At 41.5% G+C, this 121,896-nt stretch overlaps 3 protein-coding genes across 4 annotated transcripts; 2 read left to right on the forward strand and 1 right to left on the reverse strand.

Annotated features, from left to right (window-relative positions):
- Positions 1-48,402: 48,402 nt before the first annotated feature.
- On the reverse strand, positions 48,403-57,831 carry NHLRC3 (NHL repeat containing 3). Its single transcript, XM_043891797.1, has 7 exons — positions 57,528-57,831; positions 56,970-57,128; positions 56,530-56,677; positions 53,885-54,085; positions 53,110-53,201; positions 51,894-52,006; positions 48,403-50,928 (listed from the first exon to the last, which is right to left on the reverse strand). Exons 1-7 carry the CDS (start codon positions 57,609-57,611, stop codon positions 50,688-50,690), a joined length of 1,038 nt encoding a protein of 345 aa, XP_043747732.1. The 5' UTR covers positions 57,612-57,831; the 3' UTR covers positions 48,403-50,687.
- Positions 57,832-58,116: 285 nt separating this feature from the next.
- PROSER1 (proline and serine rich 1) lies at positions 58,117-85,111 on the forward strand. 2 transcript variants are annotated; one of them, XR_006338862.1, is made up of 14 exons: positions 58,117-59,013; positions 62,060-62,125; positions 64,381-64,449; positions 66,644-66,738; positions 67,731-67,824; positions 68,903-69,013; positions 70,510-70,593; positions 72,094-72,172; positions 72,785-72,880; positions 77,265-77,309; positions 80,634-82,308; positions 82,998-83,148; positions 83,728-84,441; positions 84,553-85,111. XR_006338862.1 is itself a non-coding variant. In XM_043891798.1 (13 exons), the coding sequence occupies exons 1-13, from the start codon at positions 58,969-58,971 to the stop codon at positions 83,848-83,850; spliced, it is 2,733 nt and encodes a 910-aa protein (XP_043747733.1). In that variant the 5' UTR covers positions 58,117-58,968; the 3' UTR covers positions 83,851-85,111. The 2 variants fall into 2 exon arrangements, 1 of the variants encoding a protein (XP_043747733.1); XM_043891798.1 differs by having other exon boundaries at positions 83,728-85,111.
- Positions 85,112-93,444: 8,333 nt separating this feature from the next.
- STOML3 (stomatin like 3) lies at positions 93,445-118,636 on the forward strand. Its single transcript, XM_043892154.1, has 7 exons — positions 93,445-93,602; positions 107,824-107,927; positions 108,009-108,081; positions 111,367-111,449; positions 112,957-113,160; positions 114,886-115,020; positions 117,400-118,636. The coding sequence occupies exons 1-7, from the start codon at positions 93,551-93,553 to the stop codon at positions 117,622-117,624; spliced, it is 876 nt and encodes a 291-aa protein (XP_043748089.1). The 5' UTR covers positions 93,445-93,550; the 3' UTR covers positions 117,625-118,636.
- The last annotated feature ends 3,260 nt before the right edge of the window (positions 118,637-121,896 follow it).

The following is a 121,896-nucleotide window of genomic DNA, read 5'->3' on the forward strand; positions in this document are numbered from 1 at the left end:
CCATGCTACTTTCACAATTCATCCCACCAGACAACTCTTAAAAAATAAAAGACAACTAATACTTTGGATGCTGTGTTTGTGGCCACCATGAATTCCTTCCCTCCCCTTCCCCATTCAAGCACTTTTCTGAATTGTAAATAATCACTGTGTTACTTTTTTTTGTAGTTTAATCACTTGGATTATCCCTAACAATATATTGTTGAGTTTTTAATCTTTGTATAAACAGAATGTATTAGAAGTTTTCTTCTAGAATTGCTTCTTTTATGCAGTAATATCTTTGAGGGCCATGCATGATGATCTGAGTAGCTGCAGGTCATTGATTTTTTCACTAAAAAAGAAAAAATCTTGATTCAGTTGTTTTTGTTCCACTCTACTTGGGTATTTCCAATTTATATCACAAACATGTTGCTATATACTTACCCATAAGCAACACTTTCATTGTGTCATAGCCCTAGCAGTAAATGTTTAACCCAAAACCTACATACTTGTTGAACTTTACCAACTAAAACTAAACTGTTTTCCAAAAGGCTCATTTCCAGTGAGGCTAATACCAGCAGTATATGAGAAATAGTCCTTATAAATATTCTTTCCTGTCAGACTTTCATTTTCACTAATTGGATGAATACAAAATTGTATCTTAATTGTTTTTTTGTAAACTTGCATTTTGCTGGCTATATATAACATTAAAGATGTCACGTTTATAGGCCTTTTAGGTTTCTGTGAAATTCTTGCTATGGTTGCTCATTTGTTTTTTCTTATGGATTCAAAGGAATTTATTATATACTCCAAATAACAAGTCTCTGTTGGGTACACTTGAAGCAAATATCTTCTTTTGGTTTTAGAAATCTCTTGACGAAGTTTTTTGATGAACGAATCCCTACTTTTAATGTAGTTGAACGTATGCAATATAGTCTATCGATTTGTGTGTTTGGTTATGGAAGATGTTTGGCATTTTTTTTTTCCACTGTACAGCATCTAACATACCTGCCCTTGAGTTTAACTGGGAAGCAGAGATTCCGAAAGGCAAAGGGTTTTCTCACACAGTGATGTGAACTGAAGTAAATGAAATTTGCAGGGTAGCACAGGTACGCATGATGGTGTCCTCTGGACACTGGCCAAGCTCCAGGGCCCACAACAACAGTAGTACTGGCTGTGTAAGTTAGTAACAAGCTTAGATGTGTGCTTTGGGGACTTTTTGTGCATTGCTTACACTTTTTTGGGTATTGTGTACTGTGGCTTGGTGTAAAGCCACAGTCTCTGGTCTTGTTGCTATTCTGTGAACTGCCCAGCGTCTTTTTAATAAACTTCATTTGTGCTTGAATCAATCAGAGCAGCTCTCTTTTGCTTGTAAAAAAGAACTGGGGCTAACATGGTCAATACAAGACTGTTTTGCATTATAAGCCATCTTTCTGTTTGGTATTTCCTTGCTCTATTCTCTGCAAAGGCTTAAGTATAATAAATTCAGTGAAGGAGATAAAATAACTGGGAAAGTGATCAATAAAAAAATGTCATTCTCATTCTTACTGTCTAGTCCAGCCATTTTATGCAGAAGCTTGGTTTCCTTCTTTGATTCTAATGTTCTCCTTATCTTGCTTGTCTCATTCTTCTGCCACATCCCCTGTCTGTCTTGTGTTCTCAACAGGTCCCAGTTTGGAGGGTCATGATGAGACCCACTCATTTTCATGGTGATGTTTTCAGTTTACTTTCTCCTCAATGGATCGTCTGACAAGCATTATCATCATATGCTTATCAACATTCATTCACTCAACAAAATCACTGTGTGAGTTCCATGGCAATAACATTGGCAAATGTGGGAACGGCTAGTGAAAATATTTTAAGGTGACAGATTGATGGCAGCTCTGCAAATAGATTCAGAAATTCTCTCTCAGACAGATTACTCGTGAAATGATATTTTTAAAGCCCTTCAGCACAGCTTTATTTCAGTTCAAGCCTTATAGAGAACTGGCACACGGAATATGTCATGGAATGAAAAGATTTTCATGGAGAGCCTTTTATGATCAGTTTAATGGATACAACAAATACATTAAAAAACGAGGCAATCTTGAGATAAATTGAATCACTTTAGGTCATGATTTAAAGCAACTGTCAGCAAGCTTGAGTTAATCAATTTTACTATTCAGAATATTGCTTAATACAATCAACTCTCCATTGAACAGACACTGTGATAAGTACTGAGAGGGGCTAGGTATAGGATGCAAGACAGCGCATGGAAGGGCTTGAATTCTTCCCAGGAGTATAAGTAAAGACAGGAAAGAAGGTAAGGAAGGTTGAGGGCATGGGGAGAGTTTTCTCATGTAGAGGAAAAAGCGCTGAAAGGAGACCAGCCTTTGGGCTGGTCAGTATAGCTGGAGAGTAAAGTGGATTTAAGGGGAAACATGCAGATGACAAGATACTTAAATATAGTATATTAATGCACATATATGGGATCCAGAAAAATGGTACTGATGCATCTATTTGCAGGGCAGGAATAGAGATGCAGACATAGAGAAAGAACTTGTGGACACAGTGGGGGAAGGAGAGCCTGGGACGAACGGAGAGAGTAGCCTTGACATATATACATGACCATGTGTAAAACAGATAGCCAGTGGGAAGGTGCTATGTAGCACAGGGAGCTCAACTAGGTGTCTGTGATGACCTAGAGGGGTGGGATGGGGGCTGGGTGTGGAAGGGAAGATCAAGAGGGAGGGGATATGTGTATACATATAGCTGATTCATGTTGTTGTTCAGCAGAAACTAACAACAACGGAAGGCAATTATATTCCAATTTAAAAAAGAAAAATAACCTAAATGGCGTTTTGTGTGTCATTTACCTCCTGGGTTAGGGTTAGTGTTCAGACACCATTAGGGTCAGATCTACAGGAGACGTCCCTCTGAGTCAAAACCCAGAGTCTCTGATCAAGTCTACTTGCTGATTCTACTGAAGTCCCGGTGTATCTTGAGGTCCAGTCCACGGTCATTCTGCAGCAATGTGGTGCCTTAAAATTTAATTTCTAGGAATTTAGAGCAAGTATGTCCATGGGGTCGCTGAGTCAGGCACAACTGAGCGACTTCACTTTCACTTTTCACTTTCCTGCATTGGAGAAGGAAATGGCAACCAACTCCAGTACTCTTGCCTGGAGAATCCCAGGGACAGAGGAGCCTGGTGGGCTGCCGTCTATGGGGTCGCACAGAGTCGGACACGACTGAAGCGACTTAGCAGCAGCAGCAGCAGCAATTATATTATTACTGTGTGAAATTAGAGTGATCACAATCACACATTTCCTGACTAGGTAACTTGGATTCAGTAGCTAGATCTCCAGGGGTCCTAGGGAATCTGTACTTCTTTAAGTGCTGTAGGGACTTCCCTGGTGGTTCAGTGATTAAGAATCTGCCTGCCGATGCAGGGGACACAGGGTGGATCCCTGGTCTGGGAAGATCACACATGCCAGAGAGTCACTAAGCCTGTGGGCCATGACTACTGCGCCCATACACCCTAGAGCCCGTGCTCCACAACAAGGAAAGACGCTCGCCCACAGCAACTAGAGAAGAGCCCCCACTTGCTGCAATTAGAGAAAGCCCACACACAGCAACCAAGACCCAGAACAGCCAAAAATAGAAATAGGTAAATAAAAATTTAAAAATAAAATACTGTAGATCAGCTTTCTGATGCATACCCCAGCTTACACCTCATTGTTTGGGGTGTGAGTTCTATGGGTTAGCAATTACAGAAGTAAAGGTGACTTAGGGAAAGACGTTGGGGACCCAGGTTTCAGACCAGCTAGCCATTTGAAGAAAACAATGGCTTTTTACAAGAATATCTTATTTATTTTTAAATTGAAGTATAATTGCTCTACACGGTTGTGTTAACTTCTGCTATACAATGAAGTGAATCAGCTGTGAGGATACATATACCCCCTCTCTCTTGAGCCTCCCTCCCACCCCCCACCCCACCTCTCTAGGTCATCACAGAGCACTGAGTTGAGTTCTCTGTGATGTACAGAAGCTTCCCACTAGTGCAAGAGTTTTTCATAAAATAAAAGCAATGAACTTGGGATCATCAAAGTCCTCTCCTACTTAGAAATTCTCAGGTACAAGATAGAAAGGAGAGTTTTTCAATAACATCGGGATTCATCGTGAGGCCGGAAAAATGCAGAACCGAAACTTTGGGGCCAGATAGATACCAGTTTGAATTCTGCCTTAGTCATTTATTACCTGTGGGACCATGGCCAATAGAAACTCCTCTGAAACACAGGGTCTTGTGTGCAATACAAGGATAAAGTTGACTCTCCCTTACGTTTGTTATAAGATTGAGTGCAATAAAATAGGGATAAAACTGGTGCGTACTTACTCTTTGGGGTTGATGGGACTTGTAAAGCGGTTTGCATTGTGTATACACAAGTGTTTCTTATTATTATTTTATGAGTATCTTAAAGATGCTGCACAATGTCGGGCACATATTAGATGCCCATAAACGTTAGCTCCTTTCTCTTTGCCAAGCCCTTGGATATTTAATCTACTGAAGGACTTTAGGCAGAAAGGTCCTAAACTCAATGAAGGTATTAAATTGGTTTTAACGGGCTGAGTGATTTCAAACTCTTTTTATCTCTTCCAGTTGATTTAAATGACTGATTTCTTTTCTCTGTTGCAAGTCCTCTTGACTGTGATAGGAGCATGATGAACCTCACGCCCCATTTAGTACATAAAACTCATCCACTGAGCGTTGTTCATCTGCTACCTTACAAGCTGGGTGCTTGCTGCTGTTTTTGTGGGTGGCATAATCAGCTTACTTGTGAGAGATGACAGTTGTAAAACACCAATGAGTTATAATGTATGAATTAATATCAGTTACGGGCAAATTAGGGCTTCCCTTGTGGCTCAGTGGTAAAGAATCTGCCTGCAGGAAACAGGTTTGATCCCTGGGTTGGGAAGATCCCCCAGAGAAGGAAATGGTAACCCACTGCAGTGTTCTTGCCTAGAAATCCCATGGACAGAGGAGCCTGGTGGGCTGCAGTCCATTGGATCGCAAAAGAGTTGGACATGACTGAGTGACTGAACAACAATGACCAAATTGAGAGCAAAACCACAAAAAACATTTCTCAAAGCACAAACAAAACAGGTAAGAACCTTGACAATGGTGTTGGTAATCAACCCATGGAGAGTTACAGATGGCAATTGACTCATTCATTTGAACTGACTCGATTACCTCTAGGAATGTGCTACCCTGGACCTTAGAGAGTATGAATGGATTTTCACCATTGTTTCCTAGAAGATTGATTTTTGTTTGCTATGTCAGCAAAATGGAGGCTTACCCTGGATGCAACTGACAGATATAAAATAGAAAGTCGTGACATTGGAAGAGCATCTGTTCCAACACTCATTTTAAAGATGAGGAGACTGAGGTCCACAGAAGTTGGATGTTCTCATGGCAATGAGTTATGGGTGCAAAACATTTTATTTGCAGAGAGGTAGATAATGGAAACTGGTGGTCGTTCAGTTGCTAAGTTGTGTCTGACTCTTGTGACCCCATGAACTGTAGCCCACCAGGATCCTCTGTCCATGGGATTTTCCAGGCAAGAATATCGGAGTGGGTTGCCATTTCCTTCTCCAGGGGATCTTCCTGACCCAGGGATCGAACCTGCATCTACTGCGTTTCCTGCATTTTCAGGTGGATTCTTTACCACTGAGCCCCCTGCGGATCTTTAAGTATAGTCAATTTGCAATGTTGTGTTAGTTTCAAGTGTATAGCAAAGTGATCCAGTTATATACACACAGACATATATATTATTTTCAGATTTTTTTCCATTATAGATTGTTACAAGATATTGACTGTAATTCCCTGTGCTATACAGTAGGTCCTTGTTATTTACCTATTTTATATATAGTAGTATGTATTTGTTAATCCCAAACTCCTAATTTATCCCTCCCGGATCCCTTCTCCTTTGGTAAACATAAGTTCGTTTTCTAAGTCTGTGAGTCTATTTCTGTGTGGTCAATATGTTCATTTGTATTATTTTTCTTTTAGATTCCACATATGTGATAGCATATGATATTTGTCTTTGCCTGATTTATTTCACTAAACACGGTAATCTTTAGCTGCATCCATGTTGCTGAGAGTGATATTCTTTTTCTCTCAGGCAGATTTCTTGATCTCTGTCTTCTCTATTCCCCCAAACACCTTATGCAGTGATCATGCTGCTGCAAGTGGTAAATTACATTCCTTCTTTGTAAGACCCTGAGCAGAAAGGATTTCACTCATCCTTCAGGGCTAAGCAGAGAGTAAATAGGTGGCCATATCTAGGGTAGGAAATAAAGGCCCACAAAGTCAAGTAGTAATGTGATAACTTACTTGAAAAAGGTAACTGTACTCTACTGGCAGGCAAGTGATTAAGACTTTGCCTTCAAATGCAGGGGGTGCAGGTTCGATCTCTGGTCTGGGAGCCAAGATCCCATGTGACTCATGACCAAAAAACCAAAACATTAAAAAAATAAAAAAGAAGCAATATTTTAACAAATTTAGCAAAAACTTTTTAAATGGTCCACATCAAAAAAAAAAAAAAAGAAAAAGGACGACTCATTCTTTATTACAAAAGACCTGCCCGTAGTAAATCCAAGAAATAGATTTGATCATTTTCATTTTTTAAAAAGCTTTATTAGAAAGCATTTTCCCCAAACTCTTACAAATAATATTTCTCCTTATTTTTTAAAAGTTAATTTTGCTATTTCATGTAAATGTAAGTCAATCTATGCATCTACTGGACTAAATTGTTACTATTGTTCTGTGCAGCCAATTCAATTAAAACCACTGAATGTGGCAAAAAAAAGGTTGTTCTTGTTTCTAACATCCTTATATGAGATTTTAGAAAATGCTTATATTCATTTGCTAGGGCTTTCATAACAAAATACCATGGACTAGGAGGCTTAAACAACATAAATTTATTTCTTCATATTTCTGGATACTGGAAGTCCAAGATCAAGTTCTAGATTCCAAGCTCTAGGTGAGAACAGGGTTGGTTTTTTCCAAGACCTCTCCCTTGGCTTATAGCTGGCTGTTTTCTCCTACCCTCATATGGTTTTCCCTATGTGTCTTAATTAAGCCTGTGTCCTAATTTCCTCTTCTGAAAGGACACCAATCATATTGGACTAGGGCTCACCCTGCTGACCTCATTTGAAATTAATCACCTCTTTAAAAAACCCTATCTCCAAACACATTACCTTCTGAGTAAGAGGCTGTGAACTAAAAATACTGCCTGCCATGTTAGCAAACAAAGGTTGTTACTACCAAGCCACCAGCTGCTACCACTACCCACTCCTTATAGAGGGTGGAGACAAACTGGTTGCCCATCTCAAAGCCCTCAACCACTTCAGCCACCTCCAGCGGTGCACCCTGAGGGGACTCAGGATGGAAGAGCACCGGATACTGGCCCCAGATAGCTGAGATGTGGATCAAAGGAATGATTTCAGTGAACCCAGACTCTTGCACCTTCCCCTTCAAGGAGAGGCCCTAAATTCAGTAATTTGAGATGTGTGGTTTCCTTTCTGTGTGTGTGTGCTCAGTTGTGTCCAATTCTTTGTGACCCCATGGACTGTAGCCTGCCAGGCTTCTCTGTCCAAGGGATTTCCCTGGCAAAATACTGGAGTGGGTTGCCATTTCCTCCTCCAGGGGATCTTTCTGACCCAGGGATCAAACACGCATCTCCTGCGTTGGCAGGCAGATTCTTTACCATTGCACCACCTGGGAAGCCCTGGGTTTTCATTAATTAACAGTAATCTTTTGATGTTCAGACTACCTGGTTTTTGTTGCCAAACTGCTATATATCCTGGTTGCTCCCTTACCTCTTCAGAGCAGTCCATTAGAATTATCTGAGAGGCTGTATCCCAGGCTTGGAACCCTCGTCAAGTTCTACCAAATAAAATACAATTCTCAGATTTTAGGTTGTGCATTTTTTTTTTTTTCATTTGAGGGGATTAAGAGCTTCAACATATGGATCTAGGGAAGGGTGAGGTGAAGGGGTATTGGGCCCATAGCAGTGCATAATGCCATGTCCGCTGCTGACATTTCTTTTGAGAGATGACTCCTAAAAGAAGATGCTATTAACTGGGCTGATTGTCTCTACTCAGCAGGGCAGACCCCACATCACCCACAATGCACCCCATATTAGGTTGGCTGGAGCCTGACTACCCCAAATCTAGCTCCGTATTCTTAGGATGAACTCAGGGGGTTGGTGCTATAAGGGATCCTGTTCTCTTGTGGGTTGTTCTCCAAACTTATCCCAGTCTCTAGTGCACTGATGAATGTAATTAGCAAAAGGGTACCTAAAAAGCTACTTTATCTTCTCAGAACTATGACAAAAAATAGATATCTGCTGAGTCAGGAGCCCTATCCAGGAACTACTGGGCAGTAGTAATTGCCCGGGGGGTTTGGCCTCTGCTCACAGATGCCAAGCGTCCCTGTGTACAGAGGAGCATGGTTCCCGGATGACAACTGATTTACCGCCTCGGTGGAGGAGCGTCTCTCATTAGTGACCAGAGGCAGCCTGCAGTACTCTGAACGCCCCAGAAGAGGCCTGCTGTGTACAACTGTCCCCTGAAATGATGGCATTGTCCTCTGTCTACTGGTGGTGTCATTAACTAGTCAGAATAAAGCTCTTTTGACAGGTGTTTTTGTTTCATGACTGAGCTGATAGCTCTGTGAATCGCACTGAGTTTTTATGAGCACACATAACTCGGAGGAGGATGCGCTGCTTCTCCAACGAGGCACAGACTGCGGAGGTCAGGCTGAGATGGACACACACTCGCTTGTGTTTGCCTAAAGCCCTGTGTCACTAAGACACTCCCAGTGAAGACAGAAAAGACAGACTTAATCTTCCTGGCTGCCCACTGCTGTTAGCGGAGGAAGAGCAGGATGAGAAAGCACACACCGGGGGTTACACAGTCTATGACAGCCTCTTGTTCCAGCTTTTGAAAGGGTGAAATTGCTAATAAAATGATCAAATGTGCTTTGATTCACGCCATTCCGGCTTCCACGGCTGACTCCTTTTACAGTTGCCAAGATGGTTGGAAGCCTGATGACTCTTAGATTCTATGGAGAGAGGCTCTCCAGAGGGAAATCGAATCTGAGAACTCTCTTAAATGTATTCCAAGTTTTGAAAACAAACAAAGTTTAGAAAAAAACGTTGACTGAGAAAAAACACTGACTGGGGGGAAAAAAAATCAATTACCCTGAACACTGATTTTCTCCCCAAATTCATTTGCACATGACTTAAATTTGTCATGGGATGATGACAGAATTAGACTAATTTTCAAAAAATGCATACACTGAAGCCTGTTTCTCACTCCTGCTTATGCTGCTTAAAAAGGGTATCAGGCTCCCAGGACGGCTCAGTGGTAAAGCTAAAAGTCCGCCTGCCGATGCAAGAGACGCGGATTCAATCCCTGATCCGGGAAGATCCCACATGCCTCAAAGCAACTAAGCCTGTGCGCCCCAAATATTGGGCCTGTGCTCTGGAGCCTGGGAGATGCAACTGCTGAGCCCAAGTGCCACAACTGCTGAAGCCTGCGCGCCTCGGAGCCTGTGCTCCGAACAAGAGAAACCACTGCAACGAGAAGCCCGAGCGCCGGAACTAGAGAGTAGCCCCCGCTGCCGCAACTGGAGGAAGCCCAGGAGCAGCGACGAAGACCTAGCACCGCCAAAAATAAATAAATACACATTTAAAAAAATAAATTAAAAATACAACTAAATAAAAAGTGTGTCACAGATGAACTAACTTCACTTCCGGGGGAATAGTTTTATCTCTTATATGCAAAAAAAGAAAGAACATTTTTATTTCTAAATCAATAATAAATAAGATGCGTTTAGAATACAAAGCAAGCTTACATGCGGATTGGCTTATCAACAATTCTAAGTGCTGCTTTAAAATTAAGAATTAAATTGAATTGACCTTCCATACATTCAGTGCTACAGGCTTTCCTGGTGGCTCAGCGGTAAAATCCGCTTACAAGACAGGAGAGGCAGGCGGGTCCGTGGGTTCAATCCTTGGGGTGGAGAAGGAAAAGGCAACCCACTCCAGTATTCCTGCCTGGGAAATCCCATGGACAGAGGAGTCTGGTAGGCTACAGTCCACGGGGTTGCAAAGAGTCAGATACGACTAAACCACCACCACCATCACATTCAGTACTGCAGTTGCAAATTGTAAAAATCAGGAAACCACCATAGTCTGGAGTAGGGAGTGGCAAGTGCTTTACTCACAATAGTTCCTGAATGATGCTCAAGAGGGCAGTGCCTCGAGCTGGCCAGAACGCCTGGTGTGAACGATTCACAGAGAATGAGGGGAAGTCAGCCACGCCAGGTTTCTCTCTGCCCTTGCGACCTTAGGGAAGGGAGCTGAGCTATTCTGCCTCTCTCCCTCATTGATAATACTTTTCCCCACTTTTTATGATTCCCTCTATATCCAGAACAATGAGGTAACCTGAGGGTTAGACAATATCTCTAACATTTATACCTGGTGTAAACATTCCCCTGCCTTACAGACCTTTTTTTTCTAGAGCCTATGAGGCAAGTCTATAAAAGAACCACAGGCATTCCCAAACCTGCATCTTCAGAACCAAACTCATTCTCTTCTCTCCCCTATAATTCACTCTTCTGTCTTAACCTACTGGCTCAGTTGGGCTTCCAGGTGGCTCAGTGGTAAAGAATCAACTTGCCAATGCAGGAGACGCAGGTTCGATCCCTGGGTCGGGAAGATCCATTGGTGGAAGAAATGGTAACCCACTCCAGTATTCTTGCCTGGGAAATCCCATGGACGGAGGAACCTAGCCGGCTATAGTCCATGGGGTCACAAAAGAGTTGAAGGCTACTTAGCACTAAACAACAACAATAGGTCAGTTAGACACTCCCAAAGCATCCTGCTTCTTTCTTCCCTCTCTTTCCTGTATGCAGTCACTGCATTTTCCTCAAACCCTTTACTCTTTCTCATACCTACTGCTGCTGACTTGGTTAAAGTCCTTAGTCCTTTATTTGGCTTGTCTGTTTATTTGTTGAAATTTTGTGAGGGTCAGGCATTAATATTAATAGATTTGCTCCTTCATTAAAACCCTTAGTTGTCAGGTATTGCCACAAGTATGGCAGGAGCTATGCTAAGCAACGAAGATTCAGAGATTATAGATGCCAGACTTGCCTTACAGATGTAGAGAAATAGTTAAACCAAAGGAAGGTAGGGCAAAACAATGCACGGTATTGAGTCTAATTCATAGAAGGCAACTGGAGGGGATGCAGAACTAGGGAGGAGACTTTGGTGATTTTGGTGTCTAAGTAGGGTTTCAAGGGATAAACAGCTACCAGTGATGTAAAGAAGAAGGGATGTACAAGCACAGGGAGTGGATTGGACAAAGGTCCAGCCATAGCTCAATTACAGTGAGTCTGTATGGCTATGAGTAGTTCAGACTTGAAGGATAAGGATATGAAGAAAATGGTATGGATATTGTAAAGGGCATGGAAGGATTTTAAAAGGTATGATGGTTTTATGATATGTCTGAGTTTCTTCATAGCCTTCCCCCAAGGGAGTAAGTGAATGAGTGCTGTGTGCACAGTTGTGTCCAAGTCTTTGCAACCCCATGCACTATAGCCCACTGGGCTTCTCTGTCTATGGGATTTTCCAGGCAAGAACACTGGAGTGTTGCCATTTCCTTCTCCAGGGGATCTTCCTGACTCATAGATTGAACCAGCATCTCCTGCATTGGCAGGCAATTTTTTTTTTTTTTTTTTTTTACCACTGAGCCACCTAGGAAGGCCAGTCCTGTCTGCAAACAATGGCACAAGTATCCTCCTTTCCCTTCTAACAATCAGAATGTGGCACAAAGTGATGTTAATAACTCCTGAGTCTAGGTCACAAAATGGGTCCCTTCTGTGTGGCTCTTTCTCTCCTAGATCACTGGTTGTAGGGGGAGGCAAGAGCCATGCTGTGAGGAGCCCAAGCAACCTGTGGAGAGGACCATGTGTGGAGGAACTGGAGCCTCCTGCAACAGCCAGCATCACCTAGCCAGCCACAGGAGACAGCCACCATGGAGATGGATCTGCCAGCCTCAGTCAAGCCTACACTCTGATAGTCATCTCTTGAAAGATCTTGAAACAGAAATACCCAGCTAAGCCATGTGTGATTTCCTAACCCACAGACACAGTGAGATTAATAAAGTCTCATTGTTGTTTTAAGCCACTATATTTTAAGATGATTTGTTAGGCAGCAAGAGATAACTAATAAAAAAGGAGGAGTGATGCAATCAGACTAACGAAAAATGTAATGGCATTATGAATTACAGAGAAATGATTGGTGAGGAGACAGAAGGAGACAGTCAAATAAATTAGGTGGCTGTTGCAGTAATTAAGTAGAGATGTGATAACGACCTGTATTAAGGTTTGGGCTTTAAGGTTTAAGAGGAGGAAAAAATGTTGAGAGATTTAGGGAGGAAACAGCAACAAAATTTAGTGGCTGATTAACAGTGGGGCATGAAGGAAAGAAAAGCATTAAGGGTTTAATTCAGGTCCTTTGCTCAGCAGCCAAGGAGATGATGGCATCATTCATGAAAATGGGGGATGAAGGAGGGGACACTGATTAGTTGAGGAAGCAGAGCTTTCATTTTGAACATGCTGAGTTTGAAGTGCCCATGGAAAATCCAAATGAAGGTATCATGTTAGTTATATGGACACAAGAGTCTGGACTTCAAGAAAGGGAAAGAGACTGACATTAAATTTGAAATCAAAGGATAGTGAAGAATGTAACAGAAGAGGGCCGATGATAGAAGATTGGATCATGTCAACATTTAATGACAGACACAAAGGAGATGGGGCAGGGATGTGAAAGATAAAACAACAGCAGCCAGAAGAACCTGGAGAAAAAGCAGAGCTAACACAAGAGGAGAGACTTTTTAAAATTCAATTAATTTATTTTTGGCTGTTCTGGGTCTTTGTTGCTGCGTTTTTTCTCTAGTTGCAGCAAGCAGGGGCTACTCAGGAGTGGCCGTGTGTGGGCTTCTCATTGCAGTGGCTTCTCTTGTCACACAACATGGGCTCTGGGCACACGGGCTTCAGTACTTGAGGCTCCCAGGCTCTGGATCACAGGCTCCATAGTTGAAGCACATGGGCTTAGCTGCTCTGCACTATGTGGGATATTTCTGGACCAAGGATTGAATCCATGTCTCTTGCATTGGCAGGCAGATTCTTTACCACTGAGCCACCAGGGAAGCCCAAAGAGAAAATTAAAAAAAAATTTTTTTTTATTCTAAAAAGAAGTATAGTTAATTTCCAATACTGAGTTAGCTTCAGGTGTATATGTTTATATACATACATATTCTTTTTCAGATGCTTTTCCCTTATAAGTTGTTACAAGGCATTGAATATAGTTCCCTGTGCTATACAGTGGATTTTTGTTTATTTTGTACACAGTAGTGTGCGTATGTTAATCCCAAATTCCTAATTTATCACCCTCTGCTGCCCCTTCACCCCCTCTGGTGACCATAAGTTTGTTTTCTATGTTTGTGAGTCTATTCTTGTTTTGTAAATAAATTCATTTACATCATTTTTTTAGATCCCACATGCAAGTGATGTCACGTGACATCTACCCTTCTCTGTCTAACTGCCTCCACTTGGTGGGACTGTCTCTAAGTCTCTCCACGTTGCTGGGCCGTGCTAAGGTGCTCAGTCATGTCCGACCCTTTGCGATCCTGTGGGCTGTAGCCCGCCAGGCTCCCCTGTTCATGGGATTCTCCAGGCAAAAATACTGGAGTGGGTGGCCATGCCCTCCTTCAGGGGATCGTCCTGACCCACAGATCAAATCCCACAGCTCCTGCAGCTCCTGCATTGCAGGTAGATTCTTTATGGCTGAGCCATCGAGGAAGCCCCCATGTTGCTGTAAACAGCACAATTTCATTCCTTTTTTGTGGCTCAGTAATATTCCATCGTATATATGTACTATGTTTTCTTTATTCATTCCTCTGTCAAGGGATGTTTACGTTGCTTCCATGTCTTGACTATTGTAAACAGTGATGCTATGAACATTGGTGCACGTAACTTTTCAATTGACAGTTTTCTCCAGATATATGCCCAGGGTGGCATTGCTAGATCATATGGTAACTCCTTTTAATTTTTTAAGGACCTCCATACTGTTTTCCATAGCAGTTGCACCAATTTACATTCCTACCAACAGTGCAGGAGGGTTCCCTTCTCTCCACACTGTGTCCAGCACTTATTTATAGACTTTTTATTGATGACCATTCTGACTGGTGTGAGGTGATACTTCATTGTAGTTTTGATTTGCATTTCTCTAGTAATTAGCAATATTGAGCATCTTGGCATGTGCCTCAGCCATCTCTATGTCAGAAGAGGAAAGACTTTAAAGAAAAGCTTGCAATGAAGCAACTGAGAGATAGACGACTGGGTGTCTACTAAATTTGGTAACCAATTCTTGGTAAACTTGGCAAAAGCAGATTCACTTGGAGCGATGGTGACAGAAGCCAGACCGAGAGGATTAAAGAACGTCCACAGGGGAAATGCAGAGGCAGTAAGGGCAACTGCTCTCTAGCAGCTCACTGGGAGTGAGAGAAGGGACAGCCTCCCAGCCACTCCTCCTGCCTTGGCTCTGCCTGTCTATTTCCACTTTCCTGGATACAAGGGTGATCCTGTCAACATCTAAATCTGCACAGGCTATTGATTCAACATGGTGGACGCACCTCACGTCATGTTCTGGAAGCCTTCATAGGAATTCATTTAAATAAGGGTGAAGGAAAGAATGTAAAGTAATTAGAGATGTCAGTGGATGAAAAATGCCAGTGCATCTTTGGAAGAAAGAAAGGCAAGAAAGAGGTGACCGTGACTTGGAGACAGGAAAGCTCAAGGTCTAGAAGAATCTGGCTGAGTTACCCTCACGGGACCTCCGAAATTCTCAGGACTTGCATGCATAAGGTGAGACAGAAGAGGCAGTGAAGTCCTTGGCTGAAAAATCAGGAATTAATGAAAAGGTTGCTTATGCACTGCCTGGGCATCCAGGTATGTTGAAGTTTATTTCCTATATAGGCAGATCACTGAGGTTCCAAAAGAGAATCCTTTCTATCCCAGAAGATGAAGAAAACTCTTGAAAAAATGGGTAAGCCCTCAAGTGGTTTTGCAAGCAGACCCACCAACTGTCTGAGTGGAGAAGGTCAAACACAAAGTGAAGATCAGGTAGAGTCATCATATAATTCAGAGGAGAATTGTTCCGCCCCTCTCTCCATGAGCCCTTGTATTATCACTGTTCATTATGTGGATTAGTATACAGAAGCAATTCTTACTAAATTTTGGTTCTTGGAAATACAAATATATTTTCATTTTTTTTGTGTGGATCATTTTTCAGGATAAAGTCTTAGTTAAAGCTTTTTTCTATGATTTAACCTGAAATGTTAGTAGCCTTTTAAGTCCTCTTCATGCAATCTTTTCTTGATACCCATGATTATGCAGAAAATGACCCTCTGGCTGTCTATTAACTTATATCTCTCAATAATACAGTTACTTCTTTACATGTTCATGTTTTCTGACAGACAAAATATGTGTTTTCTGGAATTGTGTCTTTATCAGTCTTCCATTTCCAGAATCTAGTACAACACTTGGCATTTTAAATGTTTATTCAAAAAAAAAAAAAAAAAAAACAAGAAAGAAAGGCGAGAAGGATGGATGAATGTGTCTTCTTTGGCTGTAAAAATACACATCATGAGAGCCTGGCTTGTGAACAATGAGCTTGCCCTCTGGCTGGCCTGCAGTGGTGACCGCAGGGCTAGAACAGCGGCCAGAACTGAGTTTTTATCATGAAGGGGCCCCCAACTTTCTGCTGTAAAGACCTCATCTCTAGGAGACCTTGTGCTCAGAAGTGCGACCCCACCCAGTTTAAATCTGGGCCTTGGGATCTCTTTTCTCCTTTGTCCCAGGTCTTCACTTGGAACAGTCCCTGGAGACCAGTGTCCCACCTTTTCCTTGTATCAGGATGACTCCCATGTGTGTGGGTGAGACAGACAGAGATGGAGGCAAAAATGGGGCTTGTACAGGAAGGGTAAGAAACCGATGGACCGGGATCACAGGAAAATTTTGTTTCTTATCTCCGAAGTCAGAATTCTTTTACCTTTTAATTGAGGCTTAGTTTATAGTTTGTTTCCAGGGTGTTATTAGTACAAAGTTCAGCCCTCACATTTTGGCAATTACAATCAGAAGGTAAGCTTGTTTTCCAGGAATTATTAAGCAATTATCACCCTATTCTATTGATAGCCCATTCTGGGTCTAAGTTCAGACAACATCACATTGAAATAGAACTTCACTTTTAACTGTTTGGAAAACACTTATTGATTCCCACCATCTTGACTCCTGGCCCTATTTTAAATATCTTCAAATTCCTGATAACACACACTGGCATTTGCTCAAGGCTAATTTTAGCACGTTCTTTGTAAAGAGGCTACTAAACACAGATCTCAGACACACCAAATCATTTGAGGATTTTATTTTTCCACATACTAAGGAAAGTCCACATGCTTATGTTTGCATGATCCCCAAGTGGTCTTTAAGAAGAGGGTAGGCAGGTCAGTTCTCTAAATCTATCACTGCTAGAGCCCCAGGGGCAGACTGTGGTACTTGAGAACTCTGCGGTCAGGGCAATCTTCTCTGGGCGGACGAAACTTACGCTGCAAGATTGCTAACTCAGCAGGTGCGGGAGAAGCATAGACGCTGGCAGGTGCTAATAAAAAAAAAAAAAAAAAAAAACCTGGAGGAGAACAAAGGGAGCCTTCTCTGCACTCCTCCGAAAATGTCACCCACAGGAAGTCAGGCTTTGTCTGGGAGGCACGTGGGCCTCATCACGGCCCACTGGGCAGAACGGATCAATGCTAGCCAATGTCCACAATGGGCTCAAAGCAGGCTACTGTGGCGGCTGGAACGACTTGAGGGATGACAGAAGGATAAACTCCACCTGTTCCTACATCCTGAAAGGCCTGTGTCATCAAGTGGGCTGCCGGCCGCCTTTCTCCTTCCTGGGTCTAAGTCAGCTTCAACCTAAAAATCTCCCAGGGTTACGCTGTCCTGTCTTAAGGAACGCCCAGCTTCTCCATTTCTTACATGTTCTCTGATATTCTGAAGTTGGATCTGCACATAAACATGTGTGAGGGGCTGGGAGTGCAGAACAGAGCAGGCTGATTTCCAAGAGACTTAACTGATTTAATTCCGTTCCCTCCTACACCCCTGCCTGCCCTGATCATGGTTGTGCTTATAAATTAGACCAGGTCTGTTTCAGGGCTTCCCCATCTCCTCAGGCACACAGGTTTTTTAGAAAATATTTTTTTTTCATTTATTTTTATTAGTTGGAGGCTAATTACTTTACAATATTGTAGTGGTTTTTGCCATACATTGACATGAATCAGCCATGGATTTACATGTGTTCCCCATCCTGTTTCCCCCTCCCGCCTCCCTCCCCATCCCATCCCTCTGGGTCTTCCCAGTGCACCAGCCCTGAGCACTTGTCTCATGCATCCAGCCTGGGCTGGTGATCTGTTTCACCCTAGATAATATACATGTTTCGCCGCTGTTCTTTCGAAACATCCCACCCTCGCCTTCTCCCACAGAGTCCAAAAGTCTGTTCTGTACATCTGTGTCTCTTTTTCTGTTTTGCACATAGGGTTATCGTTACCATCTTCCTAAATTCCATATATATGTGTTAGTATACTGTAATGGTCTTTATCTTTCTGGCTTACTTCATTCTGTATAATGGGCTCCAGTTTCATCCATCTCATTAGAACTGATTCAAATGAATTCTTTTTGATGGCTGGGTGTATATTCCTTATCCATTCATCTGCTGATGGGCATCTAGGTTGCTTCCATGTCCTGGCTATTATAAACAGTGCTGCGATGAACATTGGGGTACACGTGTCTCTTTCAGTTCTGGTTTCCTCAGTGTGTATGCCCAGCAGTGGGATTGCTGGGTCATATGGCAGTTCTATTTCCAGTTTTTTAAGGAATCTCCACACTGTTCTCCATAGCGGCTGTACTAGTTTGCATTCCCACCAACAGTGTAAGAGGGTTCCCTTTTCTCCACACCCTCTCCAGCATTTATTGCTTGTAGACTTTTGGATAGCAGCCATCCTGACTGGCATGTAATGGTACCTCATTGTGGTTTTGATTTGCATTTCTCTGATAATGAGTGATGTTGAGCATCTTTTCATGTGTTTGTTAGCCATCTGTATGTCTTCTTTGGAGAAATGTCTGTTTAGTTCTTTGGCCCATTTTTTGATTGGGTACGCATATAGGTTTTGCATGGCATGTAGTTTTCTTAGGTTAAAAAGAATGTAAGTCAGATAAACAAAGGCACATTAAGGGGAGAGGAAAAAATCAGATTTTTTTCCCCTACATATAATACATGATGAAAGAAAAGCCTAGTGGTTGGAGCAGAACAATTTGTCCTTATATAAGATAGCCTCACCTCTGCAGGAAATATAGTCACCCTGCCTGCATCATTTCTGCCTTTCCTAGCCCCATCTTCTGGCACTGTGATAACCAAAAAGTGCTCCTATACATCTTCAAATACTCTCAGTTAAGATTCATCATGTAAGAGGAACATGCTCATGATAGAACAATGGTGGTGGATGCAGTGAACGCCTATCAGATGTTGTTGTTTGGTTGCTAAGGCATGTCCGACTCTTTCGTGACCCCATGGACTGTGGTCTTCCAGGCTCCTCTGTCCATGGGATTCTCCAGGCAAGAATACTGGAGCGGGTTGCCATTTCCTTCTCCAGGGAATCTTCCCCACCCAGGGGTCAAATCTGCATCTCCTGCATTGGCAAGTGGATTCTTTATCACTGAGCCACCCAGGAAATCCACCTGCCAGGTGCTAAATCACACATTATTGCCTCACACCTAACCCTGGATACACTAATCTCTAGTGAAAGAATTTCAGGCACTTGCTTGGGTGAATATTTGCAAGCAGATGAAACTTCCTGTGCTACTCAAATCACAGGAAGACAAACTGTTCACGGTTAGGTCAACCCTGACTGAGCCTCACTGTGGAAATCTCCATGAACTTCAACACCACGCAGTTCTGCTCCATCCTGCCAATTTCTTCAGCAGGGATGGCTTATCCACAGACTACGTAGTATTTCTTAGGGTTTGCTTGAGGACACAGCTCTACAGAGCACAGTATAACTATCTTATACACCACTGCCAAAATTTATTTATTACTACACTATCTCATGTAGTTATAAATTTATGTAGAGGAAATGTTTAAGCAACTGTATTATAAATGGGGGAGAGCAACAAACTGTGGTGCTGGAGAAGACTCTTGAGAGTCCCTTGGACAGCAAGGAGATCAAATCAGTCAATCCTAAAGGAAATCAACCCTGAATATTCACTGGAAGGACTGATGCTGAAGCTGAAGCTCCAATACTTTGGCCACCTAATACAAAGAATCAATTCTGGGAAAGACTGAGGGCAGGAGGAGAAGGGGGAAACAGAGTATGAGATGGTTGGATGGCATCACTGACTCAGTGGACAAGAGTCTGAGCAAACTCCAGGAGATATTGAAGGACGGGAAAACCTGGTGTGCTGCCGTTCGTGGGGTTGCTAAGAATAGGACATGACTTAGCAACTAAACAACAACAAAGGGATATGGAGCTTCCCAGGTGATGCAGTGGTAAAGAACCCACCTGCCAATTAAGAAGACGGGTTCGATCACTGGGTCAGGAAGATCCCTTAGAGAAGGAAACGGCATTCTTGCCTGGGAAATGCCATGGACAGGGAGGGGAGCCTGGTGTGCTACAGTGCATGGGGTCACAAAGAGTCAGACACGATTGAGAGACTGAGTATATGCACGCACACACACAAAGGCACATAAAGAGAAATAAATGAGGTCCTACGCCACATTCAAATAGTTAAATGAGAACACCAGTGATCACTTAACCAGTGATAAGACACACACACGCACACACACACACACACACACACACACACATGCACACTCAAAGTATACTCAAAGACACTATGATGAACCAAAATAAAATACTTAAATGAAATTAAAAGACTCTTAGCTTTTTCATGCTCTCATGAGGAAAAAATAAAGGGAGAAGGCATTTTTTATTGATTAAAACTTGAAATGATGGCATTTGCTTATAACTAACTAGATTGTTTTCTCTACATAGAGAATGTGGGCTTGAAATGAATATATATTAATGTTTATTTGATACTTTTGAGTTAGATCCTGAAAACCCATACCAGTTACATGTTTAGTAGCAAAACAGTGAGACGACTGAGGTTTATTTTCTCCTGGGAATTTACAACATTCCTGTAAGTGGCATCAGGCAGATAGTATTTAGAATCATCTTATAGGAGAAAAAATTATGTCTTCAAGAAGTTCAGTGATTCAGAAAATTGTAGATCTAAGATTAAAACCCAACTCATCTTTTTTCAAGTATGGTAATCATGAAAAGGCATTAGTTGCATGAAAGAATGGATGGTGTTAATTTAACTTTCCACTTACATTTCAATAGCTTTCAGTTTGATTATCTTCCTTGTCACTGAGTCAGTGTAACTCAATTGTTTCACTTTTCCTCACCATTACTAGATGTATTCGTTCATTGGAAGGACTGATGCTGAAGCTGAAACTCCAATACTCTGGCCACCTGATGTGAAGAACTGACTCATTGGAAAAGACCCTGATGCTGGGAGGGATTGGGGGCAGGAGGAGAAGGGGACGACAGAGGATGAGATGGTTGGATGGCATCACCGACTCAATGGACATGAGTTTGAGTAAGCATAGTACATCATGCAAAATGCCAGGCTGGATGAAGCACAAGCTGGAATCAAGATTGCTGGGAGAAATATCAATAACCTCAGATATGCAGATGACTACACCCTCATGGCAGAAAGCAAAGAAGAACTAAAGAGCCTCTTGATGACAGTGAAAGAGGAGAGTGAAAAAGTAGGCTTAAAACTCAACATTCAGAAAACTAAGATCATGGCATCTGGTCCCATTACTTCATGGCAAATAGACGCGGAAACGAAACAGAAACTATTTTGGGGGGCTCCAAAATCACTGTAGATGGTGACTGCAGCCATGAAATTAAAAGACACTTGCTCCTTGGAAGAAAAGCTATGACCAACCTAGACAGCCTATTAAAAAGCAGAGACATTACTCTGCTGACAAGGGTCTGTCTAGTCAAAGTCATGGTTTTTCCTGTAGTCACATATGGATGGAGAGTTGGACTATAAAGAAAGCTGAGTGCTGAAGAATTGATACTTTTGAACTGGGGTGTTGGAGAAGACTCTTGAGAGTCCCTTGGACTGCAAGGAGATCAAACCAGTCCATCGTAAAGGAAATCAGTCCTGAATATTCATTGGAAGGACTGATGCTGAAGCTGAAATTGCAATACTTTGGCCACCTGAAGAACTCATTGGAAAAGACCCTGATGCTGGGAAAGATTGAAGGCAGGAGGAGAAGGGGACTACAGAAGATGAGATGGTTGGATGGCATCACTGACGGGACCTGAGTTTGAGTAGGCTTTGGGAGTTGGTGATGGACAGGGAAGCCTGGCGTGCTGCACGGGGTCACAAAGAATTGGACACGACTGAGCGACTGAACTGAACTGAACTAGAAGTATTACTTCTTTCTCCTCTATTGTCTAGAGTTGAGTTGCTTCATTTTGACTCTAACACCATGAACATTTGTCCTAAAATGTTTTTAGACATTTCTTCAGAGGTATTGCAAGAAAGAAACTATTTTATTACATGATACTGAATGATGTTTTTATCTAGAGCAGAATTCATCTACTAAATAATTTTCAAAATGATACAAATATTTTGTTTTTGACTAACATGAATTTTTTCTTTATTTCCTTGGTGACTTGGTCATACAGGTGGATGTGGCAAAACCCCACTCAGAGCCCAAAAGAACAGCACACAATGAACCAAATGTGAGGAAAAGAGCCGACACTCCAGGTGGAGGGAAACACAGGGCAATTTGGTGCGATGCTGCTAGATACTGTTGGCTTAAAGTTAACCTTTTCATTCCCATGCTGACATAAACTCTCCATCTTTTGCTACACGTCTGCCTGTTCCATGCTGAAGGAGACCTCGGGGCTCTTGTAGCTGAGTAGTGTGCCTGTGATACACGTGGATGTTTTGAATCAAGAAGTTCATCAGTACCATGGACCTCACCTGCCCAACATAGGTCAACTCTGAGACTGACTGACAGAGTTCCTTCTTCCTATGTAGTATATTAAAAGTAGCAATAAACTTGGAGTCAGAAAGCCTGAGCTTGATATAGCAGACATCTATTGGGTGCTCTAATGTTGTCCATGTGGGAATTTAAAATATTTCAGTACAAAAACCAAGCGATGACAGGGTACAAATTAACTCTAATCTTTAGCACAATTAATTAGCATTTGAGACTCTCTAATCAAGCCTCTAGATGCCACTTTCAGAAGTGGTAACTTGCTTCACCTATCCTTATGTGAAAAGTACACTAGAGGATCTACTGAGTAGCATAAAATACATCAAAATAATTTGTTGCTGGTGAAATGTGTGATGCTCAAATTGGGTGAGGCTGATTAGGAATGCTGTATAGTCATTTTCAGAAGTGAAGTGATAAAAATCTAGCAAGTCAGGTAGTTTTGCCATGTGCCAACTGGAAGACAAGAACATAAAAAACAATCAAATGCTTAGGAATGCATTTAATGAAGGAGGTGAAAGATCTGTACAATAAGAATGGAAGAACACTGATGAAAGTAATTGAGAAGGATACAAATAAATGAAAAGACATTTCACATTCATATGCTGGAAGAATCAATATTGTTAAAATGCCCACACTACCCAAAGTGAGCTACAAGCTTAGTGCAATCTCTATAAAAATTCCAATGGAATTTTTCACAGAAATATTTTAAAAATCCCAAAATTCATATGAAGTCACAAAGGATCTTGAATAGTAAAAACCATTTTGAGCAGGAAGAACAATTAGAGGCATCACACTTCCTGATTTCAAAATATATTACAAAGCTACAGTAATTGAAACAGTATAATACCAGCATTAAAAAAAAATGCATGAAAATGTGTTCAACATACTAATCAAAACCTCAATGAGTCATCATCTTATACCTGTGAGATGGCTATCATCAAAAAGACAAAAGACAAGTGTTGGTGAAGATGTGGAGAAAAGGGAATGTAAATTATACAGACATGGAAAATGGTATAGCAGTTCCTCAAAAAAAAAAAAAAAAAAAGGAACTACCACATGGCCCAGTAATCCCTTTTCTGGGTATATCCAAAAGAAATACAACCAGAACCTTGAAGAAATATCTGCACTCCTATGTTCAGTTCAGCATTATTCACAATAGCCCAGATATGGGAACAACCCAAGTGTCTATTAATGGATGAATGGATAAAGAAAATGTGGTATAAATATATACAGTGGAATATTTTTTTTTAAAAAAGAAGGAAATCCTGCCATTTGTGACAACATGGATGAAGCTGGGGGACATTAAGTGAAATAAATCACTCAGAGAACAACAAATACTGCATAATATGGCATACATGGAATCTCCAAAAATTGTGTTCATAGATTCAGAGAGTAGAAAGGTAGTTGCCAGGGACTGGGGATGGGGTAAATGGGGAGATGATGGTCAAAGGGTACAGACTTAATTATGGAGGATGAGTAAGTTCTATCAATCTAATGTACAACATGGTGACTCCAGTTAATAACACTGTATTGTGGGACTCACCTGGAGGTCCACTGGTTAAGAATTTGCCTTGCAATACAAGGGATGCAGGTTCAATTCCTGGTCAGGGAACGAAGATTTCACATGCTGTGGGGCAACTAAACCTACGAGTCGCAACCAGAGAGCCTGTGCACCACAACAAAAGATCCTGCATAACAAAACAAAGATTCCACGAGCTGCAACTAAGACCTGATGCGGCCAAATAAATGAATAATAATAATAATACTGGATTGTGTACTTGTTATTTGCTAAGAGAATAGATCTTAAAGTATTTCTACCATTTACCCACAGGCCCTTATCACACACACAAATGCTAACTCAGTGAGGTTATTGAAATGTTAATTAACTTGCTTGTGGTAATCATTTCACAAATTATACTTGTATCAAAACATCACATTTACACCATAAATATACACAATTTTTATTTGTCAGTTATACCTCAATCAAGCTGGGATGAAAAAAAAAAAGAGAGAGACCAAATTTAAAGTCAATTTGCACATGATACGTGGAAAAATCTCCTGTTTCTGCCTCTAGGCTCACAAAGTAGTTGCCTGTGTCTTAACTGTATTTCTCACCACTTTACTATGCCTATGACTCTACCTCTCTCTACCCCTTTGAGAGAAGATTTCAGCAAGGGCAAGGGCAAGGGACTACTGATCCCCAGCACCTTTGGGCACATGGCTGGTTGTGATACATGTGTCTCCAGGCATGAGCAATGAATGGTCTCTAAGCAGTATAACAGGCATTCCTGGTAGCTCAGTGGTAAGGAAGCCGCCTGCCAGTGAAGGAGATGCAGGTTTAATCCCTGGGCTGGGAAAATCCCCTGGAGAAGGAAATGGCAACCCACTCCAGTATTCTTGCCTGGGAAATCCCATGGACAGAGGAGCCTGACGGGCTACAATCCATGGGGGTTGCAAAGAGCCAGACACAGCTTAGCAACTGAGCATGCATGCAAGTGATATAGCACGTGGAAGAGAACATTACTGCTGTCTGATGGTCCTACATCCAAAATGAGCCCAGCCACTAATATAACCTCTTTAGTCCACTTATTCATTTGTAACAATGGGTTACAGGCTTACGGGCTTATTGTAACTTAAGTATCAACACTTTAACATTACAGCTCACAGTTATTAGCATGCACATTGCATATGACTGATTAGGACTAGTTTGTCTGCAATTCATACCTGAAAACCTGAGAATAAATGGGAAAATGGAGAAATAATATTCTTAATCCAGACAGATATATTCTCCATTTTTGACCCAGTCAATCTTAACCACATAATGTGAACTAAACTCATTGTTTAAAATTTCCTAGGGGCAGCAACACAGCTGCCTCATAAGTGTGCACGTAGTAACCAGAGACCCACATGATGAGCATTTATATATGAAAAAAGTTTCTAAAAGTTGACCCATAGGAACTAAAGCACACCAACCCTTATGAACATTCTTATTTTTCTTATTCCTTAGGATCTTCTTATCTTTTTCTTTCATTTCAAAAATAACATCTATGGGGACTTCCCTGGTGATTCAGTGGGTAAGAGTCCACGCTTCCAATGCAGGTTCAATCCCTGGTTGGGTAACTAAAATCACTTATGCGTTATGACATGGCAGGAAAAAGAAAGGAAGGAAGGAAGGAAGAGCAAGAAAAAAAGAAAGAAAAGTAAAGAAAAAAAGAAAAACACAAAAGCAAAGATACACTCTTCCCTTCTTTTCTCAAGCCAATTGCCATCTAGGAGTGAGATGCAGTTCATGCTTCCTAAGCTTTAAAACTCTGGTAATGATTATTTCAGAGATTGTATTGGGTCCAACAGACTTTTTTATCTACCTTGGAGAAACTGAAAATTTATATGAAACTCAACAACTGAAAGGCTAGTTGTGTTATAAAATATGAGAAACGAAGACAGAGAGACAAAGGAGAACCATCTCTGGAAACTTGAAAGTCAGATGTTTTTAACTGAAGAAGATTTGGAAGTGGTTGCTTTCAGAAGATATTAAACCTGACCCCTGATTTCATCAGGACTGTGCTCCAAAGGGATCCTTCCCACTAGAAAGCTACAGACCAAGTAAACATGACAGAGATTGTCATTCCCCTTGTCACTCAGAAGAGCCATCTGCTCCTGAGTTAAAGTCATTTTCTATTAAATTCACCAGCATGCTAATTAAAGAATGGCTGGAGGATGCTGAAGCTGCCAGATGCTATGAAGATATATCACTGTCTTTTTATATGGTTAGGCAAACGTTTAATTAAACCTGCAGCTGCTGTGTGTCTGCTCAACCCACCAACACAGCTAAACCTCATTTACCTGAGAAAATCATTTCGTATTAGTGTCTTCCAAGAGGTAAAACAACTTAAAACAGACTTTGCTGAAATATTTAATGCCTTTGTACATGATTTAATTAAATGCATCAGTAATTACATCAGGGCAACTTGAACCTGACTTTCCCTGGGGTTCCTGTTGTGTCTTCTGATAGCTAATCAGATGTCTCCTCAATGGTACCCTTCTTTGGAGGAATAGAATTACAGGAAGTCTAAGTATAGGTGTGGAGGCTCAGCCTGTCTCTATTACATTTTACTTGGGCATATGAGTTTTAATGCATTTAAAAGGCCTCTTTTGGAAGAAAATTAAGAGAAATCCAAGAGGAGATGGCAACAAAACACAGTGCCAGGATTTTCCTGCTCTGGAATTCTTGCTTATGACTAATAGTCATTAGCCAGCACTGTGGGCCTGTCCTGACTACTCTAAGAAAATTTGCAGTCATTTTCTTTGACCAACAAAATAAAGTTTTGTTTGCATTTTCAACTTATGCACATTCTTCTCCTTTTTCATTGAGTACCATATTGTGATCATCAGTGGATTTTAGCTGGAAATCATGCTGCATATGACAAAATTCAAAACCAAATAATTCATAATGGATGCTGATTTCATGTTAAGAAAAAGACCACTTCTGAACGGAGAGTCTTGTAGACTGGATATAGTCTCTGTCTTCCTTTCAGATTAATTTATTTAGTTGGCTGTGTCAAGTCTTAGTTCAGTCACTCAGTCATGTCGGACTCTTTGTGACCCCATGGACTGCAGCACACCAGGCCTCCCTGTCCATCACCAACTCCCAAAGGCTACTCAAACTCATGTCCATCCCATCAGTGATGCCATCCAACCATCTCATCCTCTGTCATCCCCTTCTCCTCCTGCCTTCAATCTTTCCTAGCATCAGGGTCTTTTCCAATGAGTCAGTTCTTCGCATCAGGAGGCCAAAGTATTGGAGTTTCAGCTTCAGCATCAGTCCTTCCAATGAATATTCAGGACTGATTTCCTTTAGGATTGACTGGTTGGATTGAGATCCAACTCTCCAAGGGACTCTCAAGAGTCTTCTCCAACACCGCAGTTCAAAAGCATCAATTCTTCGGCACTCAGCTTTCTTTATAGTCTTTATAGTCTTAGTTGCAGCATACCAGGTCTTCCATTGTGGAGCGCAGACTCTAGTTGTGGCACAAGGGCTTAGTTGCTCTGAAGCATATGGGTCTTAGTTCCCCAAGCAGGGATTGAACCCACGTACCCTGCATTGCAAGGCAGGTTCTTGACCACTGGTCCACTAGGAAGTCCTAGGATGTAGTCTCTTTTATCGACAGGTTTTTAAGGGTCACACACAGTGCAAAGCGGGGAAGAAAGGGGCTAGAAACCTCGAGGTCTGCGGAGAGTCGAGCTTCAGCTGCAGCCAGCTTTGCCTCCTTGCTTGGCCGGTCCTACAGTGCTGGAACAGCAAAGCTGGTGAGCTGGCTTGCCTGAAAGAAGCAGTGGCAGGCTATAACAGCCAGAGAGGACCGTCATCCGCCTGGATTGGCACTGCAAATCTAAGCCAACGAGTTTTGGATTCTATTGGCTCTCTCTTGCCAGTATGCTTGGTCTCCTAGGAAGGACTAGCCAAAGACACCTGAACCATCAGTTTCCTTCAGACTTTCCAACAGAGGCCGTTTAACTCCTGGAGGAGAAGGGGAGAAACACCCAGGTACCATTTCAATGGGTCAGATTCTGGATGTGCCATTGCTGGGGTGGCACACTGAACTTTGTGGTTTTCTTTCTTGCTAAGGAGCCCGAGGGAGTTTGTTCAGAGAAAATGTGTGACATTGGTAGGTGGATGCGGTAAATATTTTATCACTCAAGTAATGAGACAGCCGGTGCCTCACCAGCTACCCAGGACTAATGCTTGTTGTTTAATCACTCAGTGGTGTCCAACTCTCCGCGACCCTATGGACCATATGCCCGCCAGGCTCCTCTGTCCATGGGATTTGCCAGGCAGGAATACTGGAGTGGGTTGCCATGCCTTCCTCCAGGGGATCTTCCCAACCCAAGGATCCCCCAAATAAAAAGGAGCTCCTGAGGGTAAGAGCTGAGAAGGCAGTAGAGGAGGCACACAGGGGAGGCATGAGACGGTAAGAACCTAGAGGTACAGCCCTGACTTGTGAGCCCGCAGCACCCGGGCATGAGTTTTGTTTCCTTGTAATAGTGTTGAACTGCATCACTCTGAAATGAGTGGAACTAGCCTTTTCTATTTTGAGTCTGTTGTTGCTGTTGCTTGCGTTTGTTTTTAAGAGGAACATTCACCATCCTATAACCAGGCTGGCCATGTACTGACAGCATGGACCACGACCATTAACCTACTGTTCTCTTCCTTATTCTTTATTTAGGAATAAACGAGTGCAATCGTGTATTAACACATATATGTGGGATGTAGAAAAATGGTACAGACGAACCTATTAGCAAAGCAGAAATAGAGACATAGATGTAGAGAACAAACATATGAACACCAAATGGGGAAAGAATCGTGGGATGAATTTGGGAGATTGGGATTGATGTAGATACTTTATTGATACTATGGATAAAATAGGTAACTAATGAGAAACCTACTGGATGACACAGGGAGCTCTACTCAACGCTCTGTGGTGACCTAACTGGGAAGGGAATCCAGAAAGGGGGATATATGTGCACATATGGCCGACTCACTTTGCTGCATAGCGGAAACTAACGCAGCACTGTAAACCAACTATGCCCCAATAAAAATTTTAGAATAAATAAATAAATGTAACTCTGTACTGCAAAAAAAAGGAATAAAGTAGTGCAGAAACTAAGAAGGCAAGACATACAGAACTAATGTGGGGTTTCCTTTAAGCAAGTTGATGGGGAAGGGTTACAGAATCATTGCCTACTTGTTCTGTTTTAGATCAGTCTTCAAAGTGTCCTCCCTTCTGAACATTCAATTGATTCTCCAAATTAGAAGATTCAGACAGCCAGTTAGGAGGTTACAACTTGACCTGGGCCTTTCTGGTTTCAAATTTACAGTTTGCTGCAACCTTCCCGTTGGCAACAGTCCAAGAAAACGGTGCTGTGAACGCAGCTCCCTGGTGTGTCTGCCATGGACATATGCGGGACTTAACGATATTAAACCCAAGGCTCTAAATGCAGATAGGTTTGCCACCTGTTCTTCTTCCATGGGGATCAACGGAGCCAGGTAAATCCTCTCTGGAGAGAAAGTGAAAAGTGGAGAAAGGAAATATACCTTCTAAAAACACACTAAGTAAACCAGTTTTTTAGATTCGTGAAAACCTAATTCATTACAAAAATTAATTATCTGTGGTGACATAAATAAAGAGCTATTTACTATCCTGTGAGTCAACCAAAGAGGAAAAAAATTAGTTACCAATGTTAATGGTCAATTACAGGAAAGTAATTGCAAGTATATCGTAACAATATTTTGCTCTTAATTTATAAACATGGCACTTACAGGTGTCTACTTAAGAGGAAATGGGCTTTGATTGATTTCACAGCAGTGGGGTTATTTGGTTTCACTTTTGTCAGATGACTGGTTGTGGCTAAGAATGAAATTTGTGACTTTGTACTATGACAGACTGATTGATCTTGGCCTTATTTGTGCCATACACTAAGAAGTTGAAATGTAGAGTCAAGAAAAGTCAATTTGTAGACAAAGTGTTACGTGTGTTTTCAGGGAGGTTCTCAGTCTCTGTTCTCAACTATGTCCAGAAGTATTAATTAATTAGCTACTAGCTAGCAGGGGTTGTAAAAGACACCGGTTCGATCCCTGGGTTGGGAAGAGCCCCCGGAGAAGGGCATGGCAACCCACTCCAGTATTCTTGCCAGGAGAGTCCCAGGGACAGAGGAGCCTGGTGGGCCACAGTCCACAGGGTCCCAAAGAGTTAGACACGCCTCAAGTGACTTAGCATGCACATTAATTAATTAGCTACTAATTAGCTAGAAATAGCTAGTTTAGATGGGATAAGTATTAATTTGCTGACACTGCCATAACAAAATACCTGCTTGATTTCAACAACAGAAATTTGTTTTCTTACAGCTCTGGAGGCTGGGAAGTCCAAGATCAGGATTCCAGGATGATAGAGGTCTCGTGAGAGCTCTTTTGCTAGTATTCAGACAGCTGATTCTGTGTTCTCACACAGGAGAGAGAGAGAATCTTGTGTCTCTTTTATAAGGACATTGATCCCCATCATAAGCACCTCCCCTTATGACCGCATCTAAACCTGACTAACTCCCAAAGACCTCATCTCCTAATAGCATCACATTGAAGGTTAGAGCTTCAACATGTGGATATTAGGGCAACACAATTCAGCCCATAGCAGTGAGCACAAGAGACTTATCAATGCGCTTTCAACTCATTTGTGCTCTTACCTTTAAGCAATCATTCTTGAACACTATTATGAGCATACAGAGAATGTGTAAATGATTAAAGCACACATTACCTAACCTTGAATAGTGCATAACCTGATGAGGAAGTTAGACATGAAAATGAAAAATCGCAATAGGATGTGACAACTATTATAAGAAATGTAAGAGGGAATATGCAGGGCTTTATTCCAGTGCAGTAGACTGGCTCATCATTAGCCTCTCTGAATTGAACTGAGAACCAGCTACATGGCAGGCAATGTCCTCAGCCCTCAGAATATATTAATAAAGATAAATAGACTATTAGCTCAGCCTGAAAGGTCCAGGGAAGATTTCTTGGAGAGACCGTGGTGTCTGTGCACCTTACATGATGAGAAAGAATTATTCAACTTGCAAAGTGAATGATGGGCATTCCCGGCATGAGAAGAGTGTGTGCACATACAGTGGAGTAATACTGGGGCACAGCTCGCTGGACAAGGTGGGTGGATCACAAGATACAGGTGTGAGAACAGTGAATGTTGATCAGATGGTAAGGAGGGAAGTGAGGTGATAAAAAATAGTCACATTCTGGATATATTTTGAGATAGACTTATCCACTTGGATATGTAAGAGATGCATCAAAGACAACCCAAAGATTTTTGTTCTGAGAAACTAGTAGAGTGGACTTATTATCTACATAAATAAAGGCTTGTAGAAGGAAAAGGTGTGTAGGAAGGGGCTGGCTGAAAATCTGGAGGAGGGTCATTTAAGCTTCCTTGAGTGGACTTGGGACTGAAAAAGAATAAAGATTGAGGCGCTCTTGAGGGAGTAGAAGTGACAAAAGCTGTGGACTAATCAGATGAGGAAGAAGGAAGAGAGTGGAGTCTAGGATGACAGTCTGACTGAACTGGACAGTGTGGTCTTTCACCAGGACAGTGAGTACAGGGCAGGGAGCTTGCTGTGAGAAATACCAAATGCCACTTGGTACATGTGACATTTAAAGGGCTTGTGAGACATCCAGGTGAAGATACCGTTAAGGCCTCTGGACCAAAAGAGAAAGAGCGCCAGAAATTTGGGTCTTTCTTATCAGCGGTGGAAACTGAAGCAATAAGGTGGATGATTGATCATGTAGAGATGGAAGAGAAAGCAAAAAGAGGCAGTATAAGGACAGAACTATATACAATATTTAAAGAGAAGAAGAACCTAAAGAGCGTCAGTTCTTAGTCCAACTTACCTGTTGAAGAAAACCACATAACATCTGTTCAGAAGAGTCATTAGAGACTTAGAAATTGAGTCAGATTTTTATAATAATAAGACAAAGAATTAGATTTCAAAGATCAAGAGGAAGGTCTACTAAGGTCTACTATGCTTTATATTTGAGAAATCTAGGTTATCTTGATTTAAGAAAATATTTTAAGACTTTTAATTAAATATATTATAGAAAAGTATATGACATATCATAAAAATAAAGTTTGATATTTTTCATAAACTGAACACACTCACTTAACCAGAACCCAGAAAAAGAAATTGCAAATTTACTGACACTTCAGAAGCCCCTCCTTGTGCTTCCATCCACTTACTATTCCTCAAGGTGACAATTACTCTGACTTCTAACAGCTCAGATTACTTTAGACAGTTTGTAGGGCAACACAATTCAGTCCATAGCAGTTAGCATGAAAGACTTATAAAAGGAATCATACATTATTTATTCTCTTGTATGCTCAGCTTTATGCCTGAGAGATTCATCTGTGCGTATACACACACACACACACACAAATATATATATATATCATCCATTCCTCTCTGTATGACATTCCATTGAGTGAATATTCCATGATACAGTCTTCACTTTTTAAAGTCAATGGGCATTTGGGTAGCTTCCAGTTTGGGGCTACATAATGCTGTTAATATTCTAGATTATGCCTTTTGATGACTATATGATAGGAATGGACTTATTCGATCATAAGACATGCCTACATTCAGCTTTACTTTTTCCAAGTGGTAGTACCAGTTTACATTCAAGCAGCAATGTATGAGTTCCAGTTAAACTGAAAGTTTTCAAACAGAGAACATGTTGCAGTTGACTGCCTTCACTGAGAATAAAATGTCCAAATCTCCAAACTAGATAATATAATTTTTTTTAATTTTCCATTGGCTAAACAACTAGTGATGGCAATAGATCTGGTACTATGTGTGTAATTTGTATTAATTTATTAGTAAACTACAACCCTCTTGTCTTATACCTAAACTCTGACTTTCTCAAAGCCCAACTCAAAGTTACTGTTTCCATAAGGTTTATCCTCCAATTAACAACAATGTCATTCATGTAAACTCTTTACCACTTTATACTGTTTATGTTTCAACTCATATTTTGGTTATATTGTGTATCTTATCATCCCTGATTGATTACTGGTTTGAGGGCAGGAATTGTACTTTTAAAAAAAACTGTCTACTCCATATGGGCTTTTGTTCATAAAGGGAGATTTTCACTTACTTGTTCGGTGAATAAATAATTTTCACATTTATTATGATGAGTCCCACTCATTTATTTCTAGCATTGCCTTGTGTCAGTATTGCTTTACCTTAGAGAACAAATGACTAAAGACTCGATTTCATAACATTTTAGTTTGAAGCTCATCTCCCACTAGCCCCAGGGAGCAGGGTGTGGGAAGGAATGTAGAGGGAAGGCAGAAAGTCAAGTAATTTTTATTGTTCAGAGGAACGCAGTGCAATATGCTCTCTCAGAGCTCTGGGAATTTAAGTATCAGAGGGATTCCTGGCAGCTTGGGTTTGCATATGCAGCACTGTTGGGGAATGCTCAGATGGCGTGCGATTGTGCGGTGCCTGGAACTGAGAGCACCATCTGTTCCTTGCTTTATTGCGCGCTGAGACTTAGCCTCACTCTGCAAATGAGCACACTTGCATGTACACACACACACATACACACACAGAACCCCAACCTCTACCTACTCCAGCCCAAACAGAAAACACTTGACTGTCTTTCCATCGCAGGTTTCCATCTCAGCAGGAAATTCAGATGAGTCAGGTATCTGAATACAGCCAGAGTGGGGTCCTCCGGTTTTTCATGGGGAACTGCGAGGTCCAAGTGGCCAGGGAACCAGCAATCACCTCATGCAAAGCCACTCAGCATGGAGGATGAGTTATAATGACAGATGGCATCAGTCAAAAAAAAAAAATTAGCTCTAGAGAAAGAAACACGCTGGAAGGGTATCGGTAGTATGTGTATAGAAGTCAGACACGGGAGAAGGAATAAAATCGCAGTAGGAGAATGTCAAAACAATTTTTAAGAATTGTTAAGGACAATTTTGTTGAGTATACTGTGTATCTATCCATTGTTTAGAAATAGTAGTTATTTGCTCATATCATCATCATCAACTACAGAAAACAGTGGAGCTCAGTATTCCACAGATGCAGCTGTATTGTAGGAGATCACATACTCAAAACAGAAACGCAGAAGGTGAGCAACGTGATTAATGAGCCGGAGGTGCAGAGAACATATGTCCAGTATTTTCTGTGATTGTCTCAATTTTAGGTAATCTTACTTTTAAAAAATGACTGAAAGTGACAACATTTAATCACATGATTTAATGCATATAAACGGTAATTTTTTGTTTTTATTAATTTAATCAGACTACCGTTGCTTTATAATGTTGTGTTAGTCTCTGTTGCACATCAGAGTGAATCAGCTACACGTATACATATATCCCTCCTCTTTTTGGATTTCCTTTCCAGTTAGGTCACCACAGAACTTCCTTGATTTATGGAATGTTTTATGTGAAAGTGTTACACAATTGAAAGTCTTTCCCCATAAAAAAATTTCACAAATAAAAAGGAGTCCTTTTTTTTTTTCAGAAGAGGAATCTTGGTTTTGGATTCAGAAAGTACAGCCATCGTCATGATGGCCTTGAGAATATGGAGATGGAGATTAGTGTCAGTGTATGCGTGTGGGCAGAGCAAGGATCCCTTTCAACAGGATGTTTGAAACATCCAAAAAAATCTTCCATTACAAAACCCAGAGAAATAATGGACAAGACACAAGTACTTTTTCCAGTGTGTTCACCGAGCTTGTAAGACAGTAAGAAGCAATTCCTCTGTGACCAAAATGAAAAGGAAACTGAAAACCTTTGAGGGAAGCTTGTCAGCAGAACTGATGGAAGATTCCTTTTTTGGAGGAAGGAGGAACTTTCAGAATCTCTGGGCTTCTATTTTATGTCCCCAGAAGACTAGACCCTGGGTAGCCTGAAGAAATGTTTAAGTCCAAATAGGGTATCTGCATAGTTGCAAAGTGTCTCCCCACAAATATGTAGTAATTTACAAAGGGAAAAGTACTAAGTTTACAGCGGAGCTTCCTGGCAGGTGTCACCTTAGCCAAGTGATCATGGTTAATATGATGATAGCTCCATACTGACGTCAGGTACCCCCTCATAACAGTGCATTGGGGAAGGCACATCGCTTCTGTCCAATCCTTCCCAACATAATCATGAGAAAACATCGAACAAATCCAAAGTGAGGCACATTCCACAAAACAACTGTGCACGAAAAGTATCAATGTCATTAAAGACAAGGGAAGAAAGAGGCACCGTCAGATTGGAGGTGACGGAGAAGATGCAACCACTAAATGTGATGTGAGATCCTGGGTCAGAGCCTAGAGCAGAAAAAATGACATTAATGGAAACCCTGGTGAGTCTGGTTGTATCTTATTTACTTTATTAACTTCAGTTAATAATATTATAGCAGGGTTAATTTATTTCTTTGGATAAATGTACTGTGCTCATGAAGATGTTCAGGTAAGGCAAAGGTGTACATGGTCAGGAAAGAGGTTCATCTGCAGACAAAGAGCATGTAAGGACACTGGAGCTTTTGTAATTCTTGAGAGTTAGAATTATCTCCAAAAAATTAACTGGTAAAAAAGAAACACACACACACACACAGATATCAATGACCCAATGTATCTCCTTGGGGTTATAAAGGGGATCAAGAGGAAAAACTGAAACAAGGAGGATGAGATGGGGAATAAAAGGCCATTAAATCATGACTAGAAGAATTTATTAAATTCAACTCATCTGATGGGCTGGCAGCACCTTTTTTTGCTACTTCTTTGATTATGTCAGATTGTGTAAGAGGGTGTGTGAACACAGAGCCCATTCACCCCTTCCCACTTGCTGGAGTCCCCCGTTAAGTGACAAATCCTGCTAATGGAAAGGTAAACTTCCACTGAAAGCTGTCAGAAAGCAGGTACCATCCAGTTCCGGTTGGCTTGAAATCTGGAAGCAGCTCCTGCCTCCTTTAACAAAACTCTACCCTGGGCATGGTGACTTTAATGGAACCATAAAAGTAACAAGGCATTAAATGAGCCTCAGGCTAAAAAGCCTGGAAAAGTGAAAGTGGGAGAAAATATTCAAATTAATCTAATCCAACTAATGATACATTCAATCAATGGAAATCAATTACTCCAGGGTTTATGTTCTTTAGTACTCCTGAGGCTCCTTTTTTTATAGTTTAGAGAGAATACAAGAAAATATAAGCAAAATCTGATTGAAATCCACAGAAAATAAACAAATTCATATTTTCCCCACTAATTAATAGCTCAAGGAGATGAAAAAAAAATTAAAGAAAATTCAAATAATGCAATTAGCAAGCTTTATCTAATGACAACAGAGAATTCTCACTCTTCAGAAGCATAAATGGAGCTTAACAACATTGACCATATACACGGTTAAAAACCCTCTCTAAATATACCAGATAGTCTGTATCAAACATATTACTTGCTCTGTCCATTACACAATTAAGTTAGAAATCAGAAATGCAAAGATAAAGTCCCTCATAATTATAAATTTAAGAATAGACTTCAAAGAAGAATCATTATGGAAATAAAGTATTTGGAACCCAATTATAATTAAGATATTACCTATGAAAATTTGGATGGAGATTCATACCATTATGCAATACAAGCAGAATATTAAAAGAATGAGCTAGGCATACACTTAAGAAGTTATAAAAAGAAGAAAATAAACCCAAAGAGAATGGGAAGAAAGAATAAGAGCCAAAATAGAAAAACCAAGGTATTACAAAAACAATGAACTAAGGCAAACATTGGTTCTTTGGAAAGAGAAATATAGCTCTGGACGTATTGATTTTTTTTGAGAAGGAAATTGCAAATAAGCAAGATAAGAAATGAAAAGAGAACATTACAGAAAGAATAAAAGAACACATGTTGGGGGTTGCAGAGTATTGTTTCTGTTGTTTAATCACTGAGTTGGTCCAACTCTTTGTGACCCCATGAACTGTAGCTGCCAGGCTCCTCTGTCCAAGGGATTTCCCAGGCAAGAATACTGGTGTGGGTTGCCATTTCCTTCTCCAGGGGATCTTCCAGACCTCGGGATTGAACCTGTATCCCCTGCATTGCAGGTGGATTCTTTACCACTAAGCCACCTGGGAAGTCCTTGCAAGGGTATTAGGGAGCTCCTATTTTAGCCTCTTTAGGCTTTGGTTTTTCCTCGCCAGCTGCTTCTTTCTGTTTTACTTCATGTGATATTTTGCTCTTCAATGCTGAATATGAATATTCCATTCTTCGGGTACAAGCTCACCTTGCAATCTACAGAGGCTCATGTTTGTGGAATCTGTACACCTCATCAGACAACAGGAGTGCAGAAAAAGAAAGACTGAAGTATTCAATCACAGAAGCTCAGACAGAAGATAGACAGAAGAAAACGCACCCATGCATAACCTGATAAGTTGTCTGCTCCCAAGCCTCCTCAGACTCTTAAAGCCAGAAAGAGGTCACTTTTTCCCAAGTCTATCTCTGTACTCATCTCTAGGGTACAAACAACAGATTTAATTTGGGCAGTTTAGGAGAATCTGTGAGTGCCCAGGAGCTATACCTATAAAACTCTAAAAATGATTTGAAACAGGGTCTGCAGAAATTCCTGTCCCACTGAAGAGGCATCCCACCTTTTCCGGGGGGGGGGGGGTTAGAAGATAAGGGACACAGATTGTAGATACCACAGATGCATTCTCAACCTAGATGCGTTGGGTTCAAACAGTGCCTCTTCTGTTACGTCCTTTGAGGTTAAAATCTTGATTTCCTGGGGTACATCATGTTTATGTGCTGTTTCTATTTCCCATGCTTTGTTTGACAACTTCCAAAATGATACCCACAGAGGTGTGTCTGAATAATTTTACACTTAGGGTGTTATTCTTAATATATAAAGTCCATAATGCACAGTGCCCTCATTAGGCTCTGCAGACACCTAAAACTTGCACAATGAGAGCACATTTTCTGCATAGTGAGCTGTCTCTTCACTTTGAAAAATGAGAAAAAGATGGTGAAGTGGATGAAATATTAACTCAGCTCACTTGACTGTAGGACGGCATAGTACACAGATAGACTTTAATTCCCTTCAGAAGTACCTCAATTAATACTCTCAAGGAGGACTTCCCTGGTGGCACGATGGATAAGAATCTGCCTGCCAATGCAGGGGACACATGTTCAATCCCTGCTCCGGGAAGATTCCACAGGCCACGGGGCAACTAAAGCCTGCTCAGCACGACTACTGAGCCCATGCTCTAGAGCCCAGGAGCTGCAACTACTGAGCCCCACACTGAAGCCACTGAAGCCCCGCTGCCCCAGAGCCCATGCTTTGCCACAAGAGAAGCCACTGGAATGAGAAGCCCTGGCACCACAACGAAGACCCACTGCAGCCAATAAATACATAAATAACTCTTAAAAAATACTCTCAAGGGTAACAGGAAAAAGTATGTTTTGGAACAATGACTTCCAACTTCTGTGATGCAGCAAAAAATAAAAAGTGTACTTTAAGGTCACTGAATGAACAGTAACTTCAATTCTACCTTGTTTTTGAGGTTGTCAATGCAGTTTTGTGTGCTTTGAATGAGAAATTTATACTAATCACCACCATATTTTTATTGACAATACTTTTATCAAGCTACCACATAAAATGCCACAGAATCTGTGCCTATGAAATGTGTTTGTCTTCAAAGTCTACTTAAGGTAGTGCAAGTGGGATGGAATCACTTTAGAGGATAAAGTGGGAAGATACAGGTGGGGAGATAAGAAAAAAGAAAATTTCCCTTCTTCTATGGTAGTCTCTTGTTTTCCCCAAATGACAGGAAGGAGCTGAAAGCATAAGGGAAACTAGGGTAAACCCCACTCCCCATTCCATAGTCTCCCATCTCTTCCTGTATCAATTATCCTTTCACTGAAAATTTCGAACTCTGTCTTCCCCTCAGCAAGTCTTTACTGTTCTCTTGTGTTAAAACCAGACACATATGTGCATTCAATTCTGTATCTTTTCTAGCTAGCTACCACTCTGTCTCTTCTCCTTTTAGGCAAACTTCTTAAAAAAGTAAATGCTCCTTCCTTATCTCTTCTTCACTTCCAGTTGATTTCTCAACCCAAAGCAAATTGGCTCCAGTTTTACCTAATCATTAAACTGAAATTACGGTCACCAAAGTTGCTAAAAACCTTCTCTTTGCTCAACCAAATGATCATTTCATTTGAAGTGTCTTAAGCACATTTAAGTGCTGACCACATCCTCTTCTTGAAGTTATCATTTTGGCTCCTGTAACTTTGGTCATGTTGCTCTCTCTTGGATTTCCTTCCATCATTCTGGCTGATCCTTTTCCATGTCCTTTGCTAACTCTTCTCTCTTAATCTCCTCTTAAAATTTGACTCTGAGACTTTGGTTCTCAGTCTTGTTACTCTTTCCACTCTGAGTGACGTCACCTACTGGTTTTGTTTCCACTTGTATGTAAGCAAAGATGTCCCCCAAATTCCTATCCTCATCCCAGACCTCTCTCTGGAACTCTAGGCTGGGATGTCCAGCTGCCTGTAAAAATATGATGCTAAATATACCACAAACATCTCAAGTTGAAACAATATCCCAAATTAAGGTCATTGCCTTTTTCTCCAAAGCTGTTAAGAAACTTCCATTTCCTTTTCCATAAAACTCAAGTTGGAAATCTGGAGTCACTCTTAACTCCTTACTCTCTCTCACTCTCTTCATACAGTTCTATGGAATCCAAGCACCACAGATTCTAAAGTTGCTAAGATAACTCATTTCTACTTCCTCCCTTATATCCGATTGCCTTAGTTCAGACCCTGTTTATAGCTGGCCTAAACTATGACAGTGACTTCCCTGCCACTGGTCATTTGTGCCTTTTATCTTCCTTCTCAAATATCCTACCTGCAGTGACAATGTTGCTGCTTAGTCACTAAGTCATGTCTGATTCTTCTGCGACCCCATGGACTATAGCCACCAGGCTCCTGTGTCCACGGGATTCTCCAGGCAAGAATACTGGAGTGGGTAGCCATTTCCTCCTCCAGGGGATCTTCCCAATCCAGGGACAGAACCCAGGTCTCCTGCATTGAACATGGATTCTTTACTGCTGAGCCATTGGAGAAGCCCACAGTGACAATGTGATCTTCCCCAAACAGTAAGTTTTACCTTGATGTTAAACCTGTTTCACATTTGTCAATGTCTCTCCACTTAAGAAGCCCCCAAACATGAGTTCAGGGATCCCTGGTTGGGCTGTGTTCAGTACATTGATTTGACAGAAGACATGGAAGAGAAAGAGAAATGTGTATTTTTAAAAGTTACTACTAGAGGATTCTAATACACAGCCAGGTTTGAAACTCTTAGAGGAAGAAGCCAAACCACATTCCATGGGTGAAAGGAAATGAAGCGCTCTGCAGGAGCCACTCAAACTGATGGGAATGTGATCCCCACGGTATCTTGTATCTTTCAGGACTGTGGAGAGCTTCCAGTTAAGAGAATCAAGTCAACACTCAGCAAGCAGAGAGTTCCCTATTACCTTGTCCCTGACTTAATTCTCTGTGCAATCCCCCACCATCTCCAAAAATCCTTTGTTCCAGCCATAGTAAGCTACTTATAACTCCCTAAATTTGTTAACGGCTTCCCAGGCATCACAGTAGTAAACAATTTGCCTGCCAATGCAGGAGACATAAGAGACCCAGGTTCCATCCCTGGGTAGGGAAGATTTCCTTGAGAAGAAAATTGCAACCCACCCCAGTATTCTTGCCTGGAAAATCCCATAGACAGAGGATCTGGTGGGCTATAATCCATGGGTTCACAAAAAGTCAGACACGACTGAGCACCCAGGCAGGTTTGTTATGTGATTTTGTCCCTATATACTTCTGCAGATTTTTCCCCTGGTTCTGGAATGTCTTTCTTTTCTTTTTCTACCTGGAGAACTCCAACTCATCCTTTAGGCCAATTTCAAGCTTCTATACTAAATTCTCTTAGAATTTAGTAAAGGAAATCAAAGCTAAACATTGCCAATGAATGCCCATATTCTGCTTGAATATATTCCTATAATTGCATTTAACTGCATTTAACGCTTTCCTTACATGTTTCTATTATCCATTAGCCTGTGATATCCTTAAGGAGAGAGTGCCTTCAACATTTTTGAGCCCCTATGTATCTGAAACAATATATTTGTTGAAGGAATGAATTCCTCCAAAGAAAATCCTCCTAAAAGATTAAATACTTAAATGTTAGAAAATGGAGCTAAATGGCAAGGATTAGCCTTTGATCTAAATAAGCTCCAATAAGGCAAAACTTGATTAACATCAACCACCAGTTTTTCTGGGTCCAACTCTTTCCTCTTCAAGGTGAACACTCTGTTTCATGGGTCATTTGCCAAAGGGCATAGATATTTATCTGGGTGAGATGCTTGTGAGCCTAATGTTTGCAGTGTTTATTTTCCTAAAGATAGAATAAACAAACAAAACCAACTATGTTTTGTCTTCGGAGGAACCTACTATCAGCCAGGCATTGTTCCTGGCTTTGGGTATACAAAGGTGAAAGAAATACAATCAAATTGTGCCTCAACTCTTAAGGTGCAAAGAGATATTTGATTAATTCTGCTTGAAAGATTATGTCCAGTCTGATTCTTAAAATGTTAGTTTTTGGAAGTCAAAAGATGATTTCTTAGGTAATAGTTATTGTTCACAAAAGAACTTGTACAAACAAGACGAACAACAATGCATTTATTCATAGCAATCCTCTATTGACAAGTCCTTATAGACGTCCCAGTGATAACCACAAAAAGTGATGAAGTCATTAGTGGAGCTAGCCCTGTACATAGCCATTTATTGATAGGTTTGATCAAGATAGGATGTATGCCTTATTTACATTTAGGAATTGGTAGAAGTATTGATGGAGCCCAGGCTCCCCATGTGAATGTTGAAATCACAATGTACTTTCTTCATCAGTGGATCATATGGGCTTAAAAGAAGGCAGGATTTCACACAATCATATTTTCAAGGAAAAAATTTCATACAAAAGGAATCTGAAACCTTAGAGAAATAAATAAATGATTCAAAATCACGTATTGGCAGTCAACTTCATTTCAGACTCCAAACGCAGTTCTCTTCTCACCACACCCAGTGTTGAATTACCGTAACTGACTAGATTTATAACACAAGTGTACACTGTCACTGGATTCACTTAACTGACTGACCTTTTCTGTCTCAGCGATGCTGTGGCCCAGCAAATGGCAGACCAATACAAAAAAGGGTGCATTCCACCACCACTCTTAGTGTCAGAAGCTTCTTACTTGAACATACAAGTAACTCAGGAAGAAGAGTTATTTTTTAGAAAGTGTCAGGAAGAGAAAAGCTGGGGTTTAAAATTTCAGGCAGCTTCAAGTGAGATTTCTCATTGTGATTTTTGTCTTCACACGGTAGACCTTGGGACCTGAAAGGTGGAGCAAACGTCAAGAATTCTGCTGAGCAGTGATGAGGCACCTATGTCAACAGTGGGAACAGCAAGGCTCTTGAGGCACATAGATCTTGGGTGAAACCAGGTTTGGTTGCTTTCGACTCTTCTACATTGACACTCAGTTCCTTAAATAAACCATTCTGCTAATAGCTGCCTTGGGGAGTAACTGTAGATGAAATAATGCGTGAAAAGGAGTCTGGTCTGGGACGTTCTTAGTGAGGCTTCCTCTGTCTTTCTTTTGTTAGCCCCCAGGACTATTCCTCAGGCTCGGATCGGTTTTCCAGTCTCTTCTTCCCAAAATTCAGATGAGGGTGAGGTGAGTGAGGCCTTCTGCTTGGACACAAAATTTAAGGGGGTGCCCAAAATATGGTAATCAAGGTAAGTAGTATTTTAATTCAACATTCTAAAATTCAAAGCTAATGCAAAAAATGAAGACAATATCAACATTTTAAACTAAAGTAGGATCTAGGGACTTCCTTGGAGGTCTGGGCTTTCACTGCTGGGGTATCATGTTCAACACAAAGTAAATAAACTAGGTGCAACAAAAAAATAAACTAGGGACTTCTCTGCTGGTCCAGTGGGTAGGACTCTATGCTTTCACTGCTGAGTGAACAGATTCCATCCTTGGTGGGGGAACTGGGATCCCACAGGCTTCGTGGCATGGCCAAAAACTTAAAAAACAAAAAAGTAGGACCTAACCCTTCACTTGTATAAGGTGGCCTCCATTGCCTCAACCTCATGTGTATCTTGTCGAATCCTGTCTTTATTTAAAAGTCTGATACTTTCTTCATCAGAGATTTTTTGCATTCATTTTGATTTTTTAAAAATACTGCCTTAAAATATCATTTATCTTGATGAGTATTTTGGTGAGCCTTAAATTTCACACTCAAGCCCAGCACCTCACTCATCCCCTAGCTAGTCTTCCATGTTCTGGAAGTTCTACTGATGGTGGAGGAGGGAACACAGGTGACCTGGGTAACGCATGCCTTTATCACACCTCTGTGTCCCTTTTTAGTCTTCTCATGATGAGAAAAGTTTGGGAAAAAGTTTTTTTTTTTTTTTTTAACTTTTTTTTTTCCCCATTTATTTTTTTATTGGTTTGGGGAAAAGTTTTTGTTTCTTAAAAACAGAGCTATTTCCTTGTATCAGATGAAAATTACACATTCATGTTTCCTTCTCTGCTATGGCTACAAGAAAGCTTAGAATTAACTTACTGCTAATTGCTGTACCTATTATTAATCCAGGTTTGAATAAATGTACTTTCCTCACCTCACACAATTTTTGACATTATATTAACATATTTAAAACATTTTATTGTGAAGAAACTCAAATTCCTTTTGGAAATGGGTGGAAGTGTATATAATGAAGTGTATATAAATGGAACTCTACTGCCCTCTTTTTTTCAAGAATAAAATCCCAAGCAAGAAATGTTGAGCAAGTAAGGTTTTTTCCTAACAATAAATGTGGAAAATACTATAATTAATATATTGTAAACATCAATCCCCCAAACCATTTTATAAAACCAAGTAAGTATTTTTAATAAAATTCCAAGACGGGACTCCCAGGTGGTCCAGTGGTTAAGACTCAGCGCTTTCAAAACTGCAGTGGCCTAGGTTCAACCCCTGGTGGGGAAACTAAGATCCTGTGCCCTCTCCTTCAAGAGAAAAAGCCAAGACAATGAAAAACCTAATTATTAAAATTATCAAAACTTAACAGCAGATACTGTATAAATTGGTGAAGTACCATTTCCATTAAAATCAGAAATAAGGATATTCCATATCATGACTATCATTCAACATTGTTTTGAAGTGTATCTAATGCAATAAAAGTCTAAAAATCAAACAAGCAATAAAAATACTGAAAGATGTATACTTACCCTTATTTTCAGAGTGGTATACCTGGAATATCTGAGTATCTCCAATAACTAATTAATATGAGTAAGACTTATAAAGGTGAGTAGATATATGTAAAAAGAATTGATACTTTTTCTCTATATCACCAAAAACTAACTGGAAATGGGGGGGGGGGCGGGAATCCTACTATAGTAACTACTATTAATAAATGCATAGGATAAATCTGACACAAGAATCAAAATGTGTCTCAAAAGAAAGGTCCGGGATGTGTATTTTTTTTTTAAAAAAACACCAATACAATCTTATGAAAAAATATCCATCCTTCCCAAATTAATACAGGTTAATTCAACACTGAATTTCTTAGGAATAATCTAATCTGCAAGAAAATATTCAACTAACAGAGGCTTAAGTAACTAAAATATTTAATTATTTCACATCATAAATCTGGAGAAAGGAACAAGAAGACCAGTTCGGTAGTTTCCCAATCATAAAAATCCAGACTCCTTCCAGCTTTCTGCCTTCCTTAAAAATGTTGGTCTGTTGCTTTATAGTTCCAAAAGGGCCGCTGTCATTCCAGGCATCACATTTAAGTTCAAGAGAGAAGATGGTGCTAAAGATACATTTTTTCTAAGTCAAAGAAACCACATGATCTTCCAGAAGTCCCAGGACCACATTGGCCAGACCGTACCACATCACATGTTTACCTCTAGATGCTACAAAGCAAGCACCTAGCTCTTCCAGTATCTAAGGTGGTAGAAGGTAAAGGAGAAAATTGGGAATGGGTGTTTATTTCGGCAACCAGGTGTTAATATGCACCACAAATTCTAATCAGTGTCTCACTGTTCCATTCAAATTGTTCTGTCCCCCCGCAAGTGGAATGCAAATTCCAGAAAATTTACCCTGCCTATCACTGGATTCCTGGTAACTGGCACATATGTATCTGATGGTCTGATAAATAGCTTTAATGCAGACTGAAAAATCTGTTTAAAAAAATAGCATTTCTATGTGATAGGTACCTTAGTTGTGATATAGTCTATCACAACTATACATTCAGTTTTCAATACTGTGACAAAACACAAGAGTCATAAATAGGGAGGGTCCTCTTCCCAGTGTAAGGGTCCAAGGTGGCATGGCTGCCCATCTCTGGCTTAAATATTGCAGGAAACTCTCTCCAGGCTTGGTAAGTACTTCCTGTGTGTTGGGGACTGAGTATAATGCTCTCCAAAAATGATCTTATTTGTATTCACGAGAATCCTATGAGGAAAATACTATTATTTCCATTTCACAAATCAGGAAAATGAAGCAGAGAGCCTCAAAACACAGTAAGTGGCAGGGCCTGGATCAGAACTCAGGTCAAACTAACTCCAGGTTTCAAGTTCTGTACCAATGAGCTTTACCACTTGCAGTATTAACACAGTCCACTGCACTGCTAAGGGCATCCCTCATAGCTCAGTTGGTAAAGAATCTGCCTGCAATGCAGGAAACCCCTGTTCGATTCCTGGATCAGGAAGATCCACTGGAAAGGGGATAGGCTACCCACTTCAGTATTCTTGGGCTTCCCTTGTGGCTCAGCTGGTAGAGAATCTGCCTACAATGTGGGAGACCTGGGTTTGATCCCTGGGTTGGGAAGATCCCCTGGAGAAGGGAAAGACTACCCACTCCAGTATTCTGGCCTGGAGAATTTCATGGACTGTCTATAGTCCATGGGGTCACAAAGAGTCGGACACAACAGAGTGACTTTCACTTTCACTTCATTTTCATTGCAGCTGTTTGCTAGAAGGTTCTGGGCTGGGCCAATGGGCTACTCTGCTATTTCTGTTTATTGTCTTAGTTCTAGAGGAAAGCTCGCTGAGTCGTTTACGGATCATTTACGGATCATTTAAGACCTTACAAGGTCTCAGAATTATTTCCTAACATTGTTATCTTGGTCACCTGCTTTGGAACTGGAGTCTATTTGTGGGGTTTTCCCTTAAAATGTGGCATTCCAAAGAAACGTCAAGACCTCAGATCTGTTTATCAGTATCACAGATTATCCTCTTATAAACTTGCCATTATATTTACACCTACTGTTATCTGAGATTGCAACAAATTGTTTCCTAACAAGGCTTGTAGTACTTTTGGCCAACAAACCTTTCAAACCTTTTTTAGACAATCTGTTGCCAAATAAGGCTTTCCTCCATGAGTCTTTAAATGTATGTAACTTGCACTTAGCCATGGTAATTTGCAGTTCATTTTTTTGATACAGTTGTTTTGACCTATTTGGGCATAATGTTCTTTACACATTTATTTAAACACACACACACACAGAAAACACAAAGAAAAAAACTACATAAAATTTTAAAATTAGTGATCAAAACAATGTATACATAGTTCCTATATCCTTTTAATTAAAAATTAGCATTTAAATACAGTAAACATCAAATCATTAAAATATTCTTGTACATTTAAAGAAAAATGTTACATATACTTTGCTGATTGTGGCCATTTGTATGTAAAAGTCCTATGGGGAAAAAAATAATATAGTATTTTAACACATCGATTTTAACATTGATTCTGGTAAAGAATAAATATGAGATTTGGACCATGCTACTAACATTTTCTTTCTTGAGAATGAAGTGGCTGAAAACCTTTAGGATTGACACTTGTAACACATTACAAAGGTAATTTAATCTACCTTTTAAAAGGTTTTATTCAAAGGGTTCCACTTAACAAGATGCTCATTTCAAAACCTGTTTGTTTCAAGTGTTACATCATGTCTTTTCTTTACAAATATCACAGAAGCAGAACTAAATCATAACAGTATCACTTCACTGCTTACAATGGAAGAAACAAAAGTTCCAAAGAGTGCTATTTTTCATTGTTCAAATTCCACTCAGTTCTTACATACAAAGAGAGTATCTATATTAAATGTCATTAAATGTTCATAGGATTGATTTACTTAATAAACTCAGGAATTCTATGGGTAAGTGCATAGTGGATAAATGACTGGGCCTCTCAGTAAAATAATCCATCTTTCTTATCAGTAAGAGTCAGCAACCACATGGCAAAATTGTTAAACACGACAAAGCTAGGAAGAAACACAAACACAAAGTAGGAAGAAAAAGAATACCTCCCTGGTAACAGATACATTTTCCATTGTACTAAGTATGCCTTCAGGTTAAAATTTTAAATGTTTAAAATGAGTTATTCACTTCTAGTTATTAGTTTGTATTACTGAAAAGATTTAACCCTTTTTTTTCTTAAGCATGGAAATGTCCAATAAAGCAGTAAATATTTCCAACAACCCTTGCAAGATATGTCACCTATAAACCAATTTCCTCAAGATGTAAACAAGTTGAAGAAAAATTAAAAGTATGGTTAACACTATAGCCTCAGATTTTAAAAAATCAGAAATATAAAAAAGGTCATGTATAGGTCAAGTATAAAGATACTCACTTTGATTCAAGAAATGCTTATCATAAGCAGGACTCTGCTGCCCTCTTGTGTATCAAGAATGTCACACAAGTGTCAAATGGCCCCTTCCAGAAAAGCTGAAGAGCAAGCATGCTTTGTTTTCCAAACTAGGTAGCTCAAAGAGCTAGGGCAGATGATACTCACCTAACGGTCTTCATTTGTGTGTTGTTTTGAACATTTCTGTTGAATGAATAAACTTGATTTATTCTGACTCTCTATATAAGACTTTGATTTGGATTTACTCTCCTGAGTCTGAGGAGCAAAAACCTGAGCTTCCAGTTTTAATGTTGGCTATCCAATCGATCCTGTTTTAAAATCCAGTAATGTTTAAAATCAACAAAGGCAAAATGGAAGTTGAGCCTTGCTTGCTTTCGACCTAGCAGCCTCATTGCTTGAAGTTGTTCTTTAATATGGCCTGAGATATACAAAGTATATAGGTCTCCTTAGCTTCTCATCAGACTGCATGTATGCTTTGATGGACAAACATTCCAATCTAAAGGCTCAATGCTTTAGTGTAGGTTAAGAAAGATTACCTGTAGCCTTGGTTTTCTTTTTTTTTAGCCTTGGTTTTCTAACTTAGAACACCCTACCCCTCTCTCCCAGAACAGATCTAGATGGTAGAGGCAGAAAGATTTCATTTCTAATGCAAAAATAGAGTTAGCTAGTTACCACTATCACTTGTACTCATCCATCATCTTAAAGCCACCACCTCTCCCAATATTCACCCACTTCACAGCCCTCACTTCACAGGTGAATGAAGAGGAGGATATACTCTCGGTATCAACCAGTGATTTCATGATCGCTGAAATTCTTCAATGGCATAATTATAGACTGCTTTTATAACAACAAAATCAAACATTAATTGGAAGAGCAGACAATACTGCATTTTCTTTGCAAAATTTTTATTTAACAGAAGATACAACGCATTTCTCAATTAATTTAACCAATTAATCCAGAGAAAAAAGGTGAAATACCAGGATTACAAGTATGCTAATAAACACTTTTAGCAAGGTCCATGGAAATAATACTTTCGGCAAGTTGTATAAGAATCTGGCATAAAACAAAGTTAAACACAACATTTTTGAAATGACAAAAATCTAACCTATATTCCTTCAAAGAGACATTTGCACTTCTTGAGCTGACTTGAAAGCAAAACAAACAAAACCTCAAACCATTTCTCTTCATTCAAGTAGATTTATTATTTGGCTAACTGCATAAATTTATGACGTTTTGATAAATGCAAACGTAAGGCAAAACTGACAGCTGGTATCGGGGAAACAGCACATTAGAAGGACCTTTTCTAATGAGACGCCTTCAATGCACTTGGAACTACAGAATCCAAAGGGCACATCTGTACCTATTGCACACCTGAACCTCACTACTGCACATCGGAACCTCACAGCCTTCCTGAAGGAGGAAACACAATGACAGTCCACTTTTACTGAAGAGAAAATGAAGGTGACTCGTCCAGGTCACACAGCTTAATCAGCGGCACAAGCACATTTATGAATGGCCTTGGAGCACAGGACAGAGTTTCGCTGGGAGATTACTGGGATGAAGAGGCTTCCCTGGCAGCTCAGACAGTGAAGAATCTGCCTGCAATGCAGGAGACCTGGGTTCAATCCCTGGGTCGGGAAGATCCACTGGAGAAGGGAATGGCAACTTGCCTGGAGAATCCCATGGACAGAGGAACCTGGTGGGCTACAGTCCATGGGGTCAGAGTTGGACATGACTGGGTGACTAACACACATGACACATGATTAGGATAAAGAGGGAGAATGATATGAGAAAAGGCAAAGAATGATGTGAAAGAGACTGTAATATGGCAAGTTTCCTTCCAACCCGAGAATAAACTAGAACAAACTGAAAAAACGGTCTTAACTGGGAGGCTAATATTCAGAACAAATGGGTTAAAAAAAAGATGCAGAAAGAAAAAAAGCAGAAAATTATTCATCTAAATAGCTCCAAGTGTTTGGCACACACCCTCACATAGATAAGTCTAAAACTTCTTTGAGGTAGACAAAAGTTAGGAATGGACGGAGTTCATGTAAAAAAAAAAGAAAAAGGAAAAAAAGAAAAGAGGCACTGAGAAGACGACCTATTTTTCTTGCTACCTTTAAAAACATTCTAGTAATTTTTAAGATCCCTTTTGGTAAAGGGCTTAGACACCAGCCACTTGATTCCAGTGTTTAAGGATTGAGATTAAGCATCTCAGAGCTAAAGCAGCGGTCCCCAACCTTTTTGGCCCCAGGGACCAGTTTCGTGGAAGACAATTGTTCCACAGACCGGGTGGAAGAGAGGATGGTTTCGGGGTGATTCAAGTGCATTACACTCATTTGTGCCCTTTATTTCTAATCTAATGCTGCTGCTGATCTGACAGGCGGTACCAACCTGCCCACGGCCCAAAGGTTGGGGACCCCTGAGCTAAACAACCAAAGCCAAGTTGGGCCTTTAAAAAAAAGCCTGCTGAGGTTCACAGCAAGGGTGCGATTTTTCATAACTTCTCTGCCGGAACCACGTGGTTTTCTCCTCCTCCGTTTTTCAAGTTGGAGCTGAAACTGATTCCCCTGCAGAGACTCCTGAGCGCAGACCTGTGGCTCCTCCTTCCCGAAGTCCAATCCACATGTGCCACTGTCTCCAGGCCGTGCGGGCTGTAAGCTACTCAGAGGCACGCAGGCCACCCTGCCTCCTCACGTCTGCGTCTTCAGGGCCCGGCGCCCTGCGGGTTCTCATTAATCAAGATACCATCTCTCAAGCAGTTCATTGTTTTATGATGCAAGTAAAGAGAAAGTTTGCACTGCTTATATGAAATTCAATAAATTATGCTGCAAACCCATGTTAATTTCTCTGCTTCCCCTCCAGGGCAAATGAGTCCAGAGGGCAAATTACTGGGTTATCACCTTAGTCCCTCTTTCCCATCCTATTCTTCACATTTCTTTAAAACATCCTTGTACACTCGCAAGTGGAACTAAGTCACAAGAATGCCCCACAACCTGGTTCAGATCAATATAAAAACGTGTATCTCTCTGACACGGGGTCAGGCAAAAATAAAGAAACAAATCCTTGTGCCTCAACATCAGTTGAGAGTATTTAACAGCAGATTTGAGAATCTGAGGATCTGAACTTCCAACTGAAAAACCTCAAGAATAAGAAACCAGTTATGAACTGAATCAAGAGAAATACCTATTCACGGGGATGTATTTTTGCACTTGCTTTGCACCGATTTCAGCTACGTAGATGGCTCCGGTCTCCCTGCTGACTTCTAAGAGATGCGGGGAGACCTGATCGGCCAGCTGGATCGTGCTGACCACAGAGCAGTCGCCGATGTTTCCTACCGGGGGCGCCGCCAGGATTAAGAGCCGGCTCAGATTCAGCTGGGCCACGACCACATATTTCCCATCAGGAGTAAACCTGAGGAGGAGATATCACACCATCAAACCGTGCAAAACTAACATAAAAGTTCATTTTTCCAGTACAGGTATGTATTCCTACAATATTATATCTTGTACAATATGCTGTACAAGGACCCGCATGTTGAAGGGTTCTTTTAAAGGACATTTAAAATTGATCTGACTCTGCCCCTGAGGGAACAAGAGATTTGTGATGATAGACTTAGCCAAAGATTAGGTTATTACTTTTTTAAAAACTTTTTATTTTACACTGCAGTATAGCCGATTAACAATGTTGTGGTAGTTTCAGGTGGGCAGAGAAAGGATTCAGCCATTTACATTCATGTATCCATTCTCCCCCAAATTCCCCTTCCATCCAGGCTGCCACATAACATTGAACAGAGTGTTAAAAATAACACACCAAAAAACTAATGCAGAAAATAATGGAGAATTGGTGTCAGGCTGGGTATAGACTTGAGGTTTTATTTTTTATTCTATGTTTAAAAATACACTGCACCTCAAAGGCAGAGGCTGCAAGAAGGGCCAGCCTTTACTCTCTCAAACATGTGGATCCCATAGCATGGAAGCTCCCCCACGCTCGGCCTAGGCAAGGGGCTTCCTAGTTGGCACTAGCGGTAAAGAACCTGCCTGCCAATACAGGAGCTACGAGAGACAAGGGTTCTATCCCTGGGTCAGAAGATCCCTTGCAGGAGAGCACGGCAACCTGTTTCTCTATTCTTGCCTGCAGGACAGAGGAGCCTGGTGGGCTACAGTCCATAGGGTCGGAAAGAGTCAGACACGACTGAAGTGACTGAGCCCTCTGCCTGGGATCTGAAATGTGATTACATGTTCTCTGAGTACTTCTTTCCTTCCCCCTTTTCCCTGTTTAAAATTCACAACAAATATTTTAAACTTTCAGCTAGCTCTTCAGAAAAGCTAACAGAAACCAAATCAGACAAGCATTTAAAGACAAAAAGAAACAATTACCTGACTGCAGAAGGCCCCTCTTCTGAGAAACAGTTATTCCACTCTCCTAACCAGTCCCCGGTGTCTTTATCAAACACTTGAAGTCTTTTATTGCCTCGGTCAGCCACCCACACCTGAGAATGCAGAAAGATGGTGCTGGAGAATGTCCACATCATAATGAAAAGGAAAAAGAAGAGGGGGAGAGAATGACTGTTTTCATGAGTTTCATAAGCACTCCCATTGAGGACTTAGAGGACCCCAAAGAAGAGCATGTTAAAGCCCCATTTTCAGATAAGAAATTCAACTGCAGAAAGGTTAAATACTTTGGACTGAACTTACAGTAGGCAAGAAAGCCACATGTGGCCTTGACCCAAAGCCCAGCATGTTTTGGCTACTACACTAAGGATCTGGCTAGCTCAACAGCTGGAGTAGTCCACTGTGATGCAGATCAGGAGGGAGCAGTCATTCACCCACTCCTCTAACAAGCGTTCACTGAGTCCCTGCAACCTCATGGTTCTTGGGTCAGCCAACAAGACCAAGATGCGGGAAAGCAGGCCGCGTCTTTAGGGGCTGAGACCAGTGGGAAGCCAGATGTTTACTCGTACCGCATCCTTAAACTTCCACCCGATTTACGAGGGTTTGTCCAAAGTGCCAAAGCACTTAAAGAGGAAGCTTGAGAGATTTCAGTGACATATAAAGCATGATAACAGTAGGTTTCATTTAGGTTTGCGACAGGCTATCCTGAGCTCTTCAGGAAACTGTTACTGTAATACAGGAAGGTAGACTGGCTCTAAGTGACATTCAGTGTACTGGGTTTGATGTATACAATCCACGGCATACATACAGTGAAATGGATTTTGTTTTTTGGTTTTGTTTTCTTCTTCATCTTCTGGCTGCCCCACACAGCATGCAGGATCCCAGTTCCCCAACCAGGGATCGAACCTGCAACCCCTGTATTGGAGGCGTGGAGGGGTAACCACTGGATGGCCAGGGAAGTCTCAGTGAAATGGTTTTTAATGACACGTGACCAGGGCTGCAGAGGTATGTAAGAGAGTAAGTGGGTATACCCAGTCCCGGAGGAACTGCCCAGACACCCTGAGATACACACATTCACTAACATACACACACATCCAGGTGTGCAGACAGGCATATGTACACCAAGATCCGTATATATTGATACATGCCCCGCTCCGTATAATCAGACAGTCTAGACACAGAGATCAGACCATATATTTACCCGGCCAGTGGAATCCACTGTAACACTGTGGGGTATGTTGAACTTAGCAGGCCCTGTTCCATTTTCTCCATGCAGCCAAAGGATCATGAAATCTATAAATAGTAAACACATCTGGTCAGTACAACACGTAGAATACCTTATGTACTAGCATGTTATGTTGCATGTCATGAGTTACAAACTATTCAATTACACCCTGAGCTGATTATGCCTTCCTGGCTTTCTGTTTATGTAACTTTGTCTAATCTATATGCTTTAAAAAAAAAAATTCCTTCTCAGTTTCAAGCAATTAATCTGCTTCTTCAGTGGCTGTCTCCACTTAAATTTTTCATAACCCAAATATCATTGTTTACAGTTCATGCCAACCTCTCCTTCAAACTGGTTCCCCCTCATAATCAATATGTTATTTGGTATTACCTTGTCTCTGAGCTTACAAATTATGATTTCATAGGTGGCCATTTTTAATGCTGAAGATGTCCCTCTCGCCCCCACCCCTCCAAAAAAGAGACATGCCCAAGTCTCAAATCTCCAAAAGCTGTGAATGTGACCTTATTGGAAACCGGGCCTTTGTAGATACAGTTAAGGATCTTGAGTGGAGACAACTGGATTTAGAGTGGACCCAGTGACTAGTGCCCTTATAAGAGAAAGGGGAGGTGGTGTGAAGACACAGGGACACACAGAGAAGGAAATGTGAAGACAGAGACACTGACTGAAGCTCTGCTGAGCAGCAGACAAACTAGACCCAACTGACTGAGTGACACAAAACTAAGCCACGCACCTGGGGACAATTTGATCAACCTGTTATTCAACCCTCCATCTCCATCCACAATGTAAATATCTCCTGTGTCTTCTACGTGTAATTCCGCAGGGTTATCAAACTGCAGGGGGTTCAAACCAGTGCCTTTTTTGCCTGGGGTCCCCAAAACTTGAACAAGATCACCAAAGGAATTGTATTTTTTAATAGTATGACCATAGAATCCTATAAAGACAAACATGCATATTTCACAAATATAACTACTGCATAAACATTTACATTTTTCAAGTAAGCTGAGAGCAAAAAATTTGACAAAATTAAGCAGCAATAAAAAGCTTAAACGCTAATAATTATATTATATTTGACAAGCAACAAAGCTTCACTAGTAGCCAAATCTACTCACAAATTAGAATTTCATGTACTCCAAAATAAGTAGATTCTAAATAAAATAAATACAACTAAAGAGAGCTGACTCCTAAAACAGAAGGCTCATGATGTAAAAGTATTGGTACACTGCTTTCTTTTTTTATCTTATGACTTTCAATAAACATTATTTGGACAACAAAATCAAGACACATCTATACATATAACTGAATCACTTTGCTATACACCTGAAACTAACAGAACATTGTTAATCAACTAGACTCAGGTGTAAAATTTAAAAAGAAAAAGGAATCATAAGAATATCAAGAAGAACTTGAACAACTTATATTTGAAAACTGTTATTTCAGTTACTCATGGTCACATCTCCAGTTTCAGTAGCTCAATGAAAAAGTTCTTTATGATACAGACACATGTATCTATTTTCGTGTTAATTTTTTAAAGTTTTTTTTTAATTGAAGTAACATTGGCTTATAACAATACTGCCTTTTTTTAAGCCACATTTTCTCCAAGTGGAAACAAATACAAAATTTAACCCATTAGCTTTTCTTTCCTAAATAAGGAATAAATCTTTCCATAGAGTTAAAATTATCTTACAAGCAAAGCATAAACTGGAATATTAATAAACAAGGAAAAACCATAAAGCAGTTAACAGAAACCAACTTGAAGGCATATCAAGACCAGCTAACTGGTAAGGCATTCAAATGACAAACTGGAAACAATGTGAATCAGCTTGCATTACATCCTATCTTGACAATTTATTATTATACTTGTTTTGGAGACTTGAGCTCAACTTTGTAGCAATAATTGAGAGAGCAAAACAGTAAAGAAGACAAACTTCAAAGTCTCTAAGGAATTGGAAAAAAGATACCAGTAGATAGTGTTTTTTTTAAATGGCTAACATGTAGCCATGTTTTAACTAAAGAGCATTTACTCTTTGAAATATAGGAAGAAATAGAAAAACTGTCTTCAGATCTGTGCATGGAAAAACAAGCTATAATGGAAAGAATGAAAGCAAAACATGTGTTCTTTTTATTTCTGGAAAGCAGTGAAGTATAAAAAAGGATCCTTATAAAAAAGGATCACATGAATGGAAGGAAGTAAAAAGTAAAGGCCTCCTTTTAACTGTGAATCCTGAGAAGGAAAAAAAAAAAAAGCAAAAATAGTCAAACTTTAGTAAGGTCTAACAATGAGCTCAGAAGTAACCTAGATTTTCTGATTTAACCATAATCTTATCATCCAAAATATAGCTTGAAATAAAGGACTCACGGACTGAGGCTCAGAAATCTTCTGGGTACTGAGAACAGATATGGTTAGTGCACCTTTCACAAAACCTAAGACTTTTTTTTTTTTTTTTTAATTCCAAAATGGTATCTGAATTAGCCCCAAGTGGGGAAACAGAATGACCTTCAAGCCATGAACTTATCTGGTAGAAGACTAGAAATATTTTAAGATCTTTCTTTCTTGTGTCCCTGAAATAATAATATCAGGTTATCTCTTGAATCATCTTATCTTAAATCACAAGCACAGGCAAACAGCTATCTCTGAACACTTATCTCACAGTTGTAACTTCAACTGTGCTTACTCTGGCAGCATGCGTCTGTCCTAGGTCACTTCAGTCGTGTCTGACTCTCTGCAACTCTATGGACTGTAGCTCGCCAGGCTCCCTGGTCCATGGGATTCTCCAGACAAGAATACTGGAGTGGGTTGCCATGTCCTCCCCCAGGGGATCTTCCCACCTTAGGGATCAAACCCGAGTCTCTTATGTCTCCTGCAATGACAGGTGGGTTCTTTACCACTAGCACCACCTGCACACTCTACTAAAATTATTTAATGGAAAGGTTTCAAACATGCTAAAGTCAGTAGGACTTCAGAAGCATTCACACCACCAGCAGTTTCTGCAAATTTTGCACTCTGGGCAAGAAAGCAGTTCTGGTTTCTCAGCAAATCTCTCAGACAAGTGGTAAAGGAAAACAACAGGCAAAGACCCCATTTATAAGCTTTTAGAGACTACCAATTTATTTGCCTTCACAGAAGTAGTCTAAGAAATATTTTAACATGCAAAAGTCCCGTGACAAGTTAAAGGAACGATCACAATAATGATAGCCTCCTGGTTAAATGTCTCAATTACACATAACTACAATATAAAAATTTAGAAAGGCAATTTCACAAATCACTGAAGAAATTACAAATAGATTCAGCCACTCTGATTTCAAAATGGACAAGCAAGAACATGGGCAAAGAGGAGATTTCTAGCAAGATATTTTAAGAGATATTACTACACATACCACTTCCTACATCCGTGATCCAGACGGATTTTTCCTGTGGTGTACTGGCTGCAAATATACCATGAGGTGTGTCAACTGTATAATTCCAGGCTCGTAGGAAATATCCATCCTCTGTGAACACTAATACCTTTGGGATGTTATCCCCTCTCTGAAGGTATACAAAAATAACTGCTTAGATATGATCAGTTTTAAGGAAGCAATCATTATTTTCACAAGGAGAAACAGAAGTCAAAGGTTAACCAAGAAATGATGTAATGTTTACAAAACCAAACAATATTAACCTCTATCAAGCTTAAAACCAAAACACTAACTTTAACTAAAAAAAACAAATTCCACAATTGGCGTAACATAAACGTACACAGATACTTAGTACAGTAACATAGGAAAGCTGTTTTCTTTGCGTTCATAACTTTAAAAACAAAAATCCCAGTTTTACTTACCTGGGCTACATAAACCAATCCGTTGAGGGAGTCAACTCCAACACAAAATGTTGCTCCAGTGAAGTATTCTGAATACTTCGGCCAATCCACATCCAGCCGGTAAAGAATCTCCTCAGCTCTCCAGGAAACTTTAAAAGCCAAGTGCAGATGTGGTGGGAGCTGGGGAGGAAGAGAAAATAAGGAAACTGACAGTATACTTCCCTGGAGGCTCAGACGGTAAAGAATATTGTCTGCAATGCCGGAGACCAAGGTTCTCTCCCTGTGTGGGGAAGATCCCCTGAAGGAGAACATGGCAACCCACTCCAGTATTCTTGCCTGGAGAATCCCAAGGACGGAGGAGCCCAGCTGGCTACAGTCCATGAGGTCGCAAAGAGTGAGACCCAACCGAACACACACCACATTACAAACTTTTCAACGCTAAGGGGCAACTCGTCGGCGGTTCGGCCTCAGGTGCAGTTTTGAGACGAGCCAGTGAGAGAACCAGCTCCATCTCCATCCCAAGACTACCTCCCAAGAGTGCTGCTACCCGAGAAGCCATTTCCTAACCATCCAGCTCACCCGAGAGGCACAGAACCGCGAATGCAAAACCAGAAGCGCTAGGAAGAAGCCAGCGCCGGCTATGCAGACCCAGAATCTCGTCATGACCGGACGGGAAGACTGGCGAGGCAGAAGGACTGGCGGGCGGCTGGGGGCCGGAGGACAGCCTCAGGTCCTCGCAGTTTGTCGCGGCAGTGAGCTCTTAGCTCCAAAGCGCCTACACCGGGTGCCCGAGGTTTCAGAACCAGAAACCACCGAACACCACAGCGAAACACAGTCCCCACTGGGATTCCGCATTCCCAGCGCGTTCCCTCCCCACCTCCACGTCACAAGCCCCGGGCTTACCACGTGACCGCCCTTCCGCCCATCGAAGCTGTGGACCTCTCCAGTCCAGCAAAATCGGCGTGCCCGTGGATATGCCTTAACCACTCGACGTACATTCTTTTAAATTCGTACTTACCAATCAAAAACGAGCACAATCAAACTCTAGAATTAAGGGCGTGACCCTCCAAAAATAACTTCCAGGCTTTGGGTAAGGACTTCTACCGTATCCAATTCCGAGACGTACAGGCATCTGACAGGGACACCTACATTCCCACAGCAGGACCCCTTCTTGGGCTCTCTGGAGAGAGGGGCCTAATCTGGCGGCGCAGAGTTGAGTTGACTCGGGCGCGACGGGCTCCATCGAAGGTCCCCCACGAGCCGGGGGAAGCCGTGGGGGTAACCAGGAAGCGCTCCCGGCGCTGTTGGCGCTGCGGTGTTCGGGAGCCCCCCTACCCGAGACCGTGACCCCCTTCGCCCGGCTCCCGGTGCTCGCCGGCCGCCGGCCCGCTCCCGGAAGCGGTGGCAGATGGTAACAAAGAGCCGGCCAGGCCGCCGCTGCCCGGGCTGCGGGACCCAGGAGTCCGGCGGTAGCTGCGGGAAGTGAGCGAGAGCCGGGCCATGAGGCCAGCTTCGCGGCGGTGAGGGGCAGCCGAGGCGCTGGTGCGGGCCGAGAAGCCGGTGCCTCCTTCCTCGCCGGCCGCAGGATTCGGGGCGCGGGTGCCTCTGCTTCTCGGGCCGCTACACCCGGGAAGGCGGCTTCCCCGATCTTCCTCCGGCGGCTCCTGGCCTTGCTCTGCGGGGACAGACGCTCTGCCTCCGGCCACCGAACGCCGGGTTTTCTCTGCGGGACTCAGAGGACCCGGCTCTTCCCCGAGCGGTCCTGAAGCTTTGTGTAAAGAAGCCGGGGAAGCCTGACGGGTTTTGTTTTGTTTTGTTTTTTAATAAAAAGTTTTTATAAGTCCCCATTTTTAGAAGTTTTTGCAGACTTTGAAGTCCTCTACCTCTTGGTGCATCCTTCCTCCTGCTCCTTGAGTCTTTCTCCTTAGCTGGAAACATTTTTTACTCTCGGAGCGGACCGGGGATGAACGTTTTGTAATTGAAACTAACTGGTTAAAACCTCTTCGAGATAGTAGTCAAGATGGACAAAAAGTCCTTTGAAATGGTGCTGGATGAAATTAGAAAGGTAACTGCCTTAATTCCTTCAATCTTTGAGTTACGAATTCTCATGATTTGTTCTCTTCGGGGGACTGCGAGCAGATTGTGTAAAATACGGATTTGAGGATTGCAAAACTGGTTGGAATTTTAACGTCTAGTGTAGGAGTTTATATCTTGATACATTTCACGATACAAAACGGAGATTTTTTGCTAACTCTAAACTGCTTGAGAATCAGATCGGTATTGCGGAGCTTATGTTCAGAGCCCTCGGTTCCCAAGCCCGCCTTACAAATCTTGAATCACTGTAATTTTGGATAAGTGATTTCGTATTTCTAAGCGATTTCCTCATCTTTCAGTAAGATTAAGAATGACTGAAAACTAGAAATACGTAAAAAGTTCCTTTAACGGTGGTTATGATGTTATGATGATAGGATTTTTAAGTTTGTAAGCAGACTGTATTTGTTGCCTCGGCGGGACAAAGTTAGTATCCTAATAAAAAGTGTGACATTAAGCTTAAAGGCAGATTCTTAGGAATGGGCTTCAGTAACTCGCATTTCAAAGCTTTTTTTCTTCTGCTTGCCAGGTTTTTGCATCGTTTTGAAACTATTGTAGGTAGCCTACATCCCAGTAGACAGCAAAAAATAAAAAAAAAAATTGGAATGTAGCCTTGAGGCTTAACAGTATTTTAAGCGCAAAAAGTTAAGCCTTTACAAAATTAAACCTGAAAAGACTAACTATTAGTATGTTAACACAGGGTCCTTTGCTTAGAATTTCAGGGCTGTTTCCTCGCCATTTTCATATTTTCAAGACCGTTGATTGAGGTGGAAAGACTTGTTACCTTGTGCACTGGTGATTATTATTTGTTTCAGCTTATGAAATTATTAATAAAATTGCCTGTTTTTCTTCATTCTGTATAAAGCAAAATGCTGTTTTCCTTCATCCTTTGTAAATTTTTTTTTTTTTCAAATTTGCTTGTTAGGTTACATTTGTAATGCTATTGAGTATTCTTTTTTTGAATCAAAATAAAATTTCTGCTTTTGCAAATCCAATTTGCCCAATGAAAATCTGCAATAAAATGTCAGCCTGCTGAGTACATTCTTAGAATTTGCCAGTTTGTTAATGAGCTGATGTTAAACTACTGTTTATGAGACAACAATTTGCTCAGGGAGAGGAGTTGATTTCTTTTGGAAGCTCTAGGGTGTCGATTTGTATATTCTCTCCCTGCTAAATTGTGGAAAGATGACATGGTAAATACTAATGAAAGGGATAGAAACTTTTCTAGAGATTAAAGTCAAATTCATAACATAAGTCCCTTATTTCTGGTCTGAAATCAAGATGAAATCTTTTTCTGCCTGTGCCAAATAATTAGATACATCAACATAGTACTAGGCTATTAAAATAGGATGAAAATAGAGTGTATCTAAGTATGAGAGTTACTGTTGGCTTTTCAAAATTGCTCTCAGACTTTGTAAGTCAGTTTAAACCAGGCAGTCTCTTCCTGAGTGTCACCATCTGTCTGTAGGTAATACTAGCTGTCACTATTGTCATTTAAAAACAAAGGCATGTAAGAAGACACTAGAAAAAGAAATAGGAAGAAGAAAGGAGGGGGAAAAGCAATATGTAACCTGCTTTCTAAGAAGAGGCTAATAATAATATTCATTATTGAGCACTTACAGAGTGTGCCTGTTTTAAGCACTTTCTCCATGCATTATTTGACTTAATCCGCCTAATAGCTCTCCAGGTGTAGGTTCTATACCCTTCATTTTACAGATTGCAAGTCTAGTCTCTGGAGGTTAACTAGCCAGCTCAAAGTTACCCAGCTGATAAGGGAGAGGGTTCAGTGTTCAAGGTCAGGGATTCTGACTCCAAGCTGTGGTGTTGTGCCTGGGGATACAGCTGGGCCTCTCAGGTGCTGATGAAAGAATTAAGACAGGACTTGGCATCAACACAGTCCAGGATTTGGGCCAGAAACTTGCTTTTGATTGTGTCCAATGATGTCAATAATAAACTCCCAAGAGTACATTATCCAGAATCCCATTCCCTTCCCTTTTTCATGAAAATTCAGCTACTGAAGCTCCCTGCATGTTTCTCTGTTGACTGGTCATGGTGTTCTAGCAGCATGATGCATGTAGAAAGTACAATTATGATTGTTCTGGAATGAATGCAAAGGGATTAGTTGATTTGGGGGGGGCGGAATATGATTGGCCATATTTCTATATACTAGTACTGTCCATATTTCTATGTACTAGAAAGTGACCCCTACTGTAAATCTAGTTATGATCTGGCACCGTACAAAGGGGATTAGTGGATTTTTAATGAGTGGTTGTTAGCAGATTGTGATAGTCTGGTATTTCCATCTCTAAGCTTAGCATGTAGTTGCCAGGAGAATCATATATGATTTCCTGTGGCTCCAGATGGTGCTGGGTCAAAGCCATGAACTTCTCTCTGAACTTGTGTCACATTTACTCTTGACTATTTTAATCCTGAGGTGGGTAGTGATTGGTGTTCCCTTTTGTGGGTGAAGAGCCTCTCGGGACAATTAAAATACCTCCCAGAGACCACACTGCCAGTTAGTGGCAGGCACACAGGTTGGCTTCTGGGTTCACATCTCAGTAGAAATGCTGAGAGCCTGGACTAGACCTTGTTTTACCCCATGTTTCTCTATCAGTCAGGTGCGCTATAGGTGCGCAGTAAATAGCTATCTGCTGAATGAGTAGTTGCTAGTACATTTAACCTTAAAAATGATGGTTTGGTTGAATTTGGGGTGACTTAAAACTGCAATCACTTTTACAGGAATACTTAATTTCTATTAATGTAAAATCTTATCTGTTACAATTCTGTTCCCTTCCTTTGTAGGAGTGAGGAGGGAGGCCAGGGGTTTTCCTGGTGTCTAATTGTATCCCTAACAGCATGGAACCCCAAAGGTAGAATGTCACATCACCATGGTGACTTATCAGCCTCTTTATCCCCGGGCTACAGAAGGTCTGCCGCGGTTTGAGTTGCACAGGCAGTTTTCATGTATGCATATTGCTGTTCTGCTTACATATATTTATTCTGTTTTTCTGTGTTTTTAGGCTGTTTTGACAGAGTACAAATTAAAAGCGATTGAATATGTACATGGATATTTCTCTAGTGAACAGGTATTCTTTTATTTATTTAAGCAAAAGCTTTTTTTTTTTTAAACAGTGATGTTCTGATTAGTGCCTTTGCTTATTTACCTACTGGTCAGGTTCAGAATTGCTTTTACTTTGTTGCTCTGTTTATTCAGGAACTTTAGAAGCTTTCAGTTTTAACAGAAAACTTTACATAATTTATAGTTGGCATATTTTATAAGCATACCCACTTTTCATCATGGTATCATATGCTAACATGATTTTAAAATGCAGTGTCTGAAAAACAGAGTTCAAAGTGTTTATATTCTGGGCACAGTATCATATGTCTGTAAACTTCTAATAGTTAACATACCCAAAATTGCACAATGTTTATGAGTCAGTAATTGCAGAATTCACTACAGTTTATACAACTTGGAACAAATGGTGATATATGTTCTTATGTGAAGCCACGAGTAAGAAAAAAAAATAGCATCTAATAAGTAGTTTCTGTATCTTCCAGAAGACTAATATTATCAGTGGGATCGTTTAGTGGAAACTTTCACCCAACTTTACGGGGAGTTTGCTGATTTTGAAAAATAGGTTTGCATTTATATATACACATGCAGAGAAAGCTGGATTTCCAAGGAATACTGGAAAATACTTGATAGAGATATGAAGCAGAAATAGAAATGTACATCTGGAGAACAGTTTTGGGAAACGGTGGGAACGTGAGTAAGGTAGACAGTGAATGAAACTGTAGATTGAGTTAGTAAGTAAATGCCCCAACTTTTCATCTCTTTCTCAAGACTTTCAAAACTGGAATAACCTTAAGCCTGTAGTTCTGTCTCCTAAATTCCTGAGAGCTACTCTGTGATTTGCACATGTTGCTACCTGTTTAATGAGTGGTTTCCAGATGTCTCATAACTTTTCACATGCTTTTCTTTTTAAACTTAAATACTTGAGGAATATTTGTAATTTCACATAGCTGATAGCTTTTCTTTCCTTCTCTTGTATGTGTTTCTGTGTATACATGTGAAAATTTGCAGAAAACTTCCCATAGTAGAAATTTAATGACTTTGCTACAGTCATTAAAAATTTTATCAAGCTACTTCCTAAGTGTGATCTTATAAGCCTACTTATTATAATGAATATCTCCCATCCTATATCATACATGATAGTTTATAAAGTTTTATAGTTGGTGTAGTCCCATAGTAAAAACATTATTCCCATAAAAGTAAGGGCATACTCTCTTACCAAGTTGGACAGAAAGTACACACAGTAACTGTTTGCTACTTATGTATCTCTCAGTGAGGAGTGACAAGTATTTTTACTCTTCTTTACATACCACCCCATTTTCTACTGTTAACTTTGCTTTGTGGAATAATTGAACCCATAACATTTTGAGGAACTCAGAGTAAAATAATTCATTAACCCGGATTTTATTACCCTCTCATCTTGAGTCTTTGTTGCTGTCCCTTTTGGGGTGTCCTTGAGGCAGTGAACCTGGTGGTGGTGGCCAGTTGGAGACGGCAGCGCTGTGGTCTCTGCTCGCCTCTCCCCGGCCATGGCGTGGTTTCTCCCTCGTTCACTTGAACTTGGCTGGTGGTAGCAGGAGAGCACCTGGCTGGCTGGGCTCTCAAAGTGACTTAGCATTTAGAAGCTGCTGGCGTGATTCAGGGTAATTCTTACCTTTTTAGAGAAAAGATCTGTGGTCTAAGTCAGAATAGTATGCCCTCCAGATCTGAGTTAGAGAGTAGAAGTCAGTGGACGACCACCACTAGACCACACCACTGAAGATTTTTTTCTATGATTAAGACTGTCATTCTTCACTAAATGTTTGAAAGCTTTCCGCTCATACTATATATTCCTAAGCAAACATTTTATGTCCATCTAGTACTTTTCCAACTTTCCTTTTCTCCAGGTACTTTCTTCCCCTACCTTATACATTACTTTATTTCTAGACCGGTGCTGTCCAAGACTTTCTGTAATGGTGGAAATGCTCTCTCTCTACACTAACCATGTTGGTAGCTATCAGCTTCACACAGCTGTTGAGCCCTCCCTTATCATGTGGCTTATGCCAGTAAGGAACTGAGTTTTCTCTTTGATTTGGTTTCAGTTGATTTAAATGTAAGTAGCTGCACGTGGCTACTCCTTCTCACAGTCTAAACTGGTGTCATGCTTATGCCTGTCATCTGGGCCCCAGCAGCATACTTTGAATAGCGATTCAGAGTACGGAAATAAATCTTGTAAAAATGTTTGCAAACACGTTGTCAGTAGAGCTAAATTAGTTCTTTGCTTTTCAGGTGGTTGATTTACTGAGATATTTCTCCTGGGCTGAGCCTCAGTTGAAGGCAATGAAAGCATTACAGCACGTAAGTAATTTACTTTTCCTTAGAATGTAGAATTTTAAGTATTTTGAATTCTCCCCTCGTTTTCTGTAATTCATCTCAAGTTGCAATTTGTTTGCTTTAGTTGCAGACACTAAATTCCTTTATACTTTATTCAAAAATAACTATGTTAAAAACATTAAAGCGTCCCAAATTGTAAATTTCAATCATGTGTACTGTACTATTAAATTGTACAGAGTTCTACTTGGCAGATTGGAGTAGAAAATATTTATAGGCAAGCAAAACATAGGATTCAAATTTAGAAGTATTTTTATTTACTTTCGACTTTATGTGTCTTCACCTTCCTGTATTTAGTCTTAGAAGAATAGTCAGACTGATCCATGCCAACGTTTTTTTAGACCAATGCTGTCCAAATGTCCTTTCAGTGACAATACAAGTGTTTTGAATCTGCTCTATCCAATATGGTGACCACTGGCTACATGTGGTTTTTGTGCACTTCAAATGTGTCATCTGTCTGAGGAATGGTATTTTTAAGGTGTTGTTTGATTTTAATGTAAGCGAGCAACATGTCTAGTGGCCACCATATGGATGGCACAGTGCTAGAGCCTAGATTTTCAGAGGCTCCGAAGTCAAATGGGGTCTGACTGTATAGAGGGTCTTCCTGGGAGTATCAGGCGCTTGATAGCTTTAAAGAAATCTGCTGATCTTGAGGGCTTCCCAGATGGCTTAGTGGTAAAGAATCCACATGCCAGTGCAGGAGAAGCTGGTTTGATTCTTGGGTCGAAAGATCCCGTGGAGGAGGGCGTGGCAACCCACTCCAGTATTTTTGCCTGGAAAATCCCATGGACAGAAGGGCCTGGAGGGCTACAGTCCATGGGGTCACAAAGAGTCAGCACAACTGAGTGAGCACACATGCACATACAGATCCTTAGCTTCCTAAACTAATTTGCTTAAGAAAGTGTCGGGGTCTGTTAGTGCTTCTTCTCTTTAACAATTGCTTTTTTCCTGCTTTATTTAAAAAAAGAAAAGATTGTCTCACTCATTCACCTATCAGCAGGGGTTGAAAAATCTTTCTCTAAGGAACAAAGAAAAGGAGAGCAAAGCAGAGAGCTTCTGTAAAAAAAACTACTGTTGGGGACCTTGGCTTATCTTATCAGAACAGCAAACTCATGACAAAGCTCTGAAGCCAGCTTGCCTATCCACCCACCTTAGAATTAAAACTCAGAAGTGTGAAGGCTGCACAGGCACACCTTCGTGCACTTAGAGACAAAGGAAGTCTGATTTGACCGTTCATACTGAAGACTGACTTTGACGATTAGGTTCCGTTCTGGACATTTTCATAAATGAGCTAGAGCAGTAGATCCAAGGTCTTCAGAAATATATAATAAAGTTACATATAAGGAAATCAATCTTTTGCAGATGTGTAACCTTCCGATAAAACTTTTAGATGTCAGTTTACAAACATGTAAGGGGGCATGCAGTTTTACCAATTCTTTTGGTGATGCAAGGTTAATAGTGTTCAAAAACAACTTCGGTTGATCAGTTGATTCTAACTAATCTCCTTATATTGACTTTGATTTTGAATTTCCTCCACTGCTAACATAAATATATAAATTGACCTGCTTTTCAAAAACATAAGTATCCTAGACAAATACTAAATTATGTAACAGTCCATATAATCCTCGAGTGTCACAATGTACATTAACTTTCTTAGAGGTTCTGCAGTAAAAGAACCTGTTAATATTTAACCCATCTTTCCTCTAATCGTGATTGGAGTACCTTTTTTTAATAACACTATTCAGCACCATGGACTTCACTAGAAGTGCTGATTATGACATAACCTAGCACTCTGAGGAATTAGGATTTTTTTCTAACTTTTCAAGCACTGTGTCTCCCTTATTTGTAAATAGCCTCTTTTTATATAGCCTTTCTGAGGAAAGTAGAATATGTAATTTTTTTTCTATAGATGAGCATATTGAGAGATGTGGATAAGAAAGAGCACATTGGAGAACTTAGTTCTTCAATTAAAGTAGTTACATTGAAAAAAGCCTAGTTTTAATCCACATAGTTGTTAGGGCTTACTTTTGATGAAGCAGCTTTCATCTCAAATATTTATATTAAGAACATTTAATTATACTACCCCCCACCCCCAAAAGGCAATTTCTGGCATGAAAATTTGTCATGTTGAAAGTAAAATTATTTTTTTTTTTATTAATAGAAAATGGTGGCTGTTCACCCAGGAGAAGTAGTCAATATACTCAACTGTTTCACCTTCAGTAAAGACAAACTAGTTGCTCTTGAACTGTTAGCTTCGTAAGTATTTCTTTTTCTTTTTACTCAGAGAAAAATTTGGAAAACTTTTCAAACATCTTTTAACTCATTAGTGTATGTTAATGTGTCAGAATTATATTGGTAATCAGAACTAATAAAATGTACGAAAGCATAGAGCTGAATTCTTATATCTAAGTAGCTAGTGTGCTCATTACACATGATTATAAACTTGTAAAATTAGTGGGGCTTATTGAGTTTAATTATTTTGATTTGTCTGCATATTGGTGACTTGCTTTTCCCACTCAGAATAACTTGAAAAGCTTGTTGATAAATCCAGAGGACTTATGGTTAGATGGGTTTTCCACATTCTGACTATGTATTTTTTTTGCTTAACATACTCTTATTCTCTCTGGATCTTACTTTCCTCAGTTGTGAAAATAAGGATCTTATCTGTGTGGTAGGGATGAAGATTTTAAATACAATAAGATTTAAAACACCCAGCACAGCACTTGAGAAATGATTGTGAAATAAATTTGAGAAATGAATGATAGAGAAAAGGAAACTACTCACCTATAAGTATTTATGAAAGTCTATAAATTGCTATTTATTTACAGCACATGCAGTTTTTAAGTCCCTAATATATTTATAAATGACCACAAAAGCACAAATTTAAAATAAAACATAAGATAAAACTTCATTTTTAGATCAACCTTGATTTTTATGCAGTTAGCACAGGGGTTTGTTTTATTGCCAGTAGCTCTCCTGACACTGACAGGGTAGATTTGTAAGAATCTCAAAGTAGTGATTTTTTTTGAAATATTAAACTTTGTTACTTTCAAGTAGCCAGATAAACATCATTCAGTTACTATATTTACCATATTTATATAAACATGTTATTTACACTCATCAATCAAAACTGAATAATTATACTCTTCTTGTTATATCATGGAAAAAAGCTTACTCACATATATCTGTGTATTAAATGTGTGTGTCCAGGTTCTTAAATGAAAAGCTAAATTGTTTTTCCTTGGTAGAAACATTGTTGATGCACAGAATTCTCGTCCCATTGAAGATTTGTTCAGGATAAATATGTCTGAGAAGAAACGGTGTAAGAGGGTACTTGAACAGGTAATTTCCTCCAGATTGCTAAATGAATGGCACATGGTTTTCCTGAGTGCTGATGAAGAAAACTGTACCAATCTTATTACTATGCTGACTTTTGATGAATAACCTGCTATCCTGTGATGGGTTAATAATGACAGTGCTGCAGTCTGTGGCAGGGAACTAGAGGTTTTAGGGGTGGGAGGGGGACACTGGGGTATGAAGAGATGGCTTGAGAGTGAGAAGCCAGTGGCGCCTCAGTATGAGCCTCGTGGGCTGTTAATTCTCAGTCCCTCGGTAGCTCTGCCATGTCTCCAAGCTTTTGTCTTTAACTTTATGTATTTAGGAGCTAACTCAGACAGTAAAGAATCTGCCTGCAGTGCAGGAGACCTGGGTTCAATCCTTGGGTCGGGAAGATCCCCTGGAGAAGGAAATGGCAAACCCATTCCAGTATTCTTGCCTGGAAAAATCCATGGACAGAGGAGCCTGGCAGCCTACCATCCATGTGGTCACAAGAGTCAGACACCACTTAGCAACTAAACCACCACCAGGAACTTATTTGTCATCAAGCTTATTTTCATCAAACTCATAAAAGATGAATAATTATAAGGCTAAATTCCAGTTTGTTAATTTAAAATCTCTAATAGTGGGAGAAGTCATCCTTGTCCAAGTCTAGAAAACTTGATTTGTCATTCAAGGTAGTTATTTCTTAGGATTTTGACAGGTGGAAACTGGATTAGTGGTTAGACACCTACTCAAGAAGGGCATGACTGTTCCCCTAGGAGCTGCAGCCCAGTTGTATTTAGTCCTTGCACACAATTTACAGAATCCATTATGAAGAGATCTTTGGGTAGGAGTCTACTAGTTGTGATGTTAAAAACATTCCGTTACCATTTAAATAATTCCATTTAAGTGAAGTGATTTTACTTACTAATTTTAGTTATGTTCACCAGTGGAGGTGCTGACTGATGTATGAACAGATTGAATGTGATGCTCTTCCTTAATCCATCCTATTTAGCAGGGCTTCCCAATATCCAGAATATTAATTTTGTGAGTATATTTGATTTTTTTTTTAAAAACAATCCTCCTCTTTGTTATGTTACAGGCTTTCAAAGGGGGCTGCAAAGCTCCTCATGCAATGATATCTTCTTGTGGAACAATCCCAGGAAATCCATATCCCAAAGGAAAACCTAGTCGCATCAATGGAATTTTCCCAGTAAGCATACTTGTGTGGCTACATGTGCAACTTCTTTGTATAAAATTTAGCACAGTTATGGTATTTAAAGAAAATGCCAGTTGATGATGCTTCTACAAAGTAAAGGAATTTTACTCTGTCAGCAACATAATTCATAGATTTACCACTGAATGAAAGCTCATACATAAGCTATATTAAAATATTTCTATAAAATATACAGAACAACAAGCCAGACAGAAAAGAGAGTGATTTGGTTTTGACTTGTTTTGGCAAGTATTTTAGAAGCACTGATTTACATGTAATAAATGACTATTTCTCAGATTCTCAGTATTCTTCAAACAGTTTCACACTTAAGTGTGTTTGGGAAATCCTGCATGCAGTGTCTCTTTTTTGGAGAATCACATTGCATAATAAAGGCTCTGAGAAGTCCCACAAGAAAGACACTTATTTTTATGTCACCCAGTGTTCCTCAAATTTCTTTGTGAAATAATTTTTTCAAAGAATGGTGTATTTTTAATTGAAGTGTGACAAATAGCCTTAAAACTTAGTGGATTGAAACAATAACCGTTTAGCGTCTCTTGCAGTTTCTCTGAACCAGGAATCTAGGAATAGCTTAGTTTGTTTGGTTATGGCTCAGGGTTTCTCATGAGGCTGCAGTCACCTGATTGATTAGAGCGTGAGCCTGAGCTTCCAAGGTAAGTCAGGTACCTAGCAAATTAGCATTGAGGTTGGCAGGCGGGGGGTCCTTGTTTCTCGGCATAAGGACATTTCCGTAGTGCTGCCTGAATACCTCTCAACTCCACGCGGCAGCTGACTTCCACCAGAGCAGATCGTCCCAGAGGCGGCCAGTGGGGGCCATGTTGTCTGTTATGGCTCAGCCTTGGGAGTCAAATGCCCTCAGTTCTGGAACATCCTGTTTGTTACATGGGTCAGTCCTGTTCATTTAGGGGGCTGCACAGGGACACGTAGGAGCTGAGGATCACTGGGGGCCACCTTGGAAACCAGCTCCAAACTAGTATGTACCACTTAGAACACAAATATTAGGGGGACACATTGTAATAGGGTGTCAGCTTATTTTCATCTGTTAATTAGAGCAGTCTCGAGTGAGGTCGGTATAAGCGGTCACACTTAATACTTACAGAGAACATCATTTCTTATTACTTATTTTCAACTGTAATATAAGTACTGTTTTTGATTCTTTGAGCATCAGCTACAGGAGCTGTCTCTGGCTGCTCCTACTGTGCAGTGAAAAAATTAGAACATACTTTCTCCTCCTCTGTCTCCCCGTGTGTGTCGTGTTTCCTTGAACCTCTGTATGTGTTATGAGATGAGGACTGCGTCAGGATCACGAGCCAGGGCAGGGCTGGGGCTGTGGTCCCTCCTTAGGCTCCTGCCAAGTTACGTCCTTTCTTCAGGGTGGCACAGCAAGGGTCTGCATTTGTTTTGTTTTTGCTTTGGGGTTTGTATGGGTTGGTTTTTTTTTTAATCTCAATTATCTTTCCTTTTTTTCGAAATAGGGAACTCCTTTGAAGAAAGATGGTGAGGACTGTACCAATGAAGGCAAAGGAATAGCTGCACGGATTCTCGGACCATCCAAGCCAGTATGTTTAGAAAATCAGTGACAGAACAAGTCTTCATGCTTATATCTGGTTTTCTGTCTATTAAAAGCGTAAATTTCATTTTTTGTTGGGCAGTCTAAAGTGCAGTAGAAGCTCTAGGAAAGTGAATGGCTTCCTAGGGAAATACACTACAATTAGTTAACAGTGTTAAAGGCCCCTTTGAGGATTAATGGTGTATTTTAAAGGTAGACCAGTTGAACTGCTATTACTTTCTTTTTCTGCAGCCATATTCAGCAGTTTGCTTGGAGGCGTGGAGAGTGGAGAGTTCACTTTAACTAAGGTTGAGGTATGACGGCTGGATTAGTGTTAGTGTTAGTGAGGTGAGAACGGAGCCAGGAGGTGGAGCATATTTTCAAGGGAGTGATTGGAATATAAACTGAGCAGGAGAAGACAGCCTCGCGAGTTGAAGAATTGTACTACGAGAGGCCAACACACAGCCGCCTTGCAGTCCTGACTGCCCACCTGACAAGAACTTGGGTGGCTATTGTTTACAGTAAAATAGTCACAGATCATAGTCTTTGCGCAGAACTAGCACATTGTCCAGGGCTGCCATTAAGAGTGCTGGAGAGAGTCTAGGTTCCTCACTCCAGGGCATCCCGTCTGCTCCAGGATGTGGCTGCCAGCCCCCTCGAGGGCGTGTGTGTGCTCTCTCATCCTCTCCATCTCTGTAGTTAAAATTGCAGCATGTGGCCTAGCTTTGCTTACCTCTGGTCCTCTGGAGACCAGCTCTTTGAATGTTCTTTCATACCTAAGTCCTGTAAACTCTAAAATGGAGGATTTGTGGATTTCAAAAGGTAAAAAGACTAAGCTACTGAATTTATAATTCCAGTCTGCATTCTACTAGAGTTGTCAGAATGCCAAATGCCAAAGGAAACAGTGCTTGTTTCTTTCAAAAAGAGAAAAGGGGGTAAGAACAAGACGACGACTTTCCAGGAGGATGTGGGAAATTCTTGAGTAGTTAAGATTCCAACACCTGGTGGGTTTCTTGTGTTCCATGGGAGGAGTCAGGCAGGAATCCTTGGATTAACCTAGACTGGGTCAGAGAAGAATTTGCTGTTCAGGATGAGGTTGGGCCTTTTGTTGGAGATGATCTGCAACTGAAATAAAAAACTGACACCTCTACAGCAGACCAGATGGAGTTGAGTTTGAGCAAACTCCAGGAGATGGTGAAGGCCAGGGAAGCCTGGCGGTCGCAGTCCACGGGGTCGCAACGAGTCGCACGTGATCGAGCGACTGAAAAACAGCAGCAGCAGCAGCAGTCTTTGGCAGGATCTCTCTTTGGACTTAATCGGAGCCACATTTATTAAAGCAAAGAAATGTCCCCCCTTTGTGCCATTTGTTAGTGCCGCGGCAGTTGATACTGCTGGGGCATTTTTGGCCTCTTAGGCCTAAATGTTTTGAAAGACAAGTTGCATTTTGTTTTGCCAGGAGACAGCTTCCTTGATGTTCTGCTAACTGCTGTACTTTCCCCTCTCATTCTAGCCTCCTTCAACATACAATCCACATAAACCTGTTCCTTACCCGATACCTCCATGCCGACCACACGCAACTATTGCACCAAGTAAGGAGCTCTTTCAGGCTTCACTTTTTTTCTTTTTGCTCTTTATTTATTAAGTTGAAAGTAAAGATTGGTATATATACTCTGGAAATCTGGACCACTCAAGAAATGTGCTACCCTGAGCTTTACTTTGCCCACAGTTGGTTACTCTAGGGTGGTCTACAGCAGTGCAGAAGACTAAGAGTCTCATTTAGAATATTTTCCTTTTGATAAGTTAATTATAGATTTTTTTCATTGTTAATTATTTATATAAGCTTTTGCTCATGAGTAAATCATCTTGAATCCCTTTTTTGATAGCTGGTATTCAAAGACATCATTAGCGCATTTAACTTGAAAGGGCCAAGTGTGTGTGCTTGACAGAAAGGGCAAATCATACAAGTCTGGCAGGTTCTGCCCACCATGCCCTTCAGTGAGTTATGCCTGGAGTAAGCCTACACTGGGAAATAGAAGTCTCTGCTTCTCATTTGATCTCACTCTTCACCCAAATCTCCATGTAAAATGCAACTGTACTAGATAACACAGTTTTAGAAATAAAGTACGTAGCTGCGTCAATACAGCTTGAACTCGAAATGATGCTAAATTGTACATTTTTTTTCTATTATATTTTTATTTTAGGTGCTTATAACAATGCCGGTCTGGTACCGTTAGCCAACGTCATAGCTCCAGGAGTGCCCCCGCCACCTCCATATACTCCTAATCCAGTAACAGCAGGTAAAATCAGGTTGTTATGGGGTGTTAAAAGTCAATAACTTTCTCACCATACATTCAGAGGGGACGGATGTGTGGTGTGGTGTTGTCCTAACAGGGAGCACAGCCGCCAAGCCTGCTGATGGAGCCGAGTGTGACATCCAGGCTCCACTAGAGCGATCTTGGCCCACATGCAACAGATTTCTGTGTATTAATTTTGTAGCCTGCAGCTTTACCAAATTCACTGATAAGTTCTGGTAGTCTTCCGGTAGCATCTTTAGGATCGGCATCTATTTAGGGTCTTCTGTGTATAGTAAGTATCATATCATCTGCAATCAGTGACAGTTTAACAATTTCTTTTCCAGTTGGGATTCCCTTTACTTCTTTTTCTTCTCTGATTGCCATGGCTAGGACTTCTAAAACTGTGTTGAATAAAAGTGGAGAGAGTGGACATCCTCGTTCCTGATCTTAGAGGAAATGGTCTCAACTTTTCACCATGGAGTATGAGGTTAGCTGTAGGTTTGTAGCATATGGCCTTTATTATGTTGAGGTAAGTGTGAACATGAACAGGCCGTGGAAATAGGAACCATTTCTCCTGAGTCTCCTGACAGGCAGTGGACAAGCGTCTCTGACCTAGTGAAGTGTCGCTGTTAGGCACCTTCTGTCTGCCATGGGGAGGAAAGGCTTGTTAGAAGGTGCTCAGAAGCACTTTGCCTACCCACACGCTTTCCAGGTCAGCCTTTCCTTGGGGCCCATTGGGAACTCATGATATGAAGTGTAAATGTTTTTTTCTATCTTGTCAAATTGCTCCCCCAAAAGACTGCATCTGTTTATACCAGCCAGTGAGGGTATATGAGCTTACCGTTTCTTCACACTCTTTCAAAGTGGAATGATAACAGGCTTTTTGTTTTACTTTTGCCAATCTGATACACTGATTCAGCTGGTACCTTCTTTTGTCTGTCTTTTACAAAAGTTTATTTCATTCAGCTATTTGACTCTCCTGAATTTTGTCTTGTTTAGGAAACCCTTCCCCAACCCAATAGTGCAGCAACATCTGTATTCTCTAATTGCTGTTGTAATGATTGCTTTTAAGTGTACAGCTTTTCATTCACTTGCCATTTATCTCTGTGTGTGTGTAGGGTAGGGCTAGAACTGAAATTAAGTTCTGTCTTAATTTACTTTTGCCCTTCCCCAAGACTAAGAGTTACTTACTAATGTTTAATAAATTCCTTTTTTTCTAGGCAGAATGGCTCTGGTGTTTGCCACGGAGTACTCTGACTGATTAAAGTTGCAGTATCTTTTTTCTAAAATCTATCATTTTATTTCTTGCCCTTTTTCACAGTATGTTTTAACCTTAGGGTTTTACATTTTTGCCTAGACAGACAGAGGTTGTGAAAGAAAAGCTGGAACCATGTTGCCTTAGTTCAGGTATTCTTAACCCTAAGTAGTTAGGCCAGGTACTCTGGGTCTTTTAAGATTCCTACTCCATCTGGAATTTATTTTCATGTGGGGTGAAGTAGACGGTTATCTTAATTTTTTTTCCAGACGGTAGTCGGTTTGTCCATGCCAGCACTCTTTATTAATTAATCTGTTTTCCCTGCTGCTTTGAAATAATACGTTTATATTAACTTTTCATTTACACACATGGCTCTAATTCTGGGCTCTTTATTCTGTTGCAGTCTAGTTACTTTATGTTGCGATGATACCATATTGATTTAATTAGCAGATTTATAGTATATTCTGACATTCGATAAGGCTAGCTTTCTCTCACTGTATTTTTGTATCTTTCTTATCCACTTTTGGAAATTGATTCTTCCATGTGAACTTTTAAGATCACCTTATGCAATTAGAAAAGAATTTATGTATTTATAGTTACACAGTAATTTGGAGAGATGACATTTTTTATGATATTAGATTTTACCATCTAATTATTTATATATATGTGTGTGTGTGTGTGTGTCTTTAAATCATGGCAACTGGTAGTGTTTTTCCAGGCCTTATGTTATTGTTTGCAGTAAGTGTTTTTGGGGGGTGTGGGAGGTTTAATTGAGTTATAGCTGATTTATAATGTGTTAATCTCTGCTTCTTTCAAGAAGATTTTGTAGTTTTCTCCATATAGGTTTTTTGCCTTAGGTTTGTGTCTAGGAATTTTAGAGGAATTTTTTTGTTACAATTAAAAATGGATATTTCATTTTTAGGTACTTGTTACTGATTTCCTATTTTAGGTTTTTTTTTTTTCTTTGAAAGTCTTTTTTTCTGGGTATAAAATGTTTCAGCTGACTTATACTTTACTGAGTATAAGTAAGTCGCCTGCCCCCCTGCCCACCCCAGCCTTATTGGGTATTGGTATTGACCCTTGTTGGGTCCACACTTCTTTTTTGTTTTCATTTTTCATAAGTCTTTTGCCTGTATCTTTATTTTTAATATTGTTTTAGAGTTCTGTTTATTTGGTAAGTTAGTTGTTTTGTAAATTATATATAGCTAGAATCTGATTTTTGTAAACCAGTGGGGAAGAGACCTTAATAGGGGTTTCAGATAATCATAAAAATTGTATATTCTTAGTCCTTCCATTTTATTTTTATGCTCATTATTCTTTTATCCAAGTTTTTAATTTTTCTTATTTTTGTTTACTTGGATTCATTCAAATTGCTTTAAAATTTTTAAACAACTTTTCTTGCTCCTACTCAAACTTAGAATTTCTATCTTTAAATATCACTAGTGATCATCTTCATATTCTTAGTAGTTATCAGTGTACAGAAAGTAAAAACAGCTATCCTGCATCCCACCATTTGACTTCCCTACTCCCTTTCCTTGATCATCAATTTGTGTCTCTTGATGGAATACTATACATTTTTCTTTCTGTGCCTCTGAACTCATGGCTTCTTAACTTTGTGACTTCTCTTTGATGCCTTGTCCTCATATACTCATTCTAATTTTCTTCTAGTAGAAAATTTATCTAATCAGCTTTTTCAAAAAGGGTAGAGGTGTAGGATTATAGATGACAAACTCAATTCTCACTAATTTTCTTTTCTTTATTAGAACCTTAGTCTTGTCTATAAACTTAGAAGACATTCCTTATCTTTAGAGTTCACAAATGTCTTTAGTCTTGGAGTTCAGGTATTTCCTCAGGATATTTAGATGTGGATCTTATGGTTAATCCTTCCTAGACTCTGTAAGCCCTTTAGGTGTGAAAACTCAAGTCTTTAAAGCTTTGGAAAATTTTGTCTTTATATTCCTTTAATTAATGATATTTCATCTTTTTTCTCCTTCTAGTACTCTTATTTTTCGGTATATTTGTTCTAAGTCTCTTAGCTATTCATCCGATATCTTAAAAAAATTTTTTTTTGCCATTTTAAATGGAACTTTTAATTTCAACTATGTAATTTAGCTTTCAGTAGTGTTATTTCTAATCTTCACCATTCTTTGCATTTATTAACTTAGAGTAGATTTTTATATCTAAAGTCTTCAGCTTCTCTGCTCATTTTCTTACAATATTATGTGTGTATATATTCTTCATTTGCATTACAGGATTTTAAAGTTCTTTTTCTTTCATTAAATCCCTGGATAGACACTGTCTAAGTTTATTTGTGCTCAAGTCCCTTAAACAAGCTGGGTCTTTGTTGCTCACTGTGTCAGGGCTTGTGGGTTCCCTTTTTGCACTTTATGCCTGTCACACTGATGCTTTCTTGGGCAGTTACTGTGAAGCCTCGAGAGGTCATTTGTTTGCCAGTGTATCTCTGACTAATGGCTGGGTAAGATGGATCCTTTCCCATGGGGCTGGAGAGGAGTGTGCTGAGGCTGTCAGTCTCATGGGCTCCAAGTCAGCCTCAGCTCGGGCCGTTCCCCCGACATCTCCTAGCATGGGGCCTTTTCTAGAACTGAGTAGAGCGGTGGACAGAGCCACTTTCTCAGTGTGCTAGCTGATGCACCCGCCTTGTGAGATTGGCCCCTCAGGCGGCAGTGGATTCTGCCCTCAGCGCCCACCTCCCACTTCCAGGTCTCCCTGCGTTGTAGGCAGTGGTGCCCAGCAGAGTGTCTGCTTAGCCGGTGACAGCGGCCCCTGTCTGCACTCCTGCTGCGCTCTCTCCTAGAAGGCACACCAGGCCTTCCACCACCTTCCCTAAAGGCCTTCTTAAATGAATCTATAAAATAACAGTGTTTGCTTAAAGCCCAATAAAGAGAAGTGGTAGGGACAATTGCTCATAATCCTTGCAGTCTTCGTATAGTTACTACTATGATTTTTGTCTATTTCCTTTTTTTTTTTCTGTAGGCATATGTTGTTTTTCCTAACACAGTATACATTACATATTCTGGATTTTTTTTCTTTTACCTCAGTCTCTGATTATTATGATGGTGAATAATTTGATTAAAGCTGGAAATCAACTTTTATTTATTTATTTTCTCATAGAGAATGAGGACCTCTCCAGTCAGTCAAAACCTACACAGAATCAAGGTAAGCACCAAATTTGTTCTGGCTGCCTGCTCTGTTTTTCACTGAGATCTATTTGAGTTTGAGTGTATTTGAAATCTTTATGCTTTTAGGGAAAGTTCCTGGTTAAAAAATTTAATTAATCACTGCTTGCTAAAAGTGACTTAAGAGTGATACATTTTATTTAAAAATAAAATTTTAATGGTGGTACATTTCATACACACAGCATGCAATGTGTAAAATATAATCTATAAAATGTCTATCTTATAGAATCATCTAAGAAAACTTTTAAATCCATATTAACTGGATTTAAAAATAACCATATGTCTCTGTGTGCTGTTTGTAAAACTTTGAAGCAGTCTCAGTGCTCTGTGGCATTGTATCTGCATTCAGTTTACATTATGTGATATTCGAAGCCTCATTTTCTTAAATATATGAACAACATTTCTTTTTGATAAAAACCCTTTTTTGACAAATGCTGTGTCAGATAGATCTTTTAGACTTAATTACTTCAATAAGTATTCGGAGTAGTGTAATTTAACGTAAGGAAAGAAGAAAGAGTTGAAGAAGGGGCAGCAGAGCAGGAAGCAGAATCCGCAGGTGAAGGCGAGGCAAGTCCTCCCCGTGGCAGCAGCTCGGTGACATTTTGCCCTCCCCGTAGGGGAGGATATGTGTGGTCAGGAAAGAGATGCTCTCCGCTGTGAGATAAAACCTGGGACCAGTTCTTACATAGCAGAGGAGCACATGAATCTGATCATCACAGTGCACGGGTAGGAGTCTTGGTGGAAGAATTCCATTCCCCTAGAATGTGTGGAAATGGTGCTTTTTAGCTGGTAATTTCTAAGGTGGTAGCAGAGCAGGGAGGAAGGGACCCTAAGTGAGATGTCAGGACATAACAGTGTTTGATTCTGGCTCTGGCACCGCCTGGCTTTGTAACCTTGAGCAGCTGATATAGCTTCTAGCAAAGGGAGATTAAGGAAACTTCAGCCTTTATGCTCAGCTTTGTTAATAGACCTGTTTTTGAAGAGAATAAACAGATTAAGTATCATCAGCACCTTTGTTAGGAAGAGCACACTTTGCTTTTCCTTTGCTGTGTTATGTTAGCATGCTTAAGATTGTTTTTCCTTTTTGAACCATGTTAAGAAACAAAACACAAACAAGCACAGTGCCTAAGAACACAAGTGTGACAGGCCTTGCCGAAGTCTTGGTTCCATCGCTTCATAGCTGCATGACCTTTTTATCATCATCATCATTGTTATCACTGTGTTAAGATCTCTTACTGAGATCTACCCTTGTCACCAATTTTTAAGTACACAGTATAGTATTCTTAACTGGAGGCATGGTGTTGTACAGCTGATTTCTAGAACTCACTCATCTTGCATAACTGAAATTTTTATGTCCTTTGAACACCACTCAATAGCTGCATGATCTTTTAACAAATTACTTGATCACACGAAGCCTGAGATTGCCCATCTGTAAAATGGGGGTATTAGTGCCTATCTCAGGGTTATATGAGGACAAATGAAATGACGGGTGTAAAGTACTTAGCACAGGATCTAACACATCGTGTTTTGTGGTTAACAACCAAGTTAGATGACAGGAAAGTGGTATTTACCATGGTGTGGTTTTGGGGGGTGGAGGGGGTTCATTTCTCTTTTCTTCCATTTTGACTGCAGGCACTGTGATTAATAGTGCATGGCTTTTGTGTCATTATACGTAAAGATCTCCAGCAGAGGTTGCTATAAAGAACACTGTGGGACAGCTTGGCTTTCCCTTGCCATCTATCATTAGCTACATGGTCCTCAGCATGAAGTTAAATAAGACAGGGAATTCTCAGATGTTTTTTCCACCAGATGTTTTCCAACCAATGTTAACCTAAATCATTTTTTGGTACATTATTTACAAACACAAAACTAGGCGTATATTCCTTGTGCTTCTAGTTCTTATAAAACAAATGGAATACAGAGCTACAAACCTATTTTCATATGTACTCTCAATTTAAAATGATAGTTATTTTCTTGAAACTAAATTATTGCTCATGATATGAATATGGTATGAACTACAGATCTTTTGAGTTTGATGTTTATATATTTGTGTTTTACTATTTGTCAATTCTCTTCCCATATTGATTATCTAAAACAGCTGTAAAATTTGTTCAGCCCCATGTAGCACCCTTTGGCCATCACTTAGCACTAAAGTATTATGTGGATGTGGACTTCCTCTATTCTTTTCCTATGGTCCCTTCTCCATCCGTGATTAACACAGTGCATCACTTTATGGACATGTCAGCTTCCTTATGTCCAGAGTCTTTATTATGCATAGATTTAAAAATTTAAGTCTTAGTCCATGAAAAGGTCTTTCAGTTGATTATCACTGCAAAGGGAACATTCTCTGTTTACTACTGAAACAGATTTCAGTGTGAATATAGCATGGACAGTAGTTGTCATTATGACATTACCTACCTAAGTCTTGGATTCCTAAGTCTTGGCACCAACAAGATCAGAAGCTAATGTTTTCATTAATTGATTCAGGAGGGAATCCCAGGCATTCCCAAAATGCTTGTATTATTTGTAGAGTTTATCAGAATAAAAGTACTGTAGCAAACTCTAGAAGTTTTGAGAATAAGTCCTTGGGTGGGTTTGAGAACTGCAGCTGAGGTAATCGTGAGGTATCCAGTGCAGCAAACACTTAACTAAACACATAAATGCCAGGCACTGGGCTAGGTGTGAAGATTAAAGATGAACTAGATATGGCTTTTGCCCCTAAAGCCTAGGACAAGCCAAGTAAAGTTAGAGGTTAAGATATGTAGAGGAGTCAGTATGAGAAAGTGCTTGGGGGAAAATCTGTAGAGATTGGTAATCAACTCACAGAGTGGCAACCAAGAATACTGCAGAGATGGCCTGAGTATACTTGATGACCTTGTGTGCCTCTAGAGGGGATGATGTCCTAGAGCTCTTCAGAGAGAAAATGACTTGTAATACTACTCTAGGCAAGTAGCCTGAGAGAATAAGTACACCAACACTAATCACAAAATAAATTCTTTGAATTTTTGTAAAATTGGGAATCTATGAAAGGAAAGTTTTATTTGCTCACTTATCAAGGCTTCCTCACTGTGAACGGGAAGGCCGTGCTGATCCGAGTTCAGAACTCTGCAGGATCTAACGGAGGCTGCCTGGTGAAAATGGAAGCCAGCAATGTGTACACTGCAGTAGCCTCTCACACCTGTCATTGATTTTTCTTTGACATCTGTTAAATATTACATAAACTTTTATCCATTTTCTTTTGAGTTAACATTTGAACTCTCAGCCGTGATGATAACCTCTAGCCTCCCCTCCTCTCCCACGGCAGCATTCTCCACCCCGGCCAGTCAGCTCTTTGCCCCGCATGGCTCCAATCCCTCCACACCCGCTGCAACTCCGGTTCCTACCGCTTCCCCGGTCAAGGCAGGAACTCATCCATCAGCATCGGCCACCGCCAGCCTCCCGGGGATGAACTTGCCGAATACCGTCCTTCCTGTGTTCCCGGGGCAGGTCTCTGCCGTTCACCCGCCTCAGCCGATGACACCAAATCCCACGGTGATCAGGACGCCTTTGCTGCCGGCCGCCACGGTGACCTCTGTCCACAGCACCACGGCCACGCCCGTTCCTTCCGTGTTTTCTGGCCTCGTTCCCCTGCCGGGTCCTCCTGCCGCCCCGGCCCCGGCCCCTCAGGCCACGGCTGTGCCTCGGGCCACCACGGCTTCCAGTGAAACGTTCACCAGCCTCGCCTTCCCCGCCGCTTCTACCGCCGCCGCCACCAACAACCTCAACTCCGCCTCGCTCTCGTCAGTTTTCGCCGGGCTCCCCTTGACCCTGACGCCGGCGTCCCAAGGCGTGTCCAACCCGACCCCCTCCGTCATCGCCGGGGGCTCAGCTCCCAGTGTCGCCTGTCCCCTGGGTGTGAACAGCCCCCTCCTGTCCGCCCTGAAAGGCTTCCTGACGTCCAGCGACACCAGCCTCATCAGTTCCTCCGCCCTGCCCTCCGCGGTGACCAGCGGGCTGGCCTCGCTCTCCTCCCTGGCCAACCAGGGCGCTGACCCCGCGGGCTCAGCCCCTAACAAGGGCTACGGGCCGCCACAGGCGCCCACGCCGGGCCTGGCGCTGTTCCCCGGGCTGCCCTCGCCAGTGGCCAGCGCGGCGGCCTCCACACCCCCCGCCCTGCCCGCGCCCGCCGCCCTCTCCTCCGCCTCCTCGGGGCCAGCTGCGGTGGGCTGCGGTTCCTCGGCCGCCCACCCCCATGGCCCCGTGACCCCCGCCGTCACCACCCTGCCCGTGGTGGTCAAGACGGAGCCCACCAGCCCCACGCCCTCGGCCTTCAAGGGCCCGGCCCCCGCCGCCGCCGCCGCCGCGGGCACGCTGGGCCTTTCTGGGGCGCTGGGCCGGGCGTACCCCGCGGCCTCGGTGCCCATCAGCCTGCCGTCCTGCCTTAACCCTGCGCTGCCGGGCCTCCCGGGGCTGGGCGCGCCCCTGACGGGCTCCAGCGCCCTGCCTGCCCTGCCCCTGGCCCCGCATGGCGGCTCCACGCCCATCACCCCGGTCTTCACCGCCCTGCCTCCGTTCACGTCCCTGACCAGCAGCTTCCCCCTGGCCGCCACCCCAGCCCTCAACCCCCCGGCCTCCGCGCCCGCTGCCCCCGCCTCCACCGCCGCGGCGCCTCCGCACCCCGGCTCAGGATCTGCGGCGCCCGCGCTGCCCGGACTCTCGGCCCCGGCGCCCGCCTCCGCGGCTGCGGCCTTCCCCCTCAGCCTGCCGGCCGCTGTGCCCTCACTCTTCCCCGTGGCGCAGGGCCCACTGCCGGCCTCCGCACCCTCCTACCCCGGCTTCTCCGTCTCCAGCGCCCCCGGGACCCCCGCGCTGCCCGCCTTCCCAGGGCTGCAGCCATCCGCCACCGGTGCCGCCACTGCCCCGTCGCCAGCGCCCGTCCTCCCGGGCTTCGCCTCTGCCTTTAGTTCCAATTTCAACTCAGCTCTGGTTGCGCAGGCCGGGTACGTGCATGGTCTGGAGAGAGGGGAGGTGGTTCTTCACACTACTGATCGTGCATGATCTTGAAGTCATTCAAATGAGTCAGAAGAGAATTGTTGGTGGAAAATTATCTTTTTCTGGGCCGACACTTAAAACAGCTTGAAATGTTTATCCTAACATGTTTCTTGTTAAGATAAATGTATACAATATCAGTGCCTGCTCAGATAATCAGCAGGGATTCCTGGTGGCTCAGACGATAAAGAGTGTAATGCAGGAGACCAAGGTTCAATCCCTGGGTCAGGCAGATGCCCTGGAGAAGGAAATGGCAACCCACTCCAGTATTCTTGCCTGAAAAATTCCATGGACAGAGGAGCCTGGCCCAGTACAGTACGTGGGTCACAGTACGTGGGTCACAAAGAGTCAGACAGGACTGAGTGACTTCACTTTCACTTTCTTTCAGGTAACTTTAGGATTTGCATTTGGTGATTTATGTTGATGACAAAACAGCAAAACATAAACTCACTGAATTCAGAATAATAGACTTGATAATGCAAAGTCAGTGCCTAAAACCTATGTAAAACCTGTTTATAGTTCCTTACAATAGAGAATTTCTAGGATGTTTTTCAGCATCTTAAGATAGTGTTTGACAGATGTAGAAGCAATAGGTTTCATGTCTCACTCACGTGTTGACCCGTTCTCTCTGTTGTTTCAGCCTATCATCTGGACTTCAAGCTGCGGGCAGTTCAGTTTTTCCAGGCCTCTTGTCCCTCCCAGGCATCCCTGGGTTTTCCCAGAATCCCTCGCAGTCCTCCCTGCAGGAACTGCAGCATAACGCAGCTGCACAGTCGGCCTTGTTACAGCAGGTGAGCGCAGTGCCCGGAGCAAGCAAGGATGGTGACGGGTGCGACAGAGCTTCTGTGGTGGTGACCTTGCAACACAGACAGTGTACTCCAGCACTGACCCCAAATGGCTCTTAGCAGGATGTCTGGAGGTTTGATGATTAATTCCCTCCCCCAAATCTACAAATTATCCTTGTTTTCCTTCAGGAGATAACAAAGGTGGTAGAATATATTCATTTGTGTGTTTTTCCTGCTTAGAGACTTAAGTCTCAGTCTGGAGATTTTTGCATACAGAATCTTTAGGTGTGACAGTTAAATTTTAGCTTGTCTTCTGTAGTTAAACCTAAAGTAGTGGACCATTGAAGTAAATTTTCTCCAGCAAACCTGTTCTCATTTTAAAGGCATTTCTATGCACCTCTACCATCTGAAGAAGTCTGAATGTTTCTTAAAAATTTCAGGAGATTGAACAGACTTACCTTGCCCCAGCATTTTTTTTTTTTTTTGTTTGTTTTGTTTTAAAAAAAGAAGTGGGACTGGAAAAAGCAAGCACAGGCCTCATGGAATTTGGCACTCTGCTCACCTATGCGTTCTTCTTTCCGTCAGGTCCACTCAGCGTCAGCTCTGGAAAGCTACCCAGCTCAGCCAGATGGGTTTCCTAGTTACCCTTCGGCACCAGGAACACCGTTTTCTCTGCAACCAGGCCTGTCCCAGAGTGGGTGGCAGTGAATACATTTTAACGCATATGCTCCTGCAGAACAGTGTCAGAATCGCCCGAGGACCGCAGACTGACAAATGTGAAGTTGGCCAGAAGTCAGGAAATGAGGCTAGGGATGATCCTGGGGAAACTGTGACAAGCGTTTTTAAAAAAACACAGTTGCATTCTTTAAAAATGTTTTTAAGTGTGAACACTCCCCTATGTAAATATACCAATGACAAATTGTACGGAGAATAGTATTTTAAAAAGTATTTGGGGACTTTTCACCTGCACCCTATGACATTTTGAACGGTGTATGTGAGCGGTGTAGGGGGACTACTAAAGAGGAGGTTGAACTCTTTATAGCCGAATACAGCCTTAACTCTGCCTGTACAGCATCCACTGACAGAAGTAATGGTCGTGCCTCAGACTTACGGGTTGCATGTGGCCCTGGGGGAGTTACCACCCTTCATACGCTTGAGTGGTTCCTGTTAGCATCGCTGGAACTCAGTGTCCATACTCCAGATAGATCCACAAAAGGGAACTGGAGACCCACCATTATTTTTAACTCCTGACATTAACAAACATACATGTACTGCTGAATTTAACCCAATGTATTTCAGGTAAGTGAAAATGGTGCTTCATATAGTCCTTAGAATGACTTTCAGGTGTTTTCAACTAAAAACATATATATAAATATATATATATATATATCCAGAACTACTTTCTTACAGAAATACAAGGCCTGTGATAATTTGCCTTCAGAACATATTTCTCAATCTCAGCAGTATCCAAATGTGAGTGAGGAGCATTGGACGGACCCCTGGGCCATCTCTATTACTCATTGTACTCTGGAAGCTCTTGGTGAATGTTTACAATCATGGGATGTAGTATTTCTATTTGTACTTAGAATCAAATGCTTCTCTAAAATAATGATGTGACAACAGATAGGGAAGACTTTGTTAGTAAATATGCAGTGTGTACTCTATTTAAGGACCTGTGGTAGTATAACATGATTGAATGTCATTAATTTAAGTATAATAACTGCCACATTCAGGGGGATCGGGGGAGTAGCAAGAATGATTTTCAATCCTGTGATTAAAAGTATAAACTATAGAATCTACTGTAGTACATTTCAGCATCTAGAAGTTTTACTTTTATAAAGACGGTGTCTAGAAGATGTTGCTAATGTATTTTCCTTCAACACGGGGAACAAACTTTTTAAGTATATTAATAAATATTCCTGTATGGTCAGTTTTTAACAGTTTTTTAAAATAAACTTTATGGATACAACATAGGTGTTTTATTCAGTGCTGGGATAAGTATTTTAAGTTTTTGTTTTGGAGCTAATATATAGGACATTTTTGTCTGACTTTAGTTGGAAGTCAATGTCTACTACTGATGCTCACTTAACACCTCATATGAAAGTTGAAACACACACTAACATCTGAAACAGACTATTTATGCCTTTAATTATCTTCCAACACAGACTAGAAGTTATCATTTGTTCTTTTTGAGTCTGCACTGTGTGTGTGTGTGTGTGTGTGTGTGTTTGTGTGTGTGCACATGCTCAGTCACTCAGTAGATGTGACTCTTGGTGACCCCATTGACTGTAGCCCCCCAGGCTCCTCTGTCCATGGGATTTTCCAGACAAGAATACTGGAATGGATTGCTATTTCTTCCTCCAGGGGGTCTTCCCAACCCAAGGATCAAACTTGCATCTATTGTGTCTCCTGCACTGGCAAGCGGATTCTTTACCACAGCGCCACTGGAAAACCCTCATAATTGATGAAGTTTAATCTTAAGCTTTACCACTTGGCTTGCTAGATGGGTCTCATCTGCATTTATAAAATAGTGTCACAGAATTTTAGAAAAGACTTAACACCTAATCAAGTTTAATGAGCCTTTTTTGTTTTTAAAGGTAACACAATGGTAGTAAACAATGTCTAATTTGGTTCAGTTAATATATGAAATAATGGACAATATTAGGTAAGTTGAGAAAAATGATCAAAATTAACATATCCCCAGGATCCTTGTACTCAGGAGGGACTTTAATTTTAACAAATTTAAACTTTATACCCAATAAAATTTTATGAAGGGTTAAAAATTGTGTTTTTAACTCCTAATTGGTGAGGAGGAGAAAATAGAATAAGAAAAAATCATCCAAAAAGAAAGCACAGAAAAGTGGATGAAATAAGCACAATATCCACTGGATCATTGAAAAAGCAAGAGAGTTCCAGAAAAACATCTATTTCTGCTTTACTGACTACACCAAAGCCTTCAACTGTGTGGATCACAATAGACTGTGGAAAATTCTGAAGGAGATGGGAATACCAGACCACCTGACCTGCGTCTTGAGAAACCTGTATGCAGGTCAGGAAGCAACGGTTAGAACTGGACATGGAACAACAGACTGGTTCCAAATAGGAAAAGGAGTACATCAAGGCTGTATATTGTCACCCTGTTTATTTAACTTATATGCAGAGTACATCATGAGAAACGCTGGGCCAGAAGAAGCACAAGCTGGCATTAAGATTGCTGGGAGAAATATCAATAACCTCAGATATGCAGATGACACCACCCTCATGGCAGAAAGTGAAGAGGAACTAAAAAGCCTCTTGATGAAAGAGGAGAGTGAAAAGTTGGCTTAAAGCTCAACATTCAGAAAACTAAGATCATGGCATCTGGTCCCATCACCTCATGGGAAATAGATGGGGAGACAGTGGAAACTGTCAGACTTTATTTTTGGGGCTCCAATATCACTGCAGATGGTGATTGCAGCCATGAAATGAAAAGACGTTTACTCCTTGGAAGGAAAGTTATGACCAAACTAGATAACATATTAAAAAGCAGAGACATTACTTTGCCAACAAAGGTCCATCTGGTCAAGGCTATGGTTTTTCCAGTGGTCATGTATGGGTGTGAGAGTTGGACTGTGAAGAAAGCTGAGTGCCAAAAAATTGATGCTTTTGAACTGTGGTATTGGAGGAGACTCTTGAGAGTCCCCTGGACTGCAAGGAGATCCAACCAGTCCATCCTGAAGAAGATAAGTCTTGAATATTCATTGGAAGGACTGATGCTGAAGCTGAAACTCCAGTACTTTGGCCACCTCATGCGAAGAGTTGACTCATTGGAAAAGACCCTGATGCTTGAAGGGATTGGAGGCAGGAGGAGAAGGGGACGACAGAGGATGAGATGGCTGGATGGCATCACCGACTGGATGGGCATGAGTTTGAGTAAACACCGGGAGTTTGTGATGGACAGGGAGGCCTGGCGTGCTGTGATTCATGGGGTCGCAAAGAGTTGGACACGACTGAGCGACTGAACTGAAGATGTAAGTTAGCTCTGATTGCCTGTGTGTTAGTATCACAACAATGGATATGGACAGGAAGAAGCAGACTCAGACGGTTTTTCAGGCTGGTTCAACTGAACAGACTCTTCCAAGAAAACAGAAAAACACTCCTCGACACATTTTTAATAGACCATTACAACCTTGAAACAAAAACTGAGACTAGAATAGTATGAAAGAAAAATGTAAGTCAACCTTTTTCAAGAAAAGAATAAAACACCAAAATATGTGCTACATACGAAAAAGAAAGTGAAGTCACTCAGTCGTGTACAACTCTTTGTGACCCTATGGACTGTAACCTGCCAGGTTCCTCCATCCATGGGATTTCCCAGGCAAGAATCTGGAGTGGTTTGCCATTTCCTTCTCCAGGGGATCTTCGAGACCCAGGGATTGAACCCAAGTCCCCCACATTGCAGGCAGACTCTACCGTCTGAGCCAGTAGGGAAACCCCATGAGCTACATGTACAGAGCATTATTCTTAAACAATACACCACAATCAAGTTGCCTTTACATGAGGAGTGCAAGGATAAAGTAACATAAATCTAAAAGTGAGACTTTTGGTGGTTAGTGGCTGATAAGACTCCACACTCCCAATGCAGGGGCAGGTTTGATCCCTGGTCAGGGAACTAGATCCCAGATGCCACAACTAAAAATCCGGCGTGTCGCAATGAAGACTGACAACCCCAAGAGCTGCAACTAAAACCTGGGGCAGCCAAATAAATATTTTTAAAAATAAATCTAAAAGTGCAATTCAACACATTAGCAAGTAGAGAAAAAATTTTCTCAGTCTCTCTAAAAAAAAATCTTATAAAACTTAATCACCGTAATGTTTCACATACACACAGCAAACTAGGAAAAGGCGGAGACTATCAGGTAAAGGAATTATAAAAGTATAGCACACACTATTTTTAATTAGGCAATTTAGAAATATCCTTTTACAATCAGAGACTGATAAGTAAAATGCATTTCCGCATTTTACTAGCATCCTAGCTAGCATAGAAATGTACAGAAAAAGAAGTAAAAGGTATAATTATTGGAAAGAAAAATATGCTTAGTGAGATTTACAGATTGTTATATTCAAAAGTCAATTGCAGTTTCAAATATGAGCAACAGCAGAAAACCACTGAATCTCCAAAGAAGTCCTATATGTATATTATTTGTAAAACTTTAAAAGCGAGAGAACACAATTGTGGATTGTGGTTATAGGGAGGTGGGGTGAGATTTAGGAAAGAATATTCAAATAGCTTATGGTGTTGGTAATTTCTAGTTCTAAGGTTGGACAGTATAGTCACTGTTCATTTTATTCAATAAATATACACATACATGCATGATATATAATTATATATATTATTGTAATCATACTGTATTATTTCACATGTATCATAAAAATTTGCATAATTAAAATGTCTTTCCAAAGAATAGTTTCTAATTGGTAGACTAATCAGTGGGCTGGGTGTTCAGGTAGATCCCTTTTGTGCTCCAAGATGAATGCTCAGGGAAAATAAAATTTATTGCTTCAGGGTACATCATCCCGTCTGCAAGAGTAGGAATAGAAATAAGACTTTTAAAAACTTAGCTGTCCTACGCAGGGAATATTGCCAATATTTTGAAATAACTGTAAATGAGAAAGTAGCCTTTAAAGATTATATAAAAATTTAAAATTTTTAATTAAAAAAGTGAAGTATGTAGCTGTGCTACATGTGAAATAGTGCCAATTTTTATAATATTAAAAATTGTATTAGCAATTAAAATTTCTTTAATTAAAAAAAAAAGCTGTTCTCATTTCAGGACTTTCCCTAGCTAAGGAATTGACAGAATGAAAGTTTAGAACCACAGAAAAATCTTCATCAGAAGTATGCTACTGCAATTCTCAATCTGCTTTATCCGCAGGCCCCAACTCCCCCATGATGAAGAAGAGAAAATTCCATGAACTGGCACACAATGGTTTCTATTTTAAGCAAAGGAGGAAACATTGCAAATGGGCTTATGTTTCATTCAGTTTCCTGAGACTCTTGTTTAAGGACTCAGCTTGTCCTAAATGTTTCTTAGTTGTTAAACTCATTCTTGCTTTCCAGGCTGAGACATTTGAAACATTTTGCAGGAAGAAGAGAAACAGTTGCTTAGTCATCTTCCAAGGGGGATGTGTTTGCCATAAGTACTCTGGAGGCCCTTTACAGCTCCCACCAGGGAACAATTATTGTTACAGTTGTTTTGAACCTTGCACCTCGGTGACTGGTGGTGCTGGCCTAAGTGCTATTTGGCCAATATTAAGGGAAAATCGATTTAGAAATAGCTAACCCGGCACTTCCAAAACACATTGTTTTCGTGACTGTGAAGCGGGCATCTGATTAGGAGGGAAAGTGGCTTCCTATTCCAGACAAAGACTGTCTATGACCTAGTCCCAAGAAATGATGGAAACAGGAAGTTTTTCTGTTGCTCTTAACATCAGAGGTTAGTCCCAAAGTGGAAGTGACATAGTGATCAAGTAGAGGCCAGGAGGAAACAGTGGCACCTACAGATGGGTGGTATAGGAGGAATGGACTTTGACTTTTCAAATGTGCAACGAACTGGAAAAGCATTAGACAAAGAAAGGTGATAAATGTTTGAACACACCTACCAATCAAGGGCTTCCCAGGTGGCGCTAGTGGTAAAGAATCCACCTGGCAATGCAGGAGAAGCAAAGCGGTTCTGTCCCTGGATGAGGAAGGAAGTAGGAAATGGCAACCGGCTCCAGAATTCTTGCCTGGGAAATCCCATGGACAGAGGAGCCTGGCGGGCTACAGTCCATGGGGCCGCAGAAAGTTGAACACGATTGAGCACGGCACAGCAATCAATGACTCAGTAAACCTCTATTCAGACGATGCTGTGAAAATTAACCCAAAATTCCCAGTTTAGAAAGAAGACAGCTGAGTCCTGAGAAGTACAGCTCAGTTCCCACTGTTATAATAGTTATCATGTATTAATGCCAGTTATTATTCTGAAATTTTTTTGGGGGGGGTCTGTGAATCATGTGGGATCTTAGTTCCCCAACCAGTTCCCCCACCAGGGATCGAACCCATGTCCCTGCAATGGAAGCATGAAATCCTAACCACTGGACTGCCAGGGAAATCCCTATTCTGAGTATTCTCCATGTACTATTTCATATATTTCTCATACAGATGACCCTGGTAAAGATAATCTGCATGCCCATTTTACAGATGGGGGAGAAAAACACGAAGCAGTAAAGTTAACTAGTGTCACACAGTAAGTTCATGGTAGAACCAGGATTTCCTTAAATCTAGGCAACATGAGCCCAGAGCCTATTTCTTAACCTACTATGACTGTTGCATCATTTCCACATCAAGCCATAACCCAGGATGTATGAGGAGCATGCAGAGGACAGGAGTCTAAAGCAGAATGTCTCTGACTGTGCGTGTGCTTGTGTGTTTGTTTTAATCTGTTTCTGGTCCCCAGCCGCCTTTTCTTAAGTTCTAATATTCCATATTAATTCTTATAATTACAATCTGTGGATGACAGCCCTGCCTGGTTATTAATGTAATTTGAGTTTGTGGAGAAGGCAATTATGACTATCAAGCAGTTGGCAAAAGTAACCCACAATCTGGGAGGTTTTTTCAGAAGAAGTTGCTAAGAAGAAAATAACTACATGTTTGGGAAGAAAAAAGACCAGGAAAGTTGAGATGAGCTGGGAAATCTCAGAAGTTGTTTTGTATTGTTTTGTTTCCACAAATAAAATATCATTTGGAATATTGGTATGAGAAAGATGAACATCAGGAAATTAGAAGATTAGTGTTTTCTGTATTGGAATGAGTGCAAAATTGCCCTTGTTTCCAAGTCATATGATGAAAGAAGGACTTCTGGGGTAGGAGGGAGCTTGGGGATCTGGATTCAAGAAAGAACTGTATAATTTGGGAGCTGTTATGTTTGATAAGGGCTCCCTGATGGCTCAGTGGTAGAGAATCCACCTGCAATGCAGGAGAGGTGGGTTCAATCCCTGGGTCAGGAAGATCCCCTGGAGAAGCAAATGGCAACCCACTCTAGTATTCTTGCTGGGAAATCCCACAGACAGAGGAACATGGCAGGCTACAGTCCATGGGGTCGCAAGAGTCGGACATGTCCTGGCAACTAAACCACCACCACCACCGTCTTTGATAAGTTACTTATTCATTCATACAACAAGTGTCTGTTGGATGATAGCTATGTGCCTGCATTGTTCTAAATGCTAGAGGTGTCATGGCAGAAAAAATAATAGACTCAGTTATTCCCTCACTGAAGATACAGTGTACAGGTCAGGAGTCAACATTTTCTGTAAGGGATAAACAGTAAATATGTTAGATTCTACAGGCTATACAGTCTCTAAAAAGCAACCGCTCATCTATGTTATGGCTGTTTTTTTTTCCATTTATTTTTATTAGTTGGAGGCTAATTACTTTACAATATTGTAGTGGTTTTTGCCATACATTGACATGAATCAGCCATGGATTTACATGTGTTCCCCATCCCGATCCCCCCTCCCACCTCCCTCCCCATCCCATCCCTCTGGGTCTTCCCAGTGCACCAGCCCTGAGCACTTGTCTCATACATCCAACCTGGGCTGCCAATCTCTTTCACACTTGATAATATACATGTTTCAATGCCATTCTCCCATATCATCCCACCCTCGCCTTTTCCCACAGAGTCCAAAAGTCTGTTCTATACATCTGTGTCTCTTTTTCTGTCTTGCATATAGGGTTATCGTTACCATCTTTCTAAATTCCATATATATGCATTAGTATACAGTATTGGTGTTTATCTTTCTGACTTACTTCACTCTGTATAATGGGCTCCAGTTTCACCCATCTCATTAGAACTGATTCAAATGTATTCTTTTTAACGGCTGAGTAATATTCCATTATGTATATGTACCACAGCTTTCTTATCCATTCATCTGCTGATGGACATCTAGGTTGCTTCCATGCCCTGGCTATTATAAACAGTGCTGCGATGAACATTGGGGTGCACGTGTCTCTTTCAGATCTGGTTTCCTCGGTGTGTATGCCCAGAAGTGGGATTGCTGGGTCATATGGCAGTTCTATTTCCAGTTTTTTAAGGAATCACCACACTGTTCTCCATAGTGGCTGTACTAGTTTGCATTCCCACCAACAGTGTAAGAGGGTTCCCTTTTCTCCACACCCTCTCCAGCATTTATTGCTTGTAGATTTTTGGATAGCAGCCATTCTGACTGGTGTGTAGTGGTACCTCATTGTGGTTTTGATTTGCATTTCTCTGATAATGAGTGATGTTGAGCATCTTTTCATGTGTTTGTTAGCCTGTTATGGCTGTTTAGTCACTAAGTCATGTCCAACTCTTTTGCAACCCATGGACTGTAGCCCACCAGGCTCCTCTGTCCATGGAATTTCCCAGGCTAGAATTCTAGAGTAGGCTGCCATTCCTTCTCCAGGGGGTCTTCCTGACCTGGGGCTTGAACCCATGTCTCCTGCATTGACAGGCAGATTCTTTACCACTGAGCCACCAGGGAAGCCCAAAAGTGACCAAAAACAACTTAGAAACAAAAAGACATGGCCATGTTCCAGTAACAGTTTATTTACAAAAAAATCAGTGGTAGGGCAAATTTGCCCAGCTGACTGCAATTAGCCAACCCCTGATCTAGAGGAAGAGACAAACATTAACCAAATAATTATGTGTATGGTAACATGTGCAAAGGCCCTGTGGCACAGAGGACACATGTAGTTTAGTAGGGTTGATCGAGGCCAATGGGGCTATTGCTAAATGAGTGAGGGACAGAGCATGTGAGTGAGGTTGGAAAAGGAGGGAGAGACAGACCAGCAGTTCTTTTAGGACACGTACGATTTGCATCTTTACATATTAACCATTAGCAATCATTGGGTTATTTTAAGCAGGACGGAGATATCAAATTCAAGTGTCAGAAGATCACTCACTGCAGTGTGTACAATGCATTGGATGAAATTTCCTCATCTGAAACTTAAGGATGGAGATACATGCCCTGTGGACTGGACAGTTCATTATGATAAGCAAATTACATGTGGTATAAATGTGTTTTATAAGATATAAATGATATCGACAACTACATAGGAATAATCTACAAGAAGCAACACAACCAGAAGGTCCTATACATACTTTTGAATTTTCTCTATGAACAGTGGCAGTCTGAGCTCAGGAAGGCAGTCGTTTTGTTTATGTTAACAGACTTCCTTCACCAGGGTAACTAATCCTTAGGGTGCTCGTGAAAGAGGAGGAACTTCTCTCTCTCTCACTCTGCCTCTCTGCGCTTCCTTCTCCCAAGCACATCTAGGTGCTTCCTGGAGCCCAGGTCTGGCTCCAAACCCATGAAAATTTGCCAACTATAAAAACTTCTCAAGAATGAGATGGATCCCGGGGCGTCCTCTCCAGAGAAGCTGGATAAAGAGAATTTAGTGGGTAAGTTCATTTTTCCTGCCTTAAGTTTATTTCATGTATATTACACAAAAATGAGCATTGTATCATTGCAGAGAGTGAGCACGGGGTGGATTAATGCATATTGAAATTGGCTTCAATTTCATTTAGAGCCCAGAATTTTGAAGTCATGGCTTATTGTGGTTTTTATTTGCTTCTTGAAGACCAGTCTATGACTTGCCCTTTTTCTTAAGTGTTAGATAGAATTTGTGTTTATCTTTATATTCATTTTTTGGCATTAACTAGCAAAGTTATGTTGAGCAGGCTAAAATTTATTCATTCTCAAATATCATTTGATGATGCTTTGATTAAATAGAAAAGTTGGTTTGAGCTGCACCATGCTTGATATACTGATCTCTCAAGTTGAGGAAAATAGAACAGCCTGAAAATATGAAGTGTAGCTTGAATACTAATGTTCTTCTGTATTGCAGAGCATTTTGCTTGCATTATTTTAAATCTTAGGATATTTCTAAAGTAGATTCTTTTATAACTTCATTTTATGGTGGAGAAAACTGAGCCGTTCGAGAGTTTGAAAACTTGGGGGTCCAGAAAGTGGTGATGGTGTTGATGGCGATGATGATGGTATATGTGTGTGTGTGAGTACTAGCCTGTGCTCTATACAAGTAACCTGTGCTCCATAACACAAGTTAGAAATGCAGGACACATTTGGTATGATCAGTTTGTAAAAGAAAACATACATTTAGAGGTACCTACCTGAAATGGAAAAGAGACTTTTTCCTTGAAGTAGACCTAACAACACAGATATGTTGAAGACCATGTACATCATTCGGAAGGTGCACGTGGGAAGACTCTTCCAGTGTACCCTTGATTATTTTTTTAAGTAAAAAGTTTCATGAGACTTTTTAGTTTCCACTTAACAGGTTAAGACATCAACTAAAAAAAAAAAAAAAAGACATCAACTAGATGAAGGGCATGGCTAAAGCTGTATCACCAGTGAAATATTTTAAAGCGTTCATGGATCTACTTGGTTTTGATTTTTTACTACAATGAACAACTTGCCCTATCACAAAACAAACAGAAGTAGAGCTTATACATTACAACTTCTGATTTCACGTGCTCTAGGCAGTTTATGGAGAAGGCAATGGCACCCCACTCCAGTACTCTTGCCTGGAAAATCCCATGGATGGAGGAGCCTGGTAGGCTGCAGTCCATGGGGTCACGAACAGTCGGACACGACTGAGCGACTTCACTTTCACTTTTCACTTTCATGCATTGGAGAAGGAAATGGCAACCCACTCCAGTGTTCTTGCCTGGAGAATCCCAGGGACGGGAGCCTGGTGGGACCCTGTCTATGGGGTCACACAGAGTCGGACACGACTGACGTGACTTAGCAGCAGCAGGCAGTTTATGAGACAGAGCGTTGGTCCTTCTCTGAGATGTGTGGGGTATGTTTGCCCTTGCCCTCCTCCATCTCAGACACATTGACAAAACAACACCATTTGGTCTTTCAAGCTGTACAGGAAATTCCCTACACAATATTGAGAGAATTAAATGAATAACTGAGTCCTAGTTATCACCCCCAGTAGAAGCCTCCTGCAGAATGTGCCTCAGGCTTGTCCCAAATTTCGAAAGCCACAAGGGTACATTTCTTCCTGACTCCAAGTTCCATGACGTCACAAGGATAAATCAGAATGTACAGAATGCTATAAATTAGGGCTTTCCCTCCCTGCCCAGGGACCTCATTAGCACTTCTCATTAGCCTTGGACAGAAAACCCTACCCCTTCCTTTTTTTCTTTCTTGTTTTTCTTTAAGAGGTAAAGTGAAGTTAATTGGCATCTTGATCATCTCCATCTTAGAAATTCTTCTCAATGTCAATGTGCAAAAGAATCTTCCTGGGGAGTGTTTTTAAAACGTAGATCTGGTCCTCACTTCTAGAAGTTTTCATCCTTCTCAGACCTTCTGAGTCTGAGATGGAATTAGAAGTTTGCCTCCAAGTAAATTCCCAAACTAGTGAGATTTCCAGATTAAGATCACATTTTGAGTGATTTAACTTAAATTTAGTTTCTTAAATTTAGCAATTCTGCATTTTTCCTTAAAAAAAAAAAAAGCTCTTGATACAATCTGTGTGCATATTTCAGAGAAAAAGGGAGAAGGGCAGACAAATTGCAGGTGATGAAAAGATAGTGTTTACCTGTTGGGTTTCCCTTTAGATTTTATGTTCATACTTACAATTCTTGTTTCATCAGAGAAAGGACCAGGAAGTTGCTGAGACTCTGTTTTACTGACTGTATCTCCCTAGGATGGGAAGTGAAAAGAAAAGGGGAAAGAATTTGTAACATTCTTTGCCAGGTCCAGAGAAAGTGATTGCTCTTATTCCACATACATTTTATTCCCCACCCAGCAAGAAGCATCTGGTCTTTCCTGCTCTGAAAACACATAGGACTTTTTTCCATTTGACTTGAGTAGTTTTTTTGCATAGAGAGTCCCATGGACAGAGGAGCCTGGCAGGCTACAGTCCATAGGGTTGCACATAGTCAGACACGACTGAAGAGACTTACCATGCAGATGGGTAGATTTTTATTTTTAAAGTGCTTTTTAAAATTATAATGGTAGAAAAAAATAAGAAAATTCTGAGTAGTATAAACCGGTCATACTTCCATCACTCAGAATTAACCACTGTTAATATTTTAGTTAATTTTCATCCAATATAGTTTTTTTTCTTTTTTTAGTGTGGACCATTTTTAAAGCTTTTATTGATTTTGTTACAATACTGCTTCTGTTTTATGTTTTGGTTTTTTTGCCCACAAGGCATGTGGGATTTTAGCTCTCCCCACTCCCAGCATTGGAAGGTGAAGTCTTAAACACTCGACCACCAGGAAGTCCCTATCCAATATTTTTTCTAAGCATACCTTTTTACTAAGAAGGATTATACTGTCCATATAATTTTACATCTTACTATTTTTTCTTTTAACAATATACCACAGCAATTTTCAGCTTCCCTGGTGGCTCAGATGGTAAAGAACCTGCCTGCAATGCCAGAGACCCAGGTTTGATCCCTGGGTTGTGAAGATCCCCTGGAGAAGGCAACAGCAACCCACTCTAGTATTCTTGCCTGGAGAATTCCATGGGCAGAGGAGTCTGGCAAGCTACAGTCCATGGGGTTGCAGAGTCGGACATGACTGAGTGACTTACACACATAGCAATTTTTTCATGTTTTTGTAACTTAAAAAATTTTATGGTTTTGTGTTGATACATCATGGTTCATTTAATTATCCCTCCATTGTACTTTCAGGGTGTTTTGATTTACCACTCTTATAAATAACACTATCATGAGAATGTTTAGGCATAAATCTTAAGGACAAAGTATTTGTATTTATTGTATTTATCATGGGTAGTTATTTCAGACAGAAAAAGGAAAGGGAGAGACAAGAATGATTTTAAGCAAAATGTTTTCTCTTTATTTTCTTCCTATAATGGTGGGAGTTGAGAGACAACATTTATGAAGGAGAAAACTTGAGGACGTATGGTTCTCAGGTTAATTGACTCTCTTGAGAGCAAATAGAATCTCCTCTGATGGATCACTATTTCCAAACAAGAAACTTCAAATGTATCAATACATCTATCCATCATGTTGCTGAGCATGTTTTTGATAGTTCAAAGTGTTGAGAGCACCGCCCACTTCATTCATTCAATGAATGAATCCAGAAGCCACTGTGTTTCAGGAGATGGAGATGGCAAAATAAAATGCCTGCTATCAGAGCAGTAAAAATCCACAGGAAAGTTAACTAAAAACTACAATGTACTATGAACAGTGATGGTAGAGGGTGTTGTAGAAACTCAGAAGAGGAGCCCCTGGAGGTGAAGGTAAGATTGGAAAGTCTTCCTAGAAAAGAAAATGAGAGAAAGAAGAATGTAGGGTGTGCAGGGGGTCTAGGGAACACAGAAGACCATATAAAGCACAAACACACGTGAGGACTTTGGTGTTTTTGCTACCAAAGGGGATGTTTATGTGATGTTAGCATGTGATCTAGTTACCTATATGCAGAGGTGAGAGACTGGGAGTCCCCTGGAGATCCAGTGGTTAAGACTCTGCACTTCTAATGCAAAGGGGTATGGGTTCGATCCCTCATCCAGGAACTGAAAGGCCACGTGTTGTGCAGCAAGGTCACAAAATTAAAACAAACAAAAACCAAAAAACAAACAACTCCCTCCCACCCCCGCAAAAGAAAAAAAAAAAAAAGTGAGAAAAGAAGGCACTGCCCCTTGAAAAACTGGATGGAAGATGCTCTAAGAGCCCACGTGCCAAGCCTGGTCTCTGAATGGCAGGCTTGGGAGTGGCTACTGCGTTTGGCCGATGGCAATGGATGGAGTCCCGTTGGAGGCTGTGGGCCAAGCTGCCCCTGGGTGGAAGAAGGTCATATAAAGAGGGGCACACGAGCGGGGCTTTGTGTTGGCAGCAACGCTGAAAGGGAGCATGCACAGTACTAAAAACATAATTTTTATACCTTTTTGAACATTCCACTTCAAAATATCTCTTAACTCTTTCTTAAGAAGACCAAATGGTTAAAAAGAAACTTAGTATTAATATAAATGCATCATGAAGTTTGTGTCTGTACTCTGAGATGTAAATCTCAGTTTAGAAAACTCTTGGGGTTATGGAATTTTGTAGCCCTAGGAACTAGCGATGATGATAAAATCATCACCTACACTGATTTGGTAGTTTTACAGCAAAGATCTGGTTGTCTCTCTTAGTGTCTCTCTGTCTCTCTCTCTCCTTCCCTTTCTTAAGGTTCTAAAAGTGATCTGAAAGAACTTATAAAGTCAGTGACCAAGCCACTTTAGGAGGTAGAAACCTGTAGGAGTTAGGGTTCTATTGTATGTCCTCCTTAAAAATATAGTTTTTGCACATGGAGAGGAGCCATCCACTGGATGGCCCAAATATCCACAGCTGATATTTAGAATTCTATGGTAAAAATAAATAAATTAAGAAAAATATGGATACACTATATGGAGGCTGAGTCCCTTCACTGTTCCCCTGAAACTACCACAGCATTGTTAGATCCTGCTGCTGCTGCTGCTGCGAAGTCCCTTCAGTCGTGTCCGACTCTGTGTGACCCCATAGACGGCAGCCCACCAGGCTCCCCGTCCCTGGGATTCTCCAGGCAAGAACACTGGAGTGGGGTGCCATTTCCTTCTCCAATGCATGAAAGTGAAAAGTGAAAGTGAAGTCACTCAGTCGTGTCTGACTCTTAGCAACCCCATGGTTTGCAGCCTACCAGGCTCCTCCATCCATGGGATTTTCCAGGCAAGAGTACTGGAGTGGGGTGCCATTGCCTTCTCCGATTTTTAGATGACTATACCCCAAAACAAAATAAAAAGCTTAAAGTTTGGGGGGAAAAATAGAAAAAGAAAACAACAAATGTCAGTTGTCAAAGCACACATTGGCCTGGACAAAATTAAATAGGCAAGAAAGGAAAACCTTACGCCTATTGCCAGTGAAAGAGGTCAAGACTCAATCTGAACCAGCACCACTGAAACGAAGAGGTGTGGGGGTTTTCTTGTTTGTTTTTATAAAATTTTGTTGTTGTTGTTTGGCTTGCGGGATCTTAGTTCCCCAACCATAGATGGAACTCAGGCCCGGGAAGTGAAATTGCCCAGTCTTATCCACTGGACCACTGGGATATTCCCCAGGGTGTGGGGTTTTTAAAGGCTGGAGTGCACTAGTGGAAAAGTATGAAAGACTTTGCAGGGTGGTCATAGACCATCTGGGTTTGGTTTGCTAATAAATTTCCCACATCTTTATGGCAGGCGGTATATTTTACAACTTGCAGCGTGGTGTCTACTGAAGTCAGTCTCCTACTGTCCACAGAGACTGGGAGTGGGGGTGCTATCTTCTTAGCGATCGCATTTCAAGAGGTCTCCCAGGTCCTCAGGAAAGATAGTCCCAGATTGTAAAAACTGGCAAGAGGGTTTGAAAAAGACTTACATTTCAAAGGGGCAGAGAAAAAATTTACAAAGATAAATGTTCTAAAGGAAGTGCTCATGGAGAAGGGAAATCAGGAGCCTTGAGTCAAGAAGAATCTCTTTAAAGGTTCATCAAGCTGAAGACAATGTTTGGAACTCGAGGAAATTCCCTGGCAGAGGCCAAGCTCACTAGGGGGGCCTCCTAATGAGGTTAATAATTTCTTTGTGTGCGTGTGTGTTCAGTCACTTCAGTCGTGTCTGACTCTGCAACCCCATGGACTGGAGCCTGCCAGGCTCCTCTGTCTGTGGGATTTTTCAGGCAAGAATACTGGAGTGGGTTGCCAGGCCCCCCCCCCCCCCAGGGCATCTTCCCAACCCAGGGATCAAACCCACATGTCCTGTGTCTCCTGCACTGCGGGCAGATCGCTTACCACCAAGCCAGTGGGGAAGCCCTATTAATTCCTTTACATGTAATTTATTTAATCCTCACGGCTAGCTCTTATTGTGCTAACAGAGAAGGAAACTAAGACCCCAACAGGCTGAGTGACTTGGGAGACGTCATCTAGCTTTCCACGTGGCGGTGTCTTAATGAGAACGCAGGGTCACGGGACCCGGGACCTGCAGTTTCCATCCCTGTAAGCACTGTCCACAGCTGGTTGTGCTAAAGCTCTTCCATTCCCTCCATCCTCTTTTTTTTTTTTTTCTGAGTTTACAGAGCAAACAGTGAGCTTTCCATCCTCAGTACTAGCCTGCCCATGGGTATCCTCTGGTCTCTATGTGAATCATTTTTTATATGGTATGAGATACATATAATACAGTGCATAAGTCTTAAGCCCTTGGTTTGAGAGACTGAATACACGGACAAAAGGCTGGACCGTATCTAAACATGGGACTCTGACCACCAACCTGCAGCAACCAGCCCAGAAAACCAACACTTTATCTATAATAACCAGCCCAGGAAGCCAGCCTGCTAGATGGCAGATTTGCAGGAAGCCAGATTGTTATCTCTGACAACAATTCAGAAAGCTGAACAATTACTTCTGTAACAATCAACCCCCAGTAGCCAGGGCTTGATTAATAACTGACAGCTCTCCTCTTTTCTGTCCCTGATTGCAACTTAGGATCAACAGAAGAAAACCACAGTGTACTCCTAGACCATCACATAGGATGCTCTGCCTCTAGTTTGTCCATCTGTAGCTTCACCAGGGCGACAGCCTCCAATCAGGGCACACCTGGAGCCTTCCATTTTTTTCTACTATAAAGCTTTCCCTCTCCTCTGCCTACATTTGAGTCTCTGCCAAAATGCTAACGATAGAAATTGACTCTTTTGTGATAGCAAACCCTGAATAAATAGCCTTTGCTTTTCTCTTTGCTGGCTGGTTATTATTCCCACGGGCTCAGTATGTGTAATTCTATGTAATCACCACCCAGATCAAGATACGGAACATTTCCAGCACCCTGAAAAGCTCTCTCATCTCTTCCCAGATAATACCCAACTGCCAAAACTCCACTACCTAGAGACAATCTACTCTGACTTCAAACATAATAGGTTAGTTTTGCCTCTTCTTGAATTAAATGGTACAATACGAGATCATGCACTATGTATTCTAATGTTGCTGTTGTTTAGTCGCTAAGTCGTGTCTGACTCTTTTGAGACCCCATGGACTCTAGCCCACCAGGCTCCTCTGTCCATGGGATTTCCCAGGCAAGAATACTGGAGTGGGTTGCCATTTCCTTCTCCAGGGATCTTCCCCACCCAGGGGTCAAACCTGCACACCCTTCAGTGGCAGGCAGACTCTTTACCGCTGAACCACCAGGGAAGCTCATGTATTCTTACACATGGAATCAGAAAGCTTGTACTCTTGTGTCTAGCTAATTTTGCCCAATATTTTGTCTAGGAGATTCATTCATATTTTGAATTCATATTTTGAATGCTATAGGAGTATAGCATTTGTCTTTTCTCCCGAGTAATCTTTTATATGAACATAACACAACTTTATTCATTCTACTATTGATAGGTCTAGGTGATTCTTTGTTTCTTGGATTTTATGAATAAAATTGCAATCAATATTCATGAATATGCTTTTCTCTGTAATCAGCCTTCATTTCTCTGAGATATTACTTAGAAGTTGAATACTGAGTCATAAAGTAAGTGTGTGTTTGGCTTTAATAGATACTTCCAAATAGTTTTTCAAGGTGATTGTATCAATTTGCATCTATGAGACCTCCGATTACCCCACAACTTTGATAAAATGTGGCGTTATCAGTCTTTAATTGTTTGCCATTCTGGAAGCTGTGTATTATTATCTAATTGTGGTTTTCATTTCCCTGGTATATACTGTACATCATTGTTTTGGTGCTTTTAAACAATGTCATTACCTAAATGGCTATTTCTGCTTAGAGAGGAAATGACTATGTATAGTAACACAGATCTGTGGGCTTGAATTGTATATAGTACTGATCTAATATTTAGATACTGTTGATCAAGACAAAATTGGGAAATAAGCAAGCAAGTCATCTAAACTATTTGATTTCCTAAAATTTGTTTCTACTTCTAATGCCATCTAAGTGGGGTTAGTGATCTAGAATATTCCTTCCCTACTTTCTAGCCTCATAGGAGTTAAAATCTTGCCTTGAGTGTTTATGCTTAGTCCTAAAGGGTATTTAAGTCTCCTCTGGTGCTATGGGCTGCATCTAAACTCCAGGAACAAAGCCCCAGAGGCATGAATCTACAACTTGAAGCTTGGTTTTGCCTCACTGCCAGAGACTGTGGAACTTGTGGGTACTACTTTACTTAAATAGAGATTAAGATGATGGTGACAGTGCTAACCAGGATGCTTTCTGGCTGCAAAATGAAGAGTTGGCCTCAGTTATCTCTAAATCCCTTCCAACTAAAGTCCCAGAGTCCTTCTCCCAAGTCAGCAGTGCTGGGGCTCAGGTTTCTGTCACTCAGTCATGTCTGACTCTTTGCCACCCCATGGACTGTAGCCAGGCTCCTCTGTCCATGGAATTTCCCAGGCAAGAATACTGGAAGGGTTGCCATTCCCTTCTCGAGGGAATCTTCCTGATCCAGGGATTGAACCCGGGTCTCCTGCTTTGCAGGCAACTTCTTTACCGTTTGAGCCATCAGGGAAGCCCAAAACTGGTAAAATATCTGTTAAATGGATGAAAGAGAAATCGGGGTCAATTTGCTGCCCCCAGCAAAGTCCATTTCTCCACCAGGAAGTAATATGATGGCAACTCTGTGGTATGGTGACAATTACCCAGTTGGATGGCATCACTGACTCAATGGACATAAGTTTGGGTTAACTCTGGGAGTTGGTGATGGACAGGGAGGCCTGGCGTGCTGCAGTTCATGGGGTCTCAAAGAGTCGGACATGACTGAGCAACTGAACTGCACTGAACTGACAATTACCCAGAGAAAATACCCCTCCACAGATTAGGATAAAGCAGGAGATGAACAGATGGCTAAAGCAGGAGATGATCAGACAGAGTATGACCCCTTTTCTTTCTACCACCTCCTCAAGAGAATGGCTCAGGGAAGGCTCTGGAAGGCACCTTGTAAAGGATAAGGAAAAAGTTGGGTACGGGAGATGTCTGAAGAGCCTTTGTAATACAATCTCAGTATTTCCTTTGAATTGGAATTGTAATCCTCAAATCCACTTCTCAGCACAGCGTCCTGGTTTTAGCTGTGGGGGAGGTGGTTCTGCAGGAGGCTGCAAAAGCAGCTTGGTGCTCCCCCAGAGCTGCTGTGCTCACAAGGCTGAGCCGCAGAGCCCTGCGGGGAAGGCGACAGCCCCACTTTAACCGCAGCTAATGACACCCCCAGGCTCCCCCGATCCTCCCAGGGGCAGCGGCCTGGGTAATTCTAATGCTCAGGTGTAAATCTTGGAAGATTAATCATGCCCTCATCTCTGGCCTCTCTTGGCACATTTAGTACTTAACAGAGACACGCTCACAGGTAATGATGCTAGGGACTGCGGCAGAGATCATGGAGGTCAGGGCAGCTTTCTCTGTGACCAGCACTTTCTATTGCAGCTTGGTGTTAAGGCTGTAGAGAGTCTGGACATGTCTAGGGCTTGCTTAGGCTCCCCTGGTGACTCAGACGGTAAAGAATTTGCCTGCAACGCAGGAGATCTGAGTTTGATCCTTGGGTTAGGAAAATGCCCTGGAGAAGGGCATGGCAACCCAGTCCAGTATTCTTGCCTGGAGAATCCCATGGACAGAGGAGCCTGGCGGGCTACAATCCATAGGGTCGCAAAGAGTTGGATACAACTGAATGACTAAGCACAGCAAAGGGCTTGCTCATGGCATAAAGTGTCGCTGATGTCCTTGTTGGAGTCCCAGCTCCCTGTGCGTGTGGCGGTGTAGAGTCACAGGCCCCAACGCCGCTAAGTTTCTGAGGACCAACCATGGCAGCATCAGCAGGGTGGAAACACACCAATGGGGCAAGGCCTGTGCTGCGTCCTCAGAGCTTTCCTCAAGATGCCAGGAAAGTGTGAATCATCTGGGAGAGTCGTGTCCAAGCAAGGTTATTGCAGCCTTGTTTGTAAAAGCAAAATTGCCAGTAACCATCATATCCATCAAAAGGAGAACGGCTAAATAAAACTTCTTTTTTGACTCACACATTTAGGATAAGAGGCAACAATGAATAAGAATAAGGTAGATCCAGATGTAATGCCATGGGAATATCTCCAAAATTTATTCAGTTACTATATTTTGAAGGCAAAAGGAGAAGAGGAGGGCAGAGGATAAGATGGTTAGATAGCTTCACTAACCAATGGACATGAATTTGAGCAAACTCTGGGAGATAGTGAAGGACAGGGAAGCCTGGCATGCCACAGTCCACAGGGTCACAAAGAGTCAGACACGACTTAAAAACTGAAAAACAATATTCAGTTAAAAAAAAAAGTAGAAACAGTGTGATGCCATTTCTCATAAAACCTACAAATCAAAACCAAGGTTTTCTAACTAGAGATACATGTATGTAAATACACAGTAATGGATCTATAAGGACATATACCAAAATGATAATTATGGAAGCTTTCTAGGTAAAAGTGGACTGAGGAGAGGATTGTCGGTAGTGGTGGGGACTCCAGTTTTATTCATAGTTCTTGGGTTTTTTATTAATGAGAATGTATATATATAAGGTATGTCTTTAGTAATAACTTTAAAAGTGCTAATAAATAAAACACAACAAAGATACTATGAGAAGGCACAAAATGTCTTTTTATCCTGCATAATGATAGTATGATCCATCTCAACGTGGTCCAAGGTTTTGGAAAGTGATATTTTGGAAATTTAAACTTTGACATATTCAGGCAAATCCTTATTGTTATGAAGTAGATCTTTATGTGCGTTTAAAGCCAATAAGAGAATATTTGCACTCAGAAGTTTTTCACATGAAATATGTATCTAAAACTTAGATGCTTTTCATTTATTAGAATGCAACAACTGAAAAGACTGAAAATAAATGGTGAGGACAGGGTGGGTGGGAATAGGCACAGGGTAAAAACTCTTTCAAGGGCACTTACCATCTATCGAAATTGTAAATACTAATCCCCTTGACCTAACACTTCCACTGCTGGGAATTCCTCCTACACAAGTCCACAAAGATACACATTAGGACTCCTCACAGCATTATTTCTAAGAGCAAAATCCTAGAATCTTGTCTCAGTTCAGTTGCTCAGTCATGTCCGACTCTTTGCAACCCCATGGACTGCAGCACGCCAGGCCTCCCTGTCCATCACCAACTCCCGGAGCTAGCTCAAACTTATGTCCATTGAGTTGGTGATGCCATCCAACCATCTCATACTCTGTCGTCCCCTTCTCCTCTTGTCTTCAATCTCTCCCAGCATCGGGGTTTTTTCCGATGAGTCAGTTCTTCCCATCAGGTGGCCAAAGCATTGGATCTTCAGCTTCAGCATCAGTCTTCCAATGAATATTCAGGACTGATTTCCTTTAGGATGGACTGGTTGGATCTCCTTGCAGTCCAAGAGACTCTCAAGAGTCTTCTCCAACACCACAGTTCAAAAGTATCAATTCTTCAGTGCTCAGCTTTCTTTATGGCTCAACTCTCACATCCATGCATGACTACTGGGAAAAACCATGGCTCTGACTAGACGGACCTTTGTTAGTAATGTCTCTGTTTTTTAATGTGCTGTCCAGGTTGGTCATAGCTTTTCTTCCAAGGAGCAAGCATCTTTTAATTTCATGGCTGCAGTCACCATCTGCAGTGATTTTGGAGCCCCAGAAAATAAAGTCTTTCACTGTTTCCATTGTTTCGCCATCTATTTGCCATGAAGTGATGGGATTGAATGCCATGATCTTCATTTTTTGAACGTTGAGTTTTAAGCAAGTTTTTAAGGATCCTTGTGAATATTCATAAATGCATGTTTTTCAAAGCACTGGTAGCAGTAAAATGGATAAGTGAGGATGAATTTGAGGTGGTTTATCAGTGAGGCTTGGGGCTTCCCTGGTGGCTCAGAGGTTAAAGCATCTGCCTGCAATGCGGGAGACCTGGGTCCGATCCCTGGGTCCGGAAGATCCCCTGGAGAAGGAAATGGCAACCCACTCCAGTATTCTTGCCTGAAGAATCCCATGGATGGAGGAGCCTGGTGGGCTACATTAGTCCATGGGGTCACAAAGAGTCGGACACAACTGAGCGACTTCACTTCACTATCAGTGAGGCTTAGTGACTTCTATGGTTGGCCTGGACAACAGTGTGGGTGGTTAAGGCAGTCACTGAGACAAAGGTAACATAAGGTGTTTGTGGATTATCTGAGTGGAGATACCAGCAAGTATATTAGTTTCAGTGCCTGTGTGGCATGTGAAATCAGAGGAAGTTTGGGGTGAGGGTGGGGTTGGTTGTCAAGGAGAAGAAAACAAGAAGCACTAAGGGTTTAAAACAAGGTGAAATAGTCAATATAAATAATTCTAAATTTATTTAGAATTTATCCAGGAATCAGCCAGACCTGGATGCTTACCAACAAGAATCATAGCACTTGAGAAATTATGTAATTGATGTGACTAAAGCTATAAAGCTTTAAAGGGCTGAAATATGATTTGAATTTAGTTCCATCTCTTCCCAGGTGATATTAAGCTAAAATGCCCCTGTTGTGGTAATATGTGATTATCAAAAAGACATGAATGTAGTGAGCTGATGTAACAAAATTCTATGAAAAAACAAAATTATCAAATATCAATGCCTGACAAGTCTCTGTAATATTCATCAGTCTGTAACATGGGAATAATGGTAGTAATATACACTTACTAAGATAGATATAGGGCCTTTCCTGATGGCTCAGCGGGTAAGAATCGCTTGAAATATAGGAGACACAGGTGACATGGGTTCGGTCCCTGGGTTGGAAAGATCCCCTGGAGGAGAAAAATGGCAACCCACTCCAGTATTCTTGCCTGAAAAATTCCATGGACAAAAAAGCCTGGTGGGCTATAGTTCAAAGAGTCATGAAGAGTTGGACATGACTGAGCGACTATGCATAAACACGAAGGTAGATACTAATGTGTGGGTTAGGTGCCTTATATAAATAATCCCATTTAATCCTCATCAAGTTCTTCAAGGTAGGTCATATCTGTCCCTATCCTACAGATGAAGAAATGGAGGCTCAGAAAGACTGAGTGGTTTTTCTGAGACCACAGCCCTGGGGAGTTAAAGATTCTCATAGGAACTCAAACGTAAGCACTCCTGAAAATGTTTTTCCTTGTGCTACAAGGTCTCCTTTGGGGATAGTAGTACCTACCTATCTGCCTCAGAGGTTGCCTTGGTTTAACCTAGGGAATTCTGAGGGCCTGGGAATCTGTCTTTTATTTATTTATTTCATTTTTATTATTTTTGACTGCACCGTGAGACATGCAGGCTGGAACTGCACCCCTGGACCACCGGGGAAGTCCCCAGGAATCTGTCTTCTAAGATGGCACCCTGGTGATTTTCATGTGGGTGGTTTTATGTGTTTTGAGAGTAATAAACCATGGCAGCCCTATGTAAATGTTATCGTTATTATTATTATTGATTGCCATGAGGTGTCTTAGAAGGGACAAGTCCATCTTCATCTAAAACCCTGAATGAATATTTTCTCTGTGTATGTGAGTGTGTGTGTATGTGTGTGGTTTTACTGCCGTCATGAGTGTGATGGATTCAGGTTGCTTTCTCAGCCCAATTCCAGCCTGGCCAGCTCCTTGTTTGGTTTATTCATGCATGTCGCTGAATCACTTTCCTAAGAACCGTGTCAGTTACAGGCTTGCCTCCTTCCCGTTACCTAGGCATCAAGAGTAAAGGGCTTGGTGTATGTGGCTGGATCCTGCTTTTCCTTTCTTTCCTGCTGATGGTCATTACCTTCCCGATCTCCATATGGATGTGCTTGAAGGTAATACCCTGGGAAACAGATTGGTCTCTCTGTGTGAGTTGATGAACTATTAACACTAAATGCTCTCCCTTCATCTCTCAGATCATTAAGGAGTACGAACGTGCTGTTGTATTCCGACTGGGACGCATCCAAGCTGACAAAGCCAAGGGACCAGGTATAACACTGGTTTCGCTGAACTATCACCAGGTTTAGCTGAACTCTATGACATTGCTAATGTTTGTTTTCAACTCACCAAAATGGCAATTTCATGGGACAGATTCTAATATTCTTGAAAGAAGAGTCTATTCAAACTAACTTAAAAGGCACATGGAGGAGAAGGGTTATTTGCTATACCTCTCTAGTATCATCTGTTGTCTGCCCCCTAATAAGGTGTATTTAAGTAAAACCATTCTCTGTTCAGCTGCACTGTAGGGTCTCTGGGGAACTTCCTTATCCACGCCGTGTGCTCTGCACTTGGCCGTGTACTAAAGCAGACGCTCAGGTGTCTGTTACATTTTTAAACATATGAGAAACTTCAAAAGGAGAAGCTTGTTACAGAGACCTGGCCACTTCAAGTAGTATGATCCTACTTGTCTAATATAGACTTCCCTTGTGATCCAGTGAAACTGAAAGTCGCTCAGTCGTGTCTGACTCTTTGTGACCCCATGGACTATACAGCCCATGGAATTCTCTGGGCCAGAATACTAGGGCTTCCCTGGTAGCTCAGTCTGTAAAGAATCTGCCTGCAGTACAGGACGCTCAGGTTTGATCCCTGGGTCGGGAAGATCCCCTGGAGAAGGGAATGGCAAACCACTCCCGTATCCTTGCCTGGAAAATCCCATGGACAGAGGAGCCTGGTGGGCTGCAGTCCACAGGGTCGCAAAGAGTCGGGCACGAATGAGTGACTAACACTTTCACACTGGGAGTCCAGTGGCTAAGTCTCCGAGCTCCCAATGCAGAGGAGCTGTGTTCAATCCCTGGTCAGGGAGTTAGATCCCACATGCTAAACTTCCATGCCTCAAGGAAGACCCTGTGTCTTGTCTAATAAGGAACCTAAGGGAAAGAAAGCAAGAAATGCTTGTTAACGGGTATTTTTAGACGTTCATCCAAATAGAGGTGATGGAATTATCCAACTGAGGAATAACAGAGCAAAGCTAAATCTTCTAGTCGTGTTTTACCTGGTGGAGCCAAGATTATAACTTAGAAAAAAAACTGGATTTGAGAGAGGTCAAATAACCACAGCTTGAAAGACTCTGGAGAAAAGTCTCTTCTAAATGAATTTTCCCAGAAGAGTTCACCACTAAATGTCCCAGGATAACAAATCTCGTCATACACGTCTCTGGGGCAAAGGAGTTATCTCAGAATGTCACAAGAAGCAGAGGGAAACAGGCCAAATTGCTAACAGAGAATCTCTCCACTTCTGTAAATCGTAAACTATTCTTTAACAATAAAAGTGTTCATAACAAGAGCTGCTACTTCTTGAGCTCTTAGTACATGCCTGGCACTATGATTTTTTTTTAAATAATTTTGCTTATTTACTTTTATTTTTGTTTCTTCTGCACCCTCCTTGCTGTGTTTTTTTCTGTAGTTGTGGTGAGCGGGGGCTACTCTCTAATTGCGGTGTGCGGGTTTCCCATTAGAGTGGCTTTGCGGGCTGCAGCAGGGCTCTAGGGCATGCAGGCTTCAGGAGCTGCAGCTCCGGGCTCCAGAGCACTGGCTCAATAGTGGTGGTGCACAGGCTTAGCTGCCCTGTGGCGCGTGGGATCTTCCCGGACCAGGGATCAAACCTGTGTCTCCTGCATTGACAGGTGGATTCTTTACCACTGAACCACAGGGCACTACGTTTAGCACTTTTTTTTTTTCGTTATCATGTTGTGTGTATACTGGTCGCTCATTTGTGTCTGACTCTTTTCGACTCCATGGACTGTAGCTGGCCAGGCTCCTCTGTCCATGGGATTTCTCAGGCAAGAATACTGGAGAGGGTTGCCATTCCCTTCTCCGGGGGATCTTCCTGACCCAGGGATCGAACCCAGGTCTTCTGTATTGCAGGCAGATCCTTTTACCATCTGAGCCACCAGGGAGGCCATAATCATGCTTAATCTTCACTTTCATCTTACAGGAATTAGGTGACTGAAGCTCAGAAAAATTAGATGAATGTTCCTAGGTCACAAGCTAGTAACCAATAGGGCTAGGGCTTACCGCTGTCTAGTTCTAAGGGCCATGATTATAACTGGTGACTTAGCACCCAAAAAAGGAGTAAATTAGGAAGTAATCCTCACCTCAGAAAGGCTTAGGGATCAAAAGAAAGAAAGCAGCATAGCAGTGTTTTCTGTTGATGCTACCAGCCCTTTTCAAGGTATTCAATGAAAAAACTTGTTTCTTCTTTGAAAACAAAAACAACAGCACCAGAATCTTTCCGGTAAATGGAAATGAATGGGTGTCCCCATCTTGCTGACATGCTTATGGTTCTAGTCTTGGTCACTCTTGCTGTAGAGAAGCTTCACCAGAGCAAAGTTAAGGCATCATAGAATCCTCAAATGAGTGTCCTCAGCCCTTCCCGCCCCCCAGTCTAATCCTTGACAGCTCAGAGAGAAGTAAGAGTATTCACAATTGAGGAAAGTTGTATATGAGCTAGAACACAGTTACAGAGAAACTACAAACGTTGTAATACACTAGTTTTAGGGACACTGAAATCCTGGGGAGATTTTAATGCTAACGTTCCTTCACTCCTGAAGAATATAAATGAGAATGTGGACAGACACTGATATTCAAGGCTTAAAGTCTGTGCTTGAATCTTTTGTACAGATACCTTTAACCCAGGGAAAAACCAATTTCCAAAATATTCTTATAAATAAATGTCTAATTCAATACTTGAATTAGAAGTAGGTCCAATGTTTTTAAATTTTAATTGGAGGATAATTGCTTTATAATATTGTGTTGCTTTCTGCCATACATCAACATGAATCAGCCACAGGTATACATATGTTCCGCCCCTCTCGAAGAATATCTAATAATTAAATGTTAGGGCTTCCCTGGTGGTCCAGTGGTTAAGACTCGGTACTTTCACTGCAAGGGTGTGGGTTTGATCCCTGGTTGGGGAGTTAAGATGCCACAGGCCTCTCAGCCAAAAATCCAAAATGTAAAACAGAAGCAATATTGTAACAAATTCAATAAGGACTTAAAAAAATGGCCCACAGTAAAAATATTGAAAGAAATCAAAATTAAATGTCGAGAATCTTTAGTTTCTTAACAAAAGATTTTAATTTCTAGGGAATCACTTTCCTTTAGTCTTTGACTCATAAGGGGAAATAATTACCCCAAAGTTAAAGATGTACTTATTGAAGATCATCTGAGAAGCCTTTATACTCCCACAAAAACAATGTACTGTATATCTAGGAGACAATCTGTTGCAGTTATTTTCAGTTGGGTCAAATTTTAAACTGTATTTACTTTTGCACAGGTCTGATTCTGATCTTGCCCTGCATAGATGTGTTTGTCAAAGTTGATCTTCGGACCGTTACTTGCAACATTCCTCCCCAGGAGGTAATGCTGACTAAAGATACGTTTCTGGAAATAAAACCAATCTCTTCCCTGTTACATGGACAGTTGAGAATTCATAATATGCTTTCAAACGATAAAAGGAAAGATGAACTGAATTCTTAGAGACCTGCTGGAGGAGTCCTAGGTGGCACTTGAAACTTTTGGGCCTTGTTTCGCCAAACAAGAATGGAGCCAAGAGCAAGGGCTGAAAAGCTAGAAGAGGTGGAATGATTGGGCGGGAGAAAGTCTGAAAGAAGAGAAAGAATGGATACAGAAGGCAGAGAAGCTGAGATGCAGAATGACAAGCAGATGCTGGCGAGGGTCTGACAAATCATTTTAAGGAAGAGCTGAAATTAATTTGGTAGATGGCAGTCACTGGTTATGATATTATCCTTTTCATCACCTTTTCAGAAAATGCTTTAGTACCATCTGTATCTCTCACCTCTGCTTTAAAGTTTTTCATATGTTTGGATGCAACAATGTGAGATGGGCATGGAGAAGGAACACCCAGGGTGCAGGCCTCACCTGCCATTGGATTTCAAATAATTCTTTTCCGTTCTTGAAGTGCTGAAACTGAAGGAAGCAGGCCAGGGACTGGGTGACAGGGGAGAGAAACAGAGTTATTAACAGTCATGCAACTTTCTAATAAACAAAAACAATCCAGGAAGAGAAAGGAAAGTGTGTGGGAGAGCAAAGGGGATTAGAAGAGAGAAAAATCAACATCTTTGGGTAAATGATAATTTTCCTCTCTCTGGTCCAGAAAACTCAATCAAGACCCAACCATGATGTCTTCATGCCACTGGCCGAAGTTACAGAGTCCTTACCTTAGAATTCAGCCCTAATCATAAGAGACCTTGAGATGCCTAGGGACCTATCACAGGCTTTTTATGGCTCCATGGTAAATAGTTCTAGATGGGAGAATGGAGTTCTAGGGCCTACTTCCGTGGTACACCCAGAAATCTGATTTTTTCCAAAGTCCCTCATCATGTTAATGCAGAATAACTAACACAGAGCCTCTATAAAGTTAAATTGGTTTTTCTTTATCTGAATACAGAACACGGGTCTCTGGTGCCATCTATGTTTTCTAAGAAGCATTGCTATTCATCAAACTGATGAAACTGACCGAAAAGATTTCAATTATAAGGGAAATGACGTTTCTACCTCTCTTTAGAAGGTAGAATTTCAGCAGGGTTCTACAATTTAAAGTGGAAACACCTACTTCACCTCTGAGTAGGGGATGAGACTTCCATAAGATGAAGTTACAGGGATAGGTACATATCACTCCTATGTAGGAATTTGGTTACTGATTAGGATGATAGTAGATTCAAGTCAAGTGCTGCTGGCATGAGTTGTCGTGAAGGCTCTCCTTTGGTGGAGTGGAATCCGAGGCAGTCTGATGCTTTTTTGGTCATTGTGAAAGTCATGTGTATGTGTGCTCAGTCGCTCAGTCGTGTCTGACTCTTTGTGTGAAAGTCATATGCATGTGATTTTCCGTGTTCTTGCTCTCCAGATCCTCACCAGAGACTCTGTGACCACTCAGGTGGATGGAGTGGTCTATTACAGGATCTATAGTGCCGTCTCGGCGGTGGCTAATGTCAATGATGTCCACCAAGCCACATTTCTGCTGGCTCAGACCACTCTGAGAAATGTCTTAGGGACACAGACTTTGTCCCAGATCCTAGCTGGCCGAGAAGAGATCGCTCATAACATCCAGGTAAAGACACTGAGAACAAATAGCCTGCATTGTTAATCCGCTCATTTTAATTATCAGTGATAATCAAATATTAGCAGTTCAAAGCACCACCTCCATTTGTGCACACACATGTGTGCACTGCTCCTCTTAACAGATGGGCTTCAGTTGAGCATTTCTTTTCTTTTTTTTTAAACAATCATGAGGTCCAGATTTAAATATGTAGGTGGGAAAAGGGAGCCGCTGGAATTGCTTTTGGAACTCAAAATGATGAATTGACATCATACACTTCAGCTTTTTCCTCCTAGGAAAGCTGACTTCATGCTCCTAATGTCAATAAAGATGTGAATAGCAATCGTAGTTATACTATTGATGAGGATGTAACAGGTAGCCCTCTTACCTCTTGTTCACCCTAGATTATGTATATGTGTGTATGTGTGCTAAGTCTTGTCCAATTCCTTGTGATCCCATGGACTGTAGCCTACCAGGCTCCTCTGTGGAATTTTCCAGACAAGAATACTGGAGTGGGTTGCTATTTCCCACTTCTACTTCCTGACCCAGGGATTGAACCTGCATCTCTTGTGTCTCCTGCATTGGCAGGCAAATTCTTTACCACTGCGCCACCTGGGAAGCCCTAGATTATAGACAATCACATTTCTGTGTTTTTGGAATCAATTACGTTTTTATTCTGAGCCTGCCTTCTCTAAGAAGGAAATTGATCTTTGGTCCTTCTCGGCTTCTGCTCCAGTCTCTAAGGTAGTGCAAAGTCCCTGAGGCTTTATAAGATAATATCAGTTCTGCACGATAATGCTCCACGCCATTTTAAGAGCTTCACAAGTTCAATGACGCAGATGTTTCCCCATCACAGTCAGGTCAGTGGCTTCTTGGGAGGTCTCCCCATCTCCTGGCTCTCTGCAGGCATCACAGGAAAGCAAGGGCTCATTTGCTATTTGGTAGCCTGGAGATCTCTGCCCTTTACGCTTTGGGAGAATTATTCATCTGATCTCACTATTTCTTGAGGCATTCTTACTCATCCCTACCCCTCCAGGATAACCAGCAAGTTATCTTCAGTTGTCTGAAGCTCTAACGAACGATGAGGATGTCTTTGGTTTTAGGTTTCATCTGCCCTAAAAAAACATGTATGCCTTGCTACCTGTTTAAAACTGAGCCACAGGTCAGAGGTTAAACAGAGCAAGAAAAAGAGTATCTCAAAAAGTACCCAGTGATAATATTAATATGTATTGAATTATGACTGGGCCATGATAGATATCTTATGTGTATTCTATCCAAACCTCATGACTATCCTGAAAGAAAACCTTTCATAGGTATGAAGACTGAGAATCAGAAAGGTTAAGGAGTGAGCCCAATGATTCACAGCTGTAAATGGCAGAACCAGGACAAAAGCCACTGCTGGCTGCTTGGTGTCAGGGACAAGAAAATGTTGGGTATTTGCTCAAATCTAGATGGACAGTGTATGTTCCTTAGGAATGGTTTGGGTGCATCTGCTGAGTAACCACCTCCTAAAAGAAATACCAACTTTTGTTTCTGACTCTTTCCTGGGATTTACTTCAATTCCAGGAAGGGAGTGATAAGAATTCTTATTTTCTTCCCAAATAGTCTCACTCCAAATGCTGTAAATTCAAAAGGAGAAAAAGAAGAGGGCTTCTCTTGCATATGTAAAATATAGCAGAAACTTTGATTGCATTGCCTGGATTCTGATCGATGTCCTTTCTTTTGACTTGGAAACAGACCTTACTTGATGATGCCACCGAGCTGTGGGGGATCCGGGTGGCCCGGGTGGAAATCAAAGACGTCCGGATTCCCGTGCAGTTGCAGAGGTCCATGGCCGCTGAGGCCGAGGCCACCCGGGAAGCCAGGGCCAAGGTAAGGGCACCTCCAGTTGGCACTGGAGGGCGAGCCCCCCACCCTGGAGCCGATGAGGAAGCAGCTTGAATGGAAGCTCAGGCTTCCTCAATGACGTCAATAAGAAGAGGGCTGCTTCTTCTCCTCTTTTTTTTTTTTTAGAAGGTTTACTGAGAATTTCTTCCTGAATTAAAAGGTCATGGGCAACTTTGAGGGGAAGGAGGGGGGAAGCGATATTTAGGCAGTTTGGGATGGACATGTACATCTGCTGTATTTAAAATGGGTAACCAACAAGGACCTACTGTAGAGCACGGGCAACTCTGCCAATGTTATGTGGCCGCCTGGATGGGAGGGAAGCTGGGGGAGAACGGATACGTGTATATGTGTGGCTGAGTTCTTTTGCTGTCCATCTGAAACTATCACAGCATTGTTAATCAGCAATGTTGTTCAGTTACTCAGTCGTGTTGGACTCTGCGACGCCAGACATCCCTGTCCTTCATTATCTCACGGAGTTTGCTCAAACTCACATTAATCATCTCTGCTGTTAAATCACTTCAGTCGTGTCTGACTCTGTGCGACCCCATAGATGGCAGCCCACCAGGCTCCCCTGTCCCTGGGATTCTCCAGGCAAGAACACTGGAGTGGATTGCCATTTCCTTCTCCAATGCATGAAAGTGAAAAGTGAAAGTGAAGTCGCTTAGTCGTGTCTGACTCTTCACGACCCCATGGACTGCAGCCTACCAGGCTTCTACATCCATGGGATTTTCCAGGCAAGAGTACTGGAGTGGGTTCCAGGCAAGAGTACTGGAGTAGCCTTCTCCTAATGTAAAATATTATACTCAGTGACTTAGCAAGGTGGGTCTCCTTGAGAGACATGAGCAAGGCAAACACCAATCCCCAGGTCTCACCTCAGACTCAGTGAAGCAGAAGCTCCAGTGGGCCCAGGAACCTACATTTTTATGTAGCTGGCTGGGGATTCTGATGTAGCAACCTGGTGCCTGCCTCTGGAGCATCAACCCTCTAGTGTGTTAAGTGAACACACTCGATTAAGAGGACCAGGTGACTACAATCCAGGTTCGAGTTACAAAATGTGAGTGCAACTTGGTCTCGCGTGTTCTTGAATCTCTTGGATTCATAGCCTTTTTGTCTGTGTGGATGAATTTCCTGAAGTATTAGAAACCAACTGAGATTAGAAGCCTCCAACTATTCTCTTTGGAATCTTACTTGGGAGTCCAGGAAGATTCCCTCTATGTATCTCTGACTTCTCTGTTGAGCTCCAGCAGCTTCTAAGCAGTGGACTTGGGAGGCATTTTTGCACATGGGCAGTGAGTCGGATGCCCCACGGATGGGGCAGTTGAGTTCCAAGTCATTCCTGGGCAGCTGGAGAACCAGAGGATGTACAGGGTGCTTAGGAGAGTTCCAAAGAGGGTTTGCAGACTGGCATTGCTGCTGCTTGTAATCAAGAGCAGGCGGAACTGGAAACAATTCTTACATTGTAAGAAGGAACAAAATTGGAATTTTTTTTGTTCTAATTCTGTGAAAAGTGCCATTGGTAGTTTATTAGGGGTTGCATTGAAACTGCAGATTGCTTTAAGTAGTATAGTCATTTTCACAGTATTGATTCTTCCACGCCAAGAACATGGTACAGCTCTCCATCTGTTTGTGTTACCTTTGATTTCTTCCGTGAGTGTTTTTAAAAAAGTTTTCTGAGTACAGGTCTTTTGCCTCCTTAGGTAGGCATTTTATTCTTTTTGTTGCAATGGTAAATGGGATTGTTTCCTTAATCTCTCTTTCTAATCTTTCATTGTTGGTCCATAGCACAGGGAGCTCAGCTGGGTTCTCTGTGATGACCTAGGTGGTGGGATGGGGGGTGTGGTGGGAGGGAGGTCCAAAAGGGAGGCGATATATGTATACATGTCGCTGATTCACTTCCTTGTACACAGAAACTAACACAATGTAAAGTAATTACACTCCAATTAAGAAATGAAACAAAATTGGCAACAGAAGGAAATTTTAAAAAGTCTGTGATAAATAAAACTCACAGAAGAAAAAGCCATTTGGAAGCCTTGAATTTCAGACTTCTCCGCAAATGAAAGCAGCAGATGGGGAGCATAGATTCAAGAGCATCACTAGGGTGGCTGGACCGGTATTTGTTTGGGTTAAAGGCAGGGCTTTTATTTTGTTTGGAATGAAAACTAGGGACTCATAATTTGTAAGTTATCTCCCTGTTTCCTGCAACCTCCTCAAATGTCTCTAATCACTTAAGGATGTGAAACTCTAATCCTTGCCGAAGAAACAGTGGGGGCTGGGAGGGAAACATCAGTGCAGACCCAGATAAAGAAATCACTAGTCACAGTCGGGAACCTTCATTTCTAAAGTCTTTTCTTTCTGTTGGTGTAGGTCCTTGCAGCGGAAGGAGAAATGAATGCTTCTAAAGCTCTGAAGTCCGCCTCCATGGTGCTGGCTGAGTCCCCGGCAGCCCTCCAGTTGCGTTACCTGCAGACCTTAGCCACCGTGGCCACAGAGAAGAATTCCACCATTGTGTTTCCTCTGCCCATAAATATGCTAGAGGGCATTGGTGGCATCACCTACGACAACCACAAGAAGGTCCCCAACAGAGCCTGAGGTCCTCCTGCTGCCTCCGGCCATCACTTAGGCATATCTGTTCCTATGGCAACCCCAGCAGTTAGCAGTGTTGAGAATGTCAACACTATTCAAGCAGAGTAACTTTACAGCTAGATCAGCATTAGCAGGAAAAGGCATAGAGGCTACAAAAAGAAAATAGAAAGAAAGAAAGAAAAAAAACGGCTGTATGCTACTTTTATTTTTAAGAAAGGAAAGAAAACTTTGCATTAGTCTTAGGATAATCAGTAAGTAGGCATCGCTGACTTAGAGCAGGAACTTTCTTGCTGTAGCTGGGGTGATCTTTGGGTGACCGTGATTAAGATTTCAGAATTACTTTTTAATGAGTTTAAGCAGGGCTTCCCTGGTAGCTCAGATGGTAAAGAATCTGCCTGCAATGCAAGAGACTTGGATTCAATCCCTGGGTTGGGAAGATTCCCCTGGCACTCTAGATAATCGGCAAAGTAACACATTTATACTAGCCATTTGCCTTATCAATTGAAAGTGATTATTTGCTCACTTTCCAGTTCTAGCTATCTGCTTTGTAATTCCAAAGTAGTTATTAGCTAAATTTCTAATTGTGACAACAAAATCCCCAGAATGCTTAAAATTATGATTGATTTTGATGTTTAGGACTAAAGACGCACTGAGGCTTCTGGCTGCAAATTTATCACCACCTCCCTCTCCCAGGCTGATTGCCCTCAGCTCCCTGGCTGCATGTCCTCCTCCTGGGACGGGTGGCCAATCCTGGCCTCCCAGCACCTTTGTCAGAGGGTGAGATGAGATGTTTGACCCTGCAGGCTCCAGTCTGCTTATTTGTTCACAAGTGAGAAGCTGGCAAAAGGTTGTGTTGTTGGAACTCACGGGGGAACAGTAGCCCGCGAACTTCTTGTTTCCAGTCTCTCCTTAGTCCCAAGAGCCACAAGTCACCAAGGATTGTTTGTAAACTCTACTGTTCCTCTCTAACCCATGCCCCCAAACCTCTCAAAAATAAAGGCTCCATAGAATGTGAATGTATTTTAAAAATTGCTTTTCTGGAGATTGTTTTGTTGCCATGGTGCAGTTTTCTTTTGGGATCCATTTTGAGCAATGGGATAGAATTTTTCAAAGTTATCCTTTATTGAATGTCTGCTGTGTGTGACGCTGTGTTCAGCCCCTCATGGATGCTAAAAAGTATTCTTACGTTTAAAAAGGGAAAGTGGTGTCAAAAAGTTGAATGACTTATGCAGAGTCCCTTAGCTTGTGAGTGATGGATTTGGGACTGGAAGTCAGATCTGCCTCCAAAGTTCTTGCTCTTAAAAATCATTGAGTTTCCCCGGGGGGAGGTGAGTGGGGGAGGTGATGGAGCCCTTGCATTGCTTTTTTGACTTCAATTCCAATCTTTTAGGTTCTAGAAGTCTGGGTGCTCACTATAGTTTTCCACTGTGTCTTGAGACACTTGAGACACTCACTGACTCTTGAGAGCTTGCACACACGTGTGCACACGAATCATCATACACTCAAACTCCTTTTCACACTCCACCCATACTTCCCATGTAACGCCCACCTTCACTTTCTCCCTCTCCACCTACCTCCATCTCCATTCATATTCCCTCCGTGTGCTCCCCTCAAAACACAGGAACTATCTGCATATAAATGCAAAATGGAGATCCCACTCTACTTTTGATTTTCTAACCTGTTTTTTCCCCATAAAGCCATATCATGCTTTATATGATTTTTGGACAATTCATAACTTAGGAATTTTTCAGTCGATTCAACTGACTCTACAGCTCTAGTGAAAGAAAGAGTGAAAGTGTGGCATCTGACTCTTTGCAACCCCAGGGACTGTAACCCACCAGGGTCTTCTGCTCATGGAATTCTCCAAGAAATAATTCTTTCTTTCTTGAATCCAAGAAAGCCTCCTTTCTCTGGCTCTAACACTCTGGTCCAGATCTATGTGCTCCAATCACCCCAGCACCAGACACTAGATAAGCAGGGACAGCTCTGTCTAGAGCCCAGTGAAATGATTCAAACCTAATAATTTCAGCTCTGAATTCAGTTCATCCTAAACCAGTTCACCTGCCTTATCCATCCCTTCCCATGGAAACCACAGTGGTGGCTCTTGCCTACACTTTACCTTCACTCCTTTTGCCTCCTGATGGACACTGTTGCTCCCCTGGTGTTCCTCTTGGGAGCTGAGTATAATAAGTATCTTTTCAATAGCAATTATCTCTTAATCTGTTGGCCTTGTCATACTTGAATTATAATAAAACTTACATTTAAGAGTTTTATTGGGCTTCCCTGGTGGCTCAGTCAGTAAAGAATCTGCCTGCAATGCAGGAGACCCAGGTTTGATCCTTGGGTTGGGAAGATCCCCTGGAGAAGGCAGTGGCAACCTACTCCAGTATTCTTGCCTGGAGAATCCCATGGACAGTGGAGCCTGGCGGGCTACAGTCCACGGGTCGCAACGAGTTGGACACAACTGAGAGACTAGCACTTTCACTTTCCATTTAACATATGGCAGCTGGGGGTTAGGTAGGAGTCTGTATAGGGTCAGCTCAAATCGGCCTGACTCGTCTCCTGATGGCTTTTTTTCTCTAGTCAGGTCCACTTTGACGAATTCCAGTTTGGGGACGTTTCGTTTAAATTGAGTGCCTCTGGGAGTGGTTGTGACTTTCTGGCAGGGAGATCTTAGTTCGAACTGTCAGCATCCTTCTGGAGCTGGATGATGGTCAGTCTTCCCTTTCTTGGTTCCCTTCCCCAAGCTCCTGAAGGCCAGGCTTTCTCTCTCACAACTTGGAAATTTCCAGCACACAGACCTTCTTTTTCTTCTGTGGTGGGGACTGATCAATCCATACACACATTTCTGTTGCTGATCACAACCTTTCTGCTAAAACACAACCTTTTCTCCCCTGAGTCTTGGAAGTGTTGGGAGAACTTTGACACAGGAGTTTCCACCGCCTCCCCCCCTCCCCAGCTCCACCTAATTCTGTATATTTTGTCCATTTTGGGGGATAATTCTTTAATAGCAGGGTTTCCCTGATAGCTCAGTTGGTAAAGAATCCACCTGCAATGCAAGAGACCCCGGTTCAATCCCTGGGTCAGGAGGATCTGCTGGAGAAGGGATAGGCTACCTACTCCAGTATTCTTGGGCTTCCCTTGTGGCTCAGCTGGTAAAGAATCAGCCTTCAATTCGGGAGACCTGGGTTCAATTCCTGGGTTGGGAAGATCCCCTGGAGAAGGGAAAGGCTTTCCAATTCAGGGATAGAACCTGAGTCTCCTGCATTGGCAGGTGGATTCTTTGCTACTGAGGCACCAGGGAAGCCCATTGACTTAGGTTAACTTTGCAAAGAAGTGACTAATCTCCTTGGCAGTAAAGACCCTTGGCAACAGATCAGATGATTTGGTTCATCTTCACCAGTGCAGCTGGGCAGGTTCAGAGCTTAGCCAGGTCTGGTCAACCTTCCCTCTCACCCCCCATGACCCCACCCCATGAAGTGTTAGTCACTTAAGTATGTTATTGCCTCTAAATATCCATTGCCTTGGCAGCCCTCTGGCTGTGTCTGCCCCTGTTACAATGGGTAGGCAGGCGCTAAAACCCTGAGGAGCAGCAATATTTTACCACCAGCATTAAGGAAGTCATGGGGGTTCAGGTCCCAGGCTGAAAACCTACAGATGCTCAAGGCTGTAGAATCAGAATGGAAAACAACTGCCAGTCATTGCAGACTACAGGGATTCCATGATTTTTGTGTGGCTAAAAGGTATAGAATACCCCCCAATGACTTAGCCATTTGAACACTTTTATGTTTATATGGGTTTTATTTATATTCAACATGTGATATGTTGTAAAGGAAAACTGGTGCAGTTATAAAACACAAGGGGTAGCAAGAATTCGTTTAGACATGGACTTAAGACTGAATAACTCCAAATTGCTTGCATAATTGAATTCCCAGGGATAAACTTCAATATCCAGCAAATATGCAGTGCCTTAGTAAATAGAGGAAAAGAACCTAGACTCTCTTTGAGGAATTCCCATGGGAAAAAAATCACAAAGGCTATTAAGTTCTCAAATAATTCTATTACACACAGTTATGTCACTCGGTGGCTAGACAAACATAAATTTGTTGAGTGTTTTGGAGGGCACTTGATATACAAGCAGGCACTTAAAATGATTATAAAGCATACAATTCTTTGTCCAGGATAAAGTTTTTTGTATAGACAAATGGACTTAAAAAATATCTTGCCAAAAGTTTGAATTCCTAAAGCCACAGACAAAGACTGCTTTGTACTTCTTTT

Source organism: Cervus elaphus, chromosome 30 (assembly GCF_910594005.1).
Source record: "Cervus elaphus chromosome 30, mCerEla1.1, whole genome shotgun sequence".
Classification (NCBI taxonomy): domain Eukaryota; kingdom Metazoa; phylum Chordata; class Mammalia; order Artiodactyla; family Cervidae; genus Cervus; species Cervus elaphus.

Bases quoted from the DNA above. Each gene is read 5' to 3' on its own strand.
- STOML3 (XM_043892154.1), top strand. From the start codon at position 93,551: ATGGATCCCGGGGCGTCCTCTCCAGAGAAGCTGGATAAAGAGAATTTA. The intron at 107,928-108,008 runs GTAATACCCTGG...TTCATCTCTCAG, and splicing joins CCATATGGATGTGCTTGAAG to ATCATTAAGGAGTACGAACG. The intron at 113,161-114,885 runs GTAAAGACACTG...ACTTGGAAACAG, and splicing joins AGATCGCTCATAACATCCAG to ACCTTACTTGATGATGCCAC.
- PROSER1 (XM_043891798.1), top strand. From the start codon at position 58,969: ATGGACAAAAAGTCCTTTGAAATGGTGCTGGATGAAATTAGAAAG. The intron at 62,126-64,380 runs GTATTCTTTTAT...TTTGCTTTTCAG, and splicing joins GATATTTCTCTAGTGAACAG to GTGGTTGATTTACTGAGATA. The intron at 82,309-82,997 runs GTACGTGCATGG...CTGTTGTTTCAG, and splicing joins GCTCTGGTTGCGCAGGCCGG to CCTATCATCTGGACTTCAAG.
- NHLRC3 (XM_043891797.1), bottom strand. From the start codon at position 57,611: ATGACGAGATTCTGGGTCTGCATAGCCGGCGCTGGCTTCTTCCTAGCG. The intron at 53,202-53,884 runs GTGCGTGGCTTA...TACTATTTATAG, and splicing joins GTTGATCAAATTGTCCCCAG to ATTTCATGATCCTTTGGCTG. The intron at 50,929-51,893 runs GTAATTGTTTCT...TCTCCTCCTCAG, and splicing joins GAGGGGCCTTCTGCAGTCAG to GTTTACTCCTGATGGGAAAT.